We start from the raw sequence: 144,179 nt of genomic DNA, 5'->3' as shown, positions 1-144,179 counted from the left end.
AACTTGGAATATTGAGAGGTTATATGGAAGAGGGTTGCACACCACAAACATTTTTTACCTTCGTCCGCTTACAGTGTCAAGGTCACTCTTTTACATCAAGACTATAACCTGAGAACTATTTGACATTAGGATTTCAAACTTACAACTTAGAAAGCAGATATTAAGACAAGATGTACTGTACCAAAATCTTTCACCTTGACCCATTTCTTCATTCAATGTCACTCTTTTACATCAAAGTATAGTCAAGACTATAACTAGGATTTCAAACTTACAACATGGAAAGCAGACATTAAGACAAGATGTACTGTACCAAACTTTTTGACTTTGACCCATTTCTTCATTCAATGTCATGTTTAAAAAAAACTTGATGATTTCATAACTAAGATTTGTTTGACATCAAGACTGCAAACTTGTAATATGGAATGGCAATATTGAGGAGGGGGTGCACATCACCAACATTTTTTACCTTGACCTACTTACATTGTCAAGGTCACTCTTTTACATCAAAGTATAGTCCAGACCATAACCTGAGAACCCTTTGACATTAGGTTTTCAAACTTACAACATGGAAGGCCGATTTAAGACAAGATGTACTGTACCAATTTTTTTTTACCTTGACCCATTCCTTGGAAAGCAGACATTAAGACGAGATGAGATCATGGTTAAATGCATTGCAGGAATTTTTTTTATCTTAACCCATTTCTGAAGCAAATTAAAATCATGTCTCTCTTTAAACCCTTTAACATCAATACACCATTCGTAGGTGTAATATTGATGCAAGCCGTTGTTATTGCCTACGCTTGCACTCATTATTGTTGCCCCGGTTATTAGACAATCAAACTTTGAAGGGGAGACATGTGGGTTTTTTTGCAAAAAACAGTACCCACTAGTTAAGGAATGATTTTCCGTTTTATTTTTTAAAAGTACATGAGGGTATGAACTGTGACATTTCACTCCGGCATACTTCATGAAGCGCGTTATCACTTCATTGTGCTGGCGTGAAGTGTTGCAATTCATGCCCTAATGTATTTTCAAAACTGAAGTTTATTTCTTATATTTACAAGTATAGCTTTTTGAAAAAAGGTTTTCCGTCTTTAGGATCTGGAACGATCTCATAAAGAAATATTAAAGAGGTATACTATACATTGAAATCAGTGCAAATATGCACGGTAACTGGAAATTAATGCAAATATATTGCAAAACAATTTTTACACAAATATATAAAACTTTTCATTAACAACCTGTACACGTTGCGAGTTTTAGATACCGTTGGGAATTTCCAACTAAAAATAGGAGTATTTTACTGTTCACAAGGATATGGTTTTATGAAAATTCATATGAAGAATTGTGAACTTAAGATTTATGCGACCGGGATATAAATTGAAAAGAGGGTGTGCTATTCCAATTTGAACAATCATATAGGCATGCAGAAAAGAACCTTTATGTAAATAAGTATATTACAATATAGAAATAATTTTAAAACTGGTGTAAAAAATTAAAATGTCAGTCACATTTAGTGTAATGATGCTATTTTAAACAAATCAAAGAATTCCGTGGGGATCCGGATTAGAATAGGTCCTCAGTACCCCTTGCTTGTCGTAGAAGGCGACTAAATGGGGCGGTCCTTCGGATGAGACCGTAAAAACCGAGGTCCCGTGTCACAGCAGGTGTGGCACGATATAGATCCCTCCCTGCTCAAAGGCCATAAGCACCGAGCATAGGCCTACATTTTGCAGTCCTTCACCGGCAGTGGTGAGGTCTCCATATGAGTGAAATATTCTCGAGAGGGGCGTTAAACAATATTCAATCAATCAAAGAATCGTTAACATTAGACGAGATACTTTTTGCGTTTTCTCATTTTTTTTAAAGTTTGGAAAATTGTTACGTTGTACGTAAATTAGATCAAAACAAAGTATTCCCTTTGCAAAAAAGGGGATTTTAATCAATGAACATATTGTAAATCAATGAACATATTGTAAATTTTCACATCATGTATTTTCAACCAATATTATTAATGAGAAGAACCTCTGGAGATTCGGGTTAGAATAGGTCCTCAGTACCTTACTTGTCATAAGAGGTGATTAAATGGGGCAGTCCTTCGGATAAGACCGCAAAATCGAGACCCCGTGTCACAGCAGGTGTGGCACGATAAAAATCCCCCCCTGCTCAAAGATCCCAAGCTCCGAGCATAGACCTAAATTTGCAGCCCTTCACTGGCAATAGTGACGTCTCCACATGAGTGAAATATTCTTGAGAGGGGCGTTAAACAACATTCAACCAACGATTGAGAGGAAATACATAGTCCAGAGACAGAAGGATATTTCAACTATACATATAATCTACTTTCATATCTGCAGGAATTCACAGCCGTTAAAATAAACGTACTATAACCATCTGTATTCATACGCGCATTGCGTACAACTACAACACATCCATGAGGAAATGACTATCATTACAGTTTTTAGAGATATCAAGGGCAAAAACATTGGAGATGTTTATCAGTGATAATAGCGGCAATTCAATATCGAGGTATGACAGACATCAAACTTGGTACACTGGTACATCCTAAGACACTATTGATTTTGAGATCACATGGTCAAAGGTCAGGGTCAAACTGGACACAGGAATATAATGATATTTCATATGTGGGTTGGTTATGAGTAGAAGAGGAATCCTATTGTTTTTCTGGTCAAAAGGTCAAGGGTCAATATACTCTGAACATAGGAATATACTGTCCGCTCAATATCTTGAGAACCCTTTCCTTGACAGACATCAAACTTGGTACACTGGTACATCTTTAGGAGAAGATGACCCTATTGATTTTTAGGTCACATGGTCAAAGGTAAAGAGTAAAACTGGACATTAGAATATACTGTCCGCTCAATATATTGAGAACCCTTTGCTTGACAGACATCAAACTTTGTACACTGGTACATCTTCAGGAGAAATGACCCCTATTGATTTTGAGGTCACATGGTTAACGGTCACGGGTCAAACTAGACATTGGAATATACTGTCCGTTCTATATCTTGATAACCCTTTGCTTGACAGTCATCAAACTTAGTACACTGGTACATCTTCAGGAGAAGATGGCCCCTATTGATTGTTAGGTCACATTGTCAAGGGTTAAATTGGACATAGTAATATATTATCTCCCATATATTTAAGAATTATTTGCTTAATTGACACCAAACTTGGTACACTGGTACAGCATAAGGAGATGATGGCCCCTTTGGATTTGTAGGTCACATGGTCAATCCACTCTTGATATAGGAAGATATTTTCTTCTCAATATTTTGAATTGATAATACTACTATCAATTAAATGATACGTGTGTATAATCCTTTTCAATTTTGCACCATGGGGGCATATATGTTTTACAAACATCTCTTCTTTTTGAAAAGTTTACCCAGGTTTTACTAATTCTAGTAATTAGCATTGCGTGTACACCCAGTAACACAAAATATGTCCCTTCTAAATTCACGAAATTAACATTCACCTCAAGATATTTCATTCATGAGTTAATACATATGTTACACACCCTCTCTCTACCTTTTTAGTCCCCTACCGACGAAGTCGAAGGGGAATTTAGGTTTGCGCTCCGTACGTCTGTCTGTCCGTCAATCCAGTTTTCCACAATTTTTTCTCTGTTCTTGCATATATTTATTTGATAGTTGGTACGTTGCTTTGCCATAACAAGTTACAGGTCAAGTTTGAATTTCGTCTCGGTCCGTTGATTTTTCACGTAGTTATGGCCCTTGGACTTAGAAAAATAGCATGAATTATCAGTTTTCCAGACTTTTTTGTTGTTGTGCTTGCAGATATTCATTTGATATTTGGTACATTGCTTTGCCATAACAAGTTACAGATCATGTTCGAATTTTGTAAATTGCAAATGACATATTTCAGAACCATGTCTGTTAAGAACTTTCCGCCCTAAATTTAGTCCGTTTACAGTGTATTTATACAATTTACTTTTCAACTGGAAATATTTCGATGGTAAACACATGATAATCTTCTGTTTTCAAAATTAAAAAAACCCAATCCTTATATCTATATTCAAAACATTTTAAAAATTCAGTGAATTAATTCAAGTATGGAGGGGGTACACACAACAGTAAATTACTTAATGTATATATCTTAGCATATCAATGTACAAATTGTTCTGACATTATTTATTTTTATCTTCTGTTCATCGCGTTTTAACAATTAGACTACGTGTACAAGCCAGAGACAAATCAACAAACCAAGTCGAAATGAATTCTTTCACGTGCAATGTTTGACGTCAAAACTTGTCCGACAATTTTTATTTACAATTTCAAAAATAAATAAATCAGCTACTGATTTAATGTAATGTAAAATTTGTAACAAAGTTTGCAATGATTTTAATTCCTCGACAGGACACCAGAGGCACCTGAGCAGTTCCTTAGTAAGCTGGTTATACGTAGAGTTGATGTTTTATATTGATACTTTTTTAAATCTTGTCTGGTCTTGTAGCAGACTACCACTCGATTTAGAAATAGGGATGTGTGTCAATCCTTTCTGCGCATCGGAAACAGAGACAATGCATCATTAGTCATTTTTGTTTTGAGTGGGTCTCGAACAACTCTGACCTGAAACTGATAAACAGGGCGCAGGTGGTTCCTGAATTATAAAGTCCTCTAGGTGCATGTTTACTGGGAAATTTGGTCTGACCACCTACTGGTGAAAACAAATGTTGTAAACGAAAACGACTTTCCATGCAGTCATAACAACGTTTACTATCGATTGCAAAATGATAAGAGTTAATTATGGGATGGACAGAAGGTACTTAGTAAATTTATTTCCCGAGCCTTAGATTCGCTTTCAGATTTGTCGACAGTAAGCTTACTAGTACTTTGACCTTCGTATTATGCTAATGAGAAATTCTTCAAATTATTGGAATCTCGCCACTACTGTTGGTCGATATTTTTACGTGGGTGTTCAAGTGGGTGTTGTAAATATGAAATATAATGCTATAATGATGAAAAATACGGTTATATGTCTTGCTTTTTTAAAATAATAACACTTCAAATTGATAATTATGTGTAATCACTTACTTGCGTGTAATACATATACTTATTCATTAAGACTTTATGTCAAATATGATCTGGTTGTCATATCAACAAAATGTAAAGAATTGTTTGGTGACACAGGTAAAGTAAACTTACAACCATTAATTTCAGTGACAGCGTTGCTCGATATTTTTCAATTTTAACAAGACTTTTCCTTGAATTCGTTATGCCAATGCACATTCGTATACTCGACGACCTCCCCGGTTAGGTATGTCTGAAGGACTTGGGATAAAAAGTGGAGTGGAGTGAAATCTGTTAAAAGTCACAGTTTTGAATATCGGGGGAGAAATTTCTGAAATAAGGCATACAGTCAATACGAGTTAAAAGCCAGATATATGCACAGCATCTGCGTAGGAATTTTTCCTGGTTTCTTTTTTCTTTATTTTTGCGACAAAGCAAAATGTAAGAGGCGAGAAAATTGCTGGACACCCCCGTACGTGTATATTATAAGGACTGTCTGGAATGAGATTAAGATGAGGGGATTTCAAAGACAAAACCAAAGAAACATAAAATTGTCTCGGAAACAGGAAGAAAAATTGTAATATTCTTATAAGAATTTTCATCACCTTGTATGGCCTTCATTTTTGCAGTCACTGCCCTTACGCCAGAAATAGGGGGCGTTCTTACCGATGGGGTCCTACGTTTAAGATAAAATAAGGGTATTCTAATGCTTACGGTACCAAAATCTTTATTATGGTCTGAGTTTTAACAGGTTGTACATCATTTCTCTAAGAACACTTTTTAGAATATAGATTTCGTTAAATTGAAGGCACGTTATATTTTGACGAATTGTTTTACTTTGATTAATTTGTTAGGAATTTATTACCTTCGATATTTTGTGTAAGACATACAGTTAATGTCATTGTAATTTCGTTATTGTGCCAGCATTTTAATCTTTAAGACTGTAATGAAAGAAAGAAAAGTGACTACAGCTTGTCAGTTTGGTTGGTTATATTTTCTCCTTTAATTTTGTTTAAATCATACCATAGCAATTATATTCGATCCAAAACCCTAGGAAATGGGTGGGTGTTTTTTTTGTTTTCTTTAAAAAGTGCTGGCCATATTAAAGAGACACTACAGCTCATTTTCCACATCTCAATGCAGTGTTTTCTAAAAACACGTATTGATAAAAATCATATCGATACTGACAATTTTGAACAATTTGAATGCATCAATTTTCTCTCAAATGCGCTTTGAAGATCATCCGCAATTCGAAGGTTTCTCCATGCTGACTTGGACTTTTGAATGCTCATTCACATCACATGATTTTGAATGACAGCAAGGTGTTGTGTAGAAAATTATTTAAATACTCCTTAAGGCGATTTCAAGTATGAAATTATTCCCTGCTTCTTATAATTAAGTAATTTTAAATCATTATTTTACCAGAAACCCTTCCATATTCCTATTGACCTATGTTTTTACAACTAACACAATTCATGTCGTCTTCAGATAAAAAGAGCATTTACTTTTAAAGTAGTGTCTTCGCGGCTAGTCCCAATATCAGATTTAGAGGGAGCCTGGACCCCCTCTTTTTTCGCCACAAATTGTGAGTAAAACTCGAGATTTGGCACTCAAAATGGCTGAGTATTTTGGCAAATATTTGACTTTCGCATCCTCCCTTCGGAAATCCTAGATCCGCCACTGAGTCCTCCGTGCGTGTCTCTTAGTTTTCTGTTTTCCAACGGTCATCCCCAAACATTGCTATATCAGTTACAGATAATAACCCTCAGCGGTGCCCTTGCTAACCGTGTCAGTTTTCTAGTTTTTATACGAATTATGAGATTAATCGTGTTTTGTTATCTTCACCTTTTTATAAGGAAGAGTTATACAGACTCGTCATCATAATGCACTACATGATGTCTCCAATATTCATAATTCAGACAGACCAAACAAATAACGTAATAAGGTTAGGATCTTTCAGCTTGCTTTCGTTTACTTTACATCTGTAATACAGTTTTTGTGTTACACATGTTCACACAAATCATTCCATTTATCGTTTACTAGTGTGTTTGACACATTGCATAAATTGCACGTTTTTTCACCCACCTTTTCTTTTGTTGTACTGTTGATCAAATTGACATGAGATACAGAAAATATTGCCCAAGTGTTGACGGAGATGTAAGCTTAAATTTGATTCAAAGTATCTCTTTGCGATCTCGGCTCTCCAAAGGGAAGTTCAAGGAAACAATTATCGTTGTAATAGCTTATGTGGAGAATTCACAAGAGATGCAGCTATGGAAGCTTTCTCACGAAATTACACGCCCTAAGTATCGGAGGTTGAAATATTGCCTTATCTATCAGAATGAATTGACATACAGTCGGTCATTGGAATCCTGGAGTACACGTATTTTGAATAATGGTTTAAGACAGCAACTGACGTATTTTTGAGTGACAAACTATTTTCCTGCTATTTGTTTGTCCAAAACTGCACGCGACATGTATGTTTAAAGGTCAAGTGTAATAAAATAGATTTGAAAATAAAGTTTATAATTCAATAAAACCCGTTTTGAAAAGTTTATTGATGTGTTTATCTTTTTTTTAAATCCAGGTAAATGCGCAAAATACCTATTCCAAAATCGTTGTTTATAGAAACGAATGAAGGGATTGTCACCCTTTCTTATGACGTCATCTGAGACAATTGCAGTTGTTTAGCCTGTATATCATCGTTTTAATTTCTGTGAGAAATTGCCAGTTTTAGCAACACCGTGGATAGTGACGATGAAATACCGTAGATACACTTAAGTTTAGGGATTCAACCTTTATAATGTTTGTACCTACACCCGTTTCGAAACCATCAGATAGTAATATTTATATGATATATACATTTATATGTTCGACAAATATCTCATTGGAATCTCATTTAGAAATTGTTTACCGGGCCAGTCCATAGAAAATTGGGAATAATATTGGAAAAAAATGTTCTATCAAAAGATAACCTTTGTATTTTACACAATCGAGGCTAATCAAAATCAGACTTCATAGATACTCGCCGTATACTCTATTGTAGCGATTGTGAGCGTATTTAACTAGATTGACTCTCACGTTTGTATTTTTTTTTATTATGGGATTTATTTGTATGAGATTGATCAGATTCAAATTATAATGTGTTTAGCTAGATATATATTTAACTGAAAAATGCCTTTTTGAAAAAAGAACAACAAAAGACAAACGAAAAAAACTTATTGTGCACAACGTTATTTGTACCCCCCCCCTTTTTTAAAAACAAAAACAAACAAACATCTACATGTAGATACAATATCATAAAATGTAAATTAGGCCTATTAGTACATGTAATTTCTTCACAACACACGTCAAATGCGAAATTGATATGTTACGGCACAAAGTTAACGAATTGTAGCATTTTGAGGTGTGAAATTTTGCCTTAATGATTCATGATATATATGTAGCACATTAGGAATGTAGCATATTAGGAAAAGGAAAAAACTTGTACTTGTTTTCATAATATTAATGAACTTGAAAAAAAAAGCTTTGGAAATTGGACTGACCTTGCAATAATTAAGGTTTTATCAATATGGGTTTTTAAAATTAAATTCATTTCCATTTTTACTATATTTTATTTTTTCAATATATATATATTGAAGAAATGAAATGATGACGATGAGTCCCTTATAAATATAGTATGAGTACGACAATATTCGAAAGATATTTCATTTAATAAAAGAAATAAAATCAATTCGAACTAGGTAATGGGTGACATTAATTTTTATGTGCAATCGCAAACCCATTGAATACAATGTCGCATTAAAGCATTCAGTGGTGGATGTAGAGAGGGGTGGATTGCGTGCATCCCCCCTTTTTGGGTTGAACTTTTTATATAATTAAAATACATCCCTTCACTTGTTTTGTAGGATGTCCAGTTAATCATCACTTTGCACTTTGTTTGGAGTCAAACAGGATGATGGAAACCTGATCCTCGTTAATTAAAGTGTCACTCACTGATCCTCGTGGCTTGTCACAAATCTCAGTGTCTCTATTCCGTTTTAGTATCCAAATTCTTCGAAATTTAGTATCTTTTGGGAAAAGAAATATACTTAATCCCTGTCCCGATTTCACATTGCAGTTCAAAGCAGCGCATTGTACCATAAATACAGGACTTTTCTATGTAAACACTATAAAACCCTACCAATGCAGTCGAAAGTTGTCTCAGATGACGTCATAAGCTACGAGCGATAACTCCCGTCACAATACATTTATCGATCGCTCAGGTAAAAGTTTGATAGCGCCAAGTGATTTTTATCAAAATTGCCATGGAAATTAATCGATAAGTGTACGACAGACATTTTTCTGTATAAAACTCAAGTTTTAGGAAAATCACCGTACTTGACCTTTAAGTTCACGTATAATTGAATTTGATAAAAATTGAAAAATTATGTCACTTTAGATGCGACCTGTATGTACTCTAGCGGACTGTAGATATCGGAGGCAAATTATCTGAAATTGCATTTGACATAATTTCTTTTATCAAATAAAACAAAATTTAATCTTTAAGTTGTACGGAGGCCCACAAAGGCTGTTATCATATGTTGTCATTTAAATGCCTAATAACTTCACAATATTAAGCATTGTACTGTCTTTACACCGGTACTTTTTAAATCAGCACCCCCTTACTTTGCACAGTTGTCTTTTGCTTTATGCTATTAAGCTTCTAACTTGGTTTAAAAACCTCAGACGTCTGAAATATATTCTTATGCTATATCTATGAATCTTCACATAGTAGTCCGAGTTGATACATGTACGAGTTACTAGAGAGGAAAATTACACAGGTGGCAGGGTACAGTTTCTTTGGTTCTGAAACATGTGGATAGGTGGTATACATCAAAGTCAGATTATGACAGACTAATGAAAAATCATATTTCGCTTTTAGGTCAATACTTATATTTCATATTAGTGTAGTTAATAAATTATGATCCTAAATTACATGTAATCTATAAATACTGGTGCTGGTGCACAAAACATGCTCTGGCCAGGTTCCCATTCTTGCTTTGATTTTCTCTCATTTTGGCTAATCCGCACCCCCCACCCCCCACCCCACAAACACACACCACCACCACACTACCAAACATGGGGATTTAGACACTGTGCACAATGAAGAACCCTATCTGCCCTTCTTAAAAATCTACCTTTTATATGTGGCCATCCATCTTCCCTCACAGCTACAGACCTTTTGCTGGACCATGCATGTTTACACCGGAATTTCTTCAGCAACTGACTACGTGTCTTAGTTTCGTATTTGCACCCATCTATATGCTAGGAATCATGGTGACACCTACATGTTGTATATCAACATTTTTATTAAGCACTCGGCTACATTTGACATGCATCCTAAAATTATTGTATACATTTTTACACATGTAATATCACTTCAAATATGGGGTATTTCCATTTTTTTTTTAAAAAGTTGACCGGGCCTATAGTGCGAAACTGTCCCCTGCTACCACAGTATGGGATTCTTTCTCCTAATAGTGTGAACTATCTCTCCCGGTCACTTGTTCACGTGCGTCTGAAGAATGCATCTTGAAGTTGGCCATTTTCACTTTTTTGACCAATGGAGTTGATCGTTACAAACAAATGAACATATCATGTCACATGTATGTCACAACAGGGGATGCTTACTCCTCCTAGGCACCTGATCCCACCTCTGGTGTGTCCAGGGGTCCGTGTTTGCCCAACTATCTAATTTGTATTGCTTGTAGGAGTTATGAGATTGATCACTGTTCGTTATCTTCACCTTGCATGTAATCCATAAAGTACTTCATCCATGTAAATCACAGGATATAGAATACCAATCCCAAGATACTGAATATAAATCACAAAATTAATGAATAAACAACTCAGAGATAACGAACAGTGGTCACTCATAAATCCCATAAAATACAATATTAGGAGTAGGGGAAACATGGACCCTTGGGCACATCAAAGGTGGAACCAGGAGCTTAGAGGAAGCAAGCATCCCTTGTTGACCGGTCACATCCACCATGAGCCTTACATATTGATCAGAAACGGATTAGTTCGTAGTAAAACTCAGTATGTAAAGAACGGCCTAACTATTGGTATATGAAACACGTCAGACAGCATTCCACCTAAAGACAGGTTCTAAGAACATCATAATGAACACATAATTTGCGAAATGCTGATATCAAAGAAGACTGTTGAAACCTCTGTAACATAAACCTATTTGTCAGTAACTTGCGTCGATTTAAAAACTGATCATACGCATAACATGCTCTCGCGCATTGAACCATTTGAGAGAAATAAACACCATATGCAGGTGACAATGGAATAATGCTACATCAATATGGGAAGTTGACGATGGAGAAGCTGAGGTCATCCCGTTTATAATCAAGCTGACTTATCAGTTTAGCGTTGATATTTCATTCAAATATGAAGTAGATTCGGAAGACTATTTTGTCTTTTGTTTGGAGCTCACTGGTATGGATCGAATAATCATATGAATGAAAACGAACATTGTTATTAGATAAAATGTCGTCGATATATCTAAATGTAGAGTTGAAGACCACCACAAGATATGTTTTCTTCTCGTGTAGAAGCTTTTGAATAAAGCCTGTCTCTGGACATGTCATTACTGGTGATATTGATATAGTTGAAAATTAAGACCCAAATCACTTATTTTAAAAGGTTCTAAATACAGAGAACCTCGGTCTTTCAATTGGCAATATAACTTCATCTCTATTATGAATTATGTCGAAGATTATGTCAGATGATCAAGGTATAGGGATCACGGCGGGTGTGACTGGTCGACAGGGGATGCTTACTCCTCCTATGCACTTGATCCCACCTCTGGTGTGCCCAGGGGGTCCGTGTTTGCCCAACTCTCTATTTTGTATTGGTTATAGGAGTTATGAGCTTGATCACTGTTTGTTATCTTCACCTTTCATGATGGTCTAAGTTTGAAAAAGAATTTATACATTGTCAGAATCGATTAAAAGTATAAGAGGAATACTGATATCCCGCATTAGACATATCAAAACAAATTACGTACCATCTATCCTTCTGTGTTTAGTAAATCAGAAATGATAAAAGAATTAGATAGGTTACTCAATACATGAGGAATATGTTTTGGTTTCACCTGTCAAGGCTTGTAACAACATTTTCTTTGTAAGGCTCATTATCACGACTGTATTATAAGCGAACTTGACATTAATTCCACTATTGGTAATCTTACTTATACTCTAACTGCCCTTTCAAAAGATACAATTCTTCAAATTCATGCTTTAGTTTTGGACATATTTAATGGATCGAATGAATATGAGATACCGTACCTATACTGGATTCCTAAACTTCATAAAAACCCTTACAAAGATACATTACTGGATCTAGTAAATGTTCTACCAAGCCCCTATATTTGCTCTTCACGAAAATATTAACAGCTGTGAAGGAGAAACTTCAAACGAACTGTGCCACTACATATGCCAGAAGTGGTGTAAATCAAATGTGGATTCTACAACATTATAAAGAACTTTTAGTAAATTTGAAATCGCAAAACTTTTCTCAAATCAACACCAAAACGTATGACTTTCAACATTTTACATAACAATTCCTCACTTTAAATTAAAGACTAGAATTTGAACATCCTAGACAGTTTCTTCTTCAACAAAAATGGAAAACGGAAATATTCATATCTGTTAAACACCAATGTGATTCCACGCACAATTACTCTGAAGTTGAAATAAAAAATATACTGGAGTTCCTCATTGACAATATCTTCCTGGTCTTTTGTGATCAGGTCTTCCAACAGTTTGTTGGAATTCCCATTGTGCTCCTTTGTTAGCTGACCTGTTTTTATATTCCTATGATATAGAATTCATTCAAAAACTTGAACATGAGAAGAAATAAATCTTTTGTTGTGGCCTTCAATTCAACACTTAGATATATGCAAGGTGAAGATAACGAACAGTGATCAATCTCATAACTCCTACAAGCAATACAAAATAGATAGTTGGGCAAACACGGACATATCGACGACGTTTTATCTACATGTATTAACAACAATAATTTTCATTCATATATTGATTTGATATATCCCAGTGAGCTCGAAATAAAAGACAACGCAGAGTCGTCCATTTCTGCTTCATATCTAGATATGTATGCCCCCCTTTGAAAAAGAGGGGACATATTGTTTTGCAACTGTCGGTCGGTCGGTCTGTAGACCATGTGTTGTCCGCTCAATATCTTGAGAACCATTCACTTGATGATAATGATATTTCATATGTGGGTTAGTTATGAGTGGAAGAGGATCCCTATTGTTTTTCAGGTTCAAGGGTCAATCTACTCTGGACATAGGAATATAATGTCCGCTAAATATCTTGAGAACCCTTTGCTTGAAAGACATCAAACATGGCACACTGGTACATCCTAAGGAGTAGATGACCCCTATTGATTTTGAGGTCATATGGTCAAGGGTCAAACTGGGCATAGGAATATACTGATCATTCAATGTCTAGAGAACCCTTTGTTTGACAGACATCAAATTTGGTACGCCAGTACATCTTCAGAAGAAGATGACCCCTATTGATTTTGAGGTCACATGGTCAAATTTCAAGGGTCAAACTGGACATAGGAATATACTGTCCGTTCAATATCTCGAGAACCCTTTGCTTGACAGAGATCAAACTTGGTACACTGATACGTCTTCAGGAGAAGACGACCCCTATTGATTTTGAGGTCACGTGGTCAAAGGTCAAGGGTCACACTAGATAAGAATATACTGTCCGTTCAATATCTTGAGAACCCTTCGCTTGACAGACATCAAACTTGGTACACTGGTACATCTTCAGGAGAAAATTACCCCTATTTATTTTGAAGTCACATGTTTAAAGGTCAAGGGTCAAACTGGACATAGTAATATACTGTCCGTTCAATATCTTGAGAACCCTTTGCTTGACAGACATCAAACGTGGTACACTGGTACGTCTGCAGGAGAAGACGACCCCTATTGGTTTTCAGATCACATGGTCAAGGGTCAAACTGGACATTGGAATATACTGTCTGCTCCACATCTTGAGAACCCTTTGCTTGACAGACATTAAACTTGGTACACTGGTACATTTTCAGGAGAAGATGACACCTATTGATTTTGAGATCGCGTGGTCAAAAGTCAAGGGTTAAACTGTACATAGGAATATACTGTCCGCTCAATATCTTGAGAACCCTTTGCTTGACAGACATCAAACTTGGTACACTGGTACATCTTCAGGAGTTGATTACCCCTATTGATTTTTAGGTCACATGGTCAATCCACTCTTGACATAAGAAGATATTGTCTGCTCAATATTTTGAATTGATGATACTACTCTCAATTAAATGATGTGTGTGTGTGTGTATAACCCTTTTCAATTTTGCACCATGGGTATATGTGTTTTACAAACATCTCTTGTTTATTGAAAGTAGACATTAACGGCAAACTGACAACTCAACTGTATGGCAAACGGGATGATTTCAGCGTCTCCATCGCCAACTTCCAATATTTATGTTCCACTATCACCTGTATATGATGTGTGTATATTTCAGCTGATTTGATACGCAAGAGTTTGTTCTGGGTGTGATCAGTTGGCTACATACAAACAAGTTGATTGTGCAGGGGTATGAACTCTCTCATTTATAGTCAGCATTTCGCAAGTTCTATAGTCGTTATAACAATTTAGTTTGCCAATACAACCTATTATTATAGACCAGCCTTGCAAAACTTCAAAATGATAGCAGTTTGTAGTGTACATTGTACTTGTAAGCTGACCTTGTCCTGGGATGGAAATAAAGACATAACATTATGTTTACCTATATAAGTTTATTTTTTGCACTTATTGTATTTTATAACAACACCCCCCTCCCCATTGTGGCTGTTGTTGGTCTTGGCAACTAGGCAATGAGTAAAATTTTAAAGTTTTACATTAAAATTTTACCATGTAAATTACACCTGTGTATTGACACCCAAATGGTACAGGCCAAAAACACATCATTGCCTAATGTTATATCATAAAATCAAGCAACAAATTTAGCAGATCTTCTCATTCCGGTTGACGGCAATGAGACGATTTGCAATCACCCCCAAACATCAATCATTAAAATGTCAATTTTCAATTAAACAAAAAACCATATGACTATGATTCCGGTGAGCGGCAATCAAAGTGTATCATATATATATGTGACCAAATTGTCACCAAATAATTCAATACATACAATATTGTCCAATCAAATCATTCAATGTCCAATCACAGGAACCAGACGCGCATTCTTCCACATGGCGGAAATGGTTACAATATTAACCATTGAAGCCACCGCCACCAAGGGGGGGAAGCGGCTAGTTCCTGGAGCCAAGACCTTGCCACAAAATACCCCGTCCAAATTCTAGTATAACTTTGGATACACTTGCCATCCATTCGTTATAAATTGTTCTAACCCTGCACTAATGTTGTTGAGAAAAATTTCATTGCCTATATTTGATATATGGACCCCATCTGCCTCAAAAAGATTTGTGTTTACAAGTTTGATATCCAAATACTTGATATAACATCCCCCATTCCTTACTATATAAGCCGCCACTGAACTGTTGATTCTCTTTGCAGAATTATTCATTTTTTCTATGCTATCTGATGAATACCAGTTCTTTCTAGGCAATATTTGTGACCATACAAGCTTTGTATTGGGTAAAAGTTTCCAAATTTTGTCAATTGTACCTTTCATATCTTGTATAAGCTGTTTGATTGGTGTGTACCCAATATTATTACCACCACAATGTAGAATAATGTAATCAGGAGGGTCAGCAACTTTCAGCAATGTTTTGATCTTGTTGTACATTTCATGCCAGCCCATACCCCCTTTTCCTTGCCACCAAATAGACACATTTAATCTATCCATTAGTCCCAAGTTAACTCCATCTGGTCTGATTCTAGCTGCTAAAAATGTTGTCTCGACTGTTATCTCACCGTTCTCCCGAAATTGCCTCGTCATAAAAGGAAATGCTATTCTATTTGCCAACTTATTTCCGGTAGGATTCCGGAATAGTGTTTCCGAAAAAATCCTCAGAAATAAAATATATTTAAGTCTGGCTAAAATAAATGGATTTATAGTTAATTCTATAAATCTTATTATTAGGTTTAATGCTATCTGACGTGTTTCATACCGATTGTATTAGGCCGTTCTTGGCCCATCGATTTGGATTACGGTTACTTAATTTACCTGATCAAAATATAGGGCTCACGGCGAGTATGAACGGTCGACCGGGGATGTTAATGCCTCCTAGGCCCTTGATCCCACCTCTGTGTATATCCAGGGGTCCGTGATTGCCCAACTCTCTATTTTATATTACTTATGGGAGGTATGAGATTTATCACTGTTCGTGATCTTTGCCTTTCACGAAAATAAAAGCAGATCGGGTAATAAAGAAGCATAGTTTGTGTCCATGGCAATACCAACAGACTGTTGGAAGACTTGGTCAGGAAAGACCACGTAGATACAGCATCCTTTTAATATCAACTTCAGAGTATTTGTGTGTAGAATCGGAGGGGTGGTTAACAAAGTAATTTATAATGATCGATCACAAGGTGTAAATATCTCCGTGTTTTATATCTATTGAAAAAGTAGTGTATATGAAAGCCTAGTCTTTAATTTATCTTAAAGTGTCCATGAAGTCAAAATATAAGTTAGTCTGAACTGATGTATCTTTATTAATAAAATACAGATTCGAAAGTCTCACGCTTCTAAGTGCCTTTATAAGCGAGATATCCACGGTTAAAATTGCCGATTTTCGCACCTGCTCAAAACCAATCAGCGGCACTTCCGGTTTTACTATATATAGCGACACAACACATCAGTTTCAAAATGGCCAACGTAAGACATAGAGATAGCAGATCGTCAACTTCTTCCGACATCGGACTTCACATGTCGTTTGAAGTCTCATCTTGTGACGATAGCGACGGAGAAGACCTGCAGGACATTGTTCCTTACCAGTTTGAACCTGAGGCTTCTGAATCGAATGAAAGCGAGCAAGATTCCTCGCTTGGGGGAAGCGACGAAGATCAGCCGAGACTGGACAACACCGATTGGTATATTGAAATTAACTTTGATATAGCCTCCTTACAATTTTTTCTACTCCAAAACTTTATTAGTTTTCAAAAAGTGGTACATTCTAAATAAACGAATATAAAAATTCGTTTCTTTATCTGTTTTTAACTGCTTAAATCATTTTAACGATAGAACATTCTATCTAGGGTATACAGTATATATCTAATGGACAAGCGGATAGTCGTGTATCCAAGGCGTATATTTTCTAATATTGATTGTTTATTGGCTTCAGATTTGTGAGTTACGTCCATAACAACAGTAACAAAAATACTAAATACCGTTAATAATAGAATCTTGTAAATAAAGATAAATATTTAGACTTGCATAGACACGGAATTTGTGTATAACTATATGATTTGTAGGTGTACTTGTGGATACTGTGTACTAATGCCTACACAGAGGGAGAGCATCTGCTGTTGTGAAATTGACAGAGTCAACAACAAAAAGGATTCATCCGACCGAAAGCTTTCCTGCATCACTCAGCATCCTGGATTCTCATCGGTGTGCCTAGATGTGTATGTGCTTGAGACAGCCTACTATCAGTACCGCTCCCAGTATGGAGAATTACAGACCAGCATTGAAGAGTAAGAACTTTTACTGTATTTCATTTTATAATCATCCTATCTTTACTTCATTTTAAATAGTCAGGAAACAAAGGTGTACATGAACACATTCATAAGTGTTTATACAAATAAGTGGTTTTCTAATGTATACAAACTTTCACAGAAGGAACAGATATACATCATATCGACAACTTGTGCGCTGGTGCTGGGGCTACCTTGGGAAAAATGTCAGAGTCCCCTTACCATCTTGTGCTGTTCAAAAGATAAGAGCTGCATTTCCATCTGAGGACTATGAGGGTTTCAGGGACCCACAATAATGCAGGTATGTGCAAGAAATGCATTTTCATTTTAAATTCAGCCCTAGTTCTCTACTTACAATTTGATACAGCTGAAAAATCAAAATCTAAGTCCTTGAAATTACTCAATTTTGGGGGTCTCCGTGGCCGAGTGGTTAAAGCATCACATTCAAAATCACACAGTTCGAATCCTGCTCGCGCCGGTAAGTGAGAAAGTTTCCCAGTTTACTTGCGGAAGGTCGGTGGTCTCTTCAATAAAACCTGGGCGTCACCAGATAACCGAAATATTGTTGAGTGTGGCGGAAAATAGCAAAAAACAAAACAAACTAAATTTTGTAGTAATCATTATTCGAGAAAAAACAATAAAATTCACAGTACATGTGATTGGGATATGAAAAGCTAATTACACCTACTGTTATTAATCATCATTATGCTACTAAAATATTGACAAACTGAAAAAAGAAACCTTTTCACTGTAAAGTTATGAAAAGGAAAGTATCGGCTACAAAAATAAATTTGAACCATGGAACGGGATGTGGACCCTGCTTTCATGTTCCCATTAAAGAGTCAAGGGATAGGGTAAGAGGGGACAGGAGTTTATATACAAGCAAAGTCTCTACAAAATGTCACTAGAGTAAAATACACAATATGCTAACTTATCAATTTACAATAACTAAACACTGTATATATACTAGGAAAGTTTACAACTAATCTATCTATAGCAATATATACAATGTCATTTCCTATCAAGTCCAACTAGTTACTACAGGTCGAAACTGTCACACACTTGTCTCCTTCCTACAAAACCGTGACTTGAAATTACACACTGCCTCTTCTTTTTCAGGGTGCATGAATGCGCTGCACAGAGGAGGTGGCTTCACTGATGGCAGGCAGGCAATGGGTTCCAGCATTGTCGCAGTAGCTGATTTTAGGGTTTCCTTCATCAGTGTTGATGTTTATTCTGAAATGTTAAAGAAGATCAGAAACATACATATTTAAAGTTCTTTTGCTTTTGATGTTATTTTTTTTTTATTGTACTGTACAATACTGTTATATATCAATAAACAATTGTTAGTCATGATTTCATTTCTACTTGTCTTGATAAGGCTAAAAAATGTATGTTGGTTTCCACTTTATTGTCCAACCCTAAAAATGGATTCATCGGATTATCCATGACAGTATATTGGGACGCACTACCTACCTGAACTTTCAAAAACCCTAATTTACCTTACCAACATAAATTTTGTATTAAGTCTACGTTCATGCTTTTGCATCTCGCTGTGCGTAAGAGTTGCACATAGGGAAAGAACTATTGGGCAACTCGGAAATTGCATATTACTAGCACCGGCTGAAGTTGACTGAATTTCAATGCACGAAGGTTCTTCGATCTTCAATCTCTGGGGCATAAGAATAATTCAACATATAATAAAAACCAACAACCTACCTACCTACCGTTAAAAATGTTGAGGTGAAAGTGGAAACCAACATATATATATATTGGCCTAAGTGACCATAAGAAACTGATTATGTGATAGGTACCGTATGTAGGCTCCACTGTAACCTTCCGAACACTATAGTCGCCCTGCTTAAATTTTGGGAAACTTATCTTGTACTGCAGGTCACCATCTCTAGTAGTAGCTTGTGACCTGGATGCATTCTCGTTGTAGTGAATGGCAGCCATCATTAGCCTATAATATAATGTATATTTTTGGTAGTAAAAATCTAATCATAATTTTTATGATTTACCAGGTACAAAATAATATAGCGGGGAAGGGGGGGGGTCATTTCTTGTTTGAAATAATATTATGGATATTTGTTATTATGCATGCTCACCTACAATACATGCCATGGTATGAAAATGAAACCATCTTTGGGGCAAAATGGTTGATGGTGCTGTGGAACGCCTCAATCTGGGAAGTCTGGAAGAGGGGGGAAAGCTTCGGGATGTCCTTCTTCATCTGTTTGGAGAGTATCAGATCTGACATCTTCTCACTGGCTTTTGATCCTATCCAGAAAGAAGAAAACAAATTATTTTAAAAGCTAAAAACTTGTTTACTCAGTTGTAATATTACAAAGTGAATAGGTAGCTTTGCATCAATCCATAGAATATCTTTGTATTCTTTATCAATTGGAAGTATAAATCAAATGAGTAGAATATTTTACCTGCTTTCAACCACTTCTTCTGCTCATTGCCTTCAAGGGTGCTGTGGGCACATGTTGGAAATAAAGTGTTGTGGCCGGTGTGGACATTGTGGATGTGGTTTTCGACTGACTCCCATTTGGCCCACATCACCTCTCCATTCCCATCTGGTGTGGAGGCCGCAACCCAGTACATGTGGTTGGTCAGACTCTTGCACCACTTGACCAGCTCTGCACAGTCCTTAAGCTTGGATGCTGCAACAATTTTCTTCTTAAGGCCTGAAATATTTTAATTAAAATGTGAAAAGATGTCTTGAATTTTTTATATAAATGAACAAACAATAAAGCAGAGAATTTTAATTCCAGCTAAACCCCATTAAAAAAAACAAAAAACAACTTCAGTTGCTATTTCAAATGTAGTTTGTTATCATACTTATGTCCTTTCTGTGTAATTTATTATTCCTAAGGGTTGTTTAAAATTGTTTTATACGTTATTAGGGCAATTATATCATTAATTATATCATTACAGTAGGCGCTATATATTAATAATAATAAATATGCATTTTAATTCTGACACTATGCATATTTTATTCACATGTATGTGCACATCGTAAAGCACTTTAGAGAACTAAATAAATGATGATAGGGCGCTATACAAATCGTGTCGTGTAAGGTGTTGAAAAGTCATACGTTTTGATAAATCACGAATTTTATTTAACATAGATTACAAATTATGAAAGGCGAAGATAACGAGCGGTGATTAACCTCGTAACCCCTACATATGTATAAGCAATGTAAAATGTAAAACTTGCAACGGTACCAATTTTGATGCACCAGATGCGCATTTCAACAAATAATGTCTCTTCAGCGACGTCCAATCGAAATGTTTGAAATCAGAAATAACAATGTTTGTTTGATATTCGTAGGATTGGTTAACTATATATCGTTAACCGATTGGTGACTGTATTATCTGCCATAATACTATCCATCTCATTGCGATCCAGCCTCACCCTCCAACACCTCCCAAATGCACCAACATAGTGAAGTTGAAGTGTGTTGTAGTAACATTACATATGCTCTGTATGGGACGTATGGGTTGTCCCATGGTTTAAAAATAAATAAATATAAATAAATAAGGACCATCGTGTATTATAAGGGGAAAACAGTGTGCCAAAAAAAGTGGAGTCAAATTCGTCCAAGGATAAGAGCTATGCATGAGGGAGATAATCCTTAATTTTGAAATGAATTTCTAAATTTTATAACAGCAATTAAATATACATCCGTATTTTCAAGCTAGTAACGAAGTACTTAACTACTTGGCTGTAGAAAGTATAATATATATATATCAAATGATGTGAATCACAAGATTATGAAATCACACACGGTATAAACTATATACATCACAAGATATAGAAAATAAATCGTAAGGTATATACTATCAATCACAAGATCATTCATATACAAGATAATTATTCTTTGTTGCCCAAGATGGCAAAGATAAGAAAACAATGTGTGAACTTAATACATTTAAGAAATAAGATATCATTTTTGAATGTTTTTGGGATATGACATGAATTTGGTCACGTGATCAAATCCTATAACGCCCGAAGGGCGTTATAGTAGATTTGATCACGTACCAACTTCATGTCATATCCCAATAACATTAAAAAATGATATTTTATTTCTTATATTTATATTTTCTATTTTGATTTGTGTTCTTACCGAGCTTCCATGATTATGTAGCAGATGACCAAAATAACGATCGTAGAACACAAAATATAGTTCGTTAGAGTTTTATCGAATAAAAAATTAGGAACAATATCAAAGAGAATATAAAATATAGATATTTAATTGAAAATGTTAAAAAAAAAAGAAGACGAAACATGTGTAAAATAAAGGTAATTTAGAGCGTAAAGTTAACTGAAATGACGACAAGAAGAGCGGAGTAAACTACATCCGTGATGTGATTTGGTCGCGATCAGCGATGGAGAAACTGGTGTCGGTCTAGCTTACCAAGTTGGAAACGCAATTGTTGATCACAGATTTCGACAGAAATTCAAAGGATCTGAGAGAATTGGTGGTGGATATGATGGGTCAAGTTAACGTTAAGCTCTTAGTTAGGTTTTTGGAAAGAAACAACGGTATGTTCATCGTTAGGACTCGCGGTTGTAGCCATGCAGGAGACGATTCAAGACAGTAGGACAGATTTAGACAAAATGCAGGTAGGTTGCGTCTTTTATTTACCTTCAGTGTGTGTAAAAGAAAATAAAAACGGACTGACGGAGTTTTTGTTCACTTGAGAGATTTCTGTTGTAGGATTTTAATGAAGACTCACACCGGTACCCTGACATGAACATGTAAATATTTCGAGCCTCGAAACCAGCCTCGCTTATGATCATGCCGAGTCATAGCCGTGATGGAAGTTTCCAGGAAACAACAGGTTAACGTATCATCATAAAGTAAATAGGCTTATAACTGCCTACATGTTTTCGCTTCCAATATCATAGAACTTTTTAAATTCGCCATGCAGAAGTTGCAGACGGTATTTAAAACTGTTTAAAATAAAACAAGAGAACGGTATGTTTAATGTTTCTGTTTTAAAAATTGATGAAATTCTTGTTTGTTTACAAAATAAAATCTGTATAAATATCCTGCTGCGTTTGTTTCTGTTAGGATGTCATTGCAGTGGCGGATCCAGGTTTTACGAGGGGGGGGGGGGTGAAAGTCAAGTAATAGCCAAAATACTCAGCCATTTTGAGTGCCAATCTGGAATTTTACTCACACTATTTCTATTATTTAAATTTGTGGCGAGAAGGGGGGGTGTCTAAATCCCCCACTGCATTGCATAAGCAAGAAGCCAGGTGAAAATACAGGAACTGACTTTCGAAGCGGTGATTGTATTCATACGCAAGAACAAACTGATCATGTGACCAAATTCATGTCACACGAAATTGAACATCGATTTCATTAGTACTGTCATATAAGGAATTGCATTGGCAAATGTAAATATTCATTATTATCCCCTCATGCATAGCTCTGATCCTTAGACGAATTTGACTCCAGTCTTTGGCACTCTGTTTTTGGGAGTTGAACTATGTTCAATCTCCCTGGGTCATCACGCACTTTTCTGCGCAGTAATTTGTATTGATTTGTATAGTGGTCGTCAGCGGGGGTTCTGTGTCAGCTGATTTACTCCTAGGTAAATCAACATAAACTTTTATAAACATCCGCCATTAAATAATCCATGTAACTTTTCTGAATTAATCTAATTTTGATAATTGACATGTAAATAAATACAATGATATTGTATTCAAATCAATTTGAATACAAAATTTCGATCAAATTGATACTGATAGACATAGAAAAATAAAAGATAAGGTTGAAAATTGTCGTTTGTAGCGCAGCGTCACCTATAAACATTGATAGGGAAACGAACGACAACTGCACACAAGCCCTATCGTGGCGCGAAATATCGAATATGGTGCGAAACCTCAGAAAATTTACAAGAAATAACTCTACAACATTGTGTATGTGTATATATTTGGTTTTTTTTTTTAATGTGATATAAAAAATGCTTGATGTTACATGTAGATTGAATGGAAAACACCCGTCCGGTTTGGTTTTTCATTTTATGACGATGAGGTATCGGTGGTTAACTGTGCGTTTGAGACGCTTGAATCCACGGTAAACAAAGCGCGAAGCAAGTGATCGTCGACATGCCACAGCGTTGTTCTGTGCCGCTCTGTAGTAATTATGGTGGACATCAGTTCCCTAAAGACAAATATAAACGTTTTCAGTGGATTGTTGCAATCAAAAGAATTGATCCGAAATCAAAAAAGTTGTGGGAGCCTAAGAATGCAGATGTTGTTTGCCACCTTCACTTCTGCGAAAGTGATTACAGGGACACGTCAGGTTAGAAGCCATAATATCGATCATTATCAATGTAAAACACATTTTATAAACTTAATGATGATATTTGTCTTCCGTTTTTATTCATATTCAATTTGAGTTTCAATTTGATGTCATAAATACAGGCCAAGTAATTGCTTCTTGTTGCGTGTTGGAAATTTTGATAAAAGGGCTCATCACTTATAAATTCTGGCTATATACTAGAGCTTCCTTCCTCTATTTCTTAGAACAAGTCAGTCTTCTTAACAATAAAGTCAGTTCAGATGATGCAATTCCTAGCCTGTATTGCATTAATGATTTCATATTGCTTGTATGTACATACAAGTGCAAGAACTTTGAATTACATTGCATTTATTTGATTTGCATGTGTTCGTGTTGCTTTCTGTTTTCTTTTATATTTCAGAATGACGAAGGGAATGGTAATGATAGGCAAGTGATATTATAATAATCTTGCTAAGATAACCAAATAACCATACATAAAGTGTATGTAAAGTAAAGAATAGTCCTAACAATAAATATTCAGCAATATTAGTGTTGGAATAATTTAATTACCAACAATAATCAGTTATCTTTTGACTTTTTAAAGATTAAAGCATTAACAATTCACTTTTTAGTCACAAAATGTATGACATAGATGGAAGGGGACACTGTACCTTAATGTTTTCATTCATAATATCATTTGTATGCCAGGTTTTACAATTAGCATATTCAAAAGTTGAAATATATTTAAATAAACCCTACCCCATTTTGCCTTTGCAGACCAAACAAAATAAATGTTTTTAAACTTTATCCAATCAAAAACATGAATTAAGTGATTTAAAATATGCCTTTTAATTCATGTATTTATTTTTTTGGTAACAAGCTCATAACAAAAAATGAAAAAGTCTTTCAAAAATTAAGAAAATTGAAAGAGCAAACCATCATCTTGCTATAAGGATAATGAAATTTTGTTTTCAGCTGACCGCCTTCGCCTTAAAGAAGATGCTGTTCCTTCCATTCTGATCCCTGGGGAGGAAGTTTCTGGCCCAAGCCCAAGACAGTTAAGATTTAAGAGGAGAAACCAACCATTGGAGGAACCTGACATTATGGCCATGGGTATAATGATGATACTTTAGTGCTTGTTGTGTCACATGCACAGACATAAAGGAATCTTTAAGTCTGCATTTAGCCATATCCACTGCATGTAAAACAATGCTTTGATAGGCCATTTAACTATTATGTCACAATGTAAAAGTCCACAAATATATGCAATGTCAGAAATTTGCTGATAGGGCATTTAAGTTATGTTAGGTTAAGTCCAAAAGGGAAAAAAGAACATACACCACATCAAAAGAACTGAAAAACATTCTGTACTCTCAGTTAAAGATTTAAGCGAGTTACTGTATTGGTAAGACACATGAAATCTCCACCTATTTTTACTTGTACATGTATATTACAGGTGTACAGCAAGAAGTGGTTATAGATCATACAGTAAAGACAGGGCAGGCTGATCAAACACCAACAGAAATCCAGGATCTAGGGAAAAAAATTGTGCAAAATCCCTTTGCTATGAAATGTTCCATTGAAAATTTTAAAGATAATGCAGATGCTGTCTCGTATTACACTGGTTTCAGTAATTACGATCAGTTTATGATATTTTATCACTGTCTTGGTCCATGTGTAAATGAATTAGATTACAAATGTGTAACTTTAGAACCAAGGGATCAACTTTTTTTAACTTTGATAAAATTGAGACAGGCTAAAGAGGATTTTGAATTGTCACTTTTCTTTCAAGTTTCAGTGTCAACTGTATCTAGGATTGTAACAACCTGGATAAATTTTTTGTATTTCCAGTTAAAGGAAATGAACATATGGCCATCACAAGACACAGTTCAAGATTTTATGCCTTCAAATTTTGCAGAGAAGTTTGCAAACACTAGGGTTATACTGGATGCCACCGAAATACCAGTTGAGAAGCCGTCAGACGTCAATGCTCAGTCCATCACTTGGTCAAATTATAAGCATAGAAATACTATAAAGGCAATGATTGGAGTGACTCCCAGAGGGGCTGTGTCATATGTTTCCGATGCTTATGGTGGGTCTACAAGTGATAGAATGATTATTGAAAGATCTGATTTATTGAAAGATGGTATGTTTGAGAAAGGCGACAGCATCATGGCTGATCGAGGCATCATGGTGCAAGATCTCTTTGCTAACAAGGATGTTCAAGTAAATACTCCAACATTTTTGAAAGGTAAATCCCAACTTGAAGCCCATGAAGTAGTACATGATCGACGTGTAGCTTCAAAACGCATACATGTAGAAAGGGTCATTGGTCTGGCAAAACGTTTTAAAATTCTAAAGAATGAACTTAGTCACAGCAAAATTCAGCTTGGATCCCGAATCATTTATATCTGCTTTGTGCTAAGCAATTTTAGAAGGTCAATTGTAGATAAATTTGCATAAGTTGTGATGATATTAAAGCAAAAGAGGCTAAATGATGATGTGCAGTTTTAAACAGATTTTCTCAATTCATATCATTTCTTGTGAATTAATCACATTTTATGTTGATCAATCCTCGACAATTGGTTTTATTGAATTCATACATATATGAATAATATATATATGAAGGTAGTGACACTAGCATTTACTTATCTAAATATAATTCATATAAGATATGCTTGTTAGCATTGTAAGATATTCACCATCATAAAATTTCTCTCTATTCTGATATTTACTCAGTTTGAAAATACTGATCCAAGCTATTGCCTTGGTTAATATTTTTAAATTTAGAATATATCACACCATATTGACATAATGAAAAGTCCAAAATTTCAGATTACATATTGGGGGCAATTTTATTAGGCAATCTGAAGTGTTCCCTGCAATACTTCACAACATGTAGTCAATTTTATGGAAATATATTGTTTCATTTGTAGCATACATTTAAGTAGTACAGAAGGAGGTGGTTTCAAAGTAAGGCCAATTCAACCTAATTAGTAGATTATCATCTGGGGTCCAAAAAAAAAAATGGGGCGGGTGGGAGAATATAATTTTTTAATTTTTATTTCCTGAGAAAAAAAAAATTTAATGAAAACAGACATCACACAAAGTGTTAATCAAGTAAGGAATTCAAAGATTCCTTGGTAGAATATATATATATAAAACAACATTCTGTGACTTTAATCATTCACTCATGTCACTGGGAAGCAAGTTTGTTTGAAATCATAATTTTTGCATTAAAAAAATCGGGATGGGCCCTTTTTTGAGGGGCGGGCGGGGATGATAATCTATCAATTAACTTTAATTGGCCTAATTTGCAATCATTTATAAATTTGAGGCAATGAAAGGTCTGTAATGTTTTGTATAAAACGACTCCAGTTTTGGTATAAGGCACATTTCACAGTATTCTCTGTTGATTTCAATAATTTCTACAAATAGTGACTTTAGTGTATACACAATAAAATAACAAAATTGTCTGCCACTTATATACAGTTGTCCCTGAATTTGATCATAGTAATTGGAAGATATTTTCAGCTTGATTTCCCCACCCACTACCTCTAAATAAGTGAAATATTCCATTGTGTTTGTGTTGATTTCTTGTTTCCGCCCTTTATAAGGACATTTCACCTCTATTATATATTTATCATCTATAACGCCATCTGGTGTTGCACCTAGAAATGGCATTTTTTAACAAATGAATAAACCATTCTCATGAACTCTTATGTTGTGGTTATCTTCAAACTTTTTGATTGCTTTTTTTTCATATGATTTTCCATGAGTGACTGCAGGGGTGGTGAGGCTCTTGATAGATATCAATGATTTACAAAGCTTCTGTTTGTTACGTCTGTCTGTCATTCTTGAAATCTGCCCAAAATTTGATGCTGTGATTCTCCACATTCTCTCTGCAAACCATCTCCTATTTGTAGATTGTCCCCTTGTTTCTTTTTCAATACTTGCCACCTCTGATTCAGTTACCTGTGCAATGAAAGGGAGAAAAAATCTAGAAAAGGCTTTAATCATAAGTCGTCATAATATATATGACTGATCTTAGTTGATAGGTAATACATGAAGCTATTTTTTATATATAATTGATGTCATGTACTTATATAGTTTTATACAGTTCTGCGGCAAGCAAAAATTCATTTAGCCATAAAGTCCCATCTCCAAATTATTTTATGATTTTGAAAGTACCTGTAATGCTTTATCCACCCAGTATTCTGTGAAAGGCAGTGATAAGTAGTGGTGGTCATGAATTGCAGACTGAAAATAAGTAAAATTTTATTATACTGTATGAAAACTGTACACATTATATATACACATTATTTCAAAGATAAGATTAAGACTAGATAAACATGAAATGTAGGCAAAGTTATAGTTAGGTTTAAAAACATATTGGTCATATGCGAAGGTCAACAAAAACATGCAAAACCCAATGTGATATATTAAGTAATGGCAAAGTGAAATTAAAAAAAAAGTCAAGGTCACAAATTTTGTGAGAAAGAAGAAAGATTTTATTTTACATATGAAGCCCCATCACTTGGCATTCAAAAGACAAACTGACCAAAAAGCTAAATGCCCTGATGTATTATTAATTACATTCAAGGTCACACTCCATGGTGAATCTAAATTAAATAAGTATTGACTTTTCAAAATTTGTAAGTCACCTTCAAATCTGCTCTCTCATAAAGATAACGAAATGCAATGTCTTCAGAAGTATTTGATGTATAGTTGATTAATAGGTTTCTGACCCGGTCTTGCATGCCCTCTACATTCCTAAACTTTTCTGGTCGTGGGTCATCCAAATGAACCGCTGATTTTCTCTTCCCAATTGTAATTTTTTCAACTTTGACTGGAGATCCTGAATGCATGAAAAAGAACATGAATTTGTTAATTGTACATCCCAATTTTATATAATATGACACATTGTATATATCAACAAAGATGGAAAAGTTGACTCAAATTTGAATTTTCTACTTTTATGTAATTATATGCTGTTGTCCATGCATATTTTTATATTCCAACCTTTATGGGATGCCTTTGGCTTGTTGAACATCATCAAATTTTCTGTACATGATTTCTGCACCGCCACTTCACCATTCTCAATAAAATTTTCAAGCATAATCATGCAAGCAGCTAGGTGCTTGCATGTACAATTTGGGCCTTTCCCTGCAGGGCATTCACAGTGTGAGTTTAGCACATCTCCAGATTCTTTCTCCAGCCTTAGTTTATAGCTGTATGTGACCTGTAATAACCTTTCAAATTAGACAGTGATTTCTTTGAAGTATTCAGTGATTTGGTTTGAAATATACATGTATATATTTTTTAAATGACCAAACTACACATACATGTACATGTTTTTCAGTGTCATACTGCTGACTATTTATTCATATACCCCGGAATATTTATTTGGAAATATCTACTAAAATATTCTTGATTAAAGCAAAAACTTGATAAAGCGTATACTCCTTTCTTAATGAGATCTAATGAATATGTATATCAAACTCAAAACGAGGCTAAGGTCGTATCGAGTGAAAACAAAAATAGAAAATGGAGGCGAAAAAAGCGTCTGCTACGCGCGATTTAAGTATCGTTCCAGACCTCACGTTCGGCTTCGTTGAGAAATTTGTCAAAAGAGATAGCCAAAGCCTTGGAGAAAAGGAAATATCCAAAGGATATAAATATTTCTGCGAGAGATATGTGACTAACATTACAAGTAAGTGGAAACCCTTCGTTTGCCTTTTCCTATGAATTGATAATCAGCTGGTTTTAAAAATACACGACGAACGTAAAGAAACAGATTCTTACATTAAATCTGATGTTTAATGAATAATCACCATCAATCAAATAACTCATCAAATTTGTATTTTCAAACAATTTAGCTCACAATGCTGTGAATGGATGTGTAGTGAAGGGGAAATGCCATAGATCCCAGCGCAAGAATGAATCGCCTCATGATATCGAGGTAAATATGAAAGTGAAAATTACTTGTTTGTGATATGATAGCCTATTGCACTTTGTACTATACAGGCATGTATCACTATCTCAAAATTGTAATCCATTATAAATAAATTCAAGCCAACATTCTGATACTGATACCACAAAAAAAGGGGGGGGGGGGTAGACACACAATATAAATTTATTTGCTTATGAAAATTTGGGGAAATAAATGTCAAAACTGATTATACCTGCCAGATATAACACACTCCATTATTGATAAATATATCAAACATATTACAATATTTACTTGTGTACATATTCTAATAATATTATTTGATTGACTGAATTAGTAAATTATTTTCAGAGAAGTGTTTTGTTTATGTTGTCATTGTCCCATTTGTAGATTGTTCTGTTAGATGGACCATGTGTGGAGAGTAGCCGTTGTTCCTGCACGATTGGACAGTCGGGACACTGTGGTCATGTTACTGGTCTCCTATTCACTCTGGCACATATGAAATCTGCAAACCTGAAATTCATTCCATCTGATGTTCTGAAGACTTCCCTTCCCCAGACTTGGCATGTGCCCCGAGGAGAGAAGATTTGTGGAAGTTCAGCTGAAAACGTGATTGTGCATGGATACAATGCCAAGTCATCTCCTCAACAACCTCGTGGATTGAGATCTACTCTGTACAATCCCATCAACTCTGTTGTTCCAAAAATTTCAGAACTGTGTTCTAGAGTCTCTGAAGCTGACAAAACCTGTTTGTTGCTTACAGTTGTGAATTTGAGTGGTAAAGGTGACTGTGAATATACAGAGACAAAATTTGGTAAATTTCCAAAAGGATCCCCATTAGCAGTGCAACAGAAATTGTCACCACATTATGTACTGAATATTTTAGATGCCAGTGAATTTCCTCTTCTCCCCGCTGAAAATCTAATGGAACAACAACTTCATATCATTCTGGATGAGAAAAGAACTGGTAGCTTTTCTTCAATTTTTGTGTCAGAGGAGGAATGTCATCAAATTGAGGAGATGACACGACTACAAGGAGAGAGTCCTAAGTGGCATGCAATCCGTAGGGAGAGAATTACTGCTTCAGTGGCTGGTGATATTGTAAAGCGGAGAGCAGGTTAGGCATTTACAATAAATCATGCAACGTTATGAAGTAATATTTACAATTTTATGCTTACTCCTTTTAAAGCACCTGATCCCACCTCTGGTATATCCATGGGTCTGTGTTTGCCCACCACTCTTTATTTGGTATTCGTTATAGGAGTTATGATCATTGTCATTGATCGTTATCTTCACCTTTCATGTATATAAATTCAAACATCCCAACATTTTCCATTCAATCTTTTTCACAGCCTATGAACCTCTAACTGGAAGACTGAAGACAACAAGAAAAGTTGTTACAGAGAGCATGCGTCATGGGTTGTCATTTGAGGCAGTTGCTGCTGACGCCTTTGTTAGAGTAAGTTTAAGTTTGATATCAGACCCCATACCATCACTATTGTATACAAAAGATCAAAGGCATTTTACATTCTATTTAGTTCAATGCACCTTTTAGATAATTGCTATATTTCAAAATCTTATTTAATTTTATATTTAAATTGCAGCTACTAGATAACAACGTCAACATATACCCATGTGGAGTTGTAGTTAGCCCTTATGCTCCATGGCTTGCTGCTACACCTGATCGGAAGGTATACAACCCCACCATGAATCAACCTTACGGCTTGCTTGAGATCAAGTGCCCTGTAAAACCCTTGTCAGAATGCAACTACTTGACTAAAGTTGGAGATGTGTGGAGACTGAAAAAAAATCATAATTACTTCTACCAAGTCATGATGCAACTTGCAGTGACTGGTCTAAACTGGTGTTACTTCTTTGTGTGGCTCTGTGATGAAAATCACTTGGAGGTTATCGAGTTTGATGAGGAGGAGTGGCAAGACATGAAAAACAAGATAGATTCATTCTATTTTGATCACTTTCTTGAATAAAAGCTTTGTCTTTTAAACCTCACTGACCTTTGAATATTTTCATAATAATGATAATCTTCACTAAAAATAAAATAAAAATTAGATATCTTTGTGAAACACTGATGTCCCCATATGGCAGCAAAATAATTCTAGTGCCAAAAAAGTCATGTCACAAGGAATACACATGTGAAATATGAAAGCCCTTTTACTAAGCATTCAAAAGTTTTGGCCAAGGTTGAAGTTTTTCAAAGGTAGGACAAACTACATGTCAAGGTCATGACATAAAAAAAATTGGTACCAAACAAAGGTCTGGTCACAAGGTATGTACATGTGAAATATGAAAGTTTACAAGTTATGGCCAGGGTTAAAGTTTTTGCAGATAAACAGACAGACAGACCAAACACTATGAGCCCCCCAATCTTCTAGTACAGGGGCATAATAGGGAAATGAAGTGCAAGAACCCTCACTTGTCATGAATTTATTGAAAGGAAAATGTCAAAAGTTAAAATTAATATACATTTTGTATAAGTAATACATCATAATTCTTGTAATGATTAAGTATAAATAGATGTACATAATACCATTCCTCTGAATTAGAAAAGGGAAAATGCATGTTGTAACGTGTATCTGAAGTTTTCTTATACATGCACTGTCATATGTACACATGTCACTTACAATTTCAGTGTTTTTCATTTGCACCAATCTTTAACAAGAGGACCTCTAAATAAAGTCAACATGTTTGCAACAGTCCATAACTGATTAATTGTACCTGTCATACTTAAGGGGATGACACCATCAAATAGATGGTATTCTTTGACCCTCCGAATATGTCGTTCAATATGTATTCTAAGCTTGGCAATTATTTGTGTTTCTTCTACTTCCTGCTTTGAAAACTGACCTTGGCTAAGAAGAAATGGTGGAGTATTGACAGATATGCCTGTCCCTTCTAATACTTTGTTTAAGACGAACCCTTTGTCTGCCATAATTGAATCGCCTTCTTCTAGAAGATCAATAAGACCAGATAATTTTGTAATTTCAACATCTGACAAACACCCTGTGTATAAAGAAGACACAAAAGTTAGAGCCCCATGAGGAGCAATTCCAACAAGCCCTTTCCATGTGTGGGAACTCTTATACGTTGAATAACATTTGGATCCTAGTGCTAGGGATGATGGGCGCTCGGTTTTTATCTCTGTACAGTCAATTATGATTCTAGTTGAGGGGTAAAACATCTTGAAGGACTGGGGCATTTTTTCATAAATTTGTTCCTTACTAGACCAAATATTCATGCTGCCTAAAATGAAATACAAAAAGTTTGCCCATGTTATGATCTTGCGACTAACTGTTGACACATGACAATTGAACCTGACTGCTAAATCTTGTGCCATAAGACCACATTTTAGTCTGCACACAAACATGAACAACTCATCAATTAAAAGCATGCTTCTTTGTTTGCTGACTGTGATCTGCTGATTGGATTTATCACAGGATTTATAGTAATAGCTGTTCATACAGGTTGCAGTAGGTCTGACATATTCAAAGAAAACTGAAAACATAGCCATTGATGTAAAACCTGTGTAGAATTGTATCATTGAATTGTCATTTGAAAAACGTTGGATTCCAAATCGTTCTATCTCCATCTTTTGTTGTATACTCCTTATTTCTTCATCCTTCTTCTGTAACAAAGCCTCTAATTCTTCGATTCTCACTATCTCTCTCTGCATTTCATCAGGAGGAGGAGAACTATAATGAAGGTAATAAAACATACTGAAACTGTGTAATGCTTCTATTTAATACATTTAAAATAAAACATACCTCCCACAATTAAATGATGACCAGCATCCTACTGTCCAGCAGCAGTTGTAAGGTAAACCATTCAAAACAGTTGATAACTATTGCAAACTGAATATTATAAAGTCATCAGTTTGGCAACAGCTTAACTATTCCGAGAATGATTCATGTTATAAATAGATATCTTGACTTGGTGAACAATATCCTGAAATATATTAAACTAATACAACACAAAATGAAGTATAAATCTGTGCACTGCACTATATCAATATGGTAACAATTAAATTATCTTGTATATTCACACAAAAACTTATTAAATTAACATTAATGATAGATACACACATACATTATGCATTGATATTGCTTGTAAAATTGCAAATGTATGTACAAGTAAATAAAACTGCAGTGTACAGCAGATCATAATACTAGGCATCACCTATTTTTTAACTTTTATAATTGGACAATTCACATGAATCAAAATTACCCATCCTCATTTGACATTGATATAGAATCTGTTTCATCGGGTCTCTCTCTTTCATCATCAAACTCCTGCTTTGGTCTTTTTTCTGGAATGGGATGTTTTACAATTGGACGTCGAGTGTTGGAATCTGCCTTCCAATGGAAAATCGAAGGTACAGATCCCGGTTTCAATGTGGTTCTTACTGGTGTCCATTTAATATCACTAGGTTTGAAGTGGCGAGAGCAAACTACGGTTTGTTCACTTATCTATAAATATTATGAAATGATTGTATGATTACTTGACCAAAAGAATATTTTTGATCATGTGTTTAACTTTTGCATTATAGGCCCTAGATCATTTTTGCTCATTTCAAAGTTTGCAATTTAATTAAAAAAATAAATAAATCATATCATCTAATTTATAATTTTATATCTTCGATCATGACAATAATGATTATTATTTTTTTCTTAGCATATGACCATATAATAATATGTATCGTTGATAATTCGTCTTGTTTTGAAGTACACTGTAACTAGGACAAGCTGTCAGCTGATCGACCTAGTCCATTGTTTTACCTACAGTTTTTCATCGGTCATAAACACTCACTTGGTATGGTGAAAGTCATTTTAATGGATGATTGAAATTCAAGAATAAATAGTAATCATGTAATACACATTCACAACGATAATATCATACGCATAACGCAGATCAGACAGTCTAGACAGTAGACTAGACTTTAGTCTAGACCTCTTCAATATCACTCACGGTAAAAAGAGGACCGGGATCTCTTCTGATGGCTTGGATCCATGCTCGCCTCATTTCTGATGCTTTTGGTATTTTGTGAAATGATAACTCTGGATTTAATCTCCCATTTCCAGTGCATAATGGTACACAACAGTGTTTGTCGTGGCCCTGTCCTCCCCGTGCTGACGCTGACATTTTGTTTACCGACCTTAGCCTCGTTTTCGATTTCAGCGCGCGGCTTATGAATATTCTTCGAGAAAGGAGTATACCATGTTTAAATATCAAATTGCGTTGAATAAAATTTTTGATAATTACCTTATTTTTCATGGCTGCACTGACTATTCCAGTAAAAAATACATCATTTTCAATGATAACTGAGCATGCCAAAACTCTCTCGGATTAGTACAATAGTTCCCCATTCTTAACTGCCTTGATATCACATGCCGCTTCATTATCTCCTGAAATATGATATAGCATATATTTATTCATGACAAAAGTGAATCATAATACATGCATGTACAGCACAGGCACTTGTTTCTGTAAATAACTTATGTGTTATTATTAGTATACAGAGGTCGTAAGTTATTTACAGAAACAAGTGCCTGTGCTGTACCGGGTGTATAAAATGATGTTTATTTAAGCATAACAATTTCTTCAAGGGTAAGGAAGGACCTCTCTCCTGAATTGAAAAAAAAGTATTTATTTTCCATAATTTTTGCATATGATATGCAGATAACCATGGACTTTATTTAACACTACCCACCCACCCCCCACCCCCACCCCACCCCATAATTTAGCAACTACCACCTGGAAAAAAATTTCAGATCTGTGTATGTTCATTTCACTAGTTATTTTATCATTTGCAAGGAATGAATTGAATGAGATATACTATGGAGAAAAACGAAAACTATCATTGCTTTCAATGCATAAATACCAGCAAGTCTATGGAGAAAATAGGCTTCTATCTGTTCCCTTGTAATAGAAGGTAGTAATTTCCTGTGCTCTGAATTGAGTTGTTGGAATCCTGTTGTAGGCCAGTTTACGTCCAAAGGATCTGGTAACAGAACAGGTGGCTGCTGGAAATTGGCATTTCTGTCATATGCTTCTAATCTGAAACGGGCAAATACATCATTCAAGATGATAGACTAAGAGTACATTACATACATGTATGTAGCATTTTAAGGAATGATGGGAACTTTATGACAAGTTTAACCTTTAAGACAGTAAATGTTCAGGTTTGATCCCCTGAAGATTTATGAATGCTGACAGAATATACAATAAAGGCTTTATATACAGAATGAGACTCAAGCATAGTCATGACCCTTTGAATACCCCCCTCCCCCCAATCCCTTTGCTGTTGATTAAAATTCCTATATTGATAAATAAAACAAAGATTCTGATAACCCAAATATAGCAGCCAAAGAAGTATGCAGACCACACTCTGAGAAGTCAAGCAATATCCCGTGCGAATATCTTTTTCGAGATGAAATGCGTACTAGTATGTAATCATACCAGATCTAGTTATCGTGACTATATGCTAACACAGCCTAACTTTACAGGTTTTTTTTAAATGAAACTTTTCGGTAAAACAGCAGAAGAAAGAAGTTAAATGTACCGTCTAACTAAATCTATCTTCCTTCCTTGCGTCGTGGCGTTTCTACAGGCAAGCTCCTTCTTCAACTGCACCACCGTCAGTGCGAAATAGCGGTTCGCCATATTGTTTACATTTGATTCAAGCGTTCAGCTAACCACCGATAAAAATCAAGCGTCTGGGAGTGAACGTTTTCCATTAAAACACGTCATTCCCAGTCAACAACTTTCGATTGGGATCGGAATACGAAATAAAATTTCTTATATCCGGTGGCAAAGTGAAACTGCTTCATGCTTCAAGTTATTGAATTACGTAGTAATTGCACGTTACACATTAGAGAACTGTTCCTTTTAATAAAGAAAGTCACAAAATAGATACAAAATGAGTGTACCTTATTCATTACTGTTACCGAGCTTTCGTCGACTATAATCTCGAAATGGCGTGTTTCTCTGCGCTTGATGACGGTAAGGTCCACATTTTCTACGTGAGTAGTGTGATATTTGTTTATGAATTTTTTGCGCATACATGGTATGTCTCGGCTAGGAATAATGGAAACTTTCTCACCTATGTATGTAAAGACATATTAATCTCTATTTTTAAAAATGTAGAACACTTTTATCAAATGACAATGTTTGAAAACGCTTAGAGCCCCGATGTCAGAATTTCCTTTTCCAAGACATCAATATGTCAAATTCATTATCCTTTTTGAATAGTATGTACCATATTTTGTACCAGTTGTCCATTTTGAATCCCCTATTACAATGGGATTTTGCTGCACTCTGTAATGTTTGAGTGGATGTCATGAGTGTGTGTCAAACAGAAATTTTAAGAGCATGGGATAAGGTGCTGCCATGTATTACTTCCCTATTAAAGTTTAACCCAGTTGCCACAATGTTGAATTTATGCTGCAAAAAGGATTGGAAATTGCTCTGGTCAAAACACATTGTTTATTTGTCTACAGATGAAAGAGACATGAGGATTCTCCCTCACAAACTGAAAAAAAATAGTTATGGATCTTGTACATGTATAGTTTATTAATCACTATAGATTTCCAGCATCACAAGTCTGATTCCACTATATGCTTTCCATACTGTCAGGTTCATTCACCCCCTGTTTGAGCCACAGTATAATATCCCAAATACCTTGGCAATAAATAACATTATTTGACTAGTGTTTCATTTTTAGCGGAGTTGCGATGAAGTCGAACTCGGCTTATGATCTGATGAAGTGCCTTTGGGCGGGCACGCATCAACATTTCATTTCCGCACCATAGCTCTTGATCAAATTATAGGATCTCATTCAAACTTAGATGGATTGTCACCCTCAGTAAGATGAGGAAGCCTATCGATTCTGGGGTCACTAGGTCAAAGGTCACTGGCTATAAATAGACTGAAATTTGGAGAAAGTTTTGTTTTCCGCACCATAGCTCTTGAACGAATTATAGGATCTCAATCAAACTTAGATCGATTAAGTAAGACAAGAAGCCTATCGATTCCGGGGTCACATGGTCAAAGTCACAGTGGCTATAAATGGACTGAAATTTGGAGAAAATTTTGTTTTCTGCACTATAATTTTTTAACAAATTATAGGATCTCAATTAAACTTAGATTGATTATCGCCCTTGATGAGACAAAGAAGCCTATTGATTTTGGTCAAGGGTTAAAGGTCAAGGTCACAAAGGATTTAAGTTGGCTGAAATTTATGTACGCAAAATTTTGCTCCCTGCTTGATAATTCTTGAAAACTTTTCTGCCGGTTCCCTCTATGCCCATTCTTTGCGCAACTCGGCTTGTGCATTTCCGATGCCCGACAATTTTTAATTTTTTTGCATTTCATTTATTTTGAGTTATTATACAATTATTTACCATTCCATTGATCCTCTACAGGACTGTAGTATACTCAGGTGACAGTTTAGCATATTGGACTACCTTTTCAAGTAATCAATCCTTAGAATTAGCTATAACTAGGATTAAACTTGAATGTATATATACAGGGGAAAAACTTCTTCATAACTGCAAGGCATTGATAACCATATTGATCTGAATGTTTGGGCCATAATATGTGGTCACATTTTTCATGAGAATATAAAGGGGTGAAATTCTAGAAAACAACAACACGACTTCAGTTACTCGAGGAGCGTTGTGGCCCATGGGCCTTCCGTTATCCATGTTTGCTGTTGTAACGCTTTGAAAAACAACAACAGTTGATTTGTATCTAAAATCATGATAATATTCAGTCATTTATCCCCCTACCCTTCCAGTACAATCTTTTCTAACTGAATTTCCACAATGTTCAACTCCCACGAGTACTTTAAGTACTTTGATTCTTTTTAGTTCTTACAAGTTTACTGTTATTTCGGATTTCCAATATTTCGGCTTGAGCAACACTGAAGAGATATAATATGCACATCTGGTGCATCAAAAGTGGTACCGTATAAGTTTTACATTTAATTGTGAAACTTCGATATTAGGAGCAATTTTATCATACCTAGAGCAAGATTTGTTTTGTTTAACAAAAATAATGTTTATTTTCTTCTGAAGGAAATCAATATTTGGAACTTTCTGTACTTAATGATTTATTTTGAGACAAGAATTTTGATAAATTGGAGATGTTTTGAACGTATATACGATAGCATTTTTAATGGGAATCTAATATAACGAGACAGAGATATTCAACACCAATTGTGATTATGCAATACAACTGGCGCTGTTAATAAAATCTTTTGTTTTTACATGTAACTTGCACTTTGTCGTTTTAATTGATTGAGATATTTTGAACGCTGAGTCAGCCACAGTTGAATTGGATTGGTATAAAAAGATGAGAGAGAGGATAAGTATTAGGAATAATTTTTTTTAGACACGTACAAAAATTGATTTTTGTCAATCCTCTGTGCCATTGTTTGGAATTTGCCATTTTGATATATGGAAGTGTTAGTGAACGTAGCTCATATTACAGTTTAAATCAAATTGGTATTAAGACAATTTTTGTTTTACATAAATCCTCATGTAGTGCAGATTAAAGTTGTTTACACCATATGACGACCCGAGGGATTTGAAGTTTTAAGTAAGGGGAAAAGTAACAGCTCAGCTGATGGGTGTATTTCATAGATCGTTCGTTAGTTTTAGTATTGATCAGTTCTGAGAATTTGTTGGTTTTGGAAAAGTTCCACTCCCCAATTAGACTTACATACGCACATGAAGTAGTGTAGTCATTTCCGTCTCCAAAACTCACCATATATCACACCATGCACTGAAGATAGCGGATGGCTTCAATATGCGACCCAATGAGGAAACATATCAAAAAGTTTGTGAAAATAAACTAGTAAAGGCAACATACATGTATGTACATATGCTAGATTTTTGCAGGATGAAAGGTTGCCCAGGGAAACGTATATTATTACACTAGATGTAGACTAGAAACGTATATTATTACACTAGATGTAGACAAGTTCCGTTTATTATTACACTAGATGTAGACTAGAAACGTATATTATTACACTAGATGTAGACTAGAAACGTATATTATTACACTAGATGTAGACTAGTTCCGTTTATTATTACACTACATGTAGACTAGTTCCGGTTATTATTACACTAGATGTAGACTAGTTCCGTTTATTATTACACTAGATGTAGACTAGAAACGTTTCAGTTGACGTTCACTAGAATGCCAGTAAGTTTTAAACTAAGAAGAAACCTTTCATCCTGAGGGAAATAACACAACCACAAAGCTGTTATATTTTCATTCAATAATTACATTTCAGATTTGAATAGATAGCGGGTTGCTAGAGATGATTTTCTTTCTCTTCACATTGACTGGACGCGTTGAAGTATAAGATCATGAAGCTTGCTTTTGAGTTACAGTTAATTCAAGGTTACAATAGCAACCTCTTCCATACCAGGAAATGCCATCAAGTTGAAATGCTTAAATACCCAGAACAGAAGACAATACACAAACATACATGTACAAATATATATATATATATATATATATATATATATATATATATATATGAATGAATATGAAGCACAGAAATATTAACATTTTAGATACCCACTTAAATTCTGTCCCTGCTTGTGGAACCAAATCTCCTAACAGCGTGTGACTATCGTGCTCCACTGTAGTTAAGTAGTGAACATGCGTTTGATGATCATAGAATTCTCACCAAGCTGTTACTCGTTACAAGATCATTATGAATGGAAATGGGAGACAGTCATTTGACGTAAATCTATTATGAGAGGATCGTACAAAATACACACTGCGTTTCCAATATATTTTACATGCGTGAAGCCTTTCATCAGTGCATGTACTTTTTAGGGCATTGAAATTGCAAGAACGTATCTTGTTATACCCCCGCAACAAGTTGTGGGGGGGGGGGTATACTGGAATCGGGTTGTCCGTCTGTCTGACTGTCCGTCCGTCCGTCTGTAGATGCAATGGTTTCCGGGCTCTAAAGCTTTATCCTTTCCACCTACCGTCACCATATCATATATATGGACTACCCATGGGATGAAGATGTTCCCTATCGATTTTGGGGTCCAAAGGTCACACGCACTGGACATCGAAGTAGCAATAGGGTTTCCATTTAAATTCTTTAACGGCTTTTTTCATCGCATGGAGATGCTGTGTTCCTAGATAATCCGTTTCTCCCTACAAACGAGAATACCCAAGGTTTGTCATGCCATTTGTATTTTACACTCAGAAAAGAAGTAGTTTATACCTATTACCAACACCCTTTGGGAGATTGGGGTAAGCGGGGGGTATTCTTAGTGAGCATTGCTCACAGTACCTCTTGTTTTATGCTGTTGTTGAACATTAGAATTTAGCTTAGATATTCGGAACAGGGATTTTTTTTCTAGATTCCATAGCCATTGGGAGTAATAATACTGTTTCACTAGTACTCAGGTGACCGATAAGGCCTGTGGGAGTAGTGATACTTTTTCACTAGTACTCAGGTGACCGATAAGGCCTGTGGGCTTCTTGTTCAATATAAATCAGAATCAAGCTTCCTCCTAGAGAATTCAATATAGAACTTTTGTAATAATTTCAGCCTTCCTTTGACCTTTCAATAAACTTGAAAACAAATAGATACTGTTAACTTATTTTATTCACTTCAGAACTTTGCAATTTTAAAACTCAAAAATACAAAGAAATTCATCATCAAATTTCAGCTGTTTGATTTTAATTTTCCAAAATCCAGATTGTAGTTTCTGAGAAACGTTTTTCTTCTGAATTCTATCGTGTTTTGTTCAGAATTTAGAGAACAGCTGAGAAGGAAGCAGCTCTAGTCCATGTGCCGGGAATTTCCTGATATCGATTCCTGACGAACCCAAACATGTCTTAATCTATCTTGCAATTATATTACTTGTGCTTATTTGCTTGTAGGGTTTCAAATAACCAATAAATACTTTGTCTAACACATCTTGTACGTTGCAAATATCCAGGCAAAGATTCAAAAATACACAATTGTCCTTCCCTAGGAAACTTTTTCTAAGTCTCTCCTTAATAAATTATATATTTCGAATCGTCAACTATCATATGGTACATATATATATATTATTAATAGACTGTACTCATTGGGATAAAACAAGTGTCATTACAGTGATAGATTTTAATGCTAACTATTTCATATTCCTTATACACTAAAAATAAAAATAAAAACAACGCTGACACATCTCGAATCGCATTGTATCGAGATACTATAGGGCTAATATGAAAAATACCTTTCATAAATCTCGAGACTAATGACTGTTTTCTGACATCAATCTTTTTTTTAAAAAAAATATCAATGCTGACCTGGCAATGTTAATGCAACTGTAACTTAATTATATCCTGTATAAGGTTGATAAAAAATTTAATACATCATTTACAGTTGGATGAAAACTTTTTAACACAGACGCTCGTCCATTACGCAACGAGAACGGTCTATTGATTCCCCACCATTCTTTAATGATCTGCAATACATCTCGCGAAAATCCGTGTTCCCGGAACTTAATCCACACGCTCGACATGCCATCAACGTCAGCTTTAAAGTGTGTTTCTTTTCTAAATGGGCCAATTTCCGAATTATCCGGTGAACGACTACTAACAGTTCCATGAGACTCGTGTACACTGTCTATGTCGGCCATACGACCACCCCTTCTCCACCTCAATCTTCTGAAGTACTCGACATATCATACTAAAAGAGGAAATGCATAAAATAAAATTTTCAGATTAATTGTAAAAACATCATTACATTCTGCTTGGGGATAGGTTTCCCTGCCACATTTTTACAAAAGTTGTGAAATGGTCCCCATGGCACACTGTGGTAGTTATTGTCTGGCAATATTTGAATATGAGTATGACTGGTATCTTAATACAAATAATACTGCTGGTAATTCCTGTTAGAAATAGAAATTGTAATGCTCATTCCATCTACATTTGTACTTCCAATGGTTATTCCATTAAACTCGGCTTCCCAACCTCTACTTGATGCATGAGTCTGCAGGGGAAAAAAAAGAGTTCATCTTGGCAAATTTTCTTTGAATTGCATACAATTGTTATCCACCATTGTTACCTTCTGAATGTATTTCCATTTTCGCTTTGTACTCACCCCAATAGCGTTCGCCGATCACCTTTTTCGGTTTTAACTTTTACTTCGCTATAGGGTATACATGTACGAGAAACGCTTGAATTCACGAAGACGCTTGTAAAACAAAATGGAAAGCGCAAGTAGTGAGGCATCGGCATATTTACATTTAAAATAAGCGATTTAAAAGAGAAGCTGATAAAAGGAACAACAACACGTGGCAGAAAGGCTGATTTGATAGAAAGGTACTTAATGATTTAGCAAAACATGGAAATAACTATTATTCGTAGCAATATTTGATTGTTGTGCAGACGATATTTGAATAACTGTAGTGTAGTGACGAGTCTCTACAGAAGTTAAGTGCAAAGACGATAAATTTATGGAAACCGGTACCGCAATTTTCACATCTTAGTCACTTTTATGTATCAAGCTTTTCATTAGAACTTAACTTTATTGTTTAGTATAAATTTCGTAGGCTTATGTTAAAAATGCAAATTTTCTAAATGATCCAATTTTGCTGCCTGAACTCTAGAAGTGGAATGGCCTTCAGCCACAACACAACGAAAAACTTCCTTGTATCTATATTGAGCAGATAGATATGTACTTTGTGCACAGACTTGCAGGTTACATTGTATTGGTATTATGTTAACTTGCTTAAGGGTGAGATCAAAAGTTCAATGTCTGACAAAAAACTAAATTTACATAGTTTTCACCAAGACCCCCACCCCCACTCCCTTAAGACTAAATATGATGAATGTAGAAACTAATCGATTACAAGTATGAAGAACACTCTGCAGACCTTTTCTACTGTTTATTCCTTCAATGAAAGTGTACATTGAAACTTTTAAATGCTCATTATTGATTGAATATTGTTTAACGTCCCTCTTGAGAATGTTTCACTCATATGGAGACGTCACCATTGCCGGTGAAGGACTGCAGAAGTTAGACATATGCTCGTCGCTTACGGCCTTTGAGCAGGGAGGGATATTTGTCGTGTCACACCTGTTATGACACGGGGCCTTGGTTTTTGCGGTCTCGTCCGAAGGGTCGCCCCATTTAGCTGCCTCTTACGACAAGCAAGGGGTACCGAGGACCTATTCTAACCCGGATCCCAACGGGACCAAAAAATGTAATATCATTATATGGTTTTTAACAACCACTTGTCTTTTTTCTTGTCCAACTAAAGTGCAATTGATGTCGTACGACAAAAACTTACAGGAGTTTGCACACACACACACACACACACACACACACACACACACACACACACACACACACACCTATTTGAATTTAGATTTTTATCTGACATTGATCTTTGGATTTCGCCCCTTACGTGACACTAACGTATTTCTTCTGGTCGAGTTCTCTGTGAGGTAACTCTAGATCAACATTTTGTAATCTGTTTCTTCACACCTCAAATGTCAAAATGCATGTTATTGCACAATAACATCTCCATGTCCAAATTAATTACGCTAATTTGTTATTAGAACAAATAGGTGATATACAAAGTACTGGAGAGGTGAAGACTATTGAGAAAGGCAAAGCACTCCTTGAGAGCGAGAGGGTTCTTGCAACATTTTTTGTGAGACATGACCAAGCATCATTTTCACTGGCATTCTTGGTGCAGCCATGAAAACACGGGTATGGACAATTTGATATGCTATAAACTGCTTAAATATTACCAGGATTAAAATGAATTTTCCACTGTTTAATAGCCAAATCAACATATACTTAGTACAAATTTCAACTGGTTTAATTATATTCACTAGCCTATTTACAATACTGTAGAATATTTTAGGAAATTCTTTTTCATTTCATGTTTGATAAGTCTGAGGGAGTTCCCCACACTTCTATCAAATGCCATGTATTCATCATAACTTTAAAATAGTCATCTCAACAATATTTCAAGCTACGACAAATGTTAATCATTGTCATAGGTCAAACACAGTTGATTTAAAAAAAACCCAACAAGTCAACTGTAAATAACAACATTAATATCATCATAAACTTTCTTTTTTAGATATTTAAATATCTGTCCTGCAACATTGTACTTAATTTGATCTTTTTTCTTTTCTTTTCTTTTTGTTAGGTCACATACAACTTCAAACTAAAGATAGATGACACAGGTGATATTTTAAATTCCCACTGTGAATATTTACAGGCAGAGGACCCCATGTTGCTGATGTTACATCATTTTGCTGCAGGGCTGTGGATTAGGAGATCTTGTACTGAAAATCTACAAACATTTCATAAGCCAAAATATTCATTTTCAGGTATAAACTTCTTCCAATTAATTAATTATGATTAATAAGTAATTATAGCCTATGTAACGAGTTGCGGAGTGGATGTTATAATGTTTATGACCCGTTCGTCAGTCCTGTTCTTGTCATCGCAACTCACTGAAACTACTCAACAGAATTTCATGTAACTTTGTAAGTCAAGGTCGACATACCATATAGATGTTTATATCAACAGGAAATTCTGATTTGATTTTTGTCTTGGAGATATGCTCATTTTGAACATAGAACTTTGTCCAAAATATGCTATTTTGTGCAACTTGTATGAAACTGGTTTAAGATGTACATCGTGAATTCAACTGACAAAGAGAAGCTGTTCGGAAATGTTTTTGACATTGCGTCTGTGTATGTTACACAGCTATGACAATTATTAATCAATTATGTATATCCAATTATTAACTATATTCGATTATAATTTTCTATCCGATTGCCCGTCACTAATGCATAACATTGCCATTCATTATGTGATACATTGTCAAGCAATTAGATAAAGAGGTAACTGGTTAGACCATATTCATGACAGTGTATGTACATTTACATATTGTAAGTACGCATTCATACAATGTTGCATACATACTATTTTAGCATCTCCAATCAAGACAGAAGATCTATCAAGAAAAAGAAAATTAAATGATGACTTTTGATGACCCTCGGCCACAACAACTGAGAAGTAATCAAGGATACCCCGACAGAGTCAGGAATACGGTTATCAACTACTGTTCACACACTTCTGAGAATTTAACCTACATATATTTAATTGAGAAGGAAGATTTACAGGTAGAAAATTTAAACAAAGTGTTTGAAATTCTCCCAGCAATAAGAATAATTTATAATCAAAATCTATTTGTGAAACCATACCTGTAGGGTTTATCATATTGTGCAATCAATTTCGTGTTAATATTTCAGACTGCTGCACAGTACCATGATTACCTAGAGAAGCCTTTAACAGAATACTGGGTAGAGAAGGCAGTTCAGGTATTAACATTGCCTTTGAAACATTGCTTTCTTTGTTAGCATTATATTTACAAGTATTGTCAAAATCATTTATGCAAAGAAAATAAGGTTGGTCTAGACAAAATATATGCATAGATAAATCAGATTTTTAGATATGGGATACATGCAAGGGAAAGTTTGGGGAATCCACCTTCTTTGGGGTTGGGTATGTATTTGTTTTGAAATTATTCCACTATGACAGGAGCTTCAGCGGTTGAAGAGAGACCTAGAGGACAGTCTTCATCTAATGGTTCCAAGAGATCTTGGCACATTACTGCATCAAGATTCGGCGACATTTGTTTGGCTACAGAGAGGAGAGACATTGTGAAACTTTGCCAATCTCTACATCAGCCTTCAGCAGCTTCATTTAGATCAGATGCACTTGTACATGGGAAAACCTACGAGAGTCGAGCTTTAAAAACTTTGAGAGAAAAAAACAATTTGAGAGTGAGCAGGCGTGGCTTGTTTGGATGTAAAGATCGATCATATTTGGAAGCCTCTCCGGAGGGAGTGATAGATGGTGGTACAATTGTTGAAGTGAAGTGCCCTTTCACAGGCCACAGAGAGAAAATTCAATCAGGAATTACTTTCAGGTCCAAGGTCAGTTGTACATCTCCCAAAGAGAACTTTGTTATTTTGTTGTATACACATTCAAAGACTGGTTCATACAAAAGATAAGGATTGATAAGGAATTCTGTGAAAATTTTCTATTTCCTAAATTGGATCTCTTCTATTCATGTTACTACAAGCCATATATTGCATCTATCGTGTAACATAGAGAAGTTAATTGTATTATTAGCTACATGTGTAATACTAGTATACATCAGTAATCAACAGATTTTGCATTCCCGCAATGGAATGAAAATGAATTTAACTACAGTTCTCGCAGTTATTTCATTTTGTAACCTTCAGTTGAACAAACTTTGAATTGAACATCTTTGACCAGAATACTCTTGGGTTGTATATCGTGTTTGCCCAACTATCTATTTTGTATTGCTTATAGAAGTTATGAGATTGACCACTGTTCGTTATCTTCACCTTGCATTGGTACATAGAACAAATTGTAAATCGAATCTTTCATTCTGTTTCTAATTCATATTCTTTAATCGCGAACTTTTGTCGACAATACAGTTTCTAAAATTTGCTAATGCAAAACATACATAGGAAATTCTTGAACCAAACGGCGCCTTAGAAGATGGAAGATCTACTTTCAGAATTTTAAAGCCATTCATATAACCAATAACTCTCTCCACATGTATACGCTTTGAAGTTACTCGCCTATCATGAATAACCCCAGTAGGATCTAACTGACTCTTTCCTTTCAAATATGTAGGTGTATTTACCTGACCATTGTGGTTTGCAAACAGATCCTGTACCATTAACCGCCGATCGACCATAATGCTATCACTTTTTGAGAAAATGTTCAAATTGGGGTCAACTAAACTCGATCGTTCTATAATTTGCCTATCTGAGGTAGACCCCCATATGAACTTGATACAAATGAGACAGCACCACTGAGTGTATACCTACCATAGTCTTCAGTGTGTTTTTATGTTTGTAAGAGGACCATGTGGCTGACTGTTCCTCCAAATCTGAAGGCTTTTGAATGGGTTGCTCTGTGACATCTGGAATCGCTGTTGTCTTTTGGATTTATTTTTTTTTTGCAAAATTTACAGGCATATGCTGCTGCACAACTTTGACAGATGACCATATACAAATTCCTTCAGCTGAAAAAATTAAAAGTTAAAGGGAAAGGCAACCCTAACCACATTTTTGTTTTTATGAATAAAGTATCGTAAACGACAGTCTTTAACACCAACAACCCTTGCTTATTGATTAAATCAATATTAATCTATCATATATTTTGAATTACCCGCCGCTAAGAGAGCGGCCATTGAAGTTTAATTTATGACGTCACACCGTTGGTTCCGGTTTATTCCATCAGAGCACTGTAAATATGACAAGTCACGAACAGTTAATTTGGAGCCGTATAGATTTGAGTCCGTTCTTTCGCAAGAGGGAATTAATCATAGATGTTCATTCGAGTCGCAGACAAGGCAGACAGTACACATTTCTTCATACGAATGTCCCGAAACTCAACTTGTCATTACACAGATATATGATGAATCCACAGTTTACATAGTGTTTTCTTTTCAGGTTCAGATGACTTGGTTGGGTCGAAAATTTCGAGAGAAAAATTACATCTCCCCTTCGCATTAGTGCAATTAACAGCTTGACAGGAAACATCAACCTATTTATTCGTAAACTATGTCATATCGCATGCACATCCTAGAATCTCATCAAAACTGGAACATACGGTGTGACGTCAAAATTATTGATTTTTGTGGTCTTGAATACAAAAGAGTTCCACATTATGGTAGCCTCTATAGAAGGCGGGAGTTTCAATTTCTAACGTTTTCAAATTATTACTGAAGCTTATCTAGGCCGTATATCAACAAAATCATATGACAATTTTTAGGTCATCTGAGTTTATTCAGGTGACCTATTGCAATCGGTTGTCGTCCGTTGTCGTGCGTTGTCCATCAACAATTGAACATTTTTAACTTCTTCTTGATAACTCACCTACAACCAGGCACACAACAATATATAACCATCGTAGATTCTTCTTAAAAGTTTATCAACATAAGAGAGAAAGTTAAAATAACGCTCTAAAACGCACGCGTGACTTGACCAAGCGTCTGTCGTATACCCTATAGCAACACAGTAAAATTTAGAACCGGAAAAGATCACCGGCGAACCCTACTGACAAACAAGTTGATGGTACAGGGATTTCAACAGTCTCGATTGAAGTCAGCATTTCGCAAATTCTATGGTCGTTATAACGATCTAGTTCGTCAATACAACCTCGCATTGGGTCAAATGCTGTCTGACGTGTTTCATACCGATTGTTAAGCCGTTCTTGGCACCCTGATTTTGACTGCGGATAACTCCGTTTACCTGATCAGGATATGGGGCTCACGGCGGGTGTGACCGGTCAACAGGGGATGCTTACTCCTCCTAGACACCTGATCCCGCCTCTGGTGTGTCCAGGGGTCCGTGTTTGCCCAACTATCTATTTTGTATTGCTTGTAGGAGTTATGAGATTAATCACTGTTCGTTATCTTCACCTTGCATTCTAACACATAAATGTTATCATTTTCTGAAGTGCGATAAAGCAAGGCCCATATTCAACACCCGGAAAGCTAGCTACGATGAAATCTAGAAATTGAAAAAAAAACTTTTTAAATTAATATTTCCACTTCTTTAATAGGCTATTAGGTTTCAGTCGACAGTACTCAATTTACCGCATTCCTGCAATCAAAATATTCGAAATTGGCCTTTCAACAGTTGATAGTAAGTAGTATTACGAAATCATTTATAAGTAATTAAAATGCAAATACGAATGTTATATCGGTAATTTGTTTTGTGTTTCAGTTGCACGATTATTTCCCCTATGTATTGTTTTGGTTGTTGACCCAGATTTGATGTGAACTGCATCGAAAGTAGGCAAACGGTACGTGGCAGGATGACGGAGTTCCGAAGGGTTGTAGTTATCAAACCCAGATTTACAAAGTATACTACATGTTTGTGAATTTAATCTAATTCATTTCAAAATTAAGGATGATATCTCCCTCATGCATAGCTCTGATCCTTGGACGAATTTGGCTCCAGTTTTTTTGCACTCTAGTTTTCCTTTTAGCTCCTACAAGTTTATTGTTATTTCGAATTTCCAAAGTTTTGGCTTGAGCATCACTGAAGAGACATTACTTGTCGAAATGCGCATCTGGTGCATCAAAATTGGTAGGTTTTACATTATGACCCCTGGGTCATAAATCCTACATCAGAATATAATACGTGACAGTAAAACTTAAAATTGTGAATTCACTGGATTATATCAATCAATATAGGAATCTTTGATATTTTTCACCTCGGTACCGCTACATCTTCCATCTTTTCACCCTGCGTTATGTTTATTTTCAATCATTTCGTCAAAATAAAGACTATTATGAACCCCAGTAAGAAATTGAATGTCTTTTTATATTCTTATGACACATTATCACGGTTCTTCATCAAATCATTTCAAACCTTGAATTCACCTCATGAAGCAAACATCCGTGCGAATTTTCTTAGGTACTCGATATTAATCACGAGTGTTTGAGAAAAGTAACTACTTTCATTCAAAATATGCGGCATATTCTGATTTTTAATACGTCTGTGCGTTCCGTGCGATATGTGTTAGACAAAGAAAACTCTCATTTATGTTGTGGGTTGTTTTGTTGAGAAAAATAAATAGACCGATCGCTTCCAAAATCTGGAACCCCTGCGTTACTGAATATTTTCACCATGGTCACGATGGTCCACGGTGTGAATGGTGATTTCATGTTAGATATGAAATTCAGCCCCCTTCAATTGTTCAAAGTGGTTCTCTCTACCCTGATTACCTTCTGACTTTTTTTTTAATCGTTGAATGTGTCCCGCCAACAGCCTGTCCACGCTTGTAAAGAAGAAAGTGTCTTAGAATATCCTTTGACGTGCAACGTCACGTGATCATGAATATTTCGAAATGGAGCGACCCCTAACTGACTTGGAATATGAAATTAGCTTGATTACTTTTTAATCCGATTGAGTTTTGAAAATTACATAAAGTATAGAACTTTAATAGCTTGACATAAAACACACGAGTTTTGTTCCTCCGATAATATCCAAAGAATACGGCTTAAATAGCTTTTTAAAAAAGATATGCAAGTTACTTCATTTGTTGTGTAGCGTAATATGCCTAGTCTCGGAAATCAACCCAGCGTCAAAACGTTAATGATGGTTATTAATCAATATGAAATTGGGGATGATCTGTCCTGTAACCATTTGCAAGTACATGATCGATATCCGGTTACAGGTGGCGCTAAAAATTGCTACGGGCAAAAAAAAATTATAGAAGAATAATTGTCATGTGATACCAAAGGAAGTAAATGTCAAAGAAAATAACTGTATGCTTTATTCTATGAACAACATTTAGTTATGCGATTAATTGCCATTGTATTTGATTTCATTTTGATACATCATCACGCATTGTTGCCAGAACATTTCAGGATCAATTTTTAAGCTATTATGTAGTACATTGTACATAAATAATGTTATCTCAAAGAGTGTAAATAAACATTTTTAAAAAATCATTGTTTCTATTTTATTTGTCAATAAAGGGTACAGCTAATACATTTAAACGAAAATAAAAATGTGGGTCGCTACATACAAATGACATGACAAAAAATCATTATGAAAGGGTTGACCTCGGGAGATGCAACACTTGCAACAAGAAAGATAGTGATCTTGAGAAGTGCAGAGCTAAGTCAAGGCCGACTTTGAATAAATCTTTCGCTGTGCCATCACAGTAATGGACGAAAGTGTAAGCCGTATCGTGTGTGGGAGTGGAAATGTGCACCCCTGATAAATATAGGATTATAAAAACAAGCAACTGTAAACTCAATACTGTTAACAACGAAAACAAAAAGGGTAGGACGTCGTTAATAATTCAAACTGTGGTGTTCGAAATACGCATATTTATAATTCTAATGAAATCAGGATCACCATACTTTTTGTTTCAGATTCTCTCATTCATAGCATACCTGCTGTGAAACGGGGCCTTGGTTTCTGTGGTTTCATCCGAAAGACCGCCCCATTTAGTCGCATCTTACAACAAGCAAGGGTTACTGATGACCTACTCTAACACGTATCCCCACGGGACTGGACTTCGATAACAACATCTTATTTTTAGATGTATACGATATAAAATTATATGGACTAAAATACCGATTTCAGAATCCTGCAATTAAAAGAATGTACCTCAAAGATGCTCCTCTATGCACAGAAGATACACAAGGTTTAAAGGAAGACAACTCTATGCTAGTAGCGAACAAACAATGCACGAGAGAAAGCAAATTATAATTATTATTTTTTAAATTTATTATTTTAAACATATATATATATATATATTCTGCAAAGAAACTTGTAAAATGTTTATAACAAGCTACTATAGGTATATGTATACATGTATATTCTTTTCTGAGAATGTGTATGAGAGAGAGAGAGAGAGAGAGAGAGAGAGAGAGAGAGAGAGAGATGCATAGTCATTATCTAATAATTTAATTCTTATTGTATCCTTGTCTCTGATTGGTCAATTCCAATGGAGGAACGCAGGTTATTTTTGTATAACCTGGTTTGGTATGGGGACACACCCCCTTGACAACCAGATGTCGGAACTATTTTTCCCTCTCTAAATTTACATCGCAGCACTGTTTTCAGCCTTCTATGGACTAGAAAGTCAACGTGCACAATAAGATACTTCGGTTTGATACACATATTGTTTTCTCGTTGTAAATGTTAGCATCTACTTGTACGCAAATCACTGTTGTAAATCATCTTTCTCTGTATGTATGGTCGAATAATAGATTAAAACAAAGATATTATATTCGAATTAATGATTTGCCAAGTAAGCATTACCCTGTTCATTATGAAATACATTTTTCACTGGTGAAAAGGGGGGTGGGTAGGTTGTTTCATTGCTTGATCCGTCTTTCAACAAACCAAACAAATTCATACGTCACATTTTATCACAGGACGTCAGCCACATTGACATGTGGATCCCGATTTAGCGTACTTGCTTACATATTTTCTTGTGTCGGATTTACTATTAGCGACAACATTGCATACAAGGGTAACTTTTCATGTAGTAGAAGTTTTCACAGAGTTGAAAGCCGTATATTATTGCATTTTCTGATATTTGAAGATTTTTTGGGGGTAGGCCTAAACAATGCAATTTCCCGTACTTTTTCAATCTGTCGGAGATGAACGACTTCAAAGTCGATCTCTATCTCTAAAGGGCAGCGAAATACGCATTACATGGGTAATCTACACATATTTTCTATCATGATCAACTTCACTTTCCATACAATATTTTAATAAATGGCTAGGCTCCGTAGTTCTAACTAAGATCAAAGATAGCGACCATCGGATTCACAGCTAGACGCTTCGTGTCGCTAAGTGAATCATTGCGCGGCTCAGTTGACTTGTATTTTTCTGAGTTTATGTATATTTTGATAAACGAAGGTTAATATCTTTGTCTCTTGCATTAAATTATAAGGAATGACGCGGATTATAAAGCGTAAACTGACCCAAACCAGGTTATACTCGTATAACTTGCCCCAGAATTAAAGTAATTCCTAAAATATATTAAAGGTACATTTATATTGAATTTAAAAAACAAAACAACAAATTGGTTCCAGCAGGTGTCAAACATATCTTTTTAACTATTTTGATATGCAATATGTTTCTGGGTTTCATAAAATATATTCATTAGCGATATCGCAGCATTTACATTCAGTGTCTCCCCTTTACATCTCATAATGTAGTTATAAAATTTGAGCCAAAGAACAAGGTTATTTTGTATAAGTTATAGAGTTTGTTCTTGTAAGGCTCTAAGCTCGCGCTGTGGCCATACATTGACCTCATTTGTACAGGTTGGACGATATTTCTTTTGTGTTACAAACTTATCATATCAAATTTCGCTCCATAACTAGCCCTATCTCGTCCAATCTGTACAAATGAAAGGGCAGAGACAAAGATCTGTATCGGCTACTCTTTAATTAAAGAAACATTCTATCTTTATCATTATTGATTACAATGAATATTACCAAATACACAATAATAATTACAAACATTATTATAAAAGTTCACACAAATATTAAATAAGCCATTTGAAAAAGTTGTTTCAGAAATGCGCAAGTATACTCAATATCTTGCATGTACCTGTGCAAAATCAGCTAGAGTGTAGAACTCGGTCTCTGTTCCTCGCATTTTAACCATATTTGTTAGATCCACAGAAGTTCGTGACCTTATATTTTGACCAATGAAATGCGTTGAAAAAGTAACGAGCTTCGGACAAACATCGGACATCCGCCATTGTTTTGTATAGTAAACACAGAAATGTATCGACCGATCATGTGTTAATAATACAGTGTGTACGTATCTCTTTGTATGAGGAATGATTAAACATTTTCCTCTGGAATCTGTAAACCAGACAGTACGTATCCAGACAAACTTAATGACGCCAAATACACACCATTTCCATCGACGAAAGACAAACTTGAAGAAGTGCACATGCGGCTGCCGTTTATTGCCTTATGCCACAGGCCTCAAAATCAGCTAAATGTCCACACAATAACGAAGATACGCATCTATGAACTCGGTAAGATGTTTTGTTGTTTATTGTACTACGCAGACATTTATAATCCACGCACATAGCATCGTTTTTCGGGGGGAGGGGGGCTTTCAATCTTTTGCATCAATAGCGGGATCCTACTAAACAGAGTACGCTAGAGTACTTTAGAGCACGCTGGTAAAAATTCATCATTTAATGCAATTTAATTGTTTATTTGTATGTATACCACTTAAATAAACGTGATTATAAAATAATATTTCAAAATTTATCAAAAGTATTTGTTTTTAGCGATGTTTTGACCAGAAAACAACATTCAATTTATTGAAGATTTATAGCATCACGATCCCGATTAGTACTACAATGAATTTTGTTTGGAGAAAGAATTGAGCGATGTGACATATTACATCAGTAATTAATTTTACGTATGATTGATAGTTATTTGGAATTCATGATCTTTGATTTTCTTCTCTCCCCCCCCCCCTTTTTTTTGGGGGGGGGGGGTTGTTTTGGGGGTTTCTATGCCTTTGTAAACCTCCCTTTTCATTCATCAATTTATTTTATATTTTGTTTCTTTGTCCACTGGCCAATTATTGATTCAAATCAAGTGAATAATTGATGGCCTTAAAAAAAACCGCATCCAGTGTTGATTTAAAACAACAGCGACAATCAAAGAACTCATCTTCATAGATGTAATCATTTCATTTTTATGTAAATTTAGATACCACTGAATGATTTATTTTCATGGAATTCACTGTTCAGTTGACTAAAAAAGAGTTAATACTTTAAAAATAAGATAAAGGCATAATCTTGGAAAATTAACGTACTCTGTTTAGTAGCGTACTCTGTTTAGTACCACCGTCAATAGCGACATCCGTTTTACAAATGTCACAAAAGGGGAGGGCGTGTCAGAGGAAGTGTATACTAGTATCTCATAGCTTAAAAGAGAAGAAAAACTGTCATTGTAATTGTAAAGGGGGTTGATACGTTGTCACACTACACTGCACTGAGCACTACATGCATGTTTTGCAAAGTTTTAAAACACACAGAACTAAAAATTCACTGTTTGCAGATCGTACTGACTACTGAGCTGTGCTTGTTAGCCATGAATTACATGCTAATGACATTGATAATTAATGCATAAATTTGAATAAATGTATCAGTTAAACTTTAGTTACAAATATTTAAACAAAACCTAAACGATGACCCTACAGGGATCTGATAAAAGTATTTTTGTTTTGTTTTCTTAGCAACATGATGAGCCAATAGCTGGATACCCAGTCCCGTGTGATGTTAAACGGGAGGAAATGTAACTATCAGGATACATCAGGAGATTGGATAGAGCTATAAACCAAATCAAGTGCTTTGAACTTTTCAGTAGAAAAATTACTGTCTGTTACAAAGTATCAATTATTACAAGGTGTGTGTGGCTGCTTTGAATTCTTCTAAAAATTTATTCATTAGGGAAATAAGCATAGTATTCAACCATGTTTATTTTGTGTTGAGAGTTCAGCTCATGGTTTCTGTGAACAACAGTACGCCCTATACAAAATTTTGTTATTCTAACTATACATGCGGAGGAAAGCTTTGCAATTTTAATCACCCCATTAAAATTATCTAGGTATTTTGAAGATGCCATTTTCTTTATGTTAAATTTAACCGTTTTCGAAATATTTTATTAAATATTTTTGTCATATTTAAGAAAGTGGAGTTGGATTGTATGATTGTCTATTGAATATTGACAAGAGGTAATGGAAACTTTCGTCAAATTGCATCATCAGAATTTAAATAGCAAGCACTAAATTATTTGACACCAAGTTGTGGCCTAATGATACATACTTTAAAAATGTTGAATCTTAATTCTATATTTAATCAGAAATTTTGAGAGAGAAAAGTAGGTAAGAAATAATGAAACTGTTCAATATTATATATATGTTTTAATTACTGAATTTCAAAGGCCATATTTATTGAAGACACTTCAAAAAGCGTCCTAATCTTATTAACAATCAATCTGGTTGAAGAGACTAATACGGGCATGATATTTCAAGAATAAATCCCTCCAATGGATTGTTGTCAACCAATATGCTATTGCAGCAGAAATATTTTTGTGAGTAAATGTTGTTTATTGGCAATCATTGGGTTAGGATTTTATATACCCCTACATTCCAACCCAACCAGTGGATATGGGGTATTTTATAGGTATGAAAATTTAACAGTATCGAGTTTAACACTGATTTTGCCTATGGATAGCTCCGTTTATCTGATCGGGATACAGGGTTCATGGCGTGTGTGACCGGTCGACAGGGGATGCTTACTCCTCCTAGGCACCTGATCCCATCTCTGGTGTGTCCAGGGGTCCGTGTTTGCCCAACTATCTATTTTGTATTGTTTATAGGAGTTATGAGATTGATCACTGTTCGTTATCTTCACCTTTCATCCATACAACAACTCACAAATAAAAGAGAGAAAAAAAGGAGGACAGGACAGTAAGAAAACGTGTTACATTACTCTGGCTACATATCCTTATACAAAAGTCGATTTTTGCAGCAAATATAAGAGTGACAGTAGTAGATCACGTTTAAGCATTTTTTAAGATTTGCATCAGGGTTTTTATATGAATTAGTGGAAAATTTCTCATTAATGATTGTGATCATTATATTGCTACATGCATTTTATTAAAATAAACGGAATTTCTAATGAATGACATTGGTGTTTATTTATAATAATTATTCAAGTTGGTTTGGGCTTTGACAATACAATGGATGAGACAGATGCGGGTTTAAAAACTTCTTAGTTTGTACCATAATGAAGCAAACTAGTGCATGGAAGCTTTGGAGAAGTCTGGTTTAGTTTGCCAGTGGCAGATCTAAGATTTGTCAAAAGGGAAACCAATAGGCTGATAAAGCGATTTTATCGTCTGTGTCGATCATCATAGAAAATATGACAGAAAGCGAATGAATCGCTACAGACAACCAAGAAAAGAAATCTATTTGTGTTTGCATTTAAGAATACGCAAAATTTGTAACAGAGGTTGTAACACATCCGTGGGTGAAAGTCGTTACGTGGTATTAGGACTGATTAGTGATCAAACAGAGAGGCGATGAAAATAGAATGGAGCAAATGTAAACAACTCAAAGCCTGAAGTGTTAACGATACTAGGACATTACAGACTGTTCAGACATTTTAAGATCTTGTACATATAAAAACAAAAATATCAGTAAAACTGATGGATGGTCCCCCACCATCATCTAACCAGTAAATTTACTTCATATAACGAATGACTTGCACAATGACCAAGTATATGTTGGTAAAATTTTCTCGAGTACCAAGAGATTTGGTGCCGAGCGAAGCGAGCGAAAAGTTTAACAACATACTTAGTACATGTTTCACACGAGAAATGAAAACTCTGTGGTCTCTATTTAATTTATTACAACCCTTCTGTATTTTTTTTATCCTTTAATCAAGATCATCAGCATTTATATATAAAGTGTATTTTCGTACTGTGTGGTGCAAGGACGTCTTATGTGATTAATTTACAAGTGCATTTAAAAGTTTAAAATCCAGGTTATCTACATCTTCACAAGTCAAGGGTTATTGATTCGTTACCTCGCACTAACCCTTGACATCAGTCGCTATTTAAAAGTTGGGCTCGAGAAAAAGGATGACGCAAAACGTTAAAATTAATCAGCCAATGGGATTTCTTGTTTCAGATGAAAGTTTGGTAAGGGAATAAACAGAAAGTAAAAAATGGTTGATGAAAAGATGTGAAAAACATCAAATCGATCATTTGACTGAAAACCAAAAGCTTTCGATATCATGTATCAGAGAAGGAAAAGATGTTTTTATTGGGACTAAAACCGGCAGTGGTAAATCGCTACCTTACGAAGTTGTTCCCATTATTTTGGGGGGAAATGCAGTGACGCTGATAGTCGCCCCACTTTTCAACATCATTGCGTGTTAAATTATTTCATAACGCAATCAATAATTCACATTTTTCGTCCTTTAATTGTTGTAGTTTATTATATAGTTCATAGTCAATTTTAGACAACTTGTTTAATTTGTTAAAACATGGTCGACAAACGTACTTCGACAATCCATCATTTTCATTCGGCTCATACCCTAAAACCTCGTCTAATTGTTTCTTCAAGCAAAACGAACTCCCAAAAATCAATCGATGGTATCTGTCTTGTACTAATTGGCCACAAATTCTACACCATAATGCCGTCGCCATGCGTGTTTACTGTTTAGTTTTGTTTTCGACCGATTATAAAAGCCGTTGTCTGATTGGTTTGCAGCTCCAGGCTGCAAACCAATCATATGTTTCTTCTCGAGCCCAACTTTTAAATAGCGACTGATGTCAAGGGTTAGTGCGAGGTAACGAATCAATAACCCTTGACTTGTGAAGATGGGTTATCTATGGTCGGATACTGATGGACTGGATCTGGCACTTGAAGTTGTGTAAGGATGTTGCATTGACAGCCTCAGATGGTAAAGAGTTCCAAATCCTAATCCAATGTGGAAAAAACGATTTCTGGTAAACTGTAGTCCTGACATGCACAAGGAAGGTGATGTTTCCTCTTGGAGAAATGGTTGGTATCAGGAGTGTAGATGGAATGTCAATCAGCTGATACACAATCCGGTACATCAGAATACTCATGGCCTGGGCTCTGCGCTCCTGTAGTAAGGACCAGTTGAGTTGCTGGACATATTGGAGACACTGCTGGTTGTCCTAAAATCATTGATTACCATTCTAGCAGCTCTCCTCTGTACCATCTCAACTTTGTTGATATTTTCTGCCGTATGCGGGTCCCAGATAACACCTGCATATTCCAACAAGGGACGCACTAATGCCTTATAGCATGGGGCTTTGGTCTCACGTGGGCATTGATGGATGTTACGCCGCAGAAAAGTTGATGTTGAGTTTGCTTTCTTGGTGATCTGGTTGATGTGCCGAGTCCATTTCAAACTCTTGTGGATATGAACCCCAAGGTACTTGGCAGAATCAACCACTTCAAGGGTGTGTCCATGGATGCTGTAGGGGTATTCTAGACACTTCCTTTTGTTGCTGTCCCAGTGTCTTTTTTTTTTTTTTTTTTTTTTGGTTTCAAATGATGATAGATTGCTGGATTTATCGCTTTGTGACCAAATATGGTGAGTACATACATGTATCCTATACTATTTTCATAAAGTGTTAGTGATGGGGCATAACATATATCTCACAGAGAGAGAAAGAGGGACGGTAAATATTATCTTAAATGGGGCATTTCTGATCTCTTGTTTCTGTTGGTCGCCCAAACCACCCAAATTTTTGTGTATTTGTTTTATTATTCAATGGTCCATACCAAGTCTGGTATCTGACACTCCGTATTTAGAAAGCGCACGCCCTTCCTTGATTGTTACCAATCATTGGTAATTATTCGTTTAATAAGTAGAAATACAATGGCACGGTTACCCAACCATTTTCATTTTGGTTACCATGTTATTTTAGGGTGTACCAAGTTATTTGGAACACCCAAAAATATTTTGTTTGAGGTGTGAAACATGCACTAATGACTGTTGAAATATTTGTTGTAATGGGTTTTTTTTTCATATACAAGGTATATGTTCTGAATGACCTTGACCTTTACAAAATGACCCTGAGTGACCTTTGTCTAAAATATAAAACTTATACGGTACCAATTTTGATGCACCAGATGCGTATTTCGACAAATAATGTCTCTTCAGTGATGCTCATCCGAAATGTTTGAAATCCGAAATAACTATGAAGTTTTAGAGCTAAATATAGCCAAAAACAGCGTGCCAAAAAAAGTGGAGCCAAATTCGTCCAAGGATAAAAGCCATTTACCTGTTAGGGGGGGTGGGTGGGGTGGCTAGCAGACAAGGTATTAGATCTGTAAATACTGACAGCATAGCAGGGTTATCCATGTTCGTCACGGGTACGATCTATGTCAGCAGAATCTTCGAAACTCTAATCTGTTGCATTACTTGTTCCTACTCATTTGTTTATAATGATAAAGATCTTTTAGACAACATTTGATTTTTTTTTAAAAATATATCTTTATTTTATCCTCTGTCAGAGTTGCAATTGCGTCAATTTGGTATACTGACCGACTATACAAGGTCGTATGCATAAATAACTGACAAATCACATTGTGAACGTGGTCAGAAAATATAAGAGTAATCTGTAAAAACCTCAAGTTTATAAAATACCATGCTTACTGTGTCCCACCAATCAACCCCTCTAGAGATGTACAGAGGCGATAACGAGGGGAAAGTTCACGTGCATATTTCTGAAGCGACCCAATTTCTGACAATCACTCTGTTGATATATTGCTAAACAGTGTGTACCTTGGTTAAACGTTGTATTTACACTGAAGAAGTCCACAGGCAAGATAAAACTGTAATGATTGTATTTATTTTATGTACAAAGAGAGTCAACGTGAAGAAGTCACAGAGCGTCTTCTTACAATGCTGTAATATTTTTAAATGGAATCAACTGTTGTGAATACAATACGATTTGAATGACATCGTGTTGTTATAATTACTATTCATTAGGAGTTTGTGTGCCTATAACAGGGCCGATTTTGCAAATTACCCCATACCTCGATTTATAAAAAGAAGATTGTAAATTTTCAATTTTTAACATATCCGGTATAAGCGTAAATAGTTCTTTCATCGATGTTCAAACGGGAAAACTGACCTCTACAATTGAAAAAAGAGCCAGACAAGTGGTAACTCAAACATTGCTTGTTCTAAATATTGTAAAATCATGGAAGAATTTTAGTTTATTTTTGTCCAGGTTTAGGATTGATTAATTGCTTTTAATCAGGGGGACCCTCGAGAATATTTCACTGATATGGAGACGTCACCATTGCCGGTAAAGGGCTGTAGAATTAAGGCCTATGCTCGGCGCTTACGGCTTTTGAGCAGGAAGGTCTTTATCATGACACAGGGCCTCGGTTTTTACGGTGTCATCCGAAGGATCGACCCATATAGTCGCCTCTTACGACAAGCAAGGAGTACCGAGGACCCATTCTAACCTGGACCCCCGCGGGATTCCTGGTTTAGGCATTTCGTACAGAATGTTATATACAATATACTTTGACTTAGTCCATATTTAGACTAAATGGGGATCCGTTCTAAATGAAATTATATGAGCAGTGCATGTTCTGTAAACGTGTGCAGTAGACATCGGCCAGTACTAAGTCATGCACACAGACTATTCCAAATTATAGATCGTGTACAGTCATAATGACTTAGCTTGAATGTGGTATCTTGGTTAAAATATGCTTCGTCAAACCTGTATATACTAGCAATTGTAACGGAACCTCTCCTTCACTAACTCAATCATTCCATTCATTTAAAAGAGAACCGTCAATCAGGTATGTTTTTCTGAAGATTAATCATATGCAATATTGCAAAATCAATTGAATCAATATTATTTTACATAAAAGTGAATTGATACAAAATAACTTACCAAGTGTTTAGAGCGACAGTATTTGTTGCAAGATTTTGATATACATGTATAAAAAGGAAATGTATAGAATTGGTACCTATACATCAGTCTCACGCCGCGAATCTATCCGCACTTTGTGGTCAAGTGTTCGCTTCGTAACCGGGAGGTCGTGAGTTCCAGCCCCGGGGCTCGTGTCATAGCCGCGTTAAACCCAAGACGTGGACTTAGTAGTGATTGCTCCTTCGCCAAACGCTCGGCATTTAAAAGTTAGAATTGTGGGTCTTTCTGATCTAACCTTTAAAAAGATGGTCCATTGTCGCGACAGGTGTTGGTATACGTTAAAATTACCCTCACTGCTACGGCCCTGAGCGCTAAGGTCTTTTAAAGTGGTACTTCAACTACAGCTGGTAATGTCGCAATATGAGTGAAAAGTTCTCGAAGAGACGTAAAACAAATAATCAATCGAATCTATCCAATTACAGTAACTTACTTACTTAATCCTTTTCATGTATGTCTATACATAAGGCGACTAAAAGGTCTCTCCATTGGCTCCTGTCCTGGGCTCATCCTATGGTATTCCAGGTGTATCCAGTCCCTTTCAGTTCTGTCCCTTTCGATCTCCCAGGTCTTATCTTTTCAGGAGGTTCCACTTCATAGCACTTCTTCCAATGCTGTCTTCCTTCATTCTAAGTACATGTCTCAGATAGCTCCACCTCTCGCACTTGATATCCATGTTTATGTCTCCATTCTAGATTTCTCCGCTACCTCCTTGTTGTTGACTCGATCTTGCCACCTCACTCCAAAAATCCTTCTTAAGCATCTACCTTCAAACCCTCTCTGTCTGCTCTCTATCTCCTCGTTGGTCCTCCATGTTTCCGCCGTGTCTAATAGCACGGATCTAAATTTGCTCTTGTATAGCTTATTTTTGGTTTTCTTCTCTAGAGAGAAGAAATATAAATGGTGAGATGATACACCCTTGTCTCACACCAGATGTTTTCAGAAATCATTCAGATGTTGATCCCTCATGTCTCACTGTGCATCGGAATCCATTATACATGTCTTTTATGATGCCTATGATATTTTTTGGTATTCCGTATCCCTCCATTATTTTCTACAGCGTGACCCATTGTATGCTGTAAAACGCTTTCTCAAAGTCTATAATAGTACTAACGTTAAACAATACATAATCAACCAACCTTCCTTCCATTGTTCGTGTACCCTTTCGTCAGTCCATATCATGTTGAACAGCGTGAGTAGCTCTTCAACACTGGTGTTCTCGATCAACTTCATCATTTCTTCCAGGATGTTGACCGTTCCCGCTGCCTTGTTCTTCGGCTTGTTTATTGCAACCCTGATCTTCTACATTGTAATGTCTGAGGTGTCAATATCCAGCTTCTGTTGTTGACTTTCTACTTGCGTTAATTCTTTCTGGGTCTCTGTTTATTACACTGCTGAAGTGCTCCTTCCATCTTTCTGATTGTTCTTTCTCAGTATACAGGTCCCATGGGGATCCGGGTTAGAATGGGTCCTCAGTATCCCTTGATTGTCGTAGAAAGCGACTAAATGGGGCGGTCCTTCGGATGAGACCGCAAAAACCGAGGCCCCGTGTCACAACAGCTGTGGTACGATAAAGATCCCTTCCTGCTCAAAGGCCGTAAGTGCCCGAGTATAGTTCTAAATTTTGCAGCCCTTCACCGGCAATGGTGACGTCTCGACATGAGTGAAATATTCTCAAGAGGGACGTTAAACATTATTCAATCAATCAATCAATCTCAGTATACCGGATGTTACTATTACTGCCTTTAATATGTGAACCATCTTCCCACATAGCTTCTTGATGATGTTATACAGAGTCCTTAAAGATGCTGTTTCTCCCTTCTATTTGTTGTTTCATCCCCTTCTTCTCTTCAACAAGCTTCCATGTTCTATCAGATACCTATTGTTTCCTTTTGATGTTTCTGTATCCTAACACAGATTGCGATGTGTATGCATCCCTGATGTTCGTCCATTGTTCTTCTATGCTTTTTTCTATTCTGAAGCTCTACTCAGAAACCTCTCTTCACATCTTCATTATTGAGTCTCCTGATGTCGAACACTTTCCGATCTGACTTCCCTCTAGTCTTCCTCAACTTCAGCTTGATCTTGTCATTCGCAAGATAGTGGTAAATATTTACGACTGGCCCTCGTCTCAACTTAACATATGTTCTCCATTTCCTGTTTATCATGATATGGTCTATCTGATTTTTCACTCTGCCATTGGGTGAGGTCCATGTTAAAGTATAAATTTTCTTAAGCTTGAAAATTGTCCCTCCAATTACCAGACTATTCTGCATACAGAAATCCACCAGCCTCTCTTCATTGCCCTGTCGACCCATTACCTACTCCATGCCGCTGTTGTGTTCACCTACTTTTGCATTCACCCCATCACGATCAAGATGTCATGCTTGGGATAAGATGTTGTAATTCCATTTAATGTCTCGTAAAACTCATCCCTTTCCTCCTCTTTCTCGTCGTTGATAGGTGAAAAGTATTGAATCATTGCGAGATAGCCATGATTGGGTTTCAAGCGGACACAGATGATACGGTCGCTGATGGCCCTCCATTCCACAAGATATTTTGCTGGCTGTCTTACTTAAGATAACTGCCAACCATCAACCTCAGTGTAATCCATTGTTTCTTCTTGATCTCCACTCACTGATACCTAGAATATTTACACCACACTAGTCCATTTCACGTACCACTTATGATAGCTCATCCATCTCGTACAATGTACGTGCGTTACGCCATCCGATCGCTGATTTGTGATTTGGAGACAGTATGAAGTTACCACTTGTCATATTCTGCCCTTGGACAGAAGTTACCGTCTGTCTACACGAAACCAAATTAGGATTCCTTGTATCTGTTCCTGTAGGACTGTAGCTTAACGTTAACTAAAGTCTTTCTGATGGTATTTCTAATTTGAAACAAAATACATTCTAATCACAATAAAAGATGTAGGTCCAAGTAGATTTCTAAATGAAACAAAAAAGGCTGGGAGAGGGCTAAAATAGGTTATGTCTGCTGCCCAATCCCTTTCACTTTCTATGAATAAAATTATTATAATTTTTTTTTAAAAAGGCTGATAGTGACCATACATATCAATGGAATAAACATGTATAAAGTACAAATGTATATATCTATGTTTTCAAATATCCACATGATTGTATGAATTCAGATGTCGGTGCGACAAAAAGCTGTTCTTGCTGCCTCGGGGTTAGCTGGGGCAGGTTATGCCGCGTGGAAAACCATGTTTCCATGGATCGGCGAGGACGTCCAGACAATTCGAGCATTCTTGGCCTACCTGAAAAAGATTGGAGAAAATTTTGTTAAAATGCGGACAGTGTTGGATATGTTTGAAGAGGACGTGGCTCGCTTACCAAAGAAAACTTTCATAATTTTCGAGGACAGGCATTATTCGTATGAATTCGTCGATACCATGGCGAATAAAGTTGCAAACCTTGCTGCAACATGGAATCTTCCAAGAGACTCAGCAGTCGCCATGATGATCGAAAATGAGCCAGCATTTGTATGGACTTTTCTAGGTAACCGGAGCATAGAAAATGAGTACGAACTGCTGCATTAAATTACTAATAATTCAAATTAAGAATTTCGAAGGAAATCAGAGTTTTTGTTGAAAAATATGACTAAGGGTAGAATTATTGTTTTAATTATAAAGGGTTACAGAAGGCTGGACTAGTAGGAGCCTTTATAAACTACCACTTAAAAGGCCATCCGCTTATCCACACTATAAAAGTCAGCGAGGCACCAATACTAATCATTGGTTCAGGTGGGTTTTTCTGTAAAGTGTTTAAAATTGAAAATTCATGTACATGTGATGTAATTTAAGGTGGATCTCTAAACCAACATTTTATCTAATGGTTTGGGAAGGCATCTCATATGACGTATGATTTTACCATCGAAAGAGTGATGCTCTAAAATCATACAAAAAATATTGAGTGCTTTATCGATCATTCGATGGTGAAATCATATTCATATGAGATATATTAACGTACAAAATATCAAACGAAAGAAAATAGTTCTAATTGTGAATTAAAGGGACTGATTCACGATTTGGCCCAAAATTTTCTTTTTCATTTTTAATGATCAAAATCTACTGTCTAATGTGTTTAAAACATTTCACATAAAAATTATGGTTATACATTATCACAGAAGCTCATTTTAGAGAGTTTATTATTTGTTTTGTAAACAAAGATTGCGGTATGTTATTGTTTACGAAATTTTCAAAAGAAATGGATATCGATCTAAGTCTATCATATCTTTCACATTTCAAGCATTTTCTGGAGTAAAATATGTCATCTAAAAGTTAAAATTTGTGACTATGCAAAATTAAGATGCTTTATATTACAAAATCAATATTTCACTTGTTTGTTTGTATACATAAAAAGACTCGGGTCTTTGTTTACATAACACAGATTTAAGGCTAAATTATTGCTTTTATTCTTGAATTCAGAAGGTCAAAATTTTGGCTGTCAACATTAAATGAGTTATATTTTTAAAATTTAACATCAAAAATGAAAAATATTTCTATCAAAAATCGTGAACCAGTCCCTTTAAAAAAGACGTAACGATGTAAATAAAGACATTATAACGCGAAAGAAAGGTGTAATAATAAGTTCCGTATTAACGAGCCATTAAAAATTAAATTTTGGTGTAGTGATCCACCTTGACGGTATTTTGAGTTATCCTTCTTGCTATGGTAGGTGATGAACATTTACACACAATCCAAGAAATTCGAAACGATATACCTGACATTAAAATCTATGTCATGGGGAAACGGCAATCTGACCTCCCGTCGGAGTTTGTTTCTATGGACGAACTTCTCCTCCGGACTCTTCCGGTCCCCATCTCCAAGGCATGCCGGGAGGGAACCAACTTACGCAGTCCTGTCTGTTACATTTATACTTCCGGTACAACAGGTGCGCTTGTACATTTTCCACTCTATATGGAAACAAACACGAATCATTCTGTTTCAAAAAACGTAATACTATGTATAACATGTGTGTATTTTTAGGACTTCCAAAGCCTGCGATAGTCAACAATTCTAAAGCCATATCTTGCTCGTTATACTGGCAGACCTTCGGTTACAACGAAAACGATATAGGCTATGCTGTTACTCCCCTTTACCACAGTGCTAGCACCAACTTGTGTCTTTTCAATACAATTGAAAGAGGTACTGATCTTCGCTTTAACCATATTTTATGGTACATTTCATGTCACTGAAAGTTACATTGGTGACCTACATGTACATATGTATTACTATCCGTGCTGCCCATTCCGAGTCATTCTGTGAATAATAGCGAAAAATATTGTATGTGCAAGGGTAGGACTATATCGCAGTGAAAAATACTTGAATTAATATGGATATCTTCGTTACTTTTGCGCATCTAATAATCAAATAACTCCACTATATCTGATATCTACCATAATGTGAAATTCATGTCCCCTTGTGAAGTAATTGATGATATTTCGAGAACGTAGTTTATATATAGGATGTTCATTTCTATTCCGTGATATCTAACTTCAAACATAACAAATAGTTGTGTACACATAAGCATTTTCGTCAATAAACCCCTTCTGTAGTCCTACCCATACCCCGGGGATCATGGAGTAAACATGCCCTCTCATTGAGTACGGAGTTCTTCTTTGCGGAACCACTAAGGAATTCCAAGATCCAGCTGCAGACAGCATTGTTAACTTTAACTGACAGATGACATTTAGTTAATTGTGTCTAAATGCAAGATTTCATGACATGTTAAGGAAGTTAGTTCTTCAGCTTATAAGCACAACCACGCAAGATCGTCTAGCTGTATAGGCTCAGTACTTATTTTATTACCTTTTGATTGGCTCCAGTGTACTATATATTTGATCATCTAGCTGTGTATAGGCTCATTACTTATTTGATTACCTTTTGATTGACTCCAGTGTACTATATATTTGCTATTTAACTTTATCCAGTGGAAATGTTTATGTCAACTCAAATTTAGAGAAGGTTTGGAGAGGACTATATTTTGTAGCGGAAGAACTTTTTTCATAACAAAAAATCCCATAGATCTTTAGCGTTTTGCCGTTCTTGTCAATAATTATACTTTAATTTCGTATTTAATGATAAAAATACTAGAGACTTGGAATTAATTCAAATGTTGTAAATTCATTATTTACAATGTAGTGTATATGCTTGATATACCGGCATTTTTTCCAAACTGAACATCGATTCTTAAGAATTGATTAATTAACACGAAAGTTCGTTTGAAAATTTCGTTTTTAGTCATTGATACAAACATTCTTTCTTTTTAAATTGTAATGTATTACCCCTCTACTTTGCGAAACTATGTCACGTGCCTGAAGTTCAAAAAGGTCTTTATTTACTTTCATTTGAAAGAGTGTGCATTAGCATATGTCTCTGATTTATTGTTTTCGACAAAAGACAGGAGAAGCTGTTGCGAATAAATCAAAGGTACATTTTAAGTGCAAAATAGTCCAGTGTGTAGCTCGATAAAAAGACACATCTCTTCCTTTTCTTTTATAATTTTCCTTCAATGCACAAAATAAAAATACAAAACTTTGGAGCGAACCTCGTTATCTGGCAGTTAAAGTTTACTCATTTTTATGCAACTAGGTACATTAGTCTTTTTTAAATTTGAGAACTACAAATCTCCTCGGTAAAAAAAATCAAGTTTTTAAGTACTGTATGCGGTTTTGACAATGTAAACACATTTTACCTCTGGTCGGCGCGGGTTCGAATCCCGCTCGCGCCGGTACATGTAAGTGAGAAAGTTTCCCAGTTTACTCTCGGAAGGTCGGTGGTCTCTTCCCAGGTACATTGTATTTGGGTTCTCTCTTCCACCAATAAAAACTGGGCGCCACCAGATAACTGAAAAATTGTTGAGTGTGGCGCAAAATAGGACAACAACAACGAACGCACTTCCATAAGCAGTAGTAATTAGACACTGATCGCATTTGTTTCTCACTATTAACTAATTTCCTGATGATAAGTTAACGTGTGACCGAGTCTCCTCTTCATTTGTTGAGGGGGTGTTTTATTTACAATTTTGATTTCATGAAACAGGAGCCACCATAGTCCTGCGCCGGAAGTTTTCTGCCCGCCATTACTGGGAAGACGTACGCAAATACAAAGTCACTGTTATACAGTATATCGGGGAACTCTGCCGGTATTTACTTCGTGTCCCAAAGGCAAGAATGACAATAATATCGAAATATCAATGAATTATTGAATTTGATGATTGTGAGGTTATTTAACGTCAAAGCAAATTATTTGTATTTTTAGATGAAAGCTCAAGCGAGTTTTTTTTTTTTATTAAATTATTAAAATATGTGTTTTTACACTTCCCACTAATGCAAGGTGAAGACAACGAACAGTGATCAATCTCACAACTCCTACAAGCAATACAAAATAGATAGTTGGGCAAACACGAAACCCCCGGACACACCAGAGGTGGGATCAGGCGCTCAGGAGGAGTAAGCATCCCCTGTTGACCGGTCACACCCGCCGTGAGCCCCATATCCTGATCAGGTAAACGGAGTTATCCGCAGTCAAAATCAGGGTGCCAAGAACGGCTTAACAATCGGTATGAAACACGTCAGACTGCATTTGACCCAATGCGAGGTCGTATTGACGAACTAGAATAAGGCGAATTTCGACCAAACTTGGTACAAAATATACTTAAGAAAAGGGTAATCATATTTGTTGAAATGAGGGTCATGCCCCTTCGAAGGGGAAAATAGTAGAATATGGCGGGTGCCTAAAAATCTTCTCAAGGTGCACCGGACCAGAAAAGCCAAATCTTGCATGGACCCTTTTTTTAGGTTTCGAATATACCAAAATTCTTTTAAAGTATTTCCAAGAATTATAAGGGTGCAATTTGTCAAACAAACATTCAAGAATGCGCATGTAGTGTACGTTTAAGTTTGTTAAAACCATAAGCGGATACCACACAAAGTATTGCATATAAGAAGTCTTTAGAAATCATCTCAAGAACAACAAGGACACAATTTGTCAGAATAATATGCATGCATCTTAGGTAAAATAGACTCAAATTTGTTCAGGCAAAGATCCCTGAGACCAAGGGTGGGCCACAGAGATTTATTCATAGAAATCCTCTTCGTGAGAACCACTAGGATAAAACTTGTCGAAGTACGAGGGTAAAATTTGTGAAATTTTAAATTTGCAGGAATCCCCATGTAATGTAAATTCAAGATTATTCAAATTAATGCCCTTGGCCTGTAAATTAGAGTTTGAAGTTTTACATATGAATACAATTTTTCAAATTAATGGTAAAAGCTTGTTCAAGACATAATCGACGGGACAGGACCGGTTTTAACTGTAAAGTATAGGAAAATTTTAAATCTTCTCAGGGTCTACAGGAGTATGTTTTGCAATATGCATGCATCTCAAATTTCTACAGACCATGACCCTTGAAAAGTTGGGTCTCAACAGGGTTCTTTACAGGAATACAAAACATTTGTAAAGAAATCTTCTTTGCAAGAACACAAGGATAAATATTGGTCATACAACTATAGTAAAACATGTCAAATCAATTAGCAAGCATACTCGTGCAATGTAAAAACAGGGTGGGGCTATAATGGGGCTTCAGTTTTACAACATTTTGCAACATAGCTCAGGTGAGCGATACTAACCATGGACATCTTCTTTCCTTTAAACAGAGCGATCTCGATGGTGTACATAATGTGCGTGTAGCGGTTGGGAACGGACTACGAATAGATATCTGGGAAGAATTCAAAAACAGGTTCAATATTCCGCGAATTGTAGAGTTCTTCGGTGCCACTGAGGGAACTGGAAGTTTTCTGAATGTCACGGGCACCGTCGGTGCGATCGGCAGGATGTCCCCATTGATGGTACACTACATCCCCATTTACACCATCAGTACTACCCACAATAATTTATAACAATGTTTACCGTCAGTGCAATCTCCAGGATGTTTTCATTCATAGTATATCTCTATTTATAACACAAAGAATATCTTTCTTGATTGTAAACATTGTGTAATGTGGTTTCTTATTTCATCGCAGAAGGCAATAATATTCCGTGAAAAAAGTTCTCAGATTAACTTCATCAAATTCGACAATCGAACTGAAAAACCTGTTAGAGACAAAAACGGAAGGTGTGTCCATATTAAACCAGGTGGGTCATTAGTATCCTAGTGATGTTGTCAAATATTCATTTACTTCTGAGGAAAACATGTTCATCCTGCAATTGCTACACCTGTTTCAGGTGAGGTGGGTCTAATCATAAGTGGAGTCAACGAAGAATACTACTCCGGCTTTTACAAAGGTTCAAAGGAAATGAACGAGAACAAATTCATCAGAGACGTGTTCGAGGTGGGGGATCGCTGGTTTTCCTTTGGTGACTTGATCTACTTGGATAAAGACTACAACGTGTATTTCAGAGACAGAACAGGAGACACGTTTAGGTTTGTGTTCCAACCCTGGTTTTTACGTCTTTTTTCCCCCTCTTCGTGTAGTACATGTTACAGTTGGCGCATTGTTCCTCTGAGGAAACTCACTGGTGCTTCAACATTTTCCTATCTATTTTGTAGAAACATGTCACGTGATTACAGGATTTTATAATCAGGCGACATTTGTCCAAGATAAAACAAGAGGTCCATGGGCCACATCGCTCACTTTAGTCACCTTGGCCCATATCTAAAGATTTTCCATATATATTTGCATGTAAATGTTTGGTCCCCATTGTAGCCCAAACCTACCCTGGGGGCCATGATTTTTGCAAAATTGAATCTGTACTATGTCAGGAAGTTTTCATGTAAATATAAACTTATTTGGCCTAATGGTTCTTGAAATGAAGATTTTTAGATATTTTCTCTCTATATATATGTAAGTATTTATTTTAATTTCTAAATTTTATAACAGCAATTAAATATACATCCGTATTTTCAAGCTAGTAACGAAGTACTTAGCTACTGGGCTGTAGAGATGTAAGTATGTAAAATGTTGATCTCCTATTATGGTCCTATCCTAACCCCTGGGGGCATGATTTGAACAAACTTGAATCTGCACTGTCAGGAAGCTTTCATGTAAATGTAAACTTTACTGGCCCAGTGATTCTTCAAGAAAAGATTTTCCCTATATATTTTTATGCAAAACTTTGATCCCCTATTGTGGCCCCATCCTACCCCCGGGGACCATGATTAGCGCAATTTTCAATTTGCACAATGTCAGGACGCTTTCATGTAAATTTCTACTTTCCTGGCCCGGTGGTTCTGAGAAGAAGATTGTTAATGATTTTCCCTATATATTTGTTTGAAAAACTTTGATCCCCTATTGTGGCAACTTCCTAACCTCGGCGGCCATTATTTTAACAAACTTGAATCTGCACTATGTCAGAAAGCTTTCATATAAATTTGTACTTTCCTAGTCCAGTGGTTCTTGAGAAGAAGATTTTTAAAGATCATTCCAATATACTTTGATCCCCTGTTGTGGCCCCATCATATCCCCGGGGGCAAGATTTGAACAAACTTGAATCTGCATTATGTCAGGAAGCTTTCATGTAAATATCAGCACTTCTGGTCCAGTTGTTCTTGAGAAGAAGATTTTTAAAGATTTTCCCTATTTATTCCCATGTAAAACTTTGATCCCCAATTATAATAATAATAATACCATATTTATATAGCACCCTTTTCATACACTATGTACCCTCAAAAGTGCTTTACAATGCATATATACCTTACAACAGAACGTTATACACATAATACTTAGAAAATAAATAAAACATTAAAAGCTGTACCTATCCTGATTGTACATATAAAACATGAAAACACAAGATACCATAAATATGCTAGATAAGAATAAACATCAGTTTCAGGGTGTATTAAAATAATAATAATAATGAAATACACACACGCACATACAGCATATAATGTCTCAGGTATAATACATTAAAACTTACAATTCTTTTTCTTTTTTCTTTTTTTTTTTAAATAAAACATCACAAAATGGTACTCGAAAGTCTTTAGTTTTCACAGTTTTTCACACAATCTAACCTACACGAATGACTGAAATGATAGAAACTAGTCCTAGAAAACTTGATGGAAAAAATGTGTTTTCAGTGACTTCTTGAATGCACACAGTGTTCTACAGTCCCTTACATGTTCTGGAAGGGCATTCCACAGTTTTGGAGCTATTGTTCTGAAACACCGATCCCCGTATGTTACGGTTCGACTTTTTGAAATAACTAAAGTAACTGATTGTTTTATAGACCTAAGATTTCGGGTAGGCTTGTATACCTCTAGTAATTGTGACCCCAACCTACCCCCCGGGGCCATGATTTTAACAAAACTGAATCTGCACTATGTCAGGAAATTTTCATGTAAATTTCAGCCCCTCTGGTCCAGTGGTTCTTAAGAAGAAGATTTTTAAATGACCCCACCCTAATTTTGCATTTTTGTGATTATCCCCCTTTGAATGGGACATGGCCCTTCATTTGCAGAAACTTGAAAGCTCTGCACGTAAGGATGTTTTGTGCCAAATTTGGTTGAAATTGACCCAGTGGTTCTGGAAAAGAAGATGAAAATGTGAAAAGTTTACAACGACAACGAACAGTAATCAATCTCATAATTCCTTAAGATTACAAAATTAAGAGTAGAACAAACACGGACCCCTGGACACACCAGAGGTGGGATAAGGTATCTACAATGTAGGTGGAGTACTAGTAATCATCCTCTATTGACCGGTCACGATCAGGTAAACGGACTACTTTGATATTTTTTTTAATGAGCATACGCAGAACGTGTTCTTGCCTATAGAATCAATTGATAGCCATAATGGAAGATTGCTACATAAATATGGGAAGTCGACGATGGAGAAGCTGATGAAGTTTTCCCGTCTGTCATAAAGTTGAGATGTATGTAGTTTGTTAAATGTGTCATCTTGCTGAAGATAAAAATTCACTTTTATTTTAGATGGAAGAGCGAGAATGTCTCCACGGCCGAAGTTACAAACATTATTAGCCACATTCCATTTGTGCATGACGTCAATGTGTATGGTGTGACTATTCCAGGTGAGTAGAACAAGGAAGTTCGAACAATCTACTGGCTCTAAACGCTAATACTGAACAATGATGGAACCTTTACTCGGTCAGTACGATAATAATTAGCGGAAATTGGTTCCATATAGGGATGTCGTAAATATCAAACGAGATGTCGTAAACACTGTTGTTTGTGTGTTTATTTGATTTATGTTCCTTTGAAATTTTTTTTTACTCCTATGGAGACGTCACCAGCTGTAGATTAAGTGGCCACAAATTCAGACAAATGTGAGGCTCTCTGGGTCGTAGCGGTGAGGGCTCTTTAGCGTGCCATCGCCTGTCGCAACACGAGATCTTTGATTTTAATGTTTCGTGTTAAAGCTAATATGATTTCATGTTAAAGACTCAGAAGTCTCAATTCTAAATCCCAGGCGCTTAGCGAAGGAGCAGGCACGTATAAGCGGGGCTCGAACCCACGACCTCCCAATCAAGACGCGAGCGCTCCAACTGTTTTGATTGATAGTTCTCTGTCAGCTAATGTAGCAAATTTGAAGTGAATGTCGCCTTTGACATCGCCGTACCATGTGACCCTTATTCTAATGAACTCAGAAAGTCATCGACCAACTGGCTAGAAGTGGCTTTTCCGCGATTTAAAGAAAATGCTAACGTTATTGGTTTCCTTACCAATAGTCTTTCATCACACAATAGGAGTCCTCATATACATAAAAACACCTAAGACAACGATGTGTTGATGCTACATACTTTTGCCAAAGTGCAAGACCCCCCCCCCCCCTTTTATCGAAGCACTTGATGCTTGTCCGCGGCCTTGATGTTGGTGATATAGTGGTGATGAATTAGAAATCACGCTGTATACTTGCCGACATTTTAAACTACAGTGCAAATGACATTGTCAGTTAACTGTGAATTGGTATTTATGCTTTTCTGACATTCATTTTCGTTAAATATTAATTACTTCCCAATTGGTCAGTTAGTATAGTTTAGATTTGTTCTTGTTGTCAAGGTGAAGACGGACGAGCAGGAATGGCGGCTGTCATACTTAAACACGAGGACGAGAAAATCACAGACGACAAACTACGAACGATTTACTCAGCCTGTGAGAAGGAACTACCCTCCTACGCCCGCCCTATATTCATACGCTTCATGCCAGAATTGATTGTCACACAAACCATGAAGAACCGGAAGGTGGAACTGGTGCAGGACGGCTATGACCTCCAGAAGGTCAAAGACCCTCTGTATTTTATTGACACGAAAAATAAAACATATTCTCCTTTAACAGTGGTGAATTACGACAGTGTCCTGTCATCTAAGTTATAATCTGTGTCGCTATTAGTACCAAGTGACACATTTCACTAGAAGTTTTATAGAGTGAATTGTATGGAATCAGTTATAATTTACTGTATGTGTTTTTAATGAAGTATCCTTGTTGCAATTTGCATGTAGTTTGCACCCCTGACGAAGAGATAAGACACCTGTAATACGAAATTCAAGTTGCATGTATTATATAATCATCGCATCAAATATCTTCCTTACAGGTTTTCAGTCGAAAGTTTGTTTCCCGACTTCCAGTGTTCATTATATTTGGACACTAATATTGGTATGTTTTCTATATACACATTTTCTACATATACATTTATCGCCTCTTTTAGAACTTTCCTTAGAATATATCTTTATTTTATCCTCTATCAAGAGTTGTAATTGCGTCAATTTGGTATACTGACCGACTATGCAAGGTCGTATGCATAAATAACTGACAAATCGCATTGTGAACGTGGTCAGAAAATATGAGAGTAATCTGTAAAAACCTCCCAAGTTTATAAAATACCATGCTTACTGTGTCCCACCAATCACCCCCACGAGGTGATAAGGAGGGGAAAGTTCACGTGCATATTTCTGAAGCGACCCAATTTCTGACAATCTATCCGTTGATATATTGCTAAACAGTGTGTACCTTGGTTAGACGTTGTATTTACACTGAAGAAGTCCACAGGTAAGATAAAACTAATGATTGTATTTCTTTTATGTACAAAGAGAGACAAATAACGTGAAGAAGTCACAGAGCATTTGCTGACAATGCTGTAATATTTTTAATGGAATCAACTGTTGTGAATACAATACGATTTGAATGACATCGTGTTGTTATTACTACCATTTATTTGGAGTTTGTGTGCCTATAACAGGGCCGATTTTGCAAATTACCCCATACCTCGATTTCTAAAAAGATTTCCTTGAAGTCTTAGATATAGTAAAACTTCAGAACCAAAACTAACGAAACGAAACCAGAGCACACCAAATAAAATTTTTTAAACAAATGAGACGAAACCAGCTTGAAGTTTTTGATTACTACATGTATGTTATCTTAAAAACAAAGAATAATGAAGGAGAGCGTTTGTCACAATTACTTGTCCCTACAACTTTAACAAAGCAGAGTTTAAACTCAATGTGAAACTCTCTCTCTCTCTCTCTCTCTCTCTCTCTGATGGTGGAGTCGCACGCATGGATTGTACTTTTCTTGATTGACCTGATACTATCTTTGTATACTGGGGTATACAAACGTTCCCAATTGTTTTTGATGAGTATTTTTATATTACAAGCTTAAGTTTTACGTTTATTAGATATCTCATCAATTGTTCATTAATCTTGAAAGGAAAAAGAGGGAGAGAGAGTTTGTAGATTTTCAATTTTTAACATACCCGGTATAAGTGTAAATATTTTACCTCTTTTATCAAACGGGAAAACTGACCTCTACAACAGACAAATGGTAACTCAAACTTGTTCTAAACTTCCTTGTTACTGTAAATCATGGAAGAATTTCAAAAAGTTTATGTTTGTCCTGATTTAGGATTGATTTTATATTGTTTACCGCCCCCCCCCCCCCCTCGAGAATATTTCACTCGTATGGAGACTTCACCATTGCCGTTGTTGTAGAGTGAGCCTTCCCCCATAATGAGACTTCCCCCCGGAAACCTGGCTCTAGAGTGAGCATTCCCCCTGGGAGAAGGTTCACTCTAGAGCAGGAGAATCCCCGGGGAAGTCTCACTCTAGAGCCAGACTTCCCCGTGGGAAAACCTACTCTATCACTAGTTGTAGAGTCAGATTTCCCCCCATAGCAGGACTTCCCCCTCCATTTATTCCTGGTAAACTACTATCACTTTATAGAGATTGTTTAGATACCAAGACCTTTTTCAGCAGGGCATTAAATGATTTTGCGTAAGTCGTTCATCAAACTCAAGAGAAGAAAACGGTGAATAAAACACATTGGATTTGTTTGACCCATAGACCTTGAACTTTGACCCACACAATACCTATGCCTTGGATAGTTTTAGAAGTTTGAAAAAGGAAATGAGGAAATTTCGAATTTATGTTTCTTCTCATCTGCGTAAAAATATCGGTTATGCTTTTAAACTTGTACAACTTCAGGTAGAGAGGTAGGTAAGTTGGTAGGTAGAGTACTTTTGAAATAAGACAATAATAGCTCAAAAAGTTCTTTGTATCAACCACATCTTTTACTTCAGTAAAGTATTTGAATGTTTCATTCTGCAAAACTAAGTCATTCAAGGTCTTCATGCCTCTGTCAACCCAATTTGTATTAAAATTCCATTTTTTAACATCAACAAAGTTTCTTATATCTAAATTCAAATAATCTGTAGCAGAAAGAGAGCTTTCTTTAACTCATGATAGAGCTTTAAACACATCTTTCCAAAACACATTGTCAATATGATTTACAAATTCATAAAGTGTTTCTTTGGATAGGTGAAAAATGAAATTCACATTTCTAAGATTTAAATACTATGCAACATATATTGCCATATACCCTCATTTTCAGCAAGGTACCTTTTGACCCATTTCAGCTTAATATAAGATATAAAAGATGCCAAATGTACCATATTTAGTCCCCCTTCATCATAATTACCAACAATTGTATTTCTTTTCAACTTTTCTACCTTGTATCCCCAAATGAATTAAAAAAATATTTTATTCAACTCTTCCAGGCAATGTTGAAAATAAGTGTATGAGCTTTGGGAGTACTAAAGTTTTGATAATTGTGATTTTACCTATTGGAGTTAAATCCCGTTTAGTCCACAAACCTAGCAATTTTTAATGGCATTGATTTTGGATTGATAATAACATAAAGTCATGTCTTCCAGATTTTTTTGTAAATACTATTCCAAGGAGCTTAAAATTGCTATTTCCCCATTTTATTTTCAGATCATTGCACAAAGTTTCCGCCGAACCTGATTTGCTCCCCAACGAAATTGCTTGTGATTTTGAAATATTTAAACGTAGTTCAGAAATCATTCTAAACATATCAATAACTCTTATAGATTCTCTAAGTGATTTTTTTACTGCCATCTAACGTTAATAAAGAGTCGTCCGCATACTGCCCTAATTTGTTTTCTTTTCCAGCCACAGTTACACCCTTAATATTCCGATTTTCTTTAAGTGCATTTGCCAACAATTCTACTGTAATACTAAAGATATATGGTGTCAATGGATCTCCTTGTCTACAGCCTCGTTCAAGACTGAAGAGTTTATATAAGTTTCCATTGTTAATTATACAACTGGTATTAGAGGTGTATAGAGTAATAAACCATTTTACAATAGATTCCCCAGAATTGAAGGACCTGAGTGCCTTTACAATAAAATCCCATTCCAATGAATCAAACGCTTTTTCAAAATCTAATAATAATAACAATCCTGGCTGATTTTCCTTGTTTAGATAGTCAATCAAATCATACAAAAAACGAGTGTTTTCCCTTTATAAAACCCTTCTGAGAGTCACTTATGATACTTGTTAGTACTTTCTTTAAAATATTTGCTATGGCACTAAAACCAATTTTGTAATCAACATTTAATAATGATATTGGTCGCCAATTTTTTATATAGCGTCTATCTTTTTCTTCTTTGGGAATGCAAGTTATTACACTTTGGGATTGAAATTAAAAGAAAATGATTTTAAAAACAATGCAAAGTACATCATGAATTGTTGAGTCCAAATCAGTGTATTGTACAGAAAATGAACTCTAGTTCTTATGTTAACTTTTTATATCAAGTTTTGAAGGAAAAGGAGTTCATAGTCCCACAACTCAAAAGAGAGAAGTGGGAAGCTTATCTCAGTGAAACTATTTCAGAAAAATGTTGGGAATTTCATTATATGAATGCATCATTATGCACAAAAGAAACAAAATTAATTTATTTTCAATACCGTATTCTTATGTGTTATATAGCTACAAACTCTTTCCTTCGCAAACTTAAACTTGTAGATCTTGTGTTCATTTTGCAAAAGTGAAAGAGAAACAAGTCACTCATATTTTTTATGACTGTGTGTATGTATCTGCCTTCTGGCGAGATTTTGTGAAATGGTACAATGCATTTGTAAAAGGTTATAAAATCACAAAAAAGTGTGTTACTAGACAATATTGATGGAAGTTGTTTTGGAGAATTTTCTTCTTTTGTTAGCAAAAAAGCACATTTATTACTCCAGATTATAGGGCTCAAAACCCAAATTGTCAGATGCAATTAATTTGTTTAAATACTATAGAAATTTAGAAAAATATTGTCAAAATGTACTTCATAGCAAATCTAAAATGCTTGGTAAATGGTCATTGTTTGACAATATAATGGACAAGTAGTTTGTTGAAAATCATAATACATTTATATAAAAAATAAAATTATTACATTTATCTTTGAATGTGTAAGTGTATATATGTATGTTTATGTGTGTCTATATATTTATGTGTGTATATATATATATATACAATTCACTGTTATTGTTGATACAGAAGGTGCACAGAGTAATTGCAAGTGTGAATGAGCGAGTGTAGATTACATTTTGAATGTTTGTATGTATAAATGTGTTGAAAATACAAAAATAAAACTTTTTTTTTAAAAGTAGGTAGGTAGAAAGGTACAGGTAGGTAGGTAAAGAGGTAGGTAGGTAAGTAATTCCCTGCCCGATAAACTAAAATTTATTTTATAGTTTGCATAGTAGGGGATGAAAGCGGGAGTGTCCCCCTAGAGCGAGACTTCAAGAGGGTGTTATGGCTCTAGAGTGAGTCTTCCCCCTGGGGGTAAGGTTTATTCTATAGCACGTCTGCTGGGGGAAGCTCACTCTAGAGCGAGACTACCAGGGGGAAGGCTCACTCTAGAGCCAGACTTCCGGGGGAAGGCTCACTCTAGAGCCAGACTTCCGGGGTGAAGTCTCACTATGGGGGGAAGTCTCGCTCTATAACACCGGTAAAGGGATGCAGAATTTAGGCCTATGCTCAGTGCTTACGACCTTTGAGCAGGAAGGGATCTTTATCGTGCCACGCCTGCTGTGACACGGAACCTCGATTTTTACGGTGTCATCCGAAGGACCGACCCATATACATGATATAGTCGCCTCTTATGACGAGCAAGGAGTACCGAGGACCCATTCTAACCAGGTCCCTCGCGGGATTCCTACTTTAGGAGATTGTAGCATTTTTGTACAGAATGTTATATACAATGTACTTCGACTAAGTCCATATTTTGACTAATGGGGATCCGTTCTAAATGAAATTAAATGAATATTGCATGTTCTGTAAACGTGTGCAGTAAACACTGACCAGTAAGTCATGCACACAGACTATTCCAAATTATAGATCGTGTACAGTCATAATGATTTAGCTTGAATGTGGTATCTTGGTTAAAATATGCTTCATCAAACCTGTATATACTAGTAATTGTCGCGGAACCTCTCCTTCACTAACTCAACCATTCTATTCATTTAAAACAGAACCGCCAATCAAGTATGTTTTTCTGAAGATTAATCATATGCAATATTGCAAGTTCAAATGAATCAATATTATTTTACATAAAAGTGAATTGATACAAAATAACTTACCAAGTGTTTAAAGCGACAGTATTTTTCGCAAAATTTTAATATATAAAAAGGAAATGTATAGAATTGGTACCCATACATCAGTCTCAAGCCGCGAATCTATCCGCACAGGTCGCGGCAGTTTAGTGGTAAAGCGTCGCTTCGTAACTGGGAGGTCGTGAGTTCGAACCCCGGGGCTCGTGCCATAGTCGCGTCAAACCCAAGACGTGGACTTAGGTATTTAAAAGTTAGAATCGTGGGTCTTTCTGATATGACCTTCAAAACGGTGGTCCATTGTCGCGGCAGGTATTGGTACCATAAAAATACGCTCACAGCTACGGCCCTGTGTGCTACTTCACCTACATCTGGTGACGTCTCAATATGAGTGAAAAGTTCTCGAAGAGACGTAAAACAATCAATTTATCAATCAATCGAATCTATCTGCAAGTATCCGATTACAGTAATTTCTTAACTTAAGGCTCTTCTTCCAATGTTGTTTTCCTTTCTAAGTACATGCCTCAGATATCTCCACCTGCGCTTTATCTCCATGTTTATGTCTCCATTCTAGATTTCTACGCTCCCTCCTTGTTGCTGACCCGATCTTGCCACCGCACTCCAAGAATCCTTCTTAAGCATCTACCTTCAAACCTTTCAGTTTACTCTCTATCTCCTTGTTGGTCCTCCATGTTTCCGCAGCATATAACAGCACTGATCTAAAGTTGCTCTTGTATAGCTTAATCTTGGTTTTTTCTCGAGATTTCCCTTGATTTCGAGATGTTGCCCAGTTTTCGAAATGCTGTAGCTGCTTTTCCTATCCCGATATTGATTCCTTCTTCACCTCGCCATTCATGTTCACCATGTTCCCAACGTATCAGACTGTGTTTACTTCCTCCAGAATTTCTCCATCTATGCTGATTGCGTCGGTGTTCTGGCTGTTCATTCTCATAACCTTGGTCTTCCTTTTACTGGTTTTCAGATCGATCTTTCTACCCTCTTCCTTTAACTTGCAGCTCTTCTCCTGCATCTGTTGTTGTGTGTGGCTCAGATGTGATCTGCAAAGTCTGTATCCCCCAGACTCGCTGTAAATGTCCAATAAATCCCACGGGGCTCCTCTGGCACTCGTCATCATCCAGCCAATGCGTAGAAGGGATATAACTGGTGAGATGATGCACCCTTGTCTCACACCAGATGTGATCAAAAATCATTCAGATGTTGATCCCTCATGTCTCACTGTACATCGATTATACATGTACATGCCTTTTATTATGTCTATCATGGTTTTTGGTATTCCGTATCCCTCCATTATTTTCTACAGCGTAACCCATTGTATGCTGTCAAACGCTTTCTCAAAGTCTATAAAACTAACGTTAAACAATACACAACCAGCCAACCCTCCTTCCATTTTCCATTGCTCCTGTACGCTTTCGTCAGTCCATATCCTGTTGAACTATGTCATTAGCTCTTCAACATTGGTGTTCTCGATTACCTTCATTATTTCTGCCTGGGTGTCGTCAGTCCCCGCTGCCTTGTTCTTCAACTTCTTTATTGCAATCCTGATCTTCTACATTGTAATGTCTGAGGTGTCAATATCCAGCTCCTTTTGTTGACTTTCTACTTGCGTTAATTCTTTCTGGGTCTCTGTTTATTACACTGCTGAAGTGCTCCTTCCATCTTTCTTATTGTTCCTTCTCTGTATACAGGATGTTACTATTACTGTCTTTACTGTGAATTGCAGGTGGCCATTTTCCCCACATAGCTTCTTGATGATGTTATGCAGAGTTCTTAAATCTCCGATAAACGATGCTGTTTCTGCCTTCTCTGCTTGTTCCTCAATGTATATCTTTTTGTCCTCTTTTGCCTTCACTTTTTTGTCTATTTCAGTTTAAACTCTTTTTCTCTGTTCCCTATCTGCTTCATCTCTACAGCATGCATTTGTTGTTTCATCTTCTTCCTCTCTTCAACAAGCTTCCATGTTCTGTCAGATACCTATTGTTTCCTTTTGACGTTTCTGTATCCTAACACAGACTGCGATGTGTATGCATCCTTGATGTTCGTCCATTGTTCTTCTATGCTTTTTCTATTCTGAAGCTCTACTCAGAAACCTCTCTTCACATCTTCATTATTGAGTCTCCTGATGTCGAACACTTTCCGATCTGACTTCCCTCTAGTCTTCCTCAACTTCAGCGTGATCTTGTCATTCGCAAGACAATGGTCAATATTTACGACTGGCCCTCCTCTCAACTTAACATCTGTTCTCCATTTCCTGTTTATCATAATATGGTCTATCTGATTTTTCACTCTGCCATTGGGTGAGGTCCATGTTAAAGTATAAATTTTCTTAAGCTTGAAAATTGTCCCTCCAATTACCAGACTATTGTTCATACAGAAATCCACCATCCTCTCTCCATTGCCCTGTCGACCCATTACCTACTCAATGCCGCTGTTGCCTTCACCTACTTTTGCATTCACCCCATAACAATCAAGATGTCATGCTTGGGATAAAATATTCTAATTCCATTTAATGTCTCGTAAAACTCATCCCTTTCCTCCTCTTTGTCATCGATAGGTGAAAAGTATTGAATCATTGCGAGATAGACATGATTAGGTTTCAAGCGGACACAGATGATACGGTCGCTGATGGCCCTCCATTCCACAAGAGATTTTGCTGGCTGTCTTACTTAAGATAACTGCCAACCTCCAACCTCAGTGTAATCCATTGTTTCTTCTTGATCAACATATCACTGCTCCTGTGTTGTCAATGATTTTTCCACTTCCTGTCCATCTCCACTCACTGATACCTAGAATATTTACACCACACTAATGCATTTCACGTACCACTTATGATAGCTCATCCATCTCGTACAATGTACGTACGTTACACCATCCGATCGCTGATTTGTGATTTGGAGACAGTATGAAGTTACCTCTTGTCATACTCTGCCCTTGGACAGAAGTTACCGTCTGTCTACACGAAGCCAAATTAGGATTCCTTGTATCTGTTCCTGTAGGACTGTAGCTTAACGTTAACTAAAGTCTTTCTGATGGTATTTCTAATTTGAAACAAAATACATTCTAATCACAATAAAAGATGTAGGTCCAAGTAGATTTCTAAATGAAACAAAAAAGGCTGGGAGAGGGCTAAAATAGGTTATGTCTGCTGCCCAATCCCTTTCACTTTCTATGAATAAAATTATTATAATTTTTTTTAAAAAGGCTGATAGTGACCATATATATCAATGGTATAAACATGTATAAAGTACAAGTGTATATATCTATGTTTTCAAATATCCACATGATTGTATGAATTCAGATGTCGGTGCGACAAAAAGCCGTTCTTGCTGCCTCGGGGTTAGCTGGGGCAGGTTATGCCGCGTGGAAAACCATATTTCCATGGATCGGCGATGACATCCAGACAATTCGAGCATTCTTGGCGGTCCTGAAAAAGATTGGAGAAAATTTTGTTAAAATGCGGACAGTGTTGGATATGTTTGAAGAGGACGTGGCTCGCTTACCAAAGAAAACTTTCATAATTTTCGAAGACAGGCATTATTCGTATGAATTCGTCGATGCCATGGCGAATAAAGTTGCAAACCTTGCTGCAACATGGAATCTTCCAAGAGACTCAGCAGTCGCCATGATGATCGAAAATGAGCCAGCATTTGTATGGACTTTTCTAGGTAATCGGAGCATAGAAAATGAGTACGAACTACTGCATTAAATTACTAATAATTCAAATTAAGAATTTCGAAGGAAATCAGAGTTTTTGTTGAAAAATATGACTAAGGGTAGAATTATTGTTTTAATTTTAAAGGGTTACAGAAGGCTGGACTAGTAGGGGCCTTTATAAACTACCACTTAAAAGGCCATCCACTTATCCACACCATAAAAGTCAGCGAGGCACCAATACTAATCATTGGTTCAGGTGGGGTTTTCCGTAAAGTGTTTAAAATTGGATTTTCATGTACATCTGATGTAATTTAAGGTGGATCTTTAAACCAACATTTAATTTAATGGTTTGGATAGGCATCTCATATGAAGTATAATTTTACCATTGAAAGAGTGATGCTCTAAAAAAAAAAAAAAAAAAAACAACATTTAATCATACAAAAAATATTGAGTGCTTTTATCGATCATTCGATGGTGAAATCATATTCATATGAGATACATTAACGTACAAAATATCAAACGAAAGAAAATAGTTCTAAGACGTAACGATGTAAATAAAGACATTATAACGCGAAAGAAAGGCGTAATAATAGGTTCCGTATTAACGAGCCATTAAAAATAACATTTTGGTGTAGTGATCCACCTGGACGATATTTTGAGTTATCCTTCTTGCTATGGTAGGTGATGAACATTTACACACAATCCAAGAAATTCGAAACGATATACCTGACATTAAAATCTATGTCATGGGGAAACGGCAATCTGACATCCCGTCAGAGTTTCTTTCTATGGACGAACTTCTCCTCCGGACTCTTCCGGTCCCCGTCTCCAAGGCATGCCGGGAGGGAACCAACTTACGCAGTCCTGTCTGTTATATTTATACTTCCGGTACAACAGGTGCGCTTGTACATTTTCCACTCTATATGGAAACAAACACGAATCATTCTGTTTCAAAAAACGTATGTATAACATGTGTGTATTTTTAGGACTTCCAAAGCCTGCGATAGTCAACAATTCTAAAGCCATATCTTGCTCGTTATACTGGCAGACCTTCGGTTACAACGAAAACGATATAGGCTATGCTGTTACTCCGCTTTACCACAGTGCTAGCACCAACATGTGTCTTTTCAATACAATTGAAAGAGGTACTGATCTTCGCTTTAACCATATTTGATGGTACATTTCATGTCACCGAAAGTTACTTTGGTGACCTACATGTACATATGTATTACTATCCGTGCCGCCCATTCCGAGTCATTCTGTGAATAATAGCGAAAAATATTGTATGTGCAAGGGTAGAACTATATCGTAGTAAAAATACTTGGATTAATATATCTTCGTTACTTTTGCGCATCTAATAGGCAAATAACTCCACTATATCTGATATCTACCATAATGTGAAATTCATGTCCCCTTGTGAAGTAATTGATGATATTTCGAGAACGTATTTTATATGTAGGATGTTCATTTTTATTCCGTGATATCTAACTTCAAACATAACAAATAGTTGTGTACACATAAGCATTTTCGTCAATAAACCCCTTCTGTAGTCCTACCCATACCCCGGGGATCATGGAGTAAACATGCCCTCTCATTGAGTACGGAGTTCTTCTTTGCGGAACCACTAAGGCATTCCAAGATCCAGCTGCACACAGCATTGTTAAGTTTAACTGACAGATAACATTTAGTTAATTGTGTCTAAATGGAAGATTTCATGACATGTTAAGGAAGTTAGTTCTTCAGCTTATAAGCACAACCACGCAAGATCATCTAGCTGTATAGGCTCAGGCTTATTTTATTACCTTTTGATTGGCTCCAGTGTACTATATATTTGATCATTTAGCTGTATAGGCTCAGTACTTATTTTATTACCTTTTGATTGGCTCCAGTGTACTATATATTTGCTATTTAACTTTATCCAGTGGAAATGTTTATGTCAACTCAAATTTAGAGAGAGTGTGGAGAGGACTATATTTTGTAGCGGAAGGACTTTTTTCATAACAAAAAAAAAAACAACAACCCATAGATCTTTTCAATAATTATATTTTAATTTCGCATTTAATGATAAAAATACTAGAGACTTGGAATTAATTCAAATGTTGTAAATTCATCATTTACAGTGTATATGCTTGATATACCGGCATTTTTTCCAAACTGAACATCGATTCTTAAGAATTGATTAATTAACGCGAAAGTTCGTTTGAAAATTTCGTTTTTGGTCATTGATTCAAACATTCTTTCTTTTTTAAATTGCGACGAATTATCCCTCTACTTTGCAAGAATATGTCACGTGCCTGAAGTCGAAAGAGGTCTTTATTTACTTTCATTTGAAAGAGTGCATTAGCATATGTCTCTGATTTTATGTAACTGTAATGTGTTGTTTTTGACAAAAGACAGGAGTAGTTGTTGCGAATAAATCAAAGATACATTTTAAGTGCAAAATAGTCCAGTCTGTAGCTCGATAAAAAGACACACCTCTTCTTTTTCTTTTATAATCCTCCTTTAATGCACAAAATAAAAATACAAAACTTTGAAGCGAACCTCGTTATCTGGCAGTTAAAGTTTACTCATTTTTATGCAACTAGGTACATTAGTCTTGTTTAAACTTGAGAACTACAAATCTCCTCGGTAAAAAAATCAAGTTTTTAAGAAAGCGGTTTTGACAATGTAAACACATTTTTACCTCTGGTCGGCGCGGGTTCGAATCCCGCTTGCGCCGGTACATGTAAGTGAGAAAGTTTCCCAGCTTACTTTCGGATGGTCGGTTATCTCTTCCCAGGTACATTGTATCTGGGTTCTCTCTTCCACCAATAAAAACTGGGCGCCACTAGATAACTGAAAAATTGTTGAGTGTGGCGGAAAACAGCACAACAACAACAAACGCACGTTCATAAGCAGTAGTAATTAGACACTGGTCGCATTTGTTTCTCACTATTAACTAATTTCCTGATGATAAGTTAACGTGTGACCGAGAGTCCTCTTCATTTGTTGAGGGGGTGTTTGATTTACAATTTTGATTTCATGAAACAGGAGCCACCATAGTCCTGCGTCGGAAGTTTTCTGCCCGCCATTACTGGGAAGACGTGCGCAAATACAAAGTCACTGTCATACAGTATATCGGGGAACTCTGCCGGTATTTACTTCGTGTCCCAAAGGCAAGAATGACAATAATATCGAAATATCAATGAATTATTGAATTTGATGATTGAAAGGTTATTTAACGTCAAAGAAAATTATTTGTATTTTTAAATGAAAGCTCAAGCTTTTGATAAAAAAAATGTCTGTCATCTGTAAAAATTTTACACTTCCGACTAATGAGGCGAATTTCGACCAAACTTGGTACAAAACATACTTAAGAAAAGGGTAATCATATTTGTTGAAATGAGGGTCATGACCCTTCGAAGGGAAAATAATTGACAAATAGTAGAATAGGGCGGGTGCCTAAACATCTTCTCAAGGTGCACTGGACCAGAAAAGCCAAATCTTGCATGGACCCTTTTTTTAAGGTTTCGAATATACCAAAATTCTTTTAAAGTATTTCCAAGAATCATAAGGGTGCAATTTGTCAAACAAACATTCAAGAATGCGCATGTAGTGTACGTTTAAGTTTGTTAAAACCATAAGCGGATACCACACAAAGTATTGCATATAAGAATTCTTTAGAAATCATCTCAAGAACAACAAGGACACAATTTGTCAGAATAATATGCATGCATCTTAGGTAAAATAGACTCAAATTTGTTCAGGCAAAGATCCCTGAGACCAAGGGTGGGCCAAAGAGATTTATTCATAGAAATCCTCTTCGTGAGAACCACTAGGATAAAACTTGTCGAAGTACGAGGGTAAAATTTGTCAAATATTAAATTTGCAGGAATCCTCATGTAATGTAAATTCAAGATTATTCAAATTAATGCCCTTGGCCTGTAAATTAGAGTTTGAAGTTTTACATATGAATACAATTTTTCAAATTAATGGTAAAAGCTTGTTCAAGACATAATCGACGGGACAGGACCGGTTTTAACTGTAAAGTATAGGAAAATTTTAAATCTTCTCAGGGTCTACAGGAGTATATTTTGCAATATGCATGCATCTCAAATTTCTACAGACCATGACCCTTGAAAAGTTGGGTCTCAACAGGGTTCTTTACAGGAATACAAAACATTTGTAAAGAAATCTTCTTTGCAAGAACACAAGGATAAATATTGGTCATACAACTATAGTAAAACATGTCAAATCAATTAGCAAGCATACTCGTGCAATGTAAAAACCATTGTTCAACCTATAACCCTCGGGGCCACAGTAGATTGTTCAAAACACGAACCCTGATACCAAGGAGAGATAAAATAGGTGTTCATAGTCTTAAAGAAGAAATTGGAAAATTGTTTTAAATCTTTGGAAGAGTCACAACATAATTTGTCAAACTAATAACCAAACCCTTATTCAAAATTGTTTCCCTGCAGTGGGGCTATACTGGGGCTTCAGTTTTACAACATTTTGCAACATAGCTCAGGTGAGCGATACTAACTATGGACATCTTCTTTCCTTTAAACAGAGCGATCTCGATGGTGTACATAATGTGCGTGTAGCGTTTGGGAACGGACTACGAATAGATATCTGGGAAGAATTCAAAAACAGGTTCAATATTCCGCGAATTGTAGAGTTCTTCGGTGCCACTGAGGGAACTGGAAGTTTTCTGAATGTCACGGGCACCGTCGGTGCGATCGGCAGGATGTCCCCATTGATGGTACACTACATCCCCATTTACACCATCAGTCCTACCCACAATAATTTATAACAATCTTTACCGTCAGTGCAATCTGCAGGATGTTTTCATTCATAGTATATCTCTATTTATAATAGAAAGAATATCTTTCTTGATTGTAAACATTGTGTAATGTGGTTTCTTATTTTATCGCAGAAGGCAATAATATTCCGTGAAAAAAGTTCTCAGATTAACTTCATCAAATTCGACAATCGAACTGAAAAACCTGTTAGAGACAAAAACGGAAGGTGTGTCCATATTAAACCAGGTGGGTCATTAGTATCCTAGTGATGTTGTCAAATATTAATTTAGTTCAGGGGAAAACATGTTCATCTTGCAATTGCTACACCTGTTTCAGGTGAGGTGGGTCTAATCATAAGTGGAGTCAACGAAGAATACTACTCCGGCTTTTACAAAGGTTCAAAGGAAATGAACGAGAACAAATTCATCAGAGACGTGTTCGAGGTGGGGGATCGCTGGTTTTCCTTTGGTGACTTGATCTACTTGGATAAAGACTACAACGTGTATTTCAGAGACAGAACAGGAGACACGTTTAGGTTTGTGCTCCAACCCTGGTTTTTACGTCTTTTTTCCCCCTCTTCGTGTAGTACATGTTACAGTTGGCGCATTGTTCCTCTGAGGAAACTCACTGGAGCTTCAACATTTTCCTATCTATTTTGTAGAAACATGTCACGTGATTACAGGATTTTATAATCAGGCGACACTAGTCCAAGATAAAACAAGATGCCCATGGGCCACATCGCTCACCTGAGTCACCTTGGCCCATATCTAAAGACTTTCCATATATATTTGCATGAAACGTTTGGTCCCTATTGTAGCCTAAACCTACCCCCTGAGACCATGATTTTTGCAAACTTGAATCTGCACTATGTCAGGAAGCTTTCATGTAAATGTAAACTTCTTTGGCCCAATGGTTCTTGAGATGAAGATTTTTAGATATTTTCTCTCTATATGTAAAACTTATACGGTACCAATTTTGATGCACCAGATGCGCATTTCGACAAATAATGTCTCTTCAGTGATGCTCAACCGAAATGTTTGAAATCCCAAATAACTATGAAGTTTTAGAGCTAAATATAGCCAAAAACAGCGTGCCAAAAAAGTGGAGCCAAATTCATCCAAGGATAAGAGCTATGCATGAGGGAGATAATCCTTAATTTTGAAATGAATTTCTAAATTTTATAACAGCAATTAAATATACATCCGTATTTTCAAGCTAGTAACGAAGTACTTAGCGACTGGGCTGTAGAGATGTAAGTATGTAAAATGTTGATCTCCTATTATGGCCCTATCCTAACCCCTGGGGGCATGATTTGAACAAACTTGAATCTGCACTGTCAGGAAGCTTTCATGTAAATGTAAACTTTACTGGCCCAGTGATTCTTCAAGAAAAGATTTTCCCAATATATTTGTATGTAAAACTTTGATCCCCTATTGTTGCCCCTTCCTAATCTCGGCGGCCATGATTTTAACAAACTTGAATCTACGCTATGTCAGAAAGCTTTCATGTAAATTTGTACTTTCCTAGTCCATTGGTTCTTGAGAAGAAGATTGTTAAAGATCGTCCCAATATATTTGCATGTAAAACTTCGATCCCCTGTTGAGGCTCCATCCTATCCCCGGGGGCCAAGATTTGAACAAACTTGAATCTGCACTATGTCAGGAAGCTTTCATGTAAATATCAGCACTTCTGGTCCAGTTGTTCTTGAGAAGAAGATTTTTAAAGATTTTCCCTATTTATTCCCATGTAAAACTTTGATCCCCTATTGTGACCCCCAACCTACCCCCGGGGGCCATGATTTTAACAAAACTGAATCTGCACTATGTCAGAAAATTTTCATGTAAATTTCAGCTCCTCTGGTCCAGTGGTTCTTAAGAAGATTTTTAAATGACCCCACCCTATTTTTGCATTTTTGTGATTATCCCCCTTTGAATAGGACATGGTCCTTCATTTTGAAGAAACTTGAAAGCCCTTCACCTGAGGATGCTTTGTGCCAAATTTGGTTGAAATTGACCCAGTGGTTCTGGAAAAGAAGATGAAAATGTGAAAAGTTTACAACGACGACGAACACGCGGGTAGGTTAAGGATTCCCTTATAGAATACCACAGTGCACGTTATGCCTTTACTTCCTGAACTACCAATATATGACGTCATAATGGAAAATGACGTCAAGTCACTGCAAACTTGAGCTGTTATGACGGGGAGAGTGTCAAAAAAAGATGTCAGAACACTATAGCAAAATTCACGTGTCTGAATTGTATTTTAATATCTTATATGTTCGAATATTTTAAAATAGTTTGTTTAATTACTGTTGATTGAAATTCAGCGTGTTTACACTGCTTTCGAAAAATATACTTTTGAAATGTACTGTTTTATACCAGTGATAAGAGGTAGAATTTTATTATGTGTTTATAAAAGAGTCTAGCGTAGGTAATTTATGAGGATTCATTTGAGATCTATTACGGAAATCGTAAGAGGAGTTTGTTCTCTACCCGAATCTTGCTTGGTTAAATGTGTGATGGCTTTGTTTGAATACAGATTACCATCAAATGTGTAGGTAAGTGTGTCCGTAAGTTGAACTCTTCATGAAATACGCGTATTTTGTACGCAAGTAATAATACCATTTTTCCCCAAGCACATTTCGGGTACACAAGGATACGGTGAGTTCATTTATCAAACAAAAAGTTTAAAATAATTGTTAAATGAGCTGCGCTGAAGCGATTTATGTGAAACACTTCAAACAATTATAAATGACCGTCACGTGATCAACGAAGTCATGTGATATCATAACAGATATGCTAATATATAGCCGAGAGAACGTTCTATATAAATTGTCTGTAGTTAAGTATATAAATTACAAGTGAAAAGCAAAAACCGACCTCCCAATCCAATGTATGTTTTGAACGCATTTCAAACTCCAGGAAGCCTTAACATAGCTTCGCAGTAATCAATCTCATAATTCCTTAAGATTACAAAATTAAGAGAAGAACAAACACGGACCCCTGGACATACCAGAGGTGGGATAAGGTATCTAGGTAGTAATCATCCTCTAATGACCGGTCACGATCAGGTAAACGGACTACTTTGATATTTAAAAAATGAGCATACGCAGAACGTGTTGTTGCGTATAGAATCAATTGATAGCCATAAACACCATATGCAGGTGATAATGGAAGATTGCTACATAAATATGGGAAGTCGACGATGGAGAAGCTGACGAAGTTTCCCCGTCTGTCATAAAGTTGTGATGTATGTAGTTTGTTAAATGTGTCATCTTGCTGAACATAAAAACTTACTTTTATTTTAGATGGAAGAGCGAGAATGTCTCCACGGCCGAAGTTGCAAACATTATTAGCCACATTCCATTTGTGCATGACGTCAATGTGTATGGTGTGACTATTCCAGGTGAGTAGAACAAGGAAGTTCGAACAATCTACTGGCTCTAAACGCTAACACTGAACAATGATGGAACCTTTACTCGGTCAGTACGAGAATAATTAGCGGAAATTGGTTCCATATAGGGATGTCGTAAAGATCAAACGAGATGTCGTAAACATTGTTGTTTGTGTGTTTATTTGGGTTTATGTTCCTTTGAGAATTTTTTTTACTCCTATGGAGACGTCACCAGCTGTAGATTAAGTTCCACAAATTCAGACAAATGTGAGGCGCTCTGGGTCGTAGCGGTGAGGGCTCTTTAGAGTGTCATCGCCTGTCGCAACACGAGATCTTTGATTTTTAAGGTTTCGTGTTAAAGCTAAGGTTTCAGAGCAGTCACGTGTAATGGCCCTGTCACACTACATCACGACCATCACGACCTCACTACGTTCTATATATTTTTTAGATCGTGGTGAGATCGTAGTGCGAACGGCATGAATTTGTAATTTTGTCTGTCTTCACGATGTTACGGCGTCCTCACTACGCTCTTATCACGACTCCACTACGATTAAACTACGGCCTTGTTACGATTTCACCACGTTCTCACTACGTTCATCAAGTTCTTACTACGCTCCCACTACGTCCATCACGTTCTAACTACGTTCTAACCACGACTCCCACGACTGCAACACGAGTTTCCTACGCTTCTGCCACGATTGTACCACGATCTTACTACGATTCTACCACGATCTTACTACGGTTCTACCACGTTTCCGCGCCGATGTCGCCACGCTTTGCAGCAGCTGAATCAGATCCAGATTCAGTATAAATACAGCTCAGAACCTTCAGGACTATTGATCCTCCATCCTCAATTCATTCATCAGTTGATCATAATGGCCAAACTGAAGTCTTTTTCAACAGAAAGCCAAGGTCGTACCCAGCAAGATCTACGCTGCCTTACGATTCTCCTCCTCCTTCGCCTAAGTAACAATATAGCAGCTTCGTCGTTAAGTGCCATATACTGAATATGCATCAACATCTCCATCAATATTTCTTGGTCTGGCCTTTCCATGATTCCAAAGAAGCAATGGTCATATGCAACTTTTGTTCAGTTTTTATACCAGTGTGTGGGGGAGAACAGAACGTGATTCGGTCGTGGCTTGCGCGCAGTGAAATCGTAGTGAGGACGTATTAAGGACGGGATGATCTTGGTAGAAACTTACTACAGTCTTCAACAACATAGTATGGACGTGCCGTGATCGTAGCGGAAGCGTGTAGAAAACGTAGTGCAAACGGGATGATCGTAATGAGAACGTAGTGAAAACGGGATGGTCGTATAGAGAGCGTAGTGGAATCGCAGGGCAGTAGGTTTCTTCTGCATCACGATCCCATTACGATGCTACTACGACCAATGCCGATCTAAATACGACCTTAGTACGTCCTTACTACGCTTCCACTACGATCAAATTTGACCACGACCGCACTACGTTTGTTTTGAGCATGTTCAAAGTTGCTCCACGACCATCACGACCATAAAGACCTTACTACGTTCTTACTACGACCTTACTACGACGTACCCGATCGCACTACGATCATCAATTTTTACATGGTCGTAGTGCGAACGTGGCCTAGTGTTATGGGGGTATTAGCGGGGCTCGAACCCACGACCTCCCAATCAAGACGCCGTCGCTCCAACTGTTTTGATTGATAGTTCTCTGTCAGCTAATGTAGCAAATTTGACGTGAATGTCGCCTTTGACATCGCCGTACCATGTGACCCTTATTCTAATGAACTCAGAAAGGTCATCGACCAACTGGCTAGAAATGGCTTTTCCGCGATTTAAAGAAAATGCTAACGTTATTGGTTTCCTTACACAATAGGAGTCCTTCTCATATACATAAAAACACCTAAAACAACGATGTGTTGATGCTACATACACTATACCTTTGCCAAAGTGCAAGAACACCCCCCCCCCTTTTTTTTAATCAAAGCACTTGATGCTTGTCCGCGGCCCTGATGTTGGTGATACAGGGGTGATGAATGAGAAATCACGCTGTATACTTGCCGACATTTTAAACTACAGTACAAATTACATTGTCAGTTAAAAGGGAATTGGTATTTATACTTTTCTGACATTTTCGTACCAAAACCCATTCATTTTCGTTAAGTATTAATTACTTCCCAATTGGTCAGTTAGTATAGTTTAGATTTGTTCTTGTCAAGGTGAAGACGGACGAGCAGGAATGGCGGCTGTCATGCTTAAACACGAGGACGAGAAAATCACAGACGACAAACTACGAAAGATTTACTCAGTCTGTGAGAAGGAACTACCCTCCTACGCCCGCCCTATATTCATACGCTTCATGCCAGAATTGATTGTCACACAAACCATGAAGAACCGGAAGGTGGAACTGGTGCAGGACGGCTATGACCTCCAGAAGGTCAAAGACCCTCTGTATTTTATTGACACGAAAAATAAAACATATTCTCCTTTAACAGTGGTGAATTACGACAGTGTGCTATCATCTAAGTTATAATCTGTGTCGCTATTAGTACCAAGTGACACATTTCACTAGAAGTTTTATAGAGTGAATTGTATGGAATCAGTTACAATTTACTGCATGTGTTTTTAATGAAGTATCCTTGTTGCAATTTTCATGTAGTTTGCACCTCCGACGAAGAGATAAGACACCTGTAATACGAAATTCAAGTTGCATGTATTATATGACCATTGCATCAAATATCTTTGCATCCCCCAAGGAAATAGTTCATAATATAAGAAAATTATGAATGTTTTCCTTACAGGTTTTCAGTAGAAAGATTGTTTCCTGACTTCCAGTGTTCATTATATTTGGACACTAATATTGGTATGTTTTCTATATACACGTATGTACCGTGATTCTTATCATTACAAGTTTTCTACAAATACATTTCTCGCCTCTTTTAGAAATTTCCTTAGAGTGCAATATTCTTGGTGAGAATTTCACTCTCTTTTTGGAAATAATCGGCTTCTAACACTTAGTCTTGATAAATTCAACAAAGAAGAATAAAAGAAATCTTGTAGCCCAATCTAGTTTCCATTGGCAACTTTTGTATTTGCATGTTTAAATTTGTATTAAGATGTATTCTATTTTATCTCACTAATGATGGCGTCGTTCTTAAGAGTCCTGAAATACACATCAAATGCAGCATTTTCTGATCTGATGTTTTCCGTTGATTTAGAGAAAAATTCAATAAACTGGTTTCATTTATCTTTCATCTTGTTTTTCCTCTGTGATTTCATCCGAAAATAAAAGATATCTATCAGTGAGATTTATTTTTATTGTAATGAAATTTTTAAACAAGTAGAAAGCATGATTTTGGACAATTAGATAAAATATATAGGTCTCTACGGAACACAAAGTGTGTCTGTCAGTTACTCAAGATATATTAAAAATGGAGGCATATCGTGTTCTCAGGCTGATCATGGAGCAACAGTGATTTTAGTGTAAAGAACTGTTGGAGACGACACTCTCAGAGGAATTGAAGAAAAATCGCTGACCGCAGTAACGACAACCCTTGCTTTTTATTGAATTCGGATTACTGTTCGTTTAATATTGCAGTGTGTGTCCAACGTTAATTGGGAAGTGAACACCATGTGATGTCCAAGGAAATGAATTTATTCATGAAATTATTGTCAAAAAGATGTGTACGCTGAGTTTTTCGTTCGTCCTAGAAATGAGGTGAAAGACTTGGCGATAAATCAGGATTTTAAAATGATACTTTTTTATTCTGTGCGGATTATTAAGACCCTTGTTCTGTTTTTTCTGTTGAATGCAGGTAAGTTTGAATTTGTCTGCTATAGTACCGTTGGAAAGGAAAACATTTGTTGTCCTCGTAAACAAACAAATTTCCCCCCTGACCCCCGAAAAAGAAAAACCCGAGTTTTATCAAACATGTGAGAAATGACAGTATTGTATTTTTTGAAATTGTGTAGAAGGATATCTGAAATATGATACTTCATAGCTATATATATATATATATATATATATATATATATATATATATATATGGGATATGCCTATATTTTTGTTACAAGGTGCTTTCCCATGTTTTAGGCAGATTCTTGGATAATGGGATATATATATATATATATATATATATATATATATATATATATGGACATCATGAAATATTTACCAAAAAAAAGACATTTAAGTAGTGTCTTCTAGAACATCATAAAATAATTCAGTGTACAAGAGTAGAAAGTTTCATTTCACGTTTACCATACACTCGCACATGCTCACGCAAAAACATGTAGAAAATTTCAGTGCAGTAGCTATCCACTCAATATGCCGGTGTGAAAGAGGGTCGTGGTGCATCATCTCATATACTTTATTTAAAAAAAAAACCCTGAAAGACATTTCTTATAATTACACTTTAATAATTTCATACGCTGTGGTTTGCCTACATGTAGATTACAAGATATTACATCCGCAGGGATTAGTCTTTCAAAAGTTGAAATTTTATATGATATCATGAACCTTCAATTTTTAGTAAGAATTTTAAGGGGAAACTGGAATGAATGTAAATATTTGAAGTTAATGACTACGCATACAGATAGATACATGCCTATATTTTTGTTACAAGGTGCTTTCCCATGTTTTAGGCAGATTCTTGGCGATTTTTCGGTACTGCATCATAATGAGATATGAATGTGCATCACTTGCCCATTTTCATGAAGAAAAAACCCCACACATCATTATGCTTTTACTTTTACCATGCATTGCCACCAGATCGTCCATGTTCCCAATATGTTATTTTTGTAAGCGGCTAATCCCCGTGTATATTTTAACATCGGCCATACCATACCTAATACATTCGTACCTTTAGGATTAAGCCTTAGGAGCTCGTGCAGATTTAAGTACTTTAGTATTCAATATCTTTTTAAATTTAATCTTACGGTTTCTTCTTTAAAATGCTGATTTGAAACAGAGTGAGTTAATACGATTTACTTAGGACATTTATTAACCTTTAATCACAACATTTATTATATACAAAGGGGTTAAATATTTACACAGATCACTGTTATATTTTCTTATATGAATGCATTATTTTGCATGATAAGGAATGTATAGTCGAATCTAACAGCAAGAATAGAACCGTTTCTCAACCAGTTTACACGGCTTCACGGGACGGCACGATATCAAACATAGGATGTACTAACTCATATTAAAACTCACTCGTGTAAGAATAGAAGACGTATAAAGCATTCAGATTACTTTTTACATGAGTCATTCATTAATAAACCTCATTGATCGCGCATTGATCACAACTGTCACAGCGCTTAAACAGTTTAATGGTAGGAAATCGAATCTGATTGTTGCACAGGTAAAGAGTCTGACAACTGATTTGCATAATTCGGTTATAAAATTCAAACAGAACACGTTTTTGTAGCCGTTATAGTTATAGCATAGAAGTTAATCGATGTTGATTATCTCCAAGAAACCTGGAACTTAGTGCAAGTAAAGGGTGAAATTCAATATAAAACGGTACCACTGTACATAGAATGTCTGTTTGCAGTGGTTTCCACGGTCAGCCAGTACACCAGGATGTGGTATAATTGTACCTGGGATTCCGTATGCAGCAGTAACCGCGGTCAAACAATTCAATATTTGTATATCGCACCTACTAGTATACATTCTTTGTTTCCCTGTTGTATACAAGTGGTGATTAATGCTTTAGATCAAAGCGTGGCGTTGTATGGTTGTTTTTCATGCGGACTGGTCGGACACCGACCTAATGTATCACTCAGAACCCAGCGTTCAGACATCTGTGTATTACTAGTTTGGGGGAAATCATAACATATATATATATATACCTAATTCTAGACATTCATGACACTCATTGTCTATAACGGAGAACTACTGTATTCTATGATAACGGTAGACATCAAAATGTAAATTTGTTCTACATAGCTGAATTACGTATATTCTAAACAGACTCTATTCCGTTACACTGTATATCAGAAGAAATTTACATCATAACGTACGAGAGAACGATATGTATCAGACGTCGAATTCTTAGTAAATGACTTTTCATTAAAGGGCTGAGCACGAGGACTAGGTATTATCTGAAAGAGTATGTAGAATATTCATTATAAAAGATACAGCATATAGACAGTTAATTAAAAGATACAACATGTAGAATATTTAATTAAAAGATACAGCATGTAGAATATTCATTATAAAAGATACAACATGTAGAATATTCATTATAAAAGATACAACATGTAGAATATTCATTATAAAAGATACAACATGTAGAATATTCATTATAAAAGATACAACATGTAGAATATTCATTATAAAAGATACAACATGTAGAATATTCATTATAAAAGATACAGCATATAGAATATTCATTATAAAAGATACAACATGTAGAATATTTAATTAAAAGATACAACATGTAGAATATTCATTATAAAAGATACAGCATATAGAATATTCATTATAAAAGATACAACGTGTAGAATATTCATTATAAAAGATACAACATGTAGAATATTTAATTAAAAGATACAACATGTAGAATAATTAATTAAAAGATACAGCATGTAGAATATTTAATTAAAAGATACAACATGTAGAATATTTAATTAAAAGATACAACATGTAGAATATTCATTATAAAAGATACAACATGTAGAATATTTAATTAAAAGATACAACATGTAGAATATTTAATTAAAAGATACAACATGTAGAATATTCATTATAAAAGATACAACATGTAGAATATTCATTATAAAAGATACAACGTGTAGAATATTCATTATAAAAGATACAACATGTAGAATATTTAATTAAAAGATACAACCTGTGACTATTAATTAAAAATATAGTGTGCAGACTCAACCTGGAGGAATGGGTCTGCTGATTTTTCTTTCCTTCTCGTGTAGCTTAGAGACAAATTTACCTGGCGTAAAACGTGGAATCTGATTTGGTCGGCCTTAAAAATATTATGAATTATTATATTAGATATTTGAAAGAAAATATTGGGGGGGGGGGGGGTCACATTGATTTTATGTTCTTTTCTCAATGCTGTCGCACTTTCCTTCATTTCGAAATTAGAGGGTATAGTACCGGAAAAGATTATTTGTCACATATGTAGAAGAATTAGTCATTAATTAAAATAAAATCAGATAAATCTGTGTTTGCACGGTATAACACATGCATGTATCCTTAAATTCCAAGAAACCGTGATGAATTCGACAAAAATTTCTCCTATGATGAATATGCTGTGAATATGCTGTAAATATGCTGCAAGACGCTCGTAAGGATATCGTTGTCAGTAATCGTAGTTAATGAAGTGTCAAGAAATGTAAAAAGAAATAGAAGGAAAAATGTGGAGAAATGTTAGAAGGAAAAAAAAAACTACCATGACGCGGTGTCTGAAATTAAGTGGCAATTAAAATAAATAAGGCGCGAAGCTGCATGATCACATACCGAATGCCCAGTTCTCGCTCTGATATATCAACAAAACTTTGAAGTGAAACTTGTATTTTTTGGAATAAAAGAAAAAGATCTCATTGAAATTTGGCATTTTATCTGATCTGCTTACCAAAGCTTATCGTAATTCATAGAGGACAATAGTTTTAAAGTGAATCTAGATGAATTAACAACAGACCTAGTTTCGTGACCTGATCCAACGGGCGACATAGGTCTGATGTTCTAATTGCTAAAAAATAGAATTATGGAAATAATTCAGTCGTAAGTTAGTAAAGTTTATTTAGAGTCGGCACCTATAAAACTTAACTGTAAACACGAGCTCAAATGGGTTCATTAACCGACTATAAATATATTTACAAATATTTGTACATGTATATCAGTAACAAATGCTTAGAATGGTAATTGGTATATGTATAAGTGGTATTCACTGGACGGCACAGTACATAGTAATTGAGAAAAAAGGTGATAACTTTGCTAAGACTAAAAGATAGGAAAGAAGGAGGGGAAAATAGAGGCCGACACAGGAAAGACACAAGACATTGATAAATTAGAAAAAAGAAAAGTTTACAAAATGAAAACAAGAATTGACCCAAACAAAACAATATAGACATAGAGAAGGGCAATACAGACATAGATCGAGAAGGGGCGTGTAGACGGTAGATCAGGCATGAAAAAACTTGCAAACACACTGTAGCGGCAGTTTTGCTCTTCGCACCATGTAGATATTTGTATGTGGTCCTATGATGTAATATTCGGTGTTGTATTTGGTAGAGAGTTCTGCAGCTTTGTCGGCGCATACCTAAATGAATCTTCCCATACCTTACTGTTTAAGGTATTTGTATGTCCACAATGTTAAGATCTCTAATGTCATGTGAATTTTTTTTTTTTTTAAAAAGGTCACATGATCAGGTAAGAACAGAGAATGTTTCTTAAGTCTCTACGGAGGAAAGTCCTTATTCTTAAGTCTCTAGGGTGGATAGTCCTCATTCTTATGTCTCTAGGGGGGGGGGGTAGTCCTCATTCCTAAGTCTCTAGGGTGAATAGTCCACATTCTTAAATCTCTAGGGGGATAGTCCTCATTCTTAAGTCTCTAGGGGGATAGTCCTCATTCTTACGTATCTAGGGGGAATAGTCCTCATTCTTAAGTCTCTAGGGGGATAGTCCTCATTCTTAAGTCTCTAGGGGATAGTCCTCATTCTTAAGTCTCTAGAGGGAATAGTCCTCATTCTTAAATCTCTAGGAGGATAGTCCTCATTCTTATATCTCTAGGGGGAATAGTCCTCATTCTTAAGTCTCTAGGGGGAATAGTCCTCATTCTTAAGTCTCTAGGGGGACAGTCTTCATTCTTAAATCTCTAGGGGGATAGTCCTCATTCTTAAGTCTCTAGAGGGATAATCCTCATTCTTAAATCTCTAGGGGGATAATCCTCATTCCTAAGTATCTAGGGGGATAGTCCTCATTCTTACGTATTTAAGGGGGATAGTCCCCATTCTTAAATCTCTAGGGGGATAGTCCTCATTCTTAAGTCTCTAGGTGGAATAGTCCTCATTCTTAAGTCTCTAGGGGGATAGTCCTCATTCTTAAGTCTCTAGGGGGATAGTCCTCATTCTTAAGTCTCTAGGTGGAATAGTCCTCATTCTTAAGTCTCTAGGGGGATAGTCCTCATTCTTAAGTATCTAGGGGGGATAGTCCTCATTCTTAAGTCTCTAGGGGATAGTCTTCATTTCTAAGTCTCTAGGGGGGATAGTCCTCATTCTTAAATCTCTAGGGGGAATAGTCCTCATTCTTAAGTCTCTAGGGGATAGTCCTCATTCTTACGTATCTAGGGGGAATAGTCCTCATTCTTAAGTCTCTAGGGGGAATAGTCCTCATTCTTAAATCTCTAGGGAGATAGTCCTCATTCTTAAATCTCTAGGGGGAATAGTCCTCATTCTTAAGTCTCTAGGGGGAATAGTCCTCATTCTTAAGTCTCTAGAGGGATAGTCTTCATTCTTAAATCTCTAGAGGGATAGTCCTCATTCCTAAGTCTCAAGGGGGAATAGTCCTCATTCTTACGTGTCTCTAGGGGGATAGTCCTCATTCTTACGTATCTAAGGGGGATAGTCCTCATTCTTAAGTCTCTAGGGGGATAGTCCTCATTCTTAAGTCTCTAGGGGGATAGTCTTCATTCTTAAGTCTCTAGGGGATAGTCTTCATTCTTAAGTCTCTAGGGGGGTGGTAGTCCTCATTCTTAAGTCTCTAGGGGGATAGTGTTCATTGTTAAGTCTCTAGGGGGTAGCCCTCATTCTTAAGTCCCTAGGGGGATAGTCTTCATTCTTAAGTCTCTAGGGGGATAGTCCTCATTCTTAAGTCTCTAGAGGGGGTAGTCCTCATTCTTGACTGTAATTATGTCCCTCCTTCCCAGAAATGGGACATACTGCTTTAATGTGAATTCTTCTATTCAAAGTTTGACCGGGACATAACTTTTTTGTATTTTGACGTAGGCCTTTGATATTTGGTATGTGGGTATACCATGATAAGACAGTGTGCTACATGCTATTTTTGACCTTGACCTTTTATGTAAAGGTCAAGTGATGGAATTTTGGAGAGATTGTCCGGACCATAATGGGGTTTTTTGTTGTCTTTTGATATAGGTCTTTGATATTTGGTATGTTTGTAAGTTTAATTTACTATCATATGTTCACAACACTGTTCCTTAGTTGAAGCATACATAGATATAGGTGACTGTTATTTACTGTAATTCTTAATTTTCCACTTTAAAGATGATCCCTAAAAATGAATTTAAAAACTATAAAAAATGGAAGGGGAGACATTAACTTTAGTGTGCTAAAACAACTTTCATTTTACTCGGATTTTCTCAAAGGAGCTATCTTCATAAGAAAAACGTAGAGTCCCTTCTTGAATATTTTCCCGATTTTATAGGTATTTTGTTCATCACCAAAATGCCAATTAAGTTGACAACAGTTACATGTTAATGTTGACATTATATGGGAATGATAAATCATTGATTTTCCCGAGTTTTGTTAAGTTAATTTCCCCAGTTCGTTGCAGTACATTCATTTGTCATGCAGTCTTTTTACATATATTAGTAATACGTGCTTTGTTATGTAACCTGAAGTCTGTAGTAACACATAAAAGTTTGACTTCATCATCACATGATGTGCTATTGCCATTTAAAACTCATTTCAGTTTTCTTATCTTGTGTTCTTTTCCCAGCAGAAAATGCTTGGAATATCTCAGGACTGGTCTGCATTATCAAAGATTTGCAGTCCTCGTGTAGAGATTCTCTAACCTCCGTTTTAAAATACCGTTTTACCCCCTACATCGTGTTATCAGAATTGTCCATATTTGGAATGTTATTGTTAAGTATGTCAAAACTAGGTGAATACCCGCACAAACGCGTGTATTTCATCACCATTTAGATGAGTTATGGGTTAAATGGGTTAAGTGGGAAATGCTTCTGATATCAGTTACAAAATTAGATAAAAGATACGAGCTAAATAAATGCGGATCAGGGGTGTGAGGTTCAGAGGGTACGCACACCAGAATTTTGCTTGCAAGATTATTTTAATAAAAAAGCATAAAAATTATTTTATTTCTAGAACTTTGTCTCTGAACCCCTATAGATGTTTCCATTTATGTTCGTAAACTCTTTCCTGGGTATGTATGTACTATGTATGTATGTAAGTCCGTTTGTATCTACATACGTCTGAATGCATTCTTATGATAAATACTGGTAAAACATGATACGGATCGTGTAGTCATGTGACGTTGGGGTGGGACGGTGTTCACATTTATAAGCTATACTTACTGTGCAGGGATTCCACAACTGACGGTTTTGCTTGTTTTTGGTATACGGGAATTGTGAATCAACTCGGATCCCCCTCACAAAATACTCTGTGTCCTCCCCTTCACAAAATACTCTGTGTCCGCCCCTTCACAAAATACTCTGTGTCCGCCCCTTCACAAAATACTCTGTCCGCCCCTTCACAAAATACTCTGTGTCCGCCCCTTCACAGCTCCTCTTAATTTTTTTTCTTCAAAATATTAATTGAGAGTATGCAAGAATTGGTGGGATTTTTTTCTACATGCAGGGACCAATCTAATTAGAATTATATCCCATGATCCAATCATCTACTATCGCTACGCATGTGTAGCGATAGTAGATGAGCGGATCATAGGATCTAATTTTAATTAGATTGATGCAGTGACATAAATGTTTGTTGTGATAACAAGTGAAGATGAAAGTAAAAGATATCTACTTTCATTTTACGTGTTTACTTTGAGGAAGTCAGATGTTGACATATTCTTTTCTCTTGGAGCGTCTAGGAAAAGTGTCTCATTGCTTGGGAATTTAAGCATTGCTCAATAATTTCAATGCACCAATATTTGATTTCAGCCAATTGATTCTTGTACTTTCATTCTTTGTAACAAGACAAATATGATTATATAGAATATAGCACGTTGATCAAGTGTCTTGATGGGGAAATTGGTCTAGAAGAGTCATTTCAGTTTATCTGTAAATGGTGTATATGTGCATATCTGCTCAGCCCTGCCACCTCTCCTGTGGGTGTAAGGATTCAAAACTGCTGCTTCTAAAATTTTACTTCTACATTTTTGACAGAAGAGTATAAAAAATAAACATAAAACACATACACGGACTTCATTTTTATATATCATTGTTATATTATTTGTATAACTTTTATTTATACTATTGATATCATTTAATTTCACAGTTCATCTATTTTTTATTAATGGATGTGTGTTTGCCAATTATTCAATTTTCGCACGCACGCACACACACACAAGCACGCACACACACACTCTCTCAAATCTGTATATATGTTATTAGTAAATTGCTTTCTCCATCATCGTTCTTAAAATTTACGATTTGTCCGATTGCTACTTTGGAGTGATGAAATCATCATTGATTGAATATTTCCCGGAGATCTGTCAACAACTTCTTTTACAAGTGGGTAACGTGACGGGTGAGATGGATAATTTTAGGAACATAAAAATCCACTCTTATTCTTATCAGAGCTCCAGTACTGATCGTTTTATTGTTTATCGTGAAAGATCAAGGCTCTCTTCTATAATACGACATACTTTTAGCGTTACTAAATGGTTGAAAATGCAAATGCTGGTTTTATTGGAATACATTATTTTGGAAATACATGTAAGTTTTACATCTATGAATAACGACGTGATTTAAAGTTTCCAATTGATATGATTTCCCCACAACCTCACTGACACCAGTGGAAACCTTTATTTGCATATGAAAATTACATACTTATTTGATGCAGAGTGATTGTTCATTCGTCTACAAAATTATTCATGACAAAAAATCTTGCCCAATCACTTGACGGACTATAGTATTCAAAATAACTTGGTATGTATCTGCAAGCGAAGAGATGCAGTGATCTTTATCAAAGGGTTCTAATAATGTATTGCATGGTGCTTACCTGAACAGCGCATTCAAACAATCAACAGCCTGGGCCTCAGACTAAATGTACTAAGCAATGGCCAGATCACACGAACTGCAGATTCAAATTAAGAAACCGTTATGTGAAGAAAATACGATTTCACAATATACATTGCAGTACATGTACATGTATGTATTCATGCGTGTGAGTGTGTGTGTATGTGTTTGTGGTGATCACGGTTGAGGACATGGCATTCTCCAAGCAATGGGATAAAGCGATTCCTTGCTTGAGGTACCAAGTCCCAAAACAGTTAGTCATACAATGTACTTGTAAGAATACTTCTAACAGCTAGCAGAACGGTATAACACAGTTTACTTAATGTTTCAATAAGGAGAAATGCGGTCTTTAGCTGTGGATATCTAGGGTACTTTCCATTAACGTTGCCTTGGCATCATTTACAATACCGCTTATTGTTGTCCAAATTCGCCAGTTTGCAATGTTAACCTGCGATCTGTTACTGGCAATGAAGGCGACATCGGCAATACCTGGTTAAACTCTTTTACTGATAGGCAATTTCGGCACTAATACTACTACTTGTGGAGAAGAGAGTGATTTCTTGCGAATAAATTACACCGGAAATTATATTAGCAATGAGTGTGTCCTGTTTCTTATGACGTGGCTCGTGTATTGTTTTATTATTCCTTTGGGGGATTTCCGTAGCTATATAGGGGTGAACTTACACTGACCCGAGATTGCATCCTTATATTGGTGTGTTGTAATTACAGATTCTGTGGAACATCTTAGATTGCTTTGTTGATTATGATTTGGAGCAAATATGTTGCGGTCTGTAAAATTTGTCTATTAACCTTGCCTTTTCTTCAACAGGAAAAACTTCAATTTCACATACGTGCTGTCTGTAGAGACAGTTGGAGAATGGATGTTAATATGAAATCGGTTAATTAATTCCATTGTAAAGCTGATATTTCAATTCACGGCGTTGCTATAATCGGACAACTCAAGATCAGGATTTCAATACTCCCTAATTCATTGCTTGCAGTTTAATCATGATTTAATTATTGTTAATGCAAATGTCGGCTTGGTAAAATCTATCATCTTACCATCTTTATTCTGAACATTCTAAATACGTATTTTGGAATCAACCTAACAATTTTAGATAAAATACAGTTAAAGTACACGCATCTCGCTCCACAGTATATGAAAATTTATATCTTGCTCCTCAATATAAGTCCATGAAAATTTCTGTCTTTGTTCCTCAGTATGAGCCTCTCTAAGTATGGGTCCATGAAAATGTCTATCTTTGTTCCTCAGTATGGGTCTATCTAAGTATGGGTCCATGAAAATTTCTGTCTTTGTTCCTAAGTATGGATCCATGAAAATTTATATCTTGTTCCTCAATATGAGTCTATCAACATTTCTATCTTCAAGACGTTGCTCTTCAGTATTTATTTATGAAAATTTCTGTTTCGCTCCTCAGTATTGGGTCCATGAAAATTTCTATCTTTGTTCTTCGGTATGAACATGAAAATTTCTATCTTTGTTCCTCAGTATGAACATGAAAATTTCTATCTTTGTTCCCCAGTATGAACATCTTGCTCTTCACTATAGGTCCATGAAAATTTATATCTTGCTCTTCACTATAGGTCCATGAAAATTTATATCTTTGTTCCTCAGTATGAACATGAAAATTTCTATCTTGCTCTTCACTATAAGTCCATGAAAATTTATATCATGCTCATCAGTACGGGTCTATGAAAAGTGGGGCAAATGTTTTGGAAGAGAAAAATTATGCTTAACTATATATTCAGTAATCAGAGAATGTCAAATCAAGACAATAGGACGTAACCATAACTAACGAAAGCATACGAAGGCAAAACGCTAACTGATCAAATAAGCGATAAATTGAACATATTGAACAAAACTAGCTACGGAAATTGGAGAAGAGAACACAGGGTTCCAAGGAGACCGTTATTGCATTATGTGCAAACTGTAATGGTCTTTTTTATATGGAAAGAAGACAAATTGATATGCACATTTAGATGATATACCTTTTAGAGTTGGGCTACTGGCATGACCAAGTGGATCGCGAAACCAACTATAGTGGTAGAACACTTATCGTTTATAGAGAAAAGAAACATTCATGTTCATGTAATTGCTCATTTTACATCCAACATTAACACCAATTGAAAATAGATACTGGAATTAATGAGATGAATAAAACGATGGACATTGACATTAATAGATTCTGAGCATGTCGAAAAATATTCAGAAAATATTACTCCGAATATCACTTTCCATCAAAATCAATTTAAATTTTTTTTTAATGATTTTCATAACTCAGGATTTTCCACATGAGTTACACTAGGTCATATATCAAAGGCCAAGGGCATTAATATATATTACTTATATCATAGCAACATAAGCTCCTCCGAGCTTCATGGATTTCGATAATTGTCAATGAGTATCCACCTGTTTACTGATTATTTTGTTTATATCTTGAAGTTCATTGTTTTTGTAACTTGCCAAATGAATCCCTGTTCATCCCCTGTCCTGAGCACCGCATTACGTTCACCACCGGCATTATACTCCATGTTGAATTTGCAAAGAAAAGAAAAACACTGAAGGAATCTTAACCTATTTCTCCGTGTACCTAACCACGCCTCGATTCTGAATCGCTAACAAATTCCTTTTGTGATAATTGTCTGTCGTTTTTTCAAGAGAAATCTGTCAGGACCCAGTGTCAAAATGATATTGATCTTGGAACTTGGAATTCATCAGAGGTACATTATATAAGTGGCTATTTCTCGTTCATTCCTCTTGCGAGAGAGGCAAAACATCTTAACATTTTGCCTGAAAGTCAATACATCAGCCCCATTTATAATACTCTACGAAACATAGGTCAATAACATTATATCAAAAGCAGTCTTTACATTTTGGATAAGAATTCTTTCAGCATGAGAAATCGTTGAGCTTGCTGTTGAGAGAGGGGTCGAAACAATTAGAAACAGCAACTTAATATCTGTCATAGATATATTAGAATATTTTGTAGGCCTATAAAAATGTCCTCCATTAAGTAAAAATAGATATACATATCAAAGATAAATGTGTCAATAACCTCCTGGTCTCCGACTTTGATTTTGAGATCTCCAGGGTACCCGAGTGTTTTTTTTTGTGCGAGAAATTGTAGAAACTTTGATAATCGTAGACGTAATCTATGGCAAAGAAAGTCGCGGTTTGTTCAGCTGTAGTTATATCGGACATCTAACCTCTGTTTTGTTTTAGTTATGACGGTATCGACCTGCAATACCATTAAACAGCTTCATTAACGGCGAGTGAAGTCTCCTCACAGCATTCTGACTGTGAACATTTCTTCCAAGATTTATCAAATTTAAAAACGAGAGGGAGCGAAACTTGAATTGTCCTTTGTTGTTATCTTACACCACAGACTTGCAGTGCGACTACTTAGGTTTCTATGCGGTCATGTGACCACTCTTTCCATCTATAAGAATTTCATAATGCAAGATTCAAACTAAATGGATCTTTAATGTCATGGACTGCACCACTGAGATTCCATTTCTAAGAACGTTTCTAGATCTGTTGAGATTGATCCAGGCATGAAATTCACGTCTAAATACTCCTACACAAAAGACTGTAGGGCCTGTGCTAACTCTGGAACTAAACAGTGCATACACGCATCTATTTGACATCTTCCTGAAAAGTACATAACCGTTCTGACTGAAAGACATCCACCATTCATCAGCACTCACAACGAAATTGATAGGTACGTGTCCTGCAGGACAGTGAAATTCAATTATTTGGATTACTAACGGCGTAACCGGTCTCTAAGGACGCTTCCTCAATCGCCGTGTTTCTTTGCTCGGTCTCTATCGTGTTGGTTTCTTTTCTGTTTTCTCAGAGGACATGCATACAAAATAATAATTAAAATTTATGTCCTTATTAGCAGAGACAAAATCTAAAGACTTGTAACCAAACTAAAATAAACTTCTCGATGTTAATCTGTCCACTGATATGTCATAAAAAGTGTGTTTTGTTTTAACCCATACTTTACTTATGATTTTACGTCTTATTGGAGTACATGTCGATGTCGACCAAGTACTCGGATATTATCTCTCCATACCACAGAGTGTCTTCGAATTTTATTTCATAGTCGTACACTATACTGATTTTGATGTCCATTAATACTTTAGCTGTCGGTATCGTCTTTTACAGTAGTTTGGTGGGTTTTTTTTGTTTCTTACAAATTAGTAAGACATTTAAGAATTGTTCTTCATAGTTCGTGTTTGTTTGTTGTTTGACGTCCCATTCGAAATATGCTCATTCATATATAGACATCACGTGACCACCTGAAGGTGAAGTGTCGTAAAGCTTGCATGACGCTGAGTCAGGTCTGTTTCTTTGATTTGAACATATTTTATTGTATCAAGGGGATTAGGCACAAGTTCTGAAAGTTTTTGCGCTATCCCTATTTTTATCATGCCGGTTCTTTACCAACGCCTACCTGGACGCGAGGCCTCCGATTTTAAAAGGTCATATCTGGAAGAAAAACACTCACTTCCGATGTCATGCGCTTTGCGAGGGAACATGCACTACATAGTATACTTAGTATTGGGTTTGATGCGGCCCCGGGATCGAAAATTGAATCGAGGGCCTCCCAGTTACGAAGTAAAAAGCCTTAAACGCTGTACTCTAACGAGACCTGTCAGGTAGACAAGTAATTAGGGACAGGGTAAATACATGTACGGTGGATCAAAATTCACATAGTTCCACCGTTAATATATTCAGGGGTCCGTGTTTGCCCAACTCTCTATTTTGTATTCTTTATAGGAGTTAAAAAGATTGATCACTGTTCGTAATCTTCACCTTTCATAGTGATACTCAATGACGAAGTTACAGCATTAAATAATTGGATTTGCCAACTTTGAAATAGGAATGACCTTTTGAAGTCCGGAAAAAAAATCACTATAGGTCTTGCGTAAATTTGCTGTTACTATTTTAATATATTTACATTTCCAACTATTTTAATAAATTTAGATTTCCAGTGTTTGCCTTTGATATTATTACAAATTTTATGATAACCAAATGCGCGTATGAATCTTGTTAAATATAGTACATCTATTTTGACTTCTGGGAAATCCGACACAAATGAAAGTAGAATGTAAATATAAGAAATAAATTTCAATTTTGAAAGCCTTGCAGCTCATATCCTCATGTATTGTCAAAAAAGAAATTTATTTCCTAAACCTGTTTCGGAGGAATGAAGTGGAAGACAGATACATGTAGTGCCATTCCGTACTATTTTCGTTTTTCTGAATACGGCAAATCTGTACAAGTTTTCTCGTAGAGAACGAAATGTATCAATTAGTTACAATGGACCAATGCAAGAGTGAAACAAAACAGAAGAAACAAAAGTCACTATCTACAAATCAGGCAATAAAAGTACAATAAAACGCCACAAAACACCACTTCACCGCTTTATTGAATATCTGATGCATCCCCTGCAAAGAATTTCATGATTTCTCAATGGTGATAAGGTTTCATGTTTAGTCGAAACCAGGCATCAATGAACAGGGGACTCGCCCTTGCTATTATGTAACATCTTTCTGTAAACATTAAATTTGTATCCGATATGTGAGGTACTTTATGGTTGAAGATTATGTTTCAAATTAGTATTTCTGACATATTACATAAGTGTTTCTTCCACTGATAGTTCACAGAATTTTGTTCTTTTTTGTTTTGAATAATTAATTGTTTTCCGGAGATAAGGATTGTCTCGTGTAAGATGATGATTAAGAGCTTCTCGCGAGATTTCTTCATTTTATTAAGCCTCAGTGTGTCTAAAATATGCAAGACTTTCGATTAACAAATATATTCTTATTCGAATTGCCACAAACCGACTCATTCATACCGACAGTGCATCTATCTCACCGCAACTGACAACATCCAAATTCTACCCTGTTTCTTCAAATACAAGAACAAACACTGGTATCAAAAGGTCCCAGCAAATGCAGCATGTAGTAATCATATTCTGCTTCTCGCTCCGTCTTTTTCGCTGATTAGATACCTCCTAGTGGCAGACTGGTGATTTGGTTGTAATAGGACTTTGTAAATTGTTGAACTAGCAGGTTTGTTGGCTTCTTACATACAACATGTCATTAATGTAGACAGGATGAATAGTCTGTTTCAGGTCAATTGTCTATGCTAATCTTGAATACATTACCAATACACAAGATGTTTTTATTATTTCGATTATGCGTTCATTACCGCATGAACAGCAATTACATTATTGAAATATGCAATATCTCGTTAGTATATTGAACCAGAATTACTATAATTACTATAAGAAACGTTATTTGAATCTCTGCCACAAATGCTTTTATTGCATAATGTTCGTCCCAAGTGTCATGCGTTCACCTTGCGTGACCTCAACAACACAAAGAACTATACCACAGAATTCCAATAGCATTAGGCGCACCGTGGTGGCTAATTGGTATTGCAAATCCATTCTTACAGACAGACAGAGCGTACCCTGGGGTCCTGCGAAACGCAAACATGACATTAATATACAGGTCAATGGAACGAAGAAAAACTGCATAGCTGTGTCGTTCTGCATCATCGTCCGTCTACTCATCGAAAATTCTTTCTTTTAAAAAAGATTACCTCTAACTCTGTAGACAAATCGTCCATCTGTGTTTACTGAACAAACATCCTCGCTCTTCAACGCCATGGTTCTGTTTAGATTGTCCGAGCTGGCAACAACAGATAAGGAACCCACAATAGCTCTGATGACCATTAAAACAAGAGCCTTGGTCTCTTCGCATTGTTCTTTTGCTCCGCAGTAAACCTGTCAAATGTTTAGTTTGTTATATTTTTACAGTGGTCCCCCTAGGCCTCTGTTCGCTGTTGGTTTACTGTAGCCTACTTGAAAGCTTTCGTCATCGTTTTTTGCATCGTTACTTTTTGTCAGTATTTGCAATATGTTTAAACAAAGAAATAAACGGAAAATAGAATGTTTGTTGAATGAATAAGATATGATATCAAATTCAACAGACCACACGAGAAGCACGAATGTTAAAGGTGTTGGATTGGATAAAACTCACCGTTTTCCAAAAAACATTTACACCTGAGACGTATTTAATTCTCAACCCCACCCTCTCCAGCTGCAAAAAACTGACCAATTGATCTTATTGAGTATATTATATACCCGCGAACCGTGATCCGATCCTGCGGGTTTGAAGTATCGCTATTGTCAGTTATCCCTAGGTTCTGCAATTACTGGGGATGAAGCATTGGCCTTTACAATGAGCTTTACGGATTGGTCAACTCAAAGCGCTTTTCGTCTGCATTGGAGCTGAGGAATTCGCTTTCTCTGTCATTATCTGTTTTCACCAGACGCAGTTGGTCATTTATTTGACAATATTTGGACCTATTAAATCCCAGTAACAGTATTTACATTGATTCTCCGGTAAACAAGTCGATCGTCATAAAAGCATCATCATGGCATACTTACTTCCATCTCAGGAAATCAATTAGCGAAAGAAAGATTTCAAAATGCCTTCTATCTTGTGTTGTTGTTATGCCAATTTTCTGCATAAATTAAGTTATTTTTGAAAGGAATCCTTCGAACATCATTATACAGTCATGGTGATCTGTGGCATCAAGCTTCATGGATCAGCACAAAGACTATGTCGCCAATAAACCAGAGGTAATATACTTCTAGACGTTTACGAGATTCGATCAAATCAGGAGTGCTCCTCATTTATTGACAATTTCAGTACCTATTAGTCATTTTTCAAAAGTAAATTATGAATTGATTGTAGGCATTTGGGTAATTCATTATTCACTGTAAGTCATTCATTTCTATCCAATTCAAGTTGTATAGATCATAAAAATATTAGAAGTGTGCAGGGCGGACGGATGCTGTGATCTTTCTCGCTGATTTCGTCCATACTAAGCTATCTTGGAATGTGCTTGCATTAGAAAAGCACCACTAGAACATGTTACGTTTCTTGACCCAATAATAGTTCAATTATCTGTTCTGAGTTCTAGTAAGAACGTGAAGTAAAAAAAAACAAAAACAAACAAACAAAAAAGACAGAATCGAAATACATCCCCCAGACTGAAGCTCCCGAGCATTGACACTAATACGTTTACCATATTATATAACAGCACGACTCTGCGCTTCACTGCATTGTCAATTATTTGTTAATTGTCATATTGATGAATGAGATATTTCGGAAGACGATTATTGGGTTTATTAAAGAGATCAGTGAAGAGCCCGCAATCAGCATAGAGCAGAGGCTTTGCCATGGAAATGCAATTCGATTTGGGTCATCAGCAGAACGAAGGCCCTTCTTCTGGCTATCAGACTCCCCATTCCAACCTTATCACCGCCAATATGTGTTTTATTACTTAAAATACTTGATGTGACGTATGGGAGCCTCTTATGAAGGGTTTCAGCGCTCATATTCCATGACTTGACAATGCCGTGACCGTTAATCACGGCATGCTAGTCACTTCGTTATATCAGTTAATAAGGCGAGTTTATCAGAGCCACTGCGTTCGATGTAAGGGGAAGATACTAAACGTCATGGGTATTTTCACCTTAGATATTCTTTATATAAGGACGCGTACAATGTGCAAAATTTTGCATTTTCCATTTATGATACTTCTCTAATCAATTTCCCGTTACAAGACAGCATGACATGACTCATGGAGTTGGTCAGATTTCGCTATTTAAAATCAATTAGAGCTGAATTAATCATCATCCTTCACAATGGGTAGAGATTGAGCTCATAGGAAATCCAGGAAACTCCCGGAAATCGACGGCAATCACTACTGTTCTGTACAAAGACACGGGAAATGTGTATACTTACAATATTCCTGACTGAGGTGGATCGTTGACCTAGTTACCGTTGAATGAAGAGAAACCATCATCTATCTGTCTTCTAAGAACTCTTGACGATCAGGCAAGTCTGGGGGCAGAATGATATTGTTTTGTTGCAACTATTTCAGGTCTAATGTTTTCAAATAACTAGTAGTCTTGACCTGCAAATTAGAGGTAACTGCACTCCTGCAAGAGAACGGCATAAAACAAAAATAATACAGAATTCGTACGGCGACTCCAAATGTACCTCCACTTTAGAACGGGATACTTATAGTAAACGAACGACCGTGCGTTCAAACAGAATCGTTTCCAAACTGAAAAAAGCTTTTAGATTAGAGAGTTTACGTTAGCATTAAGTGTATTATGGTATAATATAATAAAAGTATTGCACGTAGTCAAACGAAATATAAAAAAAAATTTGGATAAGATTCCCAGCAGACGAAAGAGAATTTTTGTGAACCTATGACAAACAGATCTAATAACATAATCACATTTCAATAATAAAAATCCATTCAAATCACCATGTGAAAAAAAAAACCGCGACGCGTGAATCAAACTAAACAGGTGTTTCTGCAAATATTTTAATCTACTGTGCAAATATTATGCTGTGTGTGAATAGCTAAGACTGTGTTTTCTTTTCTTGATTGTTAATACGTGAAGTATTTCAGCATGAGGAAATAGTCGCATTATGTGCATTGTAAGATCTATCACACTGTTAACAGGATAATTACCATCACAAGTTCTCGTCTCAGCTCTGGAACATCAACTTCTCGTGAAACTTTCCATAACTATTTTCGCATTGGCGATCAAAGCGTGTCATAACTAAGTATTACTTATGTCATTTCTGCCCAGACGTGTTTCCGTCATTCCGGTTGCGCAAACTGACAAAGGCGGGTGTATTCCTAACTTAATGTAACTTACTGTCTCTTCAAAAGTTTGTCATCCATAAGTACTGTCATTTATGTATTTTGGTTCACCTAGATGAAAGCCATCTCTTTGCAATCGTCGTTTTGTCTGTCGGCGTCATTTGCGTCCGTGAAAAACATTTTAATCCCCTTCTCCACAACGACCGCATATTCACTTTACTAAGTACAGATTTTGCTTTATAGTGGCCCCAAAGAAGAGTTGCTATTTCATGAGCAACTTCAATATGGCTGTCATGGCCTTTTGATTACTTGAGACAACATCGACAATTCGAGAATGGCTCAAGTCACTTTACCTCATAGAAGCTCTAATGGTCCGATTTCTAATATAGTTGCCATGATTGTTTCTAGGAGACACGAATTCTATTTCCAGAGCGACTGATTGTTACGTCACTGTGATTTTGTTATATTTCGTTCGGCAGATTCCGGTACCCTACATCAAGATGGAATCGACCGAGGTGATCCGAGTGATTATATTTGTCCCCAAGAAGAGTTGTTACGTTTCAGAGTGACCCCAATCCCCAATATGGCCATCAAGGTTTTTAGATCAAACCCAAAACGGCTGTATCTTCTAGCGATCTTGAAAAAGTTGGTGATCTGAATTGGTATATAAAACGTGTTTGACAAAAATCAACAATATTTATAAGGTCTACAGCTGGTGACGTCTCAATGAGTGAAAAATTCTCGACGGTACTTAAAACACTTCTTACTGATAAAGTTATTCAATCTAGGTGAGTAGTCATGAACATATGAGTGGTGAAGGTCAGGTGAATAGTCAAGGCCATTTAGAGTGTCTTCTTTATCCGGTAAATTGTCTGCTACAAGACCATTTGTCACAATGAAGAATGTGATTAAGTCTCACCAGATTTAGTTACTGGTTTTCAATCATTTCTCGTGGTGTGATATAGAACACTTCTATGTGATAGAGAACACCTACGTATTTCATCACAGTGGAACACCACCGAACTGTAGGAGAGCCGTCGACTTTATTAAGACTTTAAATCAAAATATCTTTATTGGATTAGAATTGACTGGATATTCGTGTGAAGATTTTGAAATGATTTTACCCTGTCTGTCATTATCGCATCGTGTTTTATGATATCGTTTGGCATGGTTTTATTCTATCACCTAGTCGGCACGTCCTTATTTCTAAGATTTCATTTTCAGGAACTTATTTATAAATGTTTATGTAATTGTAACAAGCGTTAAATTCATCACTAGCGCCAGTCTCCAAAAGAAGTGCCTTAGAGTAGGTCTAAATCTCCTGTAATACGTTTCTGAAATTAGAGTGTTTTCGCCGTGTCTGGAGATGATGCTATCACTTATTGCGAGGAACATAATTCGTGATTTAAACCCATCATCGTGTTTGATCTTGTTTTTTTTAATTTTATTGCTCTATCTTGTTGGTGATAAAGCTTTTCCTAACAGGTCGGCAACATTGCATGTATCATACAAAGAATGGTGAAATGGTTTATAATGACATATGAACCGCAATCATTTTGTTCAACCAGTGGCATTTCTGCAAGGTGCACTGATCAAATTTTTCGACTTTGGAAACAATTTCAACCACTTGTATGTTCTAACAACTTCTATTTCATAGCTTGTCAACTTTTATTATATTTCAAACCGTCACTAGGTGCACACTATATTGCTTTATTGCTTGTGCTCCAAAACTGCGAAAGTCGTAACACAACACATTATTCATCAGAAATTGTCTGAAGCCAAGTGTCGTTACTAATTTAAACACCCGTCATATAGCATTCCCTGGGGTTAGCGGCTGATAAAGAATTAAAACAAAAGAATGAATGAAGTTTTTGAAAACCTTTAGCATAAATGAGTGACAATACTCGGACTAAAAGGTCCCTTATTCTAAAGAAAGCTGATTTCTGGTTACAGGTTCATCATCTTGGACATTAAGGAAAGTCTGTGTCTATATTGATATATGTCAGCCTGATACGGTGGTTTGGTTACGGTCTAATAAAGAACCCGGGACCGCTTCCTTCAAAATTGCGGCACCCAACTGGTATCATCGTCAACTCGCCAATCAACTACTCAACACTAATAAATAATTAAATTCCGAAACCACTTACCGAGTTCTATACAAAAATCAATGATAATTTTTATGACTTTTCTGGCAAAAATTCGTTAAATTTGTCTTGTCCTGATAATAAGCTCTTTAACATCCGTCAATGAGAAATGAAAATATTATCATAATCGGAAACGCATGTATTTTAATCTGTTGACAAATGTTGAAACCGAGCCCACTGTCAATATTTTTACTTCTTCAACTTGAAGTCTCTGAAAAGACTCATTTTGTTTTTGCCTTATGGATATATAATTGTCCGTTTTCCTTTTCTTTTATTGAAAGACCAATGAGGTGCTGATTAATCTATATTTAGAAACACTTGCAAATTTAGTGCAAGAACTTTACGTTTGATCACTGGACCGACCTGCGTTTGGTTCGTGCGGTCTCTATAATACTCTTCCGGGGACTTGCGCTCGGCGGTAGTTGTCTCGCGAGGTAACAGCCAAATAACTACCAATCGGATGCCGAGCTGGCTAACTGAGTTGCGTGTGTTGTGACAGAACGAATTCCTAGGGCAGTAATCTGGGCACGTGGCTCTGATGAAACATGCTAAACTGCATCCCAAGGTGCATGAAACTGACACACGGTGAATACTCCGATACCTGTGATTTGTCAGGTGAAATTTCATCGTACATTTCTGGCTCCGGGGCTGTAGTAGATGGAGGTTTATTATTATGAATTGACGGATTATTTCTCTCATTTGGGATTAATTATTAAGAAATGAAGATTTTGAATCGGGACACTTGTTTCAGTGCCGTGGTTTTTATTTTGTGGACAATTTTTACAAGAGGTACGTAATTCATTAGTTTGTATGTAAATTTATCTTTAAAAAATCGTTTAAATAATTAAATTTCGATAAAGATCTCGTAGTGTATTCAAAATTGAGCTCTTTCTGGTCAGAAAGGGTGAACCACTGTAACTGTGTATGGAGTTTCTACATTTAAGACATTAATGATGTAATAGGACTCAAAACATTTAACATTTATGACAATGCGCTAAACTTGCGTCGTGTTTTTCGTTTTAAATCCTGAGACACTGTTGAACAAAGGTTATAAAGTTGAGTACACTAGGAATCATTTTACACCGGGTTTTGACGGAAAGTTCTCACCCTATATTGCAATTGAATTAACAATAAGCTCATGTACATCATACAGAGGTGTTTCATCTATTCATCAACGGCTCTGAAAATTAAATATATGTAGTTTCTCTGTATATCATTGGAAAACGAGTCCTTTATTTCGTATTTGTATGTAGTTGTAAGCGGCTTGGCAGGAGGAAATACCTTCATAATAGTATTGTGGATTTACAGGTCATCCAAACGAATTTCAAGTTGATATCATTAGTATGCAGCGGAGTAAAGTTTCCGACAATCTCTTTCACATTTTTCAAGTGCCCCCTATAAACCTATGTGGGTTGGGTCAACAAGATATTCGCCATTCATCAGTTCACACAGTCACTATTTGAAAAAACTTTGGTCGTTTCGATCAGTCAGATTATCCCGCCCCCTAGTTTAATAGTTATATTGTGCATTACTCACGGTATAAATCTAGCACATTAAAATACATGACATTTTCCGAGAATGAATCGCACCACTATTACAAATACGTAGATAAGTTTTTCATTGTGATATTACCAGAAATGCAATGTACTAGTTCACATGCGAAAGACGCCGTGGGTGCGATATTTTAAAATCCGGAATGTTTTCTTTTTTAAATATTAAGTTTTTATACTTTCATAATCAACAAATCTCGCGGTGTTCTCTTTATGTTTGGTTTTATTCTTTTATTCTTATTCAATTTGTTTGTTTATCTGGAGTGAAAATGTGCCAATGTAGGGTAATCTAGCTCGGCATCGCACTGGCCAAATGTTGCGCCTTTGTTGGATTGGATGGCATATCATTTACGTTAATTAGCATTCTAATGTAATAAATGACATAAAAATATGCATGATGAAATTTCATCGTAATGTTCCATCCATTCGCATTGTTATACAAATTTAAAAAGTGCATTGTCTGTATTTATGAACGTACTTCTCATATTTCCTTCGTTTTGAATCGTTTTCCTTGCAGGTAAGCACTTAAAGTAATCATTAATGTTTGAGTTAGCACCAGGTTTGAGTCCGAGTAGCTGACGAGGTCCTCATTAAATGTTACAATGAGTATCGGCGACGAGGTTTGGAAAAAATGTGAAGTTTCTAACTGAGTATACATTGTACGTTGACGAAACATTTTAAAAGTAGGAACTGTATCTTGCTTGTTGGGATAGAATGAACCTGCTTCTGACATTATTTAAAATTTAAAAGTTATGATTTGAAAATAAATATTTAATTAAAAGATTTTTTTTATTCGTACAGAAAAATTCCTAAGAGTAATTGGGAATTCGCATGATTAAGCTATTTTTATTATTATTAGCCCATGGTTAAAATGGTGAAAGAAACGGAATGAAAATGTGTTTGTTATTTAATTTAGCTTATTGAAAACCTAAACATTTGATGTAAAGTTTGGCGAGTTTGTGTGTTTAGTAAGGACTGTTTTTGACGTGAGATCAATACTATAAATGATAGGGCGCCACCATCGCGGCTGCGTCTCAAAGATAACTGGCGGTCATAAAAAGACACATCCGATTCATCTGACTTCATCCAATTACTCAATTGCTGTTTCCATTTTTTCGGAACCCTTATCAATATTGCTGTCTAATATGACTAAATTTGCGATATAAGCTTCATAAATTCGTTTCCATTCTGTTTACCCCATTTTAAAACCGTTTTTTGGCTGGAGAAAGTTTTTGTTTCGTGTCGGTCCTGTGCTGGGAAAACACCGATTTATTATATAGAGACGTCCCGCAGGATTGGACGAAAACTTTGCAATAATATTATGGTTTGCTTTCAAATATTAATGTAAACTGGTAAGCTTGAACGTAAAATGTAATTATATGTAATTAACTGAGTGATAAAATATTGACTTCCGCGCGTTCATCTTTCTTTTGGAATATAACCCCAGCAGCCTATATGGTGCTCTGGCCATCAATTGGTTTCAATTTGTTAACAATAATATTTTGTTCATTCTGGGCAATACTCTTTTATCTCTGCATAGTAGAAATCCATAATCTATGGTTTCCATCCGCCTTTTTCATTAGTTTTATATCGCTTGAGAGATTTGAATTATGTCTGAATTGTTTTTATGAGTTCTTGTGTTATCAGAATATCTTTTGATAATTAGATTATCAGGGTTCTAAGATTTGTTCTATTGGATGACAAAATTATAGACTGGAGCTTTCAGATTTCTACGAAAAGAGAATAAGACTTTGGATGAACTTACGAAATTAAACATGCCAGATGTCTCGAAGAACATACATCACCGATTCAGAAAAGGCCAACTTGCATAACTTTCGCAACAACTCACAATAAACTTCAAAAGCTAAATAGAACATAAATGTCTAAAACGAATTTTGGATATTTGAGATCCCTGTAAATGTAAATATTAATTAGGATTTATTACTGAAATTTCTGGTGACGGATATCAGTTGGTGTTTTATGTTTCCAGAGGCGTCCAGCCTCCCTTTCTCTATCATAGCATTAGAGTGTTTCATAAACAAACCGAGCGATCTAGCAGTCTTGTACATGTCTTATTCCGGTGGTCCTTCGATGTATATCACATTTGATACGTTTCATGGGCGTAATACTCTCAGGGAAATGAAAATAATTACATAACAGCACAGAGTTGGGGAAGATGAAGAAGGAGGTCGAGACCTGCTGCCGTTTTTGACGATTTCCGACACTACGAACGTGAACAAATTCACATCTCTGATCTGTAAACGATCTGTAAATGATATATAGAGGTCAGTAACCATAGAGGGTTACAATCAAGCAAGTGTCGCGACTAGGGTTCCATATTAGGTAGGTTCAGTGAGCATTGCACTCGTCATGTGAGTTTAATAAGTTTTCGAACTAAATAGCGGGTTTTTTTGCGGGGTTATAAATTTGGCTTATTTTAGCGGTTAGATAGCTTTCTGCCAAAATTTCACTCGCCAAATATGCACACAATGTGCGACATTTGTATTTGTAAGAGAGATAAATCTTCCCTGTCAGCCAAAATTTATTCCGCTTAGATTATTAGCATACCTTTGTGCCATCAAATCGCCAAATTTTAGACCCGCGGAAAAAAAACCCGCTACAGTTTACTTAACTCACGTTATATACCTACGCAAGATAAAACAATATCTTGATTTTCATATCGTAATAATTTTTTCCATTTGCAAATGTTTTCAACAAAAGGCGTTGTATATATCGAATAAATGTTCGCGAGTCAAGACAACAGCCACACCAGTCAACTGTGACGTCATAATAGAAAGAATTTCCGCTCGACTATCATAAGTTACATAGCGAAATGTTCACACTGTCCGATTTCCCATTTACCTCCGACTGGAAAATAAAAACATGTCCCCCCAAATGCAAGACACAAGATATTTCGTATATAAATGGTTGAAAAATTAGTTTATCAAACACTTCATAGCTATTATTACGTCATATGAAGAAACAATATGAGGTAATATTCTTCATCACTAACATTAGATTGGGTATCGTGCGTTGTTTACATTAGTTAGTTTTTTTATTTAGTTCTTTGTTTGACGTCCCGTCGAGAATTTTTCACTCATATTGAGACGTTACCAGTTGTAGCAATCGTAACTACTTGGCTATTTCCGTAACCACGTCCGAGTCTTCTTACCGGTTGCGGAAAAAGACGAGCGCGTGATCCGATTGCAATTGTAGGTGAAGTACAACAAATCAGCGCTCAGGGTCGTAGTAGTGAAGGTTTTTGAAGATCATATCCGAAAGACCCGTGACTCTCACTTCTAAATGCTGAGCGATTGGTGAAGGAGAAATCACTGCTTATGTTTACGTCTTACGTTTGACCTTCCGGGCATGAAACGATCGCTCTACCATGGATCTACCGTGACTATTTTGATGGTGCATATACAAGAAAGCAGAAAATAAAGTAGCAATTTTGATTATACTCACATTTTCTAAAGAAAGTACGGATGTATTGTGGTCATTCACGTCCATCCGTCTGTAATGATTTCCTATCACTGGAACTCCTCTTACATTTTAAGTGGTTGCAAAAAAGTCTGGATTTGATTGGGGTGTGTGTGAAAAATGGAATTGAAAAATTCAATTAGGTCCAGGGGGTTCAGGTAAGCAAGTGGGTTCGAGTGACGAAGTTGATATGTAGAAGGCAGGTTCAATTCTTAGTATTCCTATTTTTTACGGGAAACTTGCAAGCGTGATACTTGTCATGATATATGTAGACAGGGGATGCTTACTCCTCCTAGGCACCTGATCCCACCTCTGGTGTGTCCAGGGGTCCGTGTTTGCCCAACTCTCTATTTTGTATTGTTTATGGGAGTTATGAGATTGACCACTGTTCGTTATCTTCGCCTTTCATTCAATTTGACAATGCTGCAATTAACCTATGTACTCTTAATGTGCAAGACCAAATTAAATCTTGAGGGTAAACTTAATTCCTAGTGACTGTATACTAGTATTCTATAGAGATGAACTTCTCCATCACATTTGTTTCTGAAGTTGCTATTGATCTTTGATTTTCAGACGATTAACATTAGGTTGTTATGGCTTATTGCAAGAAAGAGCAGTTTAGAGCGAAGCTATCTAGTACGGTTAGAAAGGAAAAATAGAACTCCTAAAAGTACCTGTTAATTTCAGTATTTTGACATGGATATGTTGGAGTAGTATTGCAAATTTAAAGGGGGGGGGGTTGTTACCGAGAATTTGAAACATGAGTCCCAATACTGAGAAGCGTCACCTGTCGCAGGTGTTTTTAAACAATGAAAACAGGCTAGTGCAAATAGCATTTAGTGAAGGATAGAGTGTCCCGTCCATTACTCGGCTCAGGCGGAGTTGAGTCAGGGGAAGGACGATCAAAACACCTAAAACAAAGTATCAGAGTGATGCAAATTGGAGAAAACACGAGCAGTCTAGGATTTGAATGAGAATTATTCCTCGCGCTGTTTGAGGTCTGATGCCTGCAAATTAACGCTGCCGTGAAATTTTATCAGAAGTAAATAATGTTTTAGGAATAAGGCCAAATTTGCTAAAAGTGTAAGCAAACGAAGATATGGCCGGGTGGATGGTCTTGAATTTGCACAGAGGAAATAGGTCTGGGGCGCGTTTTACAAAAGAACTTACGACTTACGACCAACTTTACATACTGGAATTTTCCAGTTTATTGTTAGATTATTCACTCCAAATGCAAAACATTTTTTTTTTAAAAATGTTGAAAATTAAGCCTCAGACAAGTTTTACTTTATTCATTTAAAGTAATAACTGTGTTTAGAATTTAAGACTTGCGACTTTGTCGTAAGTTGTTTTGTAAAACGGGCCCCAGCAGGACAATTAAAATAGAAGAACGGGGATCTTAAAATCAAACTTTCAAAAACTTAAGATTTAATAAATTCAATAGAAAGTTTACCTCCCAGTACTGTAATTTAAGATAATAAATTCCAAATTTTAAAAATGTCTTATTTATGTCTTTTTGATAGACATTAATTGTTTTCATCCTGAGTGTTTATTTGACAATTGTCAATATAGATAACACTCTCAATTCTAAACATTATTGGCTAAGATATATTAGGGTAATAAATGGGAGTAAAGTCGATTCGAAAGTGACTGGTCGAGTTCATAGTATAAGCTCCCCATCAGACAATCAAATGGACCCCGATTGATTCACAATCGACCTGTCCATGTCACGCTCGATGTTGGATTTCGGTCGTCATACCATACGATTTGATCGATATCGAGTCGACTGAAAAAATCAATATTGATGAAAATATGGTTTTCAACTGTGACGCCACAATCGAGCGTTTTTAACCGTTGACATTCTGCAACATACACTAAAACAACACTTATTCGTGTCTGAGAGAAATATTCGCTTTTAAGCAACTCGCTCATGTGTAATGTTTATACGCGAATACATTATTGTTCTTCTTGTTGTGAATACGTTTTGTTTTAGCGATTCGCGAATATATACTAAGTACCATTTTTAATCTCTTCCTAGATGCCCAAAGGACTTCATGAGATATTTGACCATTCAAGCAAATGCATTTACGTATATTCCCATAACTGTTTTATAAAGGACATCCACCGATAGCTGTCCGATTCATTTGTAACGGACATGCTTGTGTCATTCCCGATGTGGGCTGTCAGGCAATAAGAAGATCACTGGTACCCGTGGAATTAAATCACGCACTAACTGTTGCACGCGCTCAGAATACTCTTTTGGGGAAGAGTTAAAGTTCTTGTGTGAAACTTCAAGGTTCGCAATCTAAAACTACACATTTTAAAATGTTGTGATATAGGAAATACATAGTGTATGGATTTAAACTGTACATGACCTTGTAATTTTTCTTCTTCATTTCTATCATTTTTGTGGAATGAATTATGACTTGATATATCAGTGCCTTTGCACATTTGTCTTTAGGGGGTTGAAAGGCAATATCAATAAGAACAGAAACGACGGCGCCTTTCAGAAATAATGAGTTTGAAATGCATAAAAAAAAGAAATTAAATGCATGTTCATCGACTGCAAACTTTCATGTCTAATTACAAGACTTACAAATTCAGCTAGAAATTAAGGGTTCATGATACATTGAAGTGCATGAATCGAGAGATTCATTAGAATCTACTAAATCTATTCAGAAGAGCAAAATTACCCAATATATCGAGGAAGAATGGCTGATAAAACGAGTAATTAAGCCAATTATCAATACTTGAGGAGCGGTTGATATTGTCATTTTATGATGGTTGTAACAATAGAGGGATTTCTGGGCCGTCCTAATGAAACGGTCTGACGCAACCTCGTTTCAGTAAGGTCACGTGTTACGGTCAGCTTTGAAAGCTATCGAGAGTGGAATAAATTAAGGTTACCCTATTGGGATCGCAAGCATTACAACAGTGAAATAACACATGCAATAATATTTATGTAAACGTTTTTAAAATCGCCGCAACAGACACATATACTGACTCGAGTTCAATGAAGACATGGTCATTTCACAAGAAGTACCTTTGTCATTTAACAATAAAATGTTTTCTGTATTGTTTTATCGGGTGATGAAGGTAGCAAGCATTGCGGAAGAAATTAATAACGTTATGCAATTTTTTCTGCAATGATTGCTAGCTCTTCATCAACCGGTAAAACAGCAAAGAAAGAAATTTTAAAACAGCCAATACACCCATTGACCTTGACAACGCACCATATTTGGTAATGATTACGCGGACAGGTGGTGGTACTAAAAAAAAAAACCGGATCATGTACTCATTGTCTATGATGAAAGCAATGCCAATTTCAAAAGAAATATAAGAGGAAATGTTCAGTGAATGTAAATATATTACACCGATGTCTAATACGTGCACTGTGTCCCAAGGAAAACATCAAAAAGTTGGAAATATCCTTGCATAATTTTTCCGTCTGTGTTAAGAGTTAGTTATAATTCTGTGTGAAATATCTCTGCAATATCTTTACCAGTTTTCATTATTTCGCTGCAGCATTTTAAGCAATTTGTACCCAGTACGTGAATATTGGCACCGATTTCAAGGTAAATCTTCAATAAATATCGGAGCAAATCAAAGCTTATGAAAGATAATTTGCCTGGTACTGTTTTTAGCATAGCCACGTTGCAGATAAGAGAAACTCTGGTTCGTTTATGTCACCCGTGGTATCTGGGAATCTGTTTCCTTCTTGTAAGTCACTGTTAGTGTGTATATGTACAGTAAATATGGACTATTTCTATCGGGAGGGAGGGGTGTTTGTTTATTTCCAAGGTCGCCGTCTAATGAATTTAATTGATATTGCATTTTTGATTAAAACTCTATTATTTATTAAGCAATTCATTCATGAGTTAAATTATCGAGTAAATGAAAAGGAAATTAATTCTGACATTATTGATTTTTATTCAATTTTTATCTATTTTTAATACGATTTTCTTTTTTGTGTATACCATTAATATTAATTCTAATGTTTTCTTATCAATGAGGAAAATCCCCCATGCTGTAGGTAGTTATTACCAAATACTTCTGATCTTTCGCTGTTGTGGTGTTGTTTATAAATTATACATTAAGGTTTTTTTTATGTCGTAAACACACATACCAGTGGTGAATGTTTTTCTCAAACCCAGAAGGTCGAAATATCGACTCCATTGTTTTTAAAAGACAGAACCTCTAATTCACGGTGTCCCCCCAAAATTGCCTGTTTCCCGTGAATAGTTTAATTCTCGTAATTTTTGCTTTGCTTTGATTAATCAAGTTGTCGGTTTAATTACTGCCCCGCTCGAGATCTTCGTACTCAGTCTCTATATAAATCGATAATCCATCGATCATTTCTCGATTATACATTTGTCAATAATCAATAGATTCCAGGGAGGGGGGGGGGGGCATTTACTGCGAAAATATTCCGTCTTTGGACATTTTTGAGAATTCCGACCCCCTCCCCCTTTCTCACATTTTTTTAAAATGTGAAATTGGGAACTTTCAAATATCAGTATTTATTTTCCGCATTATTTATTACACAGTTAGATCCAGGAAGAGCACGCATCATCAATCATTCTATGAGAGCTTCTCTGTGCAGCCATTTGAAAAAGCTATAGAATCATGCAAATAGTTGATATTAGAATGAGTACTCAGAATTTGCAGGTGAAAAAACAACACATTTTTTGCCCCAAGGTTCGGAATCAGTTGTGAAAAGTCTTTAGGGTTCAGACCTTTTGACAACTCAGGTCGCGGATGGGCTTTACACTGTTATTGGCCAGAGTCGATATAAATCTTCCTAAATGATGGCGTTTTGAAATAAATGATCAATCGTGTCTTGTCCTAAGTTTCCCACATTACTTGACCAGGATGTTTGTAGAATTAATCAGTCCTACTTAGAATTAAATGTTTCAAAATTGAACTTAGCAAATAGTTGCCATATATACAAATGTTTAACCCCCAATTCTAAAGTCAGCTAAGTTAATTAACTAGGTGCCATGCACGAATTTTAAGTCTTCCATTTTTAAAGTTAATTTACCAGTTGTCATGTACAAATTTTATATCTTTAATTCTAAAATTAAATAGTTGCCATTCACAAATTTCAAGTAATAGTTTATAACTAAATAGTTGACATTCATAAATTTCAGTTGTTCAATTTTAAAGTTAACTGGTTGTCATACACAAATATTAAACTTTCAATTTTAATGTAAGCTATTTGTCGTGTACAATTTTTAAGGTGTCATCTACTTGTCATGTACAATTTTTAAGGTGTCATCTACTTGGCGTGTACAATTTTTAAGGGGTCAGCTACTTGTCGTGTACAATTTTTAAGGTGTCATCTACTTGGCGTGTACAATTTTTAAGGTGTCATCTACTTGGCGTGTACAATTTTTAAGGTGTCAGCTACTTGGCGTGTACAATTTTTAAGGTGTCAGCTACTTGGCGTGTACAATTTTTAAGGTGTCATCTACTTGGCGTGTACAATTTTTAAAGTGAAGCTATTTGTCGTATACAATTTTTAAGGTGCTAGCTTATTAATTTGTCCTAAATAATGTTTGAACCATACGCGTTAAAATCAACTACATTTCCAAATATTACCGAAAGAGCATTGTTATATGACTTTACAAACGACAATCCCTAACTGTGATATTTCTGCGAAATTGTGTGTTCTGTGATTTGTATAACCCGATACCAATTATCTTTTTCAATCGCCTCATTTTAAAACCGGTCAATATGGAAGGAAATATAGTGAAAATAAAAAAAAAATAGAGGTCACTAAAAAGTCTACTCACAACAGTTCCAGAACTACAGTACCACTGTAAGAAATATCTTCTCAAACCAATACAGATGTGTCATTTCAACCATGGTTCATAAAAGAAAATTCAGTTCGGGATTTTTGTGGTAGTATGTATAGATCTGACAGATCGACAAGGAATGAGTTGTGGCCTTGAAACACAAATACCGATCATAAAAGGTTAAAGGTGCTTTTAATGTACTACTTTACGACGTCATGGCGTATAAGAAACAATTATTTATTCATTCACTCTACATATGCCAATATTAACAAGTGTATATTTATTTGAAATACTCTTGCCGCACGTGGGAAGGCTCGGCTTTATTATTTTAACGAGCCATCATATGTTTTGGCCAAACAAATGTTCCAGGATTCTTTAATTGACCGATGTGAAACATCTTGTACTGGTCTGCAAAATAAACGGAAATCGTATTTTCTTGAGAAATATCTCACATTTTAACAATCCCCATTCACGCCAGATTTAGCTCTCTTGTCTGGTACCCGGTTAATGACGTGTCGAAAGAGGGCACCAGTATTTGGAATGGCACGAACTACAGAGGATATAGATGGAGATAAAAAGAAACGAAGCTTGTTAAAATTAATAATGCGTAATGCGTGTTACGGACCAGATTATTCCCTATGGTTCCCATATGCCACACGCAATATATCACCATCGGATACAAAGCGCCGAGACTCCCGGAAATTAGGTTGTCTTGTAAAACTTGCAGTATATGTTTGTATGTACTAATAAACTAAACGCGAAGTATTGGTTATGGTTACAATTTGATGATAAGTTTTTAATGTGATGAATAGAAACGTTGTATACTACTTTTATCTCTTGACTGTTTCGCTTCATTTTTCAGAATGAACACTTATATATGATGATCCATTGTCATTTCAAAACAATATTGCAAGCAGGGCACACAGCAAAATGCATTATGACTGATATACCAATTCAGCTTCGCAACGATTAGCTATGTAATGAATGTGCTCTATTCTAAGATCAAGAGTGACAAAAATGAGATCGTAAGGGTTTTGTTTTATACAGTAATCAATCTTAAGGGGGAAAAACGTAGGGAATCCTACTTTTGTACTTTTTTTTACCACAGAATTTGTAAAGTCAAACTTGTACTTGAAACAGACACGCCACGGAAGCTTATCAAACCCCTCATAAAATTTAAACTGTTTATCACTTTTCGTTATGATACATTAATTTAAACAAATTCCTGGTTTTATTTACAGATATTTATTTTCGTTACATTCTGACACATGCCTGACATAATTCAGAAATCACCAGTAATTGCTACAACGTTATAAACAATATAGCCCAAATTCCCTTGTGGAACCTCATAGGTTTTTTCATTAAATCAATGCGAAATAAACGGTTTTAATGAGAAAATTAACGTCCCCAGACAAAGTGATGCGAAGGAAGATCCCCATTGAACGATGAAGCGTATGAGACTACTTGTTTTAAACTTTCCCTCTAAATTGATTTACACACCTGAAAACAATCGAAGTTGTATCTTAAGCTGGTTCTTGACAATCAGTTTAACAGGGAACATTTTCTTTTGAAATTGTTATGTTTAGATTTTGGTATAGAAACCATCTGTGAGGCATTCTATGTCTAACCCATTCATCTTAAACTAAGTGAAAGTATTGATGTTATCACCAGAGAAACAAAACCCTATAAATCCCCAGGGTATTACGAGAAGCCAATATCAAAAAAACTGAAACTGATGACATAAGGCAGTGAAGATCATTAATTATATAATCATACAATGAAATTGCCTAGTTATCGGACGCCGTGGCTGAAAAAAGAAAGTATCATTAAATTTTCTGTTTGAAATAGCTCAGTCTTATAATTGGATAAATACTCTCAGAATGCAAAACAGATGATTTATTACATAAATAATTTGCGCTGATTTTCCCCCTTGTTGAAGACGAAATGAGTTTCGATTGTGTTCAGCTATTTGTAAAGAACATTAGAGACAAGTTGGTGGAAAAAAAGTGGAAACTGATATATTGAACTAGTTGACGCCAATTTTAGACTGTGAGCAATGCGATAGGAATATCTAGTCTGCTAATTGTGTACACCTGAGACTCATTTGATGTGTTATATATATTTTATTCAGAGTATGCTGAAACAAGAAATCACCTGCCTCTAAAGTTCTGTTCATTGTAAGGAAATGTAACAGGGAAAGCAGTAGAAATACTCTATCACAGTAAAAAATATAAAATAATACTGTAATCTAAAATCAAAATTATATGTATTGACCACTGAACATGCGCAGAAAAATGATATTAAAAAAACAAGGCAAGTCATTTAATGGAGAAAAAATACATCTTATCGAACCAATCAAGTGACAATATCTGTAAATATTCATGATTGATCATTTAGAGGTCTCTCGTGATATCGCACGCAAACCATCTGTTTTCTTTATATTCATTGGAAATAATTCAGTATTTTATCGTTCTGTGGCACTTTACAAGAGAAATGATGTCTCAGAAGGCCAAGGTGTGGTGAATCTGACGGGGGATTCGGTTATAGATTTAGAAAAGATCAAAATGATCACATATATGTCAGACCTATCGGTTGAATAAAAAAGCGCATTATTTTGAACAATTTCCTAGAAAATGCGTTAAATGTATAATGTTTAAATGCATAATCTTTCAAATTTTCTGCTCTCAAATTACTTTGAATTATTGCCCAGTAAAAAAAATAGCATGATTCAACTTTCCTGAAATATCGCTGCCTACAAATGAAATTGGCAAGATTCTAAACTGTACGAGAACAGAATGCATTTTAAGAATCTAAATTGAGGATTACACAAAACCATTTTTCTTACGGATGTCAAATGTTATTGTCATTTACATCATTGAATTTGTTTTACAATAAATTTCAATGATACTCAACAGTCTTGTAATCTCAAAATGTTGTTGGTCACTTGTGTCCAAATCTTATAGAGTTTAATTCATTTGCAGAAAATAACTACGCGGCAATTTGGCACAAAGCCGCCTTGAGCGTAGGATTACAAAATTGTGACTATCAACTCTCTCGTTTTATTAGAACATATGGAATGTGGCCCAAACTGAATTTTAAAACTTGATTAACCTTTTACCCACATTGTTGAATTCATTACGGTAGCAAAAACAAAGCAGCAAAGTATGAAGAGCAGCTAGCCATTAATATGGAGATTTCCAAATTGGACACCCGATACAAACCTTTTTTTCTTTTAGACAATGTAAATATTGTTGTTTCGTGGTACTAATGTTTGATTGAAGGCAATGCCTTTTAATGTTACGAACTTATTTTACCTTTTTGGAACAACATGAAGCGCATGATAATAAACTCGAATTTTCTCTGCCTTAATTGAACATAGATATTTCCGTAAAAGTCTTGTAACAAACAAAGTTTTTGCCTGTTTTAAATTATCAACTTTTTCCCCGAATCATGCATATTCCATTTGCACAAACAATGTTTTTGACAGCTTTTAACCTCAAATTTAGTCATGGAAAATTGTCTTAACCTTACATTTTTTTTGCGAACTTCATTTTCATAATATAGTACGTAGAAAATATGCCATAAATGGGGACTCCTGTAGAAATGCCACGTAGCGCTGACCGTCTGTTGTTGTTGTTGTTGTCGGTAACGTTGTTGTTTTTACTTGCAGCTTTCGGTTCACGTTTCGGCGTCTCAGGCAGGTACCCAGTTCCTAAGTTTGCCCACTCCGAGACGAACGTGACGGTTAATGCTGGAGAGACGGCGATACTGGTCTGTAAAGTTAAGAATCTTGGGACAAGAAAAGTAAGAAAACCGGCATTGTCTTCCACACTTCAACTGGGTATATACCGGTATATGAACTCCAAACACTTTCTTGAAATATTTCGACCGTGTTACCGGTCTTTTTCAGTTGTGATTGAAGAAGACTGGTGACAAGGTCGAAATATTTCAAGAAAGTGTGTAGATTTTTTTAAGAATTTTTTTTACTCGGATAGATATGTCTTTCGTTTGTGACACAAATGCCTATATCATTTTTAACGTTCTTGTTCGGAGAAAACGTCACTGAAAACGATACCGATACAACAAACCCAAAAGCTGCGAAAGTGCAAACATGTAGGGGTCAAACTTGATCGAGGTGTTCGTATTTATTATACAAAGCTGTGTGTATATCATATATATATATATAACTACCACCGAGATCAAGGTAAATACAACGATGTGAATTCCAAATAGTGGCAGTTTATAACTAGCAGCACTGACGAAGAATTATCAGTAGGTCGTAACATTGCGTAGGCCATTATTTTCTTTGGCGATGTATAGGGCATGTACACAATATCGAAATGATTTTCAATTGACCGAGTAACCTTCAAACCTCCTACAACTGTGCACATTTTTGCTGATATTTCCGCCAAGAGTTGACAAATTACCATCCAATTCCATTCATTACAGTGGGTTGTCTGCGAGCAAAACGCGCCCTGTCGTGATTCCGTCTGAACAAACGAAATTATTGAAATATTATCTAAGAGATCAAACCAAAGACCATGAATTTAATTCCAAGCCAAGCAGGTAGTGGACCCTAATGCACGAGTAACCTCGCTGTCACCTCCAGATGTCAATGTTCAATGTAGTCTGCCTATTGTTTATCAGTTGTTCGTGATGAGTATTTAATGACTTTCCATCTATCCCATTATTTCATCAAGAGACCACATCAGATATAATATACAACTGTTTTAGTATTCCATGCACCATTTCACCGATATGCAAATGATAGAATCTTGCAAGAGTTGCGCGATTAAAAGAAAGGTTCTTTTTTTTTAAAAGAGACACCCTATTTCATTTTTTGGATTTTTTTTTATTTTGATGACAAAGGTTCTACAGAATTTTTGAAGTAACGATTCCAAATTACTAATGATATATGATTCGTGATATAAACAATAATCTGGGCAGTCATTGAACTACTTTGAAATTTACATGTTAAAATATTAAAACATGGGAAAGACAAGAAATTAAGGAAAATGTATATGACACGATAAACAGTTTTATCTTTAAAAACCTTCAAAGAAGACCTTTCAATTTATCTTTTTTTTTTAAAACAAGCTTTAGAAAATCGCCAAATTATACCTTACTCCGCTGCTGAGAAAAAACACTGAAGAAATAAATATTTTCAGGTAAACATTACTATAAACAAGCTCTTCTTTGACCCTCGTCGACAATGTGACAAAGAAACGTATTCTTGACGCTAGGGTATTGCTTACTAGTGTATCTTGCCAAACAGTTAATCAAGAGCAATTTCTCTGTAGTCGAAACAGTCTTTGATGTTGAAAAGTGAGCTAAGAGTTTGCTAAGATCTTTTGATGAAGTAACAAATGTTACATGTATAAATGTTATATTTTATATATTCTCTTTTGAAAATGGCAATATAACATATTCTTTTCTTTATTCCATTACAGGTCATTTGGAGGAAGCCCCCAGATGTATCGCCATTGACGATTGGTCGATACGTATTTGTTAACGATGTGTCCATGTCTGTGGAGCATGCGCGAGAGTCAGAGGACTGGAAACTGATCATTTCCGGTGCACATTCCAATCACAGCGGAGAGTACGAGTGTCAAGTGCCCACTGCTGACAAACAGATGCGGAAACAATTCTACCTCACTGTTATAGGTATGGCCAGCATTCATACCGAGCACTTATGACAATGGAGTAACAATGACAAGAGAGGATGTATATAATAATTGAAAACAGCTATGCGTTTAATCTCTGCCAAAACGATGTCCAGCTATCAAGTGAAAAGTATACAATCTTAGTAAGCTGTTTAGAAAACGTATTTTATATGTACATGTAGTAAAGCGTTGTGTTTACGCCACATGCGCATTAGTGAAGTCTTGTTTATTTGTTTTACGCATCTTTCTGAATTTTTCACTCGTATCGAGGCGTCACCGGCTGTATAGGTGATGTGTCACAAAGTTAGGTCTATGATTGGTGCTCAGGGCCTTAGTGTGAGAGTTTATTGTATAAAACGCCCACCGCGACGCGGAATCTAAGTTTTTAAGGCCTCTTTTGACAGACCCGTGACTCACTTCTAAATTCCGAGCGTTAGGAGAAGAAGTGGTCACTATCTTTATCTACGTCTTGGGTTTGACGCGGTCAATGCACGAACCCGACGTCTCGGTTAGGATTTGAGCTCTAACCACTAAGACTGGTCAATTAGTAAAGTGACATGTAATTGTCGTAATGCACAATTAGTAAAATCACGTGCTTATATCATGTGTACATTTAGTAAACTGCTTTTACCTGGCTCCGGTCCATAAACTTTGACAAACTCAAGTTTGATTTAAGTTTCACTTTTTCGCTATATGGACCTTTTATAAAAGTGAGCTCGTGTAAGTTTATGGCCCCGGTAGGACACTTAGTAAAATCGCGTGCTTATGCCAGACAATCACGTGCTTATACTAGGTGTACATTTAGTAAAATCGCGTGCTTATGCCAGGTGTACATTTAGTAAAGTGACGTACTTATTCATTCATATTTAAGTAAGTGATGTGCTTATGCTATATGTACATTTAGTTAAGTGAATGGCATCCGAAACAACTGATACCATTTTAAAATTCAGTCACTTATTTGCCACGGAGATGGTAGAGGACATACTTAGGTTAATTTAGGTTGCGAGAGGACACTCCATTTTGTGTTGTCTTACCAAAGAGTATAAACGATTGTACGGTCATTTTGAGTTGCACATCGCTTCACACCTTCGAGAAGTTCATGCAAATGGGTAAAATGATATGCATAAATGAAATGGTTGGTTGTATTTTAAAGTCCCACCCAAGTTTTTCCACTCAGATGGAGACGTAACTAATGCCGGTGAAGGGCTGCAAAATTTAGACCTATGCTCGGTGCTTACGGCCTTTGAGCAGGGAGGGATCTTTATCGTGCCATGTCTGCTGTGACACGGAACCTTTGGGTTTTTTGTTTTGTTTTTTGGCGGTCTCGTCCGAACGACTGCCCCATTTAGTCGCCTCTTACGACAAGCACGGGGTACTGAGGACCTTTTCTAAACCGGATCCCCACGGGAATGGAAATAGTACGGAAAATGTTATGAATCAATCATCATATGTTGTAATAAATTCATTTTTAAATTGTATCAAATCTACATCAATTGAAAATGTGTATGCACTGTCATTCGCGATTATTTAAGCTTTAGAAGCAAGTTTTGTATAGATAATGTGAGCACGATTCGCCAGTATTGAATTTAAGCTCACAAAACGAGTAACTCGAGAGTGTTGTGCATTTTACCGGTGTAGATAATAGTCCTCCATTACGTTAGTTCTTAGAATTTTTACCCTATATGCAATGTACAGTGAATTTTCTGCATGGTCGCTTGATTGTCATTGTTTTGAAACAATTTTCTTCTACAATAAATCCACTACCGCGTTCCGACCTTTCCATCACGATGCAGTCTCTCTGCTATCTGTATTATGGTTATAAAGTGCTTTGGGAAATTAGGCTCCAAGATTGTGTTTTCATCAAATTACTGTCATCTTTGATATATTGTTGTTGGATTTATTTTGGCCTATCATCGCGATCTCTGACACCGTTCCATATCCGCTTCCGTTATTAATCACGTGATACTTGTACAATATTACTGTAACAAAACTATTATTGCTTTTACAGTGCAAAACATTGTAGTAGAATATTGTATTACAGAATCGCTTATGATAAAATATAAAAAAGAAAATCGAACATAGAATATAGCGAGAAGGTTTCCGTTTTGATAACAGTACATAATTTTTCCAACCAAGAATATATATGTATATGTATATGGTTTGCCTTTTTCAAGGATAAGGACGACTCCATTTTCCAGATCTAAGTTGTTATTTTTTCTGAGTCTTCTTATATAACTCGAAAGTATTTTAAAAGAAAAACTGGACCAATTCCAGTGTTATAAGGTTTGCAAACCATTGACACTACAATTTATATCTTTTAAGGAATACAGGGTATGGGGAGAGAGGGAGTTTGAGGGAGATAGAGAGTTTGAGGGAGATAAAGAGTTTACTGATCATCTACGAAAATATTTGAGTTTGATCAACCTAACACATTTCCGTAGATGGTCTGTAATAAGTATAATTGCCCAACGTGTTTTATCCAATGACTGAGCAACATTCATTTCCGAGGCAAAATACATACATACATGAGATTGATCACTGTTCGTTATGTTCGCCTTTTATATATATATATATATATATATATATATATATATATATATAGGGAAGTCGTTGTGGGCAAGTGGACTTACGCACTGGTTTGACAATCTTGCTAGGCGGTGGGTCGAAAATTTTCAGTACCTAGTTGTGATTATTTAGTGCTTTATATATATATATATAGAGAGAGAGAGAGAGAGAGAGAGAGAGAGAGAGAGAGAGAGAGAGAGAGAGAGAGAGAGAATCGATATTGAAATAGCATGTAATCCTCATGACAGAATTGAGTACAGATGGACAATTCCTTTACCAAGGAATTAAAATCATATCTGAAAAAGAATGTAAAAACCGCGCTCGCTAAAGAAGACGTCGCTGTGGGGGTGATTAGTCTATCTGATCAATGTCCACAAATATCTTTCACAATCTGATTTTCCAGGTATTTAATATTAAAGATGAGGACTTGTTTGCATTTAATTGGTATCATCACCCCAAAGCAGGGAATGATTCCAAGTTACAAAAGTGTTAAGTATTGCGAAAGTCATACATACATACATATATATATATATATATATATATATATTTATTTATTTTTTTTTTTTTTGATGAAAATATATATTATACAGAATCATAAACTTTAACATTTGAAATTTCAATTTTGCAGAAAAACCACATGTTCATCCGCAAAAGTCAAACTCTAAAGAAGGTAAGTCTTATGTGTTATATATATATATATATATATATATATATAATTCAATAAAAAAGCAGGAAAATATACAGTTCCAAAATCAAAATATATTTAAATCACTAGCGCTTTCTGGATTTTAACATCAATCCTCAGGTGAATACAAATTTTTAAAATTTTAAAATTTGTACTCACCTGAGGATGGATGTTAAAATCTAGAAAGCGCTAGTGATTTAAATATATTTTGGAACTGTATATTTTCCTGCTTTTTTTATTGAATTATTTTGACTGTGTGATATCAACTCTTTCTATTTGGATTATATATATATATAGGTGTTTGTGGATGGGAGATAACATACTGGTGGTATCACCTTCTGAATCCTCATTAATGTCAAACTACTGCTCTAGATGTGTATGTCCTTTTTGCTCCATTAAGAATTGCGGGCATTCTCCGTCTCTGCATAAAGATATTCAAAGACTGCAGTATATTGTACTATTATAGACTTTAGACGATTTGATAAGAGGTTTATATTCTCTAATATTCCTTTGATTAAAATGTTAAAGGTGACTTTAAGTAGGGATTTATAGGTCTGTAAGAGTTACTCATGTTTTATCTGCCAGCATCATATAAACATTCCTTGTCCGCTATCTTTCAGTCATCAACATTTCTGACAGACAGCACGTCAATACGGACGAACCGTTCGAGATTTACTGCAATGCCACTGGAGTTGACTTTGTTCCTGAAAATATTGACTGGTTTAAAAATGGTGAAAAACTCCAGAGTAACGTTGGAAGAGGAGTCTCCATCAAGTTTTCTGTGACAATGGAAACAAAAACTATTAAAAGTACATTTCGTATCGAGCATGCGCGGATGAGTGACGCTGGGACATACACATGTCGAACATCCAACAGCCTAGTGGAATCAACATCAGTAGTGGTATTGTATGGTCAGTATCGTGGTCGATCACGTGATCTATTACTTCGTATGTGTTCTAATGCACCATGCAATATTCTTATCAAAAGACATTAACTCGCTGTATCACAAAAAATTTCATACCGCAATTTGAAATGAAGCGTGATAATGCGCAACATCTCTTTGTTCAATATTTCGTCGGAATTGGTTTTGGGCCGTATCTCTATTCCTGTGAAAGCAAATGCTGCACTCCGAGCCCATTAAAAGTGTCGTCTTACTCCAAACATTAATTTGCAAATCGAGTTTGATTTGTATCCCAAGACATCCTAGTCCGGAACAGATTGATTTGGGGCTTTGACTGTACTACAAAATGTGATATATGATCTTTAGATACTTGTCAGATTGAATTTCGGTAAAGATCACGTGATTGCTGTAAACTGGACTGGATTTAGAAAGTTTATTTTGATACCCAATTTTTTTTTTCAATTTTCAATACATGTATATGTAGCTTCTTAAAATTGTTACGGATTGTTGTCAACTGTAAAACTAAGATTAAATTCATTTATAAGAATTAGGCTGTTTTGTACTAGTGTGTTGTGAACGATAATTGATTTATCCGTTGAGAAGAATTTTAAGTCCTATTCTTTGTTTCTCTTTCAGCTACAAGGAATAACAGCAAAAGAGGTATGATCAATTACGGTGTGCTCCCACCCTCCCCAAGAAGTTTAACTACACGGAATTTAATCAACTACCGAATTAACGATCTAACAACCACGCTTCTTGTACTCGAAAAGTTGCAAAATTTCCTAATTGATCTCTCTAATTAGAGACTAACTTTATAACGAGGATTCTGGCATAACAATTGTTACATAACTCCTTCGGATTAGGTTTAACATACACCTGAGCTCAGCGCGAATACACGCCTTGATTACAAAATACAATACCAATTTAATTGACTTACATGTATATATCGGAACAGAATTCTTGTTCACAGTTTATACAACACGTCATAAACTTTCAAGTCCCTGTCAAGAAGAAATTATCAGAGGATAACGATGTGACAGTACATTTTCATACATTCTAGCTGTAAATCCAATCACTAACTTAAAACTAGTATATATTACGTTAAAAAAACGTTCGGAAAGTAAGGAACATTGATATATTTTGAAATGATATACACTACTATATGGCTTATGGTTTTAAAGAGGGTATTCTTTTTCAGTGATCATCTCGGAAAGAAACTTACAATCGGAAAACCAGGGGGAACATCCGACGTCTTCGACCAATCATCTGCAGTCATCGATCATCTGTCATCTGTTTTTATCATTTATAATTGTCGTGTTTTACGTGATGTGAAAAGATCGTCAAATAACTTATTTATTTTTTAAACTGGCCAGTGAAGTGCATGGTCTTGTGTCTCTGAAACTGACCAGTGGATTTAGTGGTCTGTGTCCTTGGGCCTAATACAGATCATTTGATGTCCGCGATAGCGGTGTACTTATACGAATACTTCTTTGCAACCCTCTCACTGTTGAGCTCTTACCGAAGACATGTATATATTGAAAATGATTTGATCTAAGTATAACATTTTTGAGGGGTCACATCTAAGCATAATACTTTTGGTTTGTTCCTAAGTAGAAAACATCTTGCTCAAAATGCAAAGTAAGTGAAATAAAGATAACGGCGCTCAACAACGTGTTTTAAGACACGAGGCACATTTCAAAGTATGAACTCCTCCTCATTATTGTGGACCTGTGGAAGACTTCGGCGAGTCAATCTATCACGGAGGCTCACTGCAGTCGAAAGTTTCCCCACATTTCATGGTTTAACTATATATTTTATACACGAGTCATTGCGTTTATTATAAGTATTATTAACGATTGTGTGACTCTCTATAGACATGGAACTTTATATAGGACTGCATGGTTCTTATAATTATCTCACAGGGTCGTATTCCATCCAATTCATTCCACTAATCAAAAAATTATCATGTTGTTTTCGTTTAATTTTGCACCATATTGGATGAACATCATACTTAAAAAGAAAAGATGGTTGATTAAAACCATCTGTAATATTTTGTTGCTTGTAGCTTTGGTATAATATCCCCGGACATGAAAATTGTTATTTTCTTCACATTGACAACAATTATAGATCGGTGGAGCGTTTCGTATTACTATTAATTGTAGCGATTCTTGTCATTGTTTATTTTTAGATAAAAACAATTTCACTTTTATTGAAAGTGAACAAATCATTACATATCTGAATACAAAGATCACGTGCTTATATCTTGTACAATGTGTAGTTGTATGTTCTTTAAATTCGTCACGTGAATAAAGTTTTCAATATGTATGTATTCTTCTATAACTGAGATATTGATTGACATGTAGCTGATTTCCTGTATATTCAATCTATATGCACTTAATGAACGAGTACTGAGAACCGTGTAGAACGAAAGCTTCGCGCCGGTTGTTTGGTTTCCAGCAGGATGAACATATGTTTAGCCACATACAAATGAACGATGCATGTAACGTTCTGAAAAATGATTACGAAAATTTAATCGTTTTATATATGATGACATAACAGTTTTCAGCAGGCGCAAGTTTTAAATTATAGAACTAGAATTGCGGACTTTGTAGATGACCCAGATAAAACACTCATGTTCACAAGGAAATCGTTGTTGTACGTCTACTATCTTCAATTTACCTAAGGGTATATGGATCTCATTGTGTAAATTTTTTCAGATGCTTTGGAGGAAACACGTGAGATGCATCTGTTGGCGAGTTTGTATAACGAAATGTTATGTCCAGCAAAGCTTGTCTGCAGACGTGGATTATTTCGTGGGACATCATCCTTCTTTCTCATAATCTGCAGTAATAGCGTAACTATGGCTTCACGAGAAAAGGGGAGATTAACCCCACTGTTTTCTCAGCAATGGTCTTTCTCATTTTTTTACTCGGGTGTTTTATACCTATTTTTATCAAATTAGACGAAAACAAAATTAACGTGCTCTTCTAAACAATTTTACCTACTGTAAACCATTGCTCCTCCGCAACAGAATGATACGCCAATTCATTGGTATATATCTACATTTCCAATGCTTTTGCATTTGAAATCTTTATGAATTGTAATGATGGCCATTTCTTCATGCATACATTGTAGTTTTAAACAACGCGCGTATGAATATTGATAAATTTAGTACGTCAATTTTAGAAATAATAAAAGTAGAATGTAAATATCAGACATTTTTTGTGTGGAAAATACACGAGGATATAAACTGCAACGCTACATAACGGCATACTTTTTAAAAAGTGCTAACGCGCTTTCTTCAAATATGCCAGCGTGAAGCGTCGCAATTCATACTTATATGTATTCTTAAAAATGAATTTTTCTTAATTGTGTGCGTTCTTGTGTTCGTTGCATTATTTAACTTGGGGGGAATGACTGTATCAAGATTGGGTTTCAAAGTAAAGTACAAAAAGACAAGGACGAGGAATTCTAAAATTCTTGTGTGTTATTTTTAAAACAATAGACTTTTTATTTGAATCTTTATCAAACTATCAAGGAATGGATACAGCATTACATAAAGATATAGCTCCTATTTATGTTCATGGGCAAGTATTAAAAGTCAAGACTAACTGGAATGGAAATGCCGTCTTACCTGATTTTTATCAAACTTTAAGATACATAGTGCCTTGCATGAAGATCTTCCCTTGGTCTCAAGGTCAAATTTGGAAGGAAACTTTTAAGAGTGCATACGAGTATTAATTTGGTGTGCAAATTAAGAGTCAATGTTATTATCCCACAACGCCAATTACATGTAGGAATACTATCTCAGGGGTCAAAGGACAAGGTACTGTAAGATGAGAACACGTTTGGAAATGGTCCATGTTGTGAGGGTTTCTTCAGGACAATGTATCCACAAATTCGACTCCGAGACTACAAACTTACCAGGTGAATGGTGAAAGAAGACGGACATTTTACTAAATGATACAACACGGCTAGAAAGTAGTTCCGTTTTGACGATGGATCGCAGTAAGCCTAGTGGTTAGGGTGCTACCGGAAGACTCGGGTTCGATTCCCGGCGCCGTGTCAAACCTAAGACGTTTAACATAGGTGATGACTGTTCCTTCGCCAAGTGCTCATCATTAGAAGTTACCTTAAAACATGTCACGGTAGGCGTTAGTACGACAAAGAACCCTCACTGTTATGGCCCTGCTAGAGTACCGTGCATAGGTCTGCGGTACTTTACCTAAAGCTGATTATGTCACTTCTGAATGAACAGTTCTCAAATGAGATAAACACAGCCTTTCAGGATAGACATTTTTAGTTGTCTTGTCGAAAATACCAGTCCGTCAAATCGGTTGGTTGGTTGAATATAGTTTAACGTCCAGCTTGAAAATTTTTCACTCATATGGAGAGGTCAGCATTGCCGGTGAAGGGTTGCAAAATTTAGGCCTATGCTCCGCGCTTACGGCCTTTCAGCAGGGAGAGGGATCTTTATCGCGCCACACCTGCTGTGATACGGGACCTCTGTTTTCGCGGTATCATCCGAAATACCACCCCATTTAGTCGCCTCTTACGAAAACCAAGGCATAACTGAGGACCTATTCTATCCAGAAATCTATGGTATCTGTTAAATCGGTCTTCAACATTTGGAGAAATAGGTATAGAAGTTACAAGCAATTCAGCATAAAATACTCGTCTAACCTCGAGATCGAAGGTGGAGGGTTTTTTTTGTCTGTTTGTCACTTTAAACATCATAATTGGTGAATTGAAAGGTTTCGAAGGAAAGAATCAAGGTCTTCAACATGATCAAGGTCAATATTGCAAAATAAAATATGGCCACGCACGATCTAGGGTCTAGTGTTTCGTAAAGACTTCTTGTTTTAGTATAGAAAAGTATTGAGCCTGTGACCTAATGGTTGTTCTGAGCTCATACTCGAGGGTCACAGAAAATACATGTATCTATGGTGGTCAGTAAAACCGGAAACTGGATACAACGCAAATCAATGAATTATCTTCATGCAGCTACCTCCTGTGCTTAAACAAACCCTAGAAATCATTTCTTGTACATATGATTTTTTTGTGGATAAAACGCATATTCTGTTTGAACATAAATCTTTCACTGATTGCATTGGTAGTCAAGTGGCTCATAGAAGGTTAGAAACAGATCCTATACAAATTGTTTAGCGTGCAAAGAATCAAGTGTTTGTTAAAGTGTTTTTATCAATAGGTTATACAGTCGAAAGAGAACCGGTGGGAAATATAAGAGAGCACCGAGATTAGATGATATCTATGTGTTTATTTGATGGTAAATATTTTTGTCAAGCCATTGCTTATCACAAATCAATACATCCACGATTCCGGTTTTGCGTACTTCCGTTAAAAGTCTGCGTCATTCTACGAAATAGCTGAAGTACACGACTATTCCTATTTCCCGGATTCTTTGAATCTTCATTACAAAAATTACCACGCATATCTGAAAAAGAATATTATCTATTTTCAGTAGCTTAATTAAACTAATGTTTTTAAAATATTTTCAATTTGACATACCGTAGATAACTGTATTATTAAGCAGTTACAACTATTCTGTATGAAGTCGGGTTGAATTTAGGATCACATGAGTCACAGCTATATTATAGGTGTTTTGCGATTACCAACATTATGTTTCATACGACAGGAACATAAATCATTTTATAATTATATAATTTTATTTCGGTTGTAACAAAAATTGATTGGTTGATCGGCATTCATAATTCTAATCTATATCGTATAAATGTTCTGCTGTTTTTCTACCACGCCTTGTATGACGACTGAGGATTACGTCACAAAAACAGATT

The 144,179-nt window shown here is 36.0% G+C and overlaps 5 protein-coding genes, 1 long non-coding RNA gene and 1 pseudogene across 15 annotated transcripts; 4 read left to right on the top strand and 3 right to left on the bottom strand.

Moving 5' to 3' along the window:
- Positions 1-16,932: 16,932 nt before the first annotated feature.
- LOC125649828 (P2X purinoceptor 7-like) lies at positions 16,933-19,132 on the top strand. Its single transcript, XM_048877641.2, has 4 exons — positions 16,933-17,173; positions 17,555-17,776; positions 17,919-18,077; positions 18,896-19,132. Exons 1-3 carry the CDS (start codon positions 16,950-16,952, stop codon positions 18,070-18,072), a joined length of 600 nt encoding a protein of 199 aa, XP_048733598.2. The 5' UTR covers positions 16,933-16,949; the 3' UTR covers positions 18,073-18,077; positions 18,896-19,132.
- Positions 18,379-20,566, bottom strand: LOC125649824 (uncharacterized). Its single transcript, XM_048877634.2, has 4 exons — positions 20,215-20,566; positions 19,885-20,056; positions 19,591-19,739; positions 18,379-19,012 (listed from the first exon to the last, which is right to left on the bottom strand). The coding sequence occupies exons 1-4, from the start codon at positions 20,384-20,386 to the stop codon at positions 19,008-19,010; spliced, it is 498 nt and encodes a 165-aa protein (XP_048733591.2). The 5' UTR covers positions 20,387-20,566; the 3' UTR covers positions 18,379-19,007.
- A 6,347-nt stretch (positions 20,567-26,913) lies between these two features.
- Positions 26,914-36,776, bottom strand: LOC125681537 (uncharacterized). The gene is made up of 7 exons (XM_056165153.1): positions 36,609-36,776; positions 35,928-36,103; positions 35,309-35,451; positions 29,104-29,323; positions 28,746-28,939; positions 28,273-28,341; positions 26,914-28,056 (listed from the first exon to the last, which is right to left on the bottom strand). The coding sequence occupies exons 3-7, from the start codon at positions 35,318-35,320 to the stop codon at positions 27,769-27,771; spliced, it is 783 nt and encodes a 260-aa protein (XP_056021128.1). The 5' UTR covers positions 35,321-35,451; positions 35,928-36,103; positions 36,609-36,776; the 3' UTR covers positions 26,914-27,768.
- Positions 29,565-32,041, top strand: LOC125663467 (uncharacterized; annotated as a pseudogene).
- Positions 36,777-41,672: 4,896 nt separating the features above from the next.
- On the bottom strand, positions 41,673-43,217 carry LOC130054675 (uncharacterized). The gene is made up of 2 exons (XR_008803001.1): positions 43,176-43,217; positions 41,673-42,761 (listed from the first exon to the last, which is right to left on the bottom strand). It is a non-coding gene; the product is annotated as an uncharacterized LOC130054675 (long non-coding RNA).
- LOC125649794 (long-chain fatty acid transport protein 6-like) lies at positions 43,086-96,124 on the top strand. 8 transcript variants are annotated; one of them, XM_056165151.1, is made up of 27 exons: positions 43,086-43,396; positions 44,639-44,792; positions 45,313-45,424; positions 46,034-46,225; positions 46,355-46,423; positions 46,644-47,041; positions 48,599-49,955; positions 65,321-65,687; positions 65,822-65,932; positions 66,867-67,082; positions 67,178-67,336; positions 69,233-69,357; positions 70,849-71,040; positions 71,215-71,326; positions 71,417-71,615; positions 74,121-74,218; positions 75,207-75,424; positions 84,358-84,724; positions 84,859-84,969; positions 85,395-85,610; positions 85,700-85,858; positions 87,744-87,868; positions 89,266-89,457; positions 89,632-89,743; positions 89,834-90,032; positions 92,805-92,902; positions 95,096-96,124. In XM_056165151.1, the coding sequence occupies exons 8-27, from the start codon at positions 65,321-65,323 to the stop codon at positions 95,407-95,409; spliced, it is 3,690 nt and encodes a 1,229-aa protein (XP_056021126.1). In that variant the 5' UTR covers positions 43,086-43,396; positions 44,639-44,792; positions 45,313-45,424; positions 46,034-46,225; positions 46,355-46,423; positions 46,644-47,041; positions 48,599-49,955; the 3' UTR covers positions 95,410-96,124. The 8 variants fall into 8 exon arrangements, with proteins under 8 accessions (XP_056021126.1, XP_056021127.1, XP_056021125.1 ...); XM_056165152.1 differs by having other exon boundaries at positions 45,241-45,424; positions 49,877-49,955; XM_056165150.1 differs by having other exon boundaries at positions 45,241-45,424.
- A 419-nt stretch (positions 96,125-96,543) lies between these two features.
- Positions 96,544-140,686, top strand: LOC125652225 (hemicentin-2-like). Of its 3 annotated transcripts, XM_048881251.2 has the most exons (7): positions 118,119-118,510; positions 132,220-132,353; positions 134,000-134,213; positions 137,406-137,447; positions 138,083-138,373; positions 139,000-139,023; positions 139,562-140,686. In XM_048881251.2, the coding sequence occupies exons 1-7, from the start codon at positions 118,441-118,443 to the stop codon at positions 139,693-139,695; spliced, it is 909 nt and encodes a 302-aa protein (XP_048737208.1). In that variant the 5' UTR covers positions 118,119-118,440; the 3' UTR covers positions 139,696-140,686. The 3 variants fall into 3 exon arrangements, with proteins under 3 accessions (XP_056021122.1, XP_056021121.1, XP_048737208.1); XM_056165147.1 differs by lacking the exon at positions 118,119-118,510 and adding an exon at positions 96,544-96,691 and having other exon boundaries at positions 139,000-140,686; XM_056165146.1 differs by having other exon boundaries at positions 118,114-118,510; positions 139,000-140,686.
- Positions 140,687-144,179: the final 3,493 nt, after the last annotated feature.

The sequence above is a fragment of the Ostrea edulis genome, chromosome 5, assembly GCF_947568905.1.
Source record: "Ostrea edulis chromosome 5, xbOstEdul1.1, whole genome shotgun sequence".
Lineage (NCBI taxonomy): Eukaryota > Metazoa > Mollusca > Bivalvia > Ostreida > Ostreidae > Ostrea > Ostrea edulis.
This window is presented reverse-complemented; position numbering and strand designations above follow the sequence as displayed.

What these genes read in the sequence shown, in the direction of transcription:
- LOC125649828 (XM_048877641.2), top strand. Translation starts at nt 16,950, where the DNA reads ATGGCCAACGTAAGACATAGAGATAGCAGATCGTCAACTTCTTCCGAC. An exon ending in AGACTGGACAACACCGATTG is followed by an intron (nt 17,174 to 17,554) that starts GTATATTGAAAT and finishes TATGATTTGTAG; the next exon opens with GTGTACTTGTGGATACTGTG. An exon ending in TTACAGACCAGCATTGAAGA is followed by an intron (nt 17,777 to 17,918) that starts GTAAGAACTTTT and finishes AAACTTTCACAG; the next exon opens with AAGGAACAGATATACATCAT.
- LOC125649824 (XM_048877634.2), bottom strand. Translation starts at nt 20,386, where the DNA reads ATGTACTGGGTTGCGGCCTCCACACCAGATGGGAATGGAGAGGTGATG. An exon ending in GAAGAAGTGGTTGAAAGCAG is followed by an intron (nt 20,057 to 20,214) that starts GTAAAATATTCT and finishes CTTTCTGGATAG; the next exon opens with GATCAAAAGCCAGTGAGAAG. An exon ending in TACCATGGCATGTATTGTAG is followed by an intron (nt 19,740 to 19,884) that starts GTGAGCATGCAT and finishes ATTATATTATAG; the next exon opens with GCTAATGATGGCTGCCATTC.
- LOC125681537 (XM_056165153.1), bottom strand. An exon ending in GCCAAAGGCATCCCATAAAG is followed by an intron (nt 28,940 to 29,103) that starts GTTGGAATATAA and finishes TCATGCATTCAG; the next exon opens with GATCTCCAGTCAAAGTTGAA. An exon ending in GGGTGGATAAAGCATTACAG is followed by an intron (nt 28,057 to 28,272) that starts GTACTTTCAAAA and finishes TTCATTGCACAG; the next exon opens with GTAACTGAATCAGAGGTGGC.
- LOC125649794 (XM_048877573.2), top strand. Translation starts at nt 46,637, where the DNA reads ATGACAGGAGCTTCAGCGGTTGAAGAGAGACCTAGAGGACAGTCTTCA. An exon ending in ATTTGTATGGACTTTTCTAG is followed by an intron (nt 84,725 to 84,858) that starts GTAATCGGAGCA and finishes TTAATTTTAAAG; the next exon opens with GGTTACAGAAGGCTGGACTA. An exon ending in AATACTAATCATTGGTTCAG is followed by an intron (nt 84,970 to 85,394) that starts GTGGGGTTTTCC and finishes TTGCTATGGTAG; the next exon opens with GTGATGAACATTTACACACA.
- LOC125652225 (XM_056165146.1), top strand. Translation starts at nt 118,441, where the DNA reads ATGAAGATTTTGAATCGGGACACTTGTTTCAGTGCCGTGGTTTTTATT. An exon ending in GTGGACAATTTTTACAAGAG is followed by an intron (nt 118,511 to 132,219) that starts GTACGTAATTCA and finishes TTTTACTTGCAG; the next exon opens with CTTTCGGTTCACGTTTCGGC. An exon ending in ATTCTACCTCACTGTTATAG is followed by an intron (nt 134,214 to 137,405) that starts GTATGGCCAGCA and finishes TCAATTTTGCAG; the next exon opens with AAAAACCACATGTTCATCCG.